The following is a 144,179-nucleotide window of genomic DNA, read 5'->3' as shown; positions in this document are numbered from 1 at the left end:
CGAAAATGACCCCTCAGAGTTATGTGACTCCAACAGCTTTATTCTGTTTGTCACAATGAGCATTAATTTATAACATTATTTTATCTATATGAACAACTCTTAACCTCAGAGTTAAGAGACTCCAAGGGCTTTTGTATTCTGTTTAAAACAATGGCCATTAATTTTTAACATTGTTTTATCTACATAAACACAGAATTTGATCGATTCTTAACAACTTTTAGTTTTAAAAATATGTCACTAACTAGAAAAGAAAATTGAAAAAAAAAATTTAATAATCCGACGAATAATGATAATCATTGATTTGGCAGATCATATTGTCATTTCACATTGTTTAAAACATAACGTCTAGGGCAGTGTTTTCCAACGAAGGGCCTACAGAGGGACAATTTGAATTTTAATGGGGGGCAATTTTGAAAATAACTCGTTTAGATTTTTAGCCGATTCTCATTAGTCGTTTAGTTGAAAAATCATCGAATACAGTATTTTCTTTAACCATGAAATAGTTGGATTTATTTTTCGGACCTCGGGTTATTCCGATCCTCAAGCATATCGTGCTATTTTTCAATATCTAGTAATAATTACTGCCCGGATCTTATTTTCACGGCGTTTCAAGTCAGGCTTATCGTTATCGCTACCGTAATTTAAATTATAGTTCGTTAAAATCTTTGTAATGTCTCGCTTTTTCATAATTCAGTATATTTTATTAAACTATAAATGAATAATATGTATATTAAATTTTCAAGTTATATAATTTCGTTTGTAAAGGTCCTAATGCTAGAATAATGACAAACGAATGTTTTTTTTGTTTTTTTAATCTTGGTAAATGTAGCATTAATATTAATATGCAAATAAATACGAGCTAATCGCGTTTTTATGAATAGGAAAAATCTTAAAACTAACATTTCAATAAATATAAAATACAACCATAAATATAATCGTATACAATTATATTATATTTTATATAATTAATAATCATCACTACTGGCTTTTGCATGTCAACAACTTTTTACTCCTAATGAATTGGCAATGAATTGAAAATAAGATGTACAGTTTCGATTTTTGTGTACAAACAATACTGTGCAATTTATAATCCATGTCTTTTTGTGTCATAATTTTAATGTTAAATTAAATTTGAGACAATTTAATCGCACAAAACATGATAATCGAAATCAACGCAAGTGACGATTTTTCTATTGAACAAAACATCGCAATATTTCACATGAAATAATATTAATTGTTATTTTGCTATTGCGGACTAATATAAATGATTTATCGGGTGAAGGAAAATAAATAGAATGAAATACTTTTCAAGAATTGTATTACATTCTATGATTATAACTTAAATGAAGAAAACTGCGTTTTACCTGATGTTTTGTTAAAATTTGGAAATTTCAACCAAATCTAATGGACTTTTTTTTCACTTTTCAAGAAAATAAGGTTTTATCCGATCTACAAATTTTACTGGAATTTACTATTTTTTAATTTAGCCGGATATTAATTAATGTTCGGCAAATATTTTTCAACGATGCACCTGTTAAAGTGCGAAAAGTCATGTATTTTGCGATGAAGTTTTTTGGATCTACCAGAAGTACTTAGTACTTCAATCTGAGGTGTGGTGTTCCAACAAACTCTTTAGCGTCCACCAACGACCGCTATTTAAAAAATAAAAATAAATAAATGAGAACAAATACTTTGATTGAGTCTAAAATTTCTATCATTGTATTAATTCATTTTTTTACATCCTACTTAAAATGTGTATAACTTAAACAATGTTTACAAATCCCAGGCCTGAAGATGATCTCAATAAAGGTCGAAAAGTTGTCACGATAAAGAAAATGTTTTTCTAAACCTACGTCATACCAGACCACATCTCATAGACATGATAAATGATGGAGTGAGTGTGGTGTTCAATACTTGAGATGTGCGTTCAACCTCCGCAAATTGAATGGACTTGCTAAATTGGGGTGGGCCATTACGAGAACGAAACGTGAAACGTTTCACACATCAATACTCCAAAATAATGTTTTTTTGATGATCATGGATCGAGCTTTCTGACTGTTTTCACGAATCCAAGGCTCAAAATACTTGCGGAAAATGATGCCGGCAGGTTGATCCGAGATCATTTCTGGTCCGCCTACTCTCGCTGAAGCTGTTTGACTTAACACTTTTTCGAATGGATTTATTTATTTATTTTTTTTAAAACTAGTTCGATCAATTCTGCTGACCCCCTATCGTAATAAATAAGTACTATAAGCATTTAATTTTTTTGTATATATTAAATTGTATAAATTAATCCATAGTTCTGTTAAGTAAGCATTTTGTTTGAAATTTATTTTCTAGTAACACCCTAGATCAATATTTCTCAACCTTTTTTTGTGCCATGTCTCTCTTAGATTTTTTTCAACAGCGATCAAACTTGATAAGATCTCATCAGTAAGAATCGATATTTGATTGTTATTTTTTTTAATTTGTTTTTATTAATTATTTGAAGATCATGAGATGCGGTCAAACTTTTTAAAAGGATAGTTCCTACTCACAGTAAGTTGTTTTGCAACGATCCGGATTTCGAGCCTTTTAGCTCATCATCAGGTTGAAGGACTTCTACAACCACGTCTCTCGACATGAATTGCCAAAGTGAACCGCTGATACCTCCGCCAACGCGACGTTCCAATTATCAGCTGATTTTTTTAATGACGCTCAATTTGAACGTGCGAAACGCGGAAATTATAACACAAATAAATATTAGAATAATAAATACTTAATATTACTATAAATTACTATAAAAATAATAACAATTAAAATAATTAGATTAATTATTTGGATGTTTGATATTATTTATGTACATATTTAAAATGGGAGGTAGATCAAAATCTGTTATATTATTAATGCATTTATCACCATGTTCAATTTTACATTTTTTAATTTCAAATTTCTCAAACCAATCTAGTTCTTTCCCTTTGTTGAAACTATGTAACACTCTTGTATTTAAATTTGAATTGAAATTATGTTTTGTTTCTTTTAGATGGTCCTTAAATTCCGAAAATTTGCTCGATTTAGGCAAGTGTTCTTTTACTCTTGTTTTTATTTCTCTACCGCTTTGTCCTATATATTTAATATCACAATCATTACAATTGAGTTGGTAAACCCCGCTTTTTGCCAAGTTGTCTACTTTGTCTTTAGGTTTTGAGAGGATGTTTTTAAGTGAACCCGTACTTCTAAAAGCTATTCTAAAACCTTCTTGTTTAAAAATTTTACTAACTTTTTCCGATAATTCACCAATGTATGGCAAACAACGGAAACCTACTGATTCATTTGTAGTGGGGTGGCTGAGTCCTATTGTTGATTCGTTTAAAGTTAATTTTTTATTAATTAATAATTAATAATAATATTAATAATTAATAAAAACAAATTTAAAAAAATAACAATCAAATATCGATTCTTACTGATGAGATCTTATCAAGTTTGATCGCTGTTGAAAAAAATCTAAGAGAGACATGGCACAAAAAAAGGTTGAGAAATATTGATCTAGGGTGTTACTAGAAAATAAATTTCAAACAAAATGCTTACTTAACAGAACTATGGATTAATTTATACAATTTAATATATACAAAAAAATTAAATGCTTATAGTACTTATTTATTACGATAGGGGGTCAGCAGAATTGATCGAACTAGTTTTAAAAAAAATAAATAAATAAATCCATTCGAAAAAGTGTTAAGTCAAACAGCTTCAGCGAGAGTAGGCGGACCAGAAATGATCTCGGATCAACCTGCCGGCATCATTTTCCGCAAGTATTTTGAGCCTTGGATTCGTGAAAACAGTCAGAAAGCTCGATCCATGATCATCAAAAAAACATTATTTTGGAGTATTGATGTGTGAAACGTTTCACGTTTCGTTCTCGTAATGGCCCACCCCAATTTAGCAAGTCCATTCAATTTGCGGAGGTTGAACGCACATCTCAAGTCGTCAAAACTGCTTATAATCGGAAGAACACATAGAATTTAGTGGGGAGCTGTAACTAAGTTAATAGACGAGCCGGCAAAGGACAATGTACCTAAATGTCAGAGTGGAAAGACAACGAGGAGGAAGGCACAAAGTAAAATTCCAATTTCCCCTTAGGTTCCCCCCTTACCTGTAATTTCCTGTGGTGCACTTAGACGCATTCCACATGATTAAAGGCCATATTATGAAATGCCGGTCTTGTCGGTTTAATGATAGAGTCGCGCTCTTCCACCCGGCCAGCGGTGGTGACATTTTCCTCCTGTTCCACGCCCCTTAAGACCCTCTATCCTCGATTTTTTGGGACTTCTAAATCTCACTTTATTAACTTCAATTACAATTATTAAAAACCGAAAGGTACTTGTTCACCGTGAAGTATCTTTTTTTACATTTTAAATTGTCCTCTGGAGAGAAATATCCTGCGTCAGCAACAAACTCAAGTAAATCGCACAAAAACTTCCACCATTACAAAAATAAGAATTTTATCGCTATAATTTATATTTTCTACTGCCATATTGACAAGACTACGCACAGGTAGTACAAGGATAACGCACCTTCTGGCATGAAAGCGACCGCGTAAGCGTCCGTTATGCAAGGATTGGTTAACAGTCGAGGACCATTTTAATTGTAGAAGGCTTGACATAGGCAATATTTAGACCTGTGGCAGGGGCAAGGCAATCTGGGATAAAATGCTAAAAGTCAGAAGTCAGATAATGAGTTACACCCCAATCATAAGTAAGTTCTCCGAGTATCTAAGAAAGCGATATTTTTTACATATGTTCAAAGCTCAATCCACAAAAATATAACGTAGGAGCCATTGCAGGCTATAAGAGCAGATAAAACACCAGAAGCCATATGTCAAACCAGAACCAGCCCCCTATACTATAGAGACCTAAGAAGGCGAAATGCTTACTCGAGGTCAAAAGTGCACATTCAGCATAACTGGAGATCCTCTACCAACACTATGGAGGATAGTATGCCTAAAGCTACATAATGAGCTAACCCCAACTTTTGTGTGGTACTGCCTATGGAGGCTATTAAATACTATGGAGTCTATAAAACGACAGAATCGTGAGAATGAATTGCTAAGTGTCAAACTCAATAATTGGCTCAAACTTAATAATCTAAAACCTTATACGCAATAAGGCCAATTTGTGAGATTGCTGCGCGGTTCATCCTGTAACTTGGTCGTTACAGCTCGTTAGTCCGCTGATGCACCAGCGACTGTCGACGGAATGTTCCGCTGGGTTCCGACTAAACAGATCAAAACAGTGCACCATACAGGATAGCGTCGAAGTTCTCCATACAGACAGTGTAATTCACCAAGTGCTACCCTTTTCATATTCAATGGATGGATGAGAATTGAATTGAATCCAATGTTCTCTCTTTCTCTTCTGCTTCTCCATTGCTAAAATGAAAAGTTGTTTCATTGTACATGATCAACTAAGTCATGTTATCAACTGCATATCCAAACAATCGTTGAAGTCATTCCGTTCATTTCAGCTATATATGGATTGTTCGGGTTGGGAGGATTTTTCGTCGCGAAATTTCCGTCACGAAAACTTCCGTTGCATTACGTCTAGTGTGGCGCCGGACTTAGTCTCTCTCTGAGAAGTTTTAGTATTTCACTACGTTCATTGGTCAATGTCATCAGGTTATAAGCATCATCATCATAGTTATAAGCAGGGTGATCGGTAGGCATAATGCCAAAATGCATCTGACAGACCAAATCAGCGAGTCTGGCCAACACGATCGGTAGCTATCACATAGCGAGTAATTTAACGCACCTTTCTCCTTTTCTTACTTTTCCGTCCTAAATATCAGCAGTGGGTCAGATAAGTTATAGATCACATTTATTTAAAATTCGAGAATCCAGCGGATATGTACATGAAGAAATGTATTTTACAACTACTCGAGTATATTTATTTGATATAAAAATAGAAATAACCCTGGCAAACTATTGCAGGTTAAGAATGTCGTCGGTCCCTGGTCCACGGAGAAGGAGACGAAAAGGTGAAGTTTTCAGTAATAGAAGTATCGACCACTTTTTCACTTACGAACACTGGATCATTAGTTGCTACTACCAAGCTTTCGACCTATTTTAAGATTATCATCAGGGCAAAACAACCTTAATTGGGTCTACAGATTGAACCCGTATTACGTTTTTACAGGTGATAACAAATTTCTTGACTCAGTCCCAACATTGTCAAAAACCAAGACCTTGGCAATGTTAGACTGAGTCGGTTTTCAAGGAAATCTGAGATCGTCTGTAAAAACTTATCAAGGTTCAACCATACCTTGATCCAGAGCGTTCGAAAAGGGAAAACGCCATACTAACAAGAATTATAGGTCATACAAGAATAACTCACTGGCACCTTCTGGCAGGCAAACGACCGCGTAGGTACCATTTATCTAAGGATAAAATAACCGTTTTTAATTGTACAAGGCTTGCCTACGTAACCATAGGCAATATTTTGACATATCGTCAGAACTGTGCGTAGTTTTGCTGCACGGCAGCGGGCACAGATCGCGTTTGGGTACTTTAGGGCTAAAGGGATTATTAAATGTATATAGCAGCGGTTCCCAAATTTTTTCTATTTCCGACGCCCTTAATGTATTAGAAATTTTTCCGCGGTGCCCCAAGTCAAACCAATTGTCTATCTCAGAGTGAACTTTACGAAAATACTAGTAATAAAGTACCAATTCGGGAAAGCATTGACATATCTAAACCGCTTATGTTGTCTGCAATTTTGTTTAATAAATAATCAAAGCTCCTCGCTTTCTTGTGAAATTGAAAAACTTGCCTTTTGAAAAGCGATTGCACACTTATTAGCAAAAATATAAAAGTGAATACATTTTTTGGGCAGTAATATAAAATAGGCAATTGCAACTGTCTCGTTAACATCCATATTAAGATTGGATGGCCATCAGGGTCTTAGTTTTTAGGGTTTTATATAGGGGGTTTAGTTTATAAGTTTTTTTGTTTTTTTTTATAAATAAAAAAATAATATTTTTATAGAAAATTTTCGCAGAGCCCTTGTAGCACAGCGCGGCGCAGTTTGGGAATCACTGGTGTACAGTGTTTGTGTTGTGCTTGTTTTATATTTATGTTAATTTATTGGTATGAATGTAATTTACTAGTGTGAAAGGAAGGGGTCGTTTATGCCCGCACCGAGGAATATCGAGTACTCTAGGATGAGGGTGTGACATTTGGAGAGTAAAAGTAAGTTATTAGCGTGAATAGAGTGGGTTCGACTGCCCCGAGGAATATCGAGAACTCTGGGGGAGTGAATGTGACGTGATATATATTTCTATAGGGGATGATGTATTGCATATCTAGTCTCTATTCTGTAGATGACAAACTGAGGTACAAACTAGAGGCATTTCAGGATATCGATGTAGTACACATATAAAGCATAGTCAGTAACCAAATCGAGAAGGTCAAATGGCTGCAGTTTAAAATAAACCAGAAAAAGAAGGAACACAATCAGAGGGTCAGCAATGACCTCTGCTGTTTGTCGGTGCATAAAACTCCCAGATTATATATATACATATATGTTCGTCGTTTTTACATTCTTGTTACAGAAGTTCACTTGTCACATTTTGTCTTCATAGCTGAGTGGATCTAGCATATCTATCTACGCCATCTTCAATAGGTTTGCATATATCCCCTCTTTATTTGATTTCAGGTCTTTTCCACTTTTTCTTTTCAAATTTCACTGATATAAAAGGGCTCAATTGACAAAGTAAGGCACAGAACGTCCAATGGAGATGGCGAAATGGCCGAAACAGCGAGGGTAGGCCCAGGATGATCAGAAACGACCAAACTACGGGTTCATCACACTGCAGACCTCAAGGAGAAATCTCGTTTCTTTCTTTCTTTTTTTTCATTAAATTGCTTGTATATACAAGCAATTTAAATATATAAATGTATACAAATTGAAAAATTTGCGTTTTCAACTCAATCTCCTTCAGAATTCCTGTTGTTTTGAACTCGTTTTTACTTTTTTACTGATTTTTTTTAAATTCAAATCGTTTGATATTACAATCTCATTCTTGGTAATTTGTAGATAATAAGAGTCCTCTTTTTTCTATCCTTAAATAGCACAATATTCAAAATAATAACAACAACAAAATTCTTGAAAAACCACGTATTTACATATTATTAAGGGACACAGACCTTAGATCCCAATAGTCCAAAGTTCAAAAAACAATCATTTAATCATCGAAAATTGTACTGATAAGACAATCAATAATGCAATAAATCTTAACTAATGAGACAGAAGTATGTAAAATATCACTTACTAAAAAACTATTCTTTTACAAGAAAACCTGGACTGTTGACAAAGTAACTTATTTTATAAGAGAAGTATTTTATAAGCAAAAGGATCCAATTTTATTTATAAGATGGGAAAAAATCTTAAACGGAACAGAAAAAAATTCTGTTAAAATCAGAGAATGGGAGATAAGGTTCGTATAAAAAATAGATATTATATAAATAACATTTACCCTCTGAAGGTAACAATCCTCGCCTTAAAAAAGCTTCGATGAACCAACTACCTACACTGTTCAACACTCACCGAACAACTTAATGCACTGTTTACATAGCACTTTCTAAAAATGTAAAAACAAAAAAAATAAACAAGCCTCAACACCCTTTGAAAAAGAAAGCAGAATTGTATAAAGCCTACAATAAATTAAATGTAGTTGCCATGCAAAGGTTTATAAGATCATAATTATATTAGCTGCGGGCAAAATAATCAAATTTTAATAATAAAATGCTCACTAATCTGACTGCCAGCATAGAGAGTTGATTTACCATTTGTAAATCCCTCCTGGGATAAGGAAAAATTACATTAAACTTTGAGATTGGAAGATAAGGTACATAGATAGATAGATAGATATAATATTTCAGGGTATGGTATACTACGCCCTTTAAGAGCTATTGTATCCCCTGTGCTCTGCCTAAAGCACATCGGTGAGTCCTATTTCATCAAGAAACTTGATTAATAGGCCCGGTTTCAGTGGTTGTAGTTCTTCTATGGTCACATTGTACATCCCAAAACACTTCCTCCTGCGGGCTAGTGTAGCTCCACAGTTTGTTAGTAAGTGTGTTGGTGTCTCTTCTGCTTCTTTGCAGAATCTACATGTGCCATCTTGGATTATTCCAATTTTCTTTAGATGTCCATTTAATCTACAGTGTCCTGTCAGGAATCCTGTTAGGATTCGCAGTCTGTTCCTGCTTCCTTTGACACATTCTGTGATTTCTTTCTTGCCAAAGTTGGTTAGAAGATTCTTGGATTGTCTATGTCCAATAAGTGAATTCCAAAGTTCGCTCATTTTCTTTTTGTCCTTCTGTCTGAGGTATTCGTTAATAGTGTGCATTCCTATTCCACAGAAGGGTTCGGGTCCTATTAGCGGTGTGGCAGCCCCTTTTCTTGCAAGGGTGTCCGCTTTCTCGTTGCCTTCTACTCCCATGTGTCCTGGGACCCAGCAGAGGCTGACTTTATTCTGCGAACCTAATATATTTAATTTGGTTTTGCAGTTCAGCACCATCCTTGAACTAATGGTATTTGAGCTTAGTGCTTTGATGGCTGCTTGGCTATCTGACATGATAGCTATATTCTTGTTTTTGTATCCTCTATTTAGATTGAATTGGATACATCTTTCAATTGCGTGAATTTCAGCATGGAAGATACTGGTGTGCTTTCCCATGGGTTCTGAGTATTTAGTTCCGGGTCCGAACACTCCTGCCCCCGTACCTTCCTGCGTTCTAGATCCATCTGTGTTCCAAATGATGGTGCCATTTTTGAGGGAGTTATTTCCCTCTCTTTCCCATTCCTTTTTGGTGTCCAGATGTATTCGGAATTTATGGTTAAATTCAAACCTCCTGTTCATGTCATCTCTTGGAGCCATGAGTGAAGGATGGTTTTTCCATAGTTTGTTTTTGTCTCTCCATTTCAGTTTTATTCCTGTTGGAGGTTTCTCTCTAATGAAGTTAATTATAGTTTTTTGTGCTGTCCTTTCTACCATGTGATGTAGGGGGATTAGTCCCAATATCTTTTCCATGCTAATTGTAGGACATGTTCTCATTGCTCCGGTTATGCAGATGCATGCAAGTCTCTGTATTTTTGTGAGTTCTTTCCTTTTGGTTGTTTGTTCCGCTTTATCAGCCCAGGCTATAGCTCCATATGAAAGTAAAGGTCTTACTATCATGGTGTACATCCATAACAGGGTTTCTGGCCTACATCCCCAGTGTCTTCCTGCCATTCTTCTGCACACCATCAAAGCTGATAATGGAGCTGATATGTTTCTTAAATGTTAGTGTTTTATCTAGTATGATGCCCAGATATTTGACTTCATTTTTGATTTCTATCACAGTGTTGTTTAGTTTGATTTCTTTCATGTGATCTAGCTTTCTTTTCCATGTAAAAGTGACTATAGTTGTTTTGTTTGGAGTGATCCCCAAGCCTGCACTTTTACACCATTCTTCTGTGATTTTCAGTCCCTCTTGGATTATATCACAGAGGGTTTCCTCGAATTTTCCCCTGGCTGTCAGGACTATGTCATCTGCATATCCCTGACATTTTATTCCTGAGCGGTTCAGGGTTTCGAGCAGTTCATCAACTGTTAGGCTCCATAAGAGAGGTGATAATATCCCTCCTTGAGGACATCCTTTTGTTGTTCTAACTTCTATAGTGTTTATTCCTATATTTGTTTCAGCTACTCTAGTTCTTAGAAGTTCTCCAATCCATCTAGATGTGGTTTGGTCTACGTGTTTTTTCCCCAGGGAGACTTCCATTGATACATGAGATGCATTGTCGAAAGCTCCCTCAATATCGAGGAACACGCAGATTGCTATTTCCTTTGTTCCTAGTGTTTCTGGTTAGTTGGTACAGTGCAGTTTCTGTTGATCTTCCTGCTCTGTATGCATGCTGACAGTAATGGAGAGGCTTGTTTACCAGTGCTGTCGTTCTTATATAGTTGTCTATCAGCTTTTCAAGGGTCTTTAATAAAAAGGATTTTAGGCTGATTGGTCTGTAGGAATTGGGGGGATGTGGGGTCTCTTTTCCCCGCTTTTGGTATAAACACCACCCTTGCCCTACGCCATGTCTGTGGTATATAACCTAGTGCTAAACTGCTTCTATATATACGCAGCAGTGTTGGAGTAATTATACCCATTCCTTTTTGTAACAGGATGGGAAAGATTCCATCCGTTCCTGGTGCTTTGTACGGGCTGAAAGTGTTAATCGCCCAGAGGATTTTTTTCTCTGTGATTATTTCAGCTGCTTTCTTCCAATTCTCTTTCTTGGGATTGTCTGCTCTCACATTTCTGGGGAGATGTTGTAGGTACTGCCTGGAAAATGTGTACTTAGAAGGAGCATTGCTTTTTGTTGCATGTCTTCTGTGTATTTGCCTTCTGTATTTCTTAGGGCAGTGTTTATATCTGATCTGTCCTTTGCTAGTATCTTGTGTAATTTAGCTGCTGTGGATACTGTGGAGATTTCTCCACAGAATTTGCGAAAATTCTCTCTTTTCGCCTTGCGGATGGCATGGTTATATGAAGTAAGTAACCTTTTATATTCTCCCCAGTTACTTCCTAGTCTAGCCTTGTTAAACGCTTTCCTGGTTTCTTTTCTCAATATGCCCAGTTCTGCATTCCACCAAGGTGGTTCTTGTCTACTTTTTGGGACCTTTACAGGGCAGCTTGTTTCATACGCATCAATTATATTTCCTTGTGAGTTCTCTGACCGCAAGTTCTAATTCATTGCAGGTTTTTGGTACTCTTTTCACTGTTGTATGGTTTAAGCTGTGTTTTACCATCTCAGTGAACCTTGCCCAGTTTGTGTTCCGGGGGTTTCTGAACGGTGTAGGGTCTATCCTATCTGATTCGATGTCGAACCTTATTATTCTGTGGTCCGACATCGCCTCTTCATCTGAAACCCTCCAGTTGTTTATCACTTTATATAGGGCTTAACTGCAAATGGTGATGTCCAATACTTCTTGTCTCACTTTGGTGACTAAGGTAGGGGTAGATCCTACATTAAGTATATCTAATTTTTCCTTCAACATAAGGTACATATAAAATATAGATATTATATAAATGACATTTACCCTTTGAAAGCAACAATCCTCGCCTTAAAAAAGCTTCGATGAACCAGCTACCTACACTGTTCAACACTCACGGATCAACTTAACCCACTGTTTAAAGGGAACTTTGTTTAAATGTTTAAAAAAAAAAAAAATGTAAAGATCGCACAACACTCGTGAAAAAGAAAACTAAAATGTATAAGCCTACAATAAATTAAATCTAGTCGACATGCAAAAGTTATTCAGACCATCATAATTATATTAGCTGCTGGTGCAATAATAAAATATTAATAATAACATGCTCACTAACCTGACTGCCAACAGAGAGAGTTGATTTACTATTTGTAAATCCCTCCTGGGAAAAGGAAAAATTACATTAAACTTTGAGATTGGAAGATAAGGTACATATAAAAAATAGATATTATATAAATGACATTTACCCTCTGAAGGCAACAATCCTCGCCTTAAAACAGCTTCGATGAACCAACTACCTACACTGTTCAACACTCACGGAACAACTTGACGCACTGTTTAAATAGCACTTTGTAAAAATGTAAATAAAAAATATAAACATGTCTGAACACCCTTGGAAATAGAAAACTGAAATGTATAATCCTACAATAAATTAAATGTAGTTTATATGCAAAAGTTATTTAGACGATCATAATTATACTAGCTTTTGGGAAAAGAACAAAATATTAATACTAACATCCTCACTAACCTGACTGCCAGCAGAGAGAGTTGATTTACCATTTGTAAATCCTTCCTAGGAAAAGGAAAAATTACATTAAAATTTGAGAATTGATGACAAGGTATTTGTAAAAAATAGATATTATATAAATGACATTTACCCTCTGAAGGCAACAATCCTCGCCTTAAAACAGCTTCGATGAACCAGCTACCTACACTGTTCAACACTCACGGAACAATTTAGCGCACTGTTTAAAGAGAACTTTGTTTAAATGTTTAAAAAAAAAGTAAAGATCGCACAAAACTCTTGAAAAAGAAAGCTGAAATGTATAAAGCCTACAATATATTACATGTAATTCACAGGCAAAAGTTATTTATAAGACCACAATTATATTAGCTGCTGGTGCAATAATAAAATATTAATAATAACATTCACTTACCTGACTGCCAGCAGAGAGAGTTGACTTACCATTTGTCAATCCCTCCTGGGAAAAGGAAAAATTACATTAAACTTTGAGGTTGGAAGATAAGGTACATATAAAAAATAGCTATTATATAAATGACATTTACCCTCTGAAGGCAACAATCCTCGCCTTAAAACAGCTTCAATGAACCAACTACCTACACTGTACAACACTCACGGAACAGCTTAACGCACTGTTTAAATATCACTTTGTAAAAATGTAAATAAAAAATATAAACAAGCCTCACCACCCTTGGAAATAGAAAACAGAAATGTATAAGCCTACAATAAATTAAATGTAGTTTACACGCAAAAGTTATTCAGACGATCATAATTATATTAGCTGCTTGTGCAATAATAAAATATTAATAATAACATGCTCACTAACCTGATTGCCAGCAGAGAGAGTTGATTTACCATTTGTAAATCCCTCCTGGGAAAAGGAAAAATCACATTAAAATTTGAGAATAGAAGATAAACTATTTATAAAAAATAGATGTCATATAATGTTTACCCTCTGTAGGCAACAATCCTCGCTTTAAAACAGCTTCAAGGAACCAGCTAACTACACATGTTTTACACTCGCGGAACAACTTAATGCACTGTTTAAATAGCACTTTTTGAAAATGTAGCAAAAAATACAAAACAGCACACCACCACCTGGAATAGAAGACCACATAAATATATAAATCTTGCAATAAAAGAAATACAATTTACAGCGACAAATTTTTTATCAGATTACATAAAAAATTCTATTAAATGTAACAGTCACTTATAAAAAGGGAAGAATTTGATTTATTGTACAAATCCTAAACAGAATCTCCAGATAAATAATTTTCATAAATCTTATGTAATTTTTGTGTTTACCATCAACAGCAATTTATATTTTATGAACCAATAACCAATAAAATAATAAGCCCTTCTTTTAGAAATAAATGCGAAAAACCGAAAAAATGTTCATTGTCTTTTTGGATATGAAACGACCTGCTGGGTTGATAGGACGAAAGATTAAGCTCGTAAAGCTCTTAGTTTTGAAAATAACGGGAATAACGTAGAAAAAAAGGAAACTTTTTTTCTTCTTTTTCGATGCAAAACGACCTGCAGGGTTCGTTAAAGGAAGAAGTATGGAGTACAGTCATTGTTGCAGTTGAATATCATCTCATAGTGTTGATAATAACCCCTCCTCAAAAAATTGAGGAACTGAGGGCCTTTTAAATTATTTTCGTAGAAATAAGACTCAATTAATTTGTTTCCGAGAAGTCCACACCGTAAGATACTGTGATGTCAAGATACGAAATTCTCGGATTTTCCTCCACCCAACTTCGAAAAATTCCATCCGTTTAGTACGCCATTGTAGATGAGCTCGGAATTCGGATACATGTGTCCATGGAAGAATTTTTTCTTCCGTCTCACAAATCGACATTTGTGCAAGGAACGAGATCCCCGCCATAATCAAGAGTCCCGAAGTCCCTGTACGAGATACGATACGATCCGGCTTAAGATTGTAAGTCCGGCGTACATCTTACCCTTTCTTACATTATACAGTAATCTGTAAAATATTCACCCCCTCGTGGAATTTACGTTGCTGTTTCCTTTTGCCATAATTTTGTCATTTTTTGACCAATTTAAAATTAAATTTCACCATTGTTTTCAGTGTAAGAATAACCATTAAAATGATGGGTCACGATGTATAGTCATATTTGAAATTTTAAAGTTGACCTTTGCCTGAGGTACCCTGTTCTAAGCTTCTCCAAAAAGGTAAAAATTTGAAACGACTAAAAAATATTAAACACTTTTTACATATATAGCACCAAGTTATTTTATAAAAATTTAAAAATTTCTTTGACTGCATTGCTTTTTGCACCCCCCCCCCAAAAAAAAAGTTACAAAATTCAGTTTCTATTATTTTTAAACACTTTTCAACTTTTTTAATTTCAGCTGCAGTAGGTTTTAATTATGTATGAGATTTTTTTTCTTTGACGGCTAGTTTCTTTTTTCCATAAGGTTTTCATTTACCAATTTAAAATTAAATTGCACCATTGTTTACAGTTTAAAATTCCTTTAAAATAATGTGAACATGTATAAGGTTCGTATTTGAAATTTTGAAGTTGAACTGGGCCCGAGGTACGCTGTATAATTTTTCTTCAATAAAGGGAAAAATGTGAAACTAGACAAAAAATATTCAACACTTTTTTTATAGCACCCTGTATGTATAACTGCATCGAGAGTAATATAATCCTATATACATTCCTAGATATTTTCTGAATATATCGGGCAATTTAATTAAAATTAATGGAATAAATTACAAATATCCCCTATTCCCTTTTGAAACATCTAATAAATTTGCTTTATTTTATAAAAAAATTAAAAATTTGTTTGACTGCCTTTTCAAAACCAAATTTTTGCATCAGCCCAATAAAAAAAAAAACTTACAATATTAGGTTTATATTATTGTTAAACATTTTCCAACGTTCATTTGTTTTAATTCAGCCGCAATACGTTTTAATTACGTGTAAGATTTTTTTGACGGCCTGTCGTCCGCCATGCTGTTTTTTTCGGTTTTTTTTTTTGCTGGTCAGGCATTCGCCAAGTCAGCCTTGAAAAGGGATAGACGACTCTAAAAATTTCAATACTAACCCAATTTTTACTTCTATCACAGTTTAATTGATTTATAAACTTGAAGACGTGTAATTTGAATGATTCGATCTTGATATAATTAATTAATGACTAAAAGCTGATTCTTGATCTTCTGCTAACTTAGATATAACTAAATGGCGCTTGAGTTTGCTGCGAATAGATCGTCAGCCTATTTATTAAATATATGACAAATTAATCCATATTTGCATAATGGATAATAGTTGATTAATTATTCCAATTAATTATTATTTTTATTTAAGGTTGTTGGTTGAAGTGAAAACTTAGTCACAATAGCTCAAGTGATTAGAGTAACGGCGTATTGAACCGAAAGTCGTCGGTTCGCATCCCGCTCGTGATACTAGCTTTTTCATTTCAACCAAAACCTTACATAAAAAGATTAATTATTAATGAAACAAACCGACCCTTAAACATGACGAAATACCCAAATAAACCTGACAAGCAAAGATAATCAGAAATGATGATTCTCTTTTAGTTTTGTAAAAGTTTTTTTAATTTTTCACCTCAACCAAAAACCTTAGATAAAAAGAATAATTAATTGGGATTATATTAAAACAATAAAGACGAACAAATTTCCGTTTATAAATAAAGAGAAAATACCTTTATTGAGGGGTTAAATTAAATTTTAACATCTTAACCGTTTGAGCCGACTGGAAGAGCCAGTAGCCGAAAAGCTTTTGATCCACAACCCAAAATAAATCAATATCCGAATTATATAATAATTGAAAACTGTTCAATTGACTATTTTCAGTGTAATTCATTAAAAACAAACAAAGACCGAGACTTTTTTAAACTAATAAATGTCAAAAATTAAAAATACCTTTTTTGAGGAGAAAAATGCGATGTTGAATCGATGGCCGCCAGTAGAGAAAGAGAGCGAATGGCGGGAATATTACTTCCTAGCCGCCCTCACCACCACATAATTAATCATACAATTCTCTCTAATTAATTTAAACATTGGTAAATGTTTAAAAATAATATAAATCGAATATTTTAAATAAGTTTTTTTTTTAATTACGCCCGATTCCTTTAAACATTAAATCATAATTTTGCACTTTTAGGACATACATTGTTAAGCTGGCAGTGATCTGATAGGCCAACGATTCTCCGGTTAGAAGTTGAGTAATTATTTCATTTTAAAAATAAATAATTAATTATTAAATATTCCTTAATTTTTTGTGCTATTATTTTTAGAAAGGATTTTGATTAATGTAATATTTTTTATTTACACTGAAGGATCCTTGAGTTGCCGGCCGTTTCCCGCCATTCCCAAGGACGATTCTGGCTACAACTGGCGGACGAGAGGATTTTTCACGGTGAGCTTTTATTTCGAAATATTATAATTTTATATTATATAAAAGCTGCTTTTCGTTGAAATCGAAGAGAAATCGTTAATGTAGTAATTTATCAATCGCCAGTTTTAAATACTGATTTGTTGTATGTATTATTGCAACAAAGCGAATCGGTCCAACCTCTTCGGATCGCCTTTTGACTTTGGTAAAATTTTCCTCCTGGATCAAATATATTTTCAAGAGGAAAAATACATTTTTATTAATAGCATTATAATTATTTCAATTAATTATACTTTTTGTCTATCGTCTTGGTTGAGATGAAAAGGTAAGTGTAACAAGCAGAATTTGTGCCCAAGACGTTCGGCTCCATACACCGCTGCCTAACCACTTGAGATATCAGTCACTATAGCTCAAGTGGTTGGAACAGTCACATATTGAGCCAAAGGTCGACGGGTTCAAATCCTGCTTTCAACACTAAAAACTAATTAATTCAATTAATTATACTTTTTATCTAATATCTTGGTTGAGTTGAAAAAGTTAGTGTTACATTGTCCAATAAATTATTGATGTTATCGAATGGTTGACATCCTTTGGGTAGGTGAAATTCAAGAAGCAACAATAATAATTTAGTGTTTGACAAAGGATATTTGACACTTTTTTTCTACTCATACCTGATCATTTAAGGTTCAATTACATTTAAAAAAATTAACACATATTGAATATCAATTTAAAAAATAAGTTAGAAAGTAAAGGAGGTTGTAGTATTAATAAATAGTTAATTTTATTCCTCTGCGATTTGGGTTAATGATACCGAATTTGAACTGAAAAGTTCCTTGATGAACTAGGTCTTACCAGTGTGTTTTAAGCACAGAATAGGGGATACAATAAGTCTTAAAGGGCGCAGTATATATGCACCCTGACTAATACATCTATCGAATTTAAAACAGATTATTACAATGAGTAAATAAAGAAATAAAAAAATACAGTTGGTGCTGTTCATTTCAATCACTCTGCACTTTCCAGTAAAAACACCATCAGAAGTGATTCTTGCCCGCACAACAAAAGCATTTAATAATATTAAGTCAAAGTTTTTATTTTAGTTTGAAATAAGTTCTTTTTACAATAATAAACATTACATGTACAATATTGTATGTTTTGAAGCTTCGCTATTATATCAATGCTGTTAAAAATCTACATTTTAGTAGTGCACATGTTCATTGCCGTTGAAGGTTAAAACAAAAATTACATAAGATGTTTTAAAACTATTTATCTGGAGATTCTATTTGGTATTTGTACGATAAATCATATTCCCCTCTTTTTGTAAGTTATAGTTATATGTAATACAATTTTTTCTTTGATTTGATAGAAAATTTGTCTGTGTAAACTGTATTTAATGTATTTTATGCTTAATACATTTCTTGTGATTTTCTTTTCTAGGTGGTGTTGTGCTGTGCCATTTTTATATTTTTTGCCTATATTTCCAAAAAGTATTATTTAAACAGTGCGTTAAGTTGTTCCGTGAGTGTTGAACAGTTTAGGTAGATGGTAACTTTTGCGGGTAAACTACATTTAATTTATTGTAGGCTATATAAATTTTTGTTTTATTTTTCCAAGGTTGTTGAGCCATTTTTACACTTTTTTTTTTTTACATTTTTATAAAGTGCTATTTAAACTGTGCGTTAAGTTTTTCTGCGAGTGTAGAACAGTGTGTAGCTGGTTCATTGAAGCTGTTTTAAGGCGAGGATTGTTGCCTTCAGAGGGTAAATGCTTTTATATAACATATATTTTTTATAAATACCTTGTCATCTATTCTAAAATTTTAACTGGATTTTTTTCTTTCCCAGGAGGCATTTACAAATGGTAAATCAACTCTCTCTGCTGGCAGTCAGGTTAGTGAGCATGTTATTATTAATATTTGATTATTTTGCCAGCAGCTAATATAATTATGATCTTATAACTTTTGAGGGGAAACTACATTTAATTTATTGTAGGCTTTATACATTTCTGTTTTCTTTTTCAAAGGGAGTTGAGGCTCTTTTTTACATTTTGTATTTACATTTTTACAAAGTGCTATTTAAACAGTGTGTTAAGTTTTTCTGTGAGTGTTGAACAGTGTAGGTAGTTGGTTTATCGAAGCTGTTTTAAGGCGAGGATTGTTGCCTTCAGAGGGTAAATGTTTTTTATGTAACATCTATTTTTTATAAATACCTTGTCTTTATTCTCAAATTTTAACTTATTTTAACTTAAAAATTGTTAGTTGTTAGTTTAGCTAACAAAGATCAAAAAGCATCTCATTCCTTAGCCCTCAAAGTAGTATTTCCATGCCGTCCCAATTAAGCCCATTCGCAAGTTATTGATAACAATCTCCATATTTTAATAACAAAAAGAGTGAAAGAATGTTTTGTTTTTGTTTTTATTTATTAATGTGGAGAAAGCTTTTCACTGTGTCTGGCACAGAGGACTTCTTTTGAAGCTCTTCTAGATTTTCCATCTACTTAACACAATTTGACAAGGGGCGAAAGGTTGTAAAAGTAAAGGAAAACAAAAAACATTTGCTACTTTTTCCTTTTTGATCACTCTAAATTCCTTTACTTAATCCATTTGTTATGAACTCTTCTTATTTAGCATACAAATAAGATAAACATCTCACATAAATGAATGAACATGCTGTTTAATAAACACTGGGTTCATAATTGTAACTTTACATCACCACTATCACTTGACCAACTTTGGTGAAATGTTAAAAAAAAAAATACGATTCTCGGAGGAAACATTTTATAACAGGTACTTCGTCATCCTTAACACCGCAATTTACAGTTTGACTCAAAAAAGTTTAAGTTATTTTCCTTCTTTTTTTAAAATTATTCCACAACACTGAGAAATTTAAAACAATTTGACTTTTAATATATTCCAACTGCCTATACAGTGTGATAATAACAGTGTGGTTTTAATTGAATATCAAAAAATTAATAATGAAAGCTGCAAAATCAAGGTGGAAAAAGTGTCGGCAATCTAGATGATTCCTAACTGATATCTGATTATTTCTAGACAGTATAAATTGATACATGTGAGAAACAATGGGAATACATTTATTTCATTGCCTGACCCCTCCTGCCATGTAGAAAACTACATTTTACATTGGAAAAATATTAAAAATTGCAAAATTTTGATTTACCCCAAATTTTAAACTGTAATTAAATAGTATTCAACTTACAAATTAATCCCTAATTTGAAAGTATTTTTCTTACAGTAACTAGTAGGATAATATATTTGAGATTGTCTTGATAGTCTCCAGTCTGACCTGACTCTACTTGTATATGGTGTCAGCGGAACTCGATGGTGGCGAATATTAAAAAATGCAATGTTCCCACTTACACTTGTAAAACCTACCTCATTAATTATGATTATACTATGAATAATGCTCCTTTCACAAAACTCTCTGAAATTAAAGATCTCTGTCATTTTCGATAGCAAGCTCAATTTCAATTCTCAAATACATTTTATCGAGCTGTCAGGAACCTGTTCATACTAATTAGTGTATTTACTGACTTGAAAACCCTCAAAATTTTTTACTTTTCCTTTGTTAGATCCCATCTTGATTATACACGTGCTATTTGGTCCACATATTACAATAAACAAATCGAAGAAAGGGTTCAGAATAAATTTCTAAGATATGCGGCTTATAAACCTAAAATTCCCCGGGCTATTAACACCAAAACTTGTGCACATTAGTATAAGAAGGAAAATACACCCAATTAATTATTAATGATTATTTAAAAATACTAATAAGAAGAAAACTTCTTAGAAGTTGTTATGAGAAACATGGAAAATAGGTGAGATTTTGTTTTGGGCAATCGCCACTAACACTCCAGTATTTCCTCTTCACCTGTACAAAAGCCACTGCTCTAAAATAGAAGAAATGCTACAAATAGATTTCACCTTCAAAAGTGTAATCATCCTTGGAGATTATAGTAATGTAAACTGGGCCAATGGTTTATCTTCTGAACAATTTATGAATACGTCGTCTAAAGCAAACCTGACTTACTAGTCAAAAAAGCTTGTGATAAATTAGTGCTTGTGATAGACAGAGCGATACCATCTACCTTTAGAATTACTATTTCCCGTACATAAGGATTGATCTACTAGTAATAAAAGACATACGTGATTTTAGTGCAATATCTTTCGATCTATGTGCAGTCGATTTGGAATTTCAGTTTAGTATTTTATCAACTGATGATTCTTTCTTGTCTTTTTTCAGTTTTCTACAATCACAAATTGCTAAAATGTGCAGCTCATAGACGGTATAAATTTACTCTAAGTTCTAGTGACTATAGCAGGCATTTTCTGATCTAAGAATGAAGTGTAAGTGCTTAACAAATCAAGTGCATTCAGATTATATCAATATTGAAAAATCTATTAGAAATATACGTAGAATAAATAAATTGTGGAACTATTTAGAAGCAAACTTGCTATTGCTCCCATTTTAGTTTCCCTATCTACAGGATTTTTTTCTTATGCACTAAACAGTAGTTGTATAGTTCCAGCTTTTAAAAGTAGTATTTAGGTCCAGGTTTAAAAGTAATATTTGTAATTATAGGGCCAATTTGTACACAACCTGCTTTAGGCAAAGTTTTTGAAAGTATATTAAATTTTGTAGACCCAATATTTAAAAAAGTTATTATCCCAAATCAACAGAGTTTTCATCCACAAAGATCTAGATTAACAAACTTACTTATATTTCAAGATTATATATCACAATCTTTTTCCTAAGAACTACAAGTTGATTGCATTTACACTGACTTTTCAAAAGCTTTTGGTAGTGTTTATCGTACGATTCTATTAGAAATTAGAAAAATTAGGCATATGGTAACTTATTACGTTGATTTGCATCCTATTTATTAGGTCGAGTGCTTAAAATTAAATTAAATTCGGTATTATCAGTTTTCTAGCTACTTCTGAAGGTCCTTATAGGTCACACTTAGGACCTTTTCTGTTTAAAATCTATGTCTCTGATTCTCTTCCATCTGTCATCACCTTACTTTTTGCAGATGATTTAAAAATATTCCGAAACATTTATTCTGTTTCTGACTGGTTACAACTGCAACATGACTTAGTAAAACTTAATTGGTGTTCAACTAATAATATTCTTTCAACTTCTGATAAGTTTTCAGTTATGACTTGCCATAAAATAACATATCCTATCAAATTTAAGTACGTTCTATCAGACTCACTCCTAATTAGACGTGAAATGTCAAAGACGGCATCATTATTGACAGTCAGATAAACTTTCACAACACATTAATGAAACTATTGCTAATGCAAATAAAACTTAAGGATTTATTACATGTCATACTAAACATTTCCATGATCCAGATATACTTAAAATTTTGTACACTTTCACTGTAAGACCAGATTACTGTTCATTGCTTTGTGCTCCCTTTCAATCCACTCATATCGCTTGTCATCTTTTTATCTTAGCTCCACGCAAGGCAAGCTACGAATATTTTTATATACTAAACCGGCGTTATATACACTAAACCAACAATACCGATCAATTGTGCGTTATGGTTGATCTATAGTTAAAAGATTTTTTTTTTTGTAAATAAAACTGAGTTAAATAGATTGAAATTCTTTTTATTCAAAAAAAAAAAAAAATAACACATACAAATTAATGTTTAAATAATTTATATATATTTATATTTTTTGGGACGATCTTACTAAAAGTTGACCAGTATGTTTACAAATTTGAGGAGGGTAAACCAGCCTGTACTAACCTAATGAGCCTATTAAAGCATATTTACCGTTAAATAAATAAATATATAGATATACGAATGAATAAATAAATATGCGCTCCATATTTGACAGCCAAGAATTTTCAGGCTTAATGTCTTGAGTGCCTGGAAGCGGTTTTGGACCTGAACAAGTTTGCTTAAAGTTGGAACTGTTGATTTTGTGGCGCATTCGGGGCAAAAAGGGCTGTTGGACGGACCTTTTGAATTTAAAGAGGTATGCCAAGAAGTTGCCACGACCAATCAAGGTTTGCGTGGCCCAGAAATTTGGAGATACCCACTTCGCTCATACCCTCTCCTCGATGTTTGGTGCTTCTAGGAATACTTTTGCTCCAACTTTGTAACTTTTGTGACCAAGGGGTACCTCTATCTGATCGGGAGATATATGCTCTTATATGCAATATCCAGTGCTTTGGGCCCATTCCCCTGTCGCTTTTGCAATTCTGCTTAATTTGGAGAAGGTGCATCGTGTTGCCTATCCGATTTTTCTCCAAGCATCTGCATGTATCTCCTCCTCTCTCAACTCAACCGGTTGTTCAAAATTGAAAAATCGGAAAAAAACATTCTTTTACAAAGTTTTTGTAGACTTATGGGTCGTTAGTCAATAATTATTCAGATATTGTGAGATGTGGTCTAGTATGATGTAGTTTCAGAAAAACATTTTCTTTATTGTGCCAACATTTCGATCTTTATTGAGATCATCTTCAGGGCCTGGGATTTACAAGCATTGTTTACATGTAAGAAATACATGTAGGATGTGGAAAAAAGTGAATTTATACAATGCAAAAAAAATATATTTTTATATTCAATCAAAGTATTTCTACTCACTCAAAGTGTTTGTTTTCTGCGTAAGTGTGCCATTCTTGCATGTTGTGTTGAGTGTGCCAGTGAGATATTGCTGTTTTATGTTTATTATGTTGGATTTTGAAGGAGTGGGGAAGGAAGTCGGTATAGAAAGACATGTTTGTATAAGGAGTCGGCGTCTTTGAGGTGAAAAGAGCCGACAAAGGGAAAAAAACGTTGGTAATAGTTCGGTCAGATTATCCTTTCAGGATTATATAGATATAAATAGGAAAAGGAAAGCTAAATTGTTGAAAAATTAGACTATGTAAAAATGTTTGATGTGTGGAATGTGATGAATGTTTTATATGTTATATTATACGTTTTGTGTGATGTGAAGATATATGTATGTTATCGATATTCAATTTGATTAATGATATTGGCGTAGCTGCGACTGAATTTACATGTTTCTGTTCTGTAATTGATGCTGTGTTTATCTCGGTTGATGTAAACCATTTCTAAAAAGTTACGTTTGTGTTTGTTTTGTTCTGTGTGTAATATTTTTGGACTGGGATTTTTTTCCACATCCTACATGTATTTGTTAAAGTTAAACAATGTTTGTAAATCCCAGGCCCTGAATATGATCTCAATAAAGATCGAAACGTTGGCACGATAAAGAAAATGTTTTTCTGAAACCTACATCACACCAGACCACATCTCAATATATCTGAATAATTGTAGACTTTTGATATTTCCTTAGTCTTATAAAGTTTTTCTAGATATTTTGACCAAATGTTAACAAGATTGATACACGAGATCAAGTTGAACTAGTCGACAGTCTACATTCGCTAACTCGCAACTCTCGACTCAACCAGTAGTTCAAAATCGAGAGAGAAAAAAAACAACATACTTTTGCAGTTTTTTTAGACTTTTGATATTTCCTTAGTTTTATACATGAGATCAAGTTGAACTAGTTGACAGGCTACATTCGCTAACTCGCAACTCTCGACTGATGATGAGCTTTAAGCTTGAAATCTGGATTGTTGAAAACACCAAATTGTGAGTAAGATCCAACTTTTTTAAAAAGATTAAATAACCTGTATCTTGTAGGTAATTCTTCTCTAATTTTCTGGGTTATGGATATACAGGGTGAATTGCTACTCGTGCTACAAACTTCTCCAGTAGATTCTTCACCCTAAAATGAACAAAAAAGTTCATATTGTCCATGGTCCGATTCTCAACCATTTCNGAATCGGACCATGGACAATATGAACTTTTTTGTTCATTTTAGGGTGAAGAATCTACTGGAGAAGTTTGTAGCACGAGTAGCAATTCACCCTGTATAGAAGGGTCAATTCCACAATTGATCTTTCAGATCTGTAAAAATATCAAACTGTTAAAGTTGGAACAGTATTCAATTTAATGTTTTATTTTAATTAATTATACTTTTTATCTAAGGTCTTTGGTTGAGGTGGAAAAGTTTGTGTAGAACGAGCGGGATTCGAACCCACGACCTTCGGCTCAATACACTGCTGCTCTCTAACTTGAGCTATTGTGACTTCGATCCACTCGAACCCAAACAAAACAAAAACCCAAGGTTGTGGGTTCGAATCCCATTTGTGACACTAACTTTTTCATATCAACCAAAGACTGAAAAAATATAATTAATTAAAATATTGACATGTTCAATTATGACTACTATTAATGCTTTATATTAATTATTTTTAAAAAATAAGATCATTAACAAATCAAGTTATTAAGAAATGCAGAAAATCACAGTTATAACAAAAACATATTAGCTTAACAACTAATTTTCGGAAAATAAAAGTTAAAAAGCAAAAGGCATTCTACACAATAGCAAAAAAAATTTTTTTTAGTAAGCATAAAAAAACATTTACATATTTAAATTGAGAAACATTGTGGTGAGGATTGTGCAGTGATCACTTTTGAGCGCATCTAATCATGCAGTTTTAGTTTTTTAGACATCTCTGTCATAAAGGTTGTAAAGCATCTGATATTGACAATTCTGGCAAGCTAATTTTATCACCTAAACCTCACCACAGTTTTCTAGGTCATGCATATAAAGTTACTACAGGCCAAAGTGGAAAGACAGTCAACAGTTTTAAAATAAAATAAGCATTTATTTAATAAATTTTCCCAATGGAAGATAAAGAATGTTATGTAACAAATTGTACATTTATATCACAATATTAAAGCACATATAGTGTTTAGCAATATANTAAATTAAATGAAAAATAATAGGTAGACAGAAGGATGATACATAAAACACATTTTTTCCCTTAAAATTTACATTCAATTTTGTACTTCAAATAAAAATTAAAATTAAACAAAAGTAGTACATTCAATTCTCTCCAGGAAGAATATTTTTACATGGAAATTATAAGAGAGCGACTGGAAAGCACTTTGTGATTTTTCGATGTTAATTTGAATTTTTACACATTGTAAAAAAGAGAGAGGCACAATAAACATGACATTTCAAGCCCTTTTGGTCCTGATAAATGCTTTTACACAACTAGCCTAAAATTCATAACAATTATCCCTTTATAATAATTATACAATTCTTCGTGTTATTTACAATGGCAAAGCTTTGTACTATTCATTATTTACAAAATCATCCGTTTCAATGATTTTCAAAAAGGTGAAGATCAAGTTTCAATTTTATAGTTCCTGAACGAACTTCCAGGAGGCTCAACTCTCTCACGACAGCCCCTGGGTTCATCTGTTTAGCCCTGAAAATCTCCGATACACGCAGTTCCGTCCTTCCGAGAAATTCTAAAATTAAAAACAATTAAACCATTGGGAAATGGAAATTTGTAAATTGTAGTTTAAACTTACGATCTGGAGAAAAATTCCCTTTTTCTTTCACCGTCAAACAAAGGACATCTTCTCGTAAATCTTTGACTAGAAATTGCATCGATGTGTTCCAAATTGCTTCGGTTATCGAAGCCATTGAAACAGCTGGGGTCTTGTGCTCTTGACAGCCCATTGATAACTCGCAGAAAACTTCCCTATTCACTAAAAATCAAGTCAAATGTTGATTTATTTTTATTTTTAAACAAGGATATTTCAACTAAAAGGTCATATGAACCCTCTGGGTGTCGGTGTTTTTGAAAAATAGCCCATTTGTAAGTATATCAGGGTTGCTAGATTCGAACCTGTGACCTTTACCTTACAGTGATGAGCGCCGTGTCAACGCCTAAACCGTTGTGGCCACCGATACCCATAATTCGAATTTTAACTATCATAATAAGTACAAAAAGCGATTGAAAACTACATTCATTTAAAAATCGATAAAATGAATACCCACAAGACCACAACTGTACTGTATCTCTTACAAAACAATAAACTTTTGAAATTACGTGAATGATGAAGCAATAAAACAATAAATAAAAATACAATCACCAACACCAACATCAAGTTTTTGCTAATAGTAATAAATAAATCTCACCTAGGAAGTGGTAATGAAGCAAATGTTTATTATACCATTAACCATCATGCTCAATACTTAGCCAGCGGAATAATTTAAAATCAAACTGACATAAAAATTAACTTTTACACTTAAAACACTTTACACGACGATAAATTAAAAATGGACAAGAACAAGACCATTCGTATGACTGTAATGCTCTTGTACCTCCTCTAAATTTACTCGGTATCAACGGCCTTGCATTGAGAACCATCACATGTAGTTTCATTACCGGTTTTCGTCTTCGAACTGTCAACAGAAATTTATAAGTCATTTTAAAACAGGAAAAAATTCTGAATCCCATGTCACACTGGCTTTGTAATGAAATTGTTAATACTAGTGGAAATAAATAAAACCTTCAACTAAGAGAGTGTGCTTCATGCAGTTCATGCTGACTTAGTCTGACAAAGGTTTACGACTTTTCTTTACTTGTTTTACCTGTTGACGATTTGAGCTTTCGCCCTCTCTCAACCATTACAAGAATTCTTCCGACAGCACCAAAAGAAGCTTCCTCTGAATATTTGACATTAAATTGGAAAATAAATTGACATTAAATTGGAAAATAAATTGACATTAAATTTGAAAATAAATTGACATTAAATTTGAAAATAATCAAATGTGTCATATTATTAATTATTTAACCTAATTAAATTTTTTAAATTATTGCAAAGTCTAATAACATACTTGACTGTTGTCTGTAAAACTTTTCAGATTCTAGTTTATTCATAGCCTTTTGCGCCTGCATCAGTACCTTCAACCAGGTAGACTTTTCATTAGAATTCACTGTTGTAAGATTTATTACAGTTTTGCTATTTTCCAATCGTATGTCATTCCCATTGTCTGTTATAACTGTTTCACTCAAAAGCAACGGCTAAAAATTGAAGTACATGAACATTTCTCTAACTTACTTTTTTGTTAAACATGAATTTTACCTTTTTGTACATTCGGAATAAAATGAAATTTCTTTTATCAAAATTAAAATGATTTCCAAGTGGTCGATTTGGTTGAGCCAAAAGTAGGAAATCATTCATTAGAAAACCAACGAGCTGTTTTCCACTTTTAGTCTGAAATAAATGTGTAGTCATGACAGTAACATATTATATTATGATATATTACATATTATTATTATTATTATTATAAGTATGGTTAGAAAAAAGGAATGAGCATGTTTGTTTAAAAATATCCAAATCTAACTGGGACTATTAGCCTATTATGCTCAGTATTTGATATACCACCCAATAGTCCTGGACCTGGCCCCTTCAGACATCTGAATAATCACTTTCGATAAAATGTTGATTGCAGAGCATCAAACTCTGAAATGTTTCCTGTGCCTGAATTTAGGGTTAAGCTTTGAAATGCAAAGGGAGTCAACTCACTCGTGTGAATGCTCAGTAGAAAAACATGTTAAGGAAAAAATATTTCTATATTGAAAGATCTAAAAATTTGAATAGAAGACTTACAGATTTGTTGTTCTTTAACTCTAGATCATTTTATTTAACCCACCCAAATACTAGAAATTTGTTTTAATTTGCTTATTATTGTTCAGAAAAATTTCTCCAAGTAATCAATATTTTTGTTTATACCTTTGTGAGGACACCATAATGTAATAACTTTCGTGGGCCAAGAGCGTTGGTGAGTGAATTGAATACGAGGGGCTCTGTCAGGCCATCTTTGAGGAGGTGGTTTTGCAACCATTCTAACCTATCGGAGTTCTCCTTCTCCCTCACGGACTCGTTGATCTGCTGGCACAGTTCTTCAGCTTTTGCTTGCGCTTCTTCCAAGCACGTCCTGTCCGGATGGTTGCTTGGCGTGCATTCTAAGATTTTTGAAATCAGCAGAGGATACTTCGTTATCCTTTGCATTGGTTTGATGAGAAACGAAGAGAGTGGAAGTCCCTGTGTACGAGGGTCCATCTGACAAGATTTGCTCAACGCTAAAAATTCCGGTTTAGTCTCGCTCAGGGTTTGAAGACATGTGGCTGCATTGAGTTGGCAAGAACAAAAACGAACATACACAACCATCCTTGGCAACTGTCAGCAAAATAAATTTAATAACATTTAAAAATTAAAGCAAAAAAAAAAAATACTAACATTCTCACAAAGGATGTCACCAATTTTTCTCACACAGCCTCCTTTGCTCATTTCTCTTCTCACTCTTAAAGCTCTACACAAATATTTTTTTCACAAACAATCCTAATTATACATAAATGTTTTATATAAAAAAAGACTACCTTAAGAATGTATAATTACACTCAATGATCTCATGCCAATTAATAAAAATTGTGTGAAGTTGTTCAAGAGTTAATAATTTGCTTTCTCTTAAAGGCTTTTCAAAAACCTGAAAAGAATTTTGTCACACTACATCCTTCAATTTTGTATTCTATTTAAACATACCTCATAAACCACAGACATATCATCGATATACGCTTGCTCTGTGTCCATGAGTTCGTTGATGTGCTGCTGTCTCTTCTTTTCCTCCCTTGAGACCTTCACCCCATTTTTGTTGCTCTTAGAGTCGACTTCTTTCGGTGAATCGGGTGGTGAGCTGTCGAATGCAGATGTGTCCAAATTGCTCACCCCTACCATGAAACCAATCGATTTCTGTTAAGTTTTAGGCCCGCAATCATATATTTTTTATCAATGATCTAAAATTAACCCGGATCTAAACCTTTTCAATATGATTTTGCCCTCACAATTTATTAATTCTGTTTATAAAATGGGAAAATATTATTTAATGTAAATATAAGTGGTGGATTTAATATTTGTAACTTCTGTAAAGTTTTCAATATCTTACTAAATGCGTAATTTTTATTTTTATTTTGGAACAGAAATATTGACTAATTCTATGAAATTTAAACTTATAGTCAGTAGAAATGAGATTAAATTTATGTATTTTTAAGTCATTTAGATTGGTTATGTAGCATTCTATCAATTTTTTTTCTCACTATTTCAAATATTTATAAATCTCTATACTTTTATTAGTTTTAGTTTATACTTGGAATATTTAAAAAAATGTGTTTATGATGCTGTAATATAAAACAAATTTATTAGAAATCGATGTTATCAGGTTACATAGAAGCTTTAAAATAAAACTCAAGTTTAAGCTATTATAATTTTATTTCACTATTATTCTTTTGGACTATTTGCCATAATTAATATTGCACATATATTTAGTGCGTTTCTCATCACATACATAACGATACATTATGCAAGTAACATATACAACAATTATTATATAAGATAAATGATATATATTATATATCAATTGCTTTTATAATTTTCACAATTATAACATTAAAAATTATTATATTACATTTATAATATCATTGCAATAATGGCTTCATTTGATTATTAAACAATTCGCTAAATTATAAAAAAATAATAAAAACGACAAAACTACAAAAAGAGATTCCGCAGAGTTTTCCCCTCATAACAATTTTTGGAAAAGGAAATAAAAATTTTAAAAATGGCTAATATATCTATACATAAACATCATAAAAGATTGGAAAATAAATAACAATTAACAATTATTTGATATTCAAATAGTTTTTCTTTCCATCACTCGAACTAGAACTTTCATCTATTTTAACATTCTCAAAAATATTTAATAAAAATTGGTACTATCCACTTTCTAATTTTCAACCTTGTGAGCGATGGAAGTATAAACACCGGTAAAAAGATTTCTACAATATTTATAACCGTTATAAGTGATAAATCGTAATAAATGATGTGCCCCCAGAAAAGTAATAAAGCAAGAGAGACCTGTCTGCACACTTAAAAGGCTAAAACTTACATGTTAGTTAACATCGATGAAGAAACAACAACACTTGAGGTTTCTAAAGTTGCAAGAAATGCAATACTGACAGTTGAGGGACTTCTAAGGGCAGTCAAGTCTCTCTTTCAAGTGAAACAAACAAAAAATAAAACATGAATTTATAAAATATGCAGATCATTTTGGAATTTAATGTTAAAACAAATAATTTTGAAAATCTCATCCTGACGCAGGACAGAAAATCTCAGATCTTAACTTTCTGTAATTTTCTTCATTCATTGTTTTTCCTATATATAAAAAAAAGTTATTTGGCTTTTAGATATTTTAGTTAGTTTACAAAGTTACCTAAAGAATTTTTTTTCAACAATAGAATTTTGTTTTATTTGTATTATTTGGTTTGGGTGGGGGGGGGGTTTAAGATATAGAGAATGATTTTTCAAGAAGAATCTAGATTTAAGCATGAACGACCAAAGACTAGCAGACGACATCGGTTGGAGTGCCAGACCCTCAGCCTGTCAGTGTTGATTCTCCTGCAACAAACCGACAAGGCGACTGAGTTGTTGTTTCTTCATCAACTTGAATAACGTATTTATCTGGACAGACGAATCAGGAAAAAAGATGATTTAAAAAAGAAACTTACACATCGGCCCAACGTAATTGCTTGGGAATAGACCGACTGAGCCTTTGCATTCTCCTTTCCACCACAAAGGTTCATCCTTTGCTAATACTGTCACTATGTCATCCTTTTCGAAGCTCAACTCGTCTTCATTTTGTGCAGTGTAAGGGTAGAGAGCAATTACTCTTTCTGCAATTAAAATGTTTTATTCAGCGAATTTTGATTGGTTTGAAGTTTCCCTTACCAAGAAGGCCATCACTAAGTCCTGATTCAGATGATTTTCTTGATGTCGATCTGGAGTTTCGTCCTCCAGCAAGAAGCTTTACATACGACGCAGGAAACCAACCTATTTGCCTCTTCTTTCCTTTCGCCTACGATTTACCATAAATTACTTCAATTATGAACACCAATCAAAAGGGCATTATAAAAATGTTTTGTAAAATAGAATATCATCGAGAAAATACATAAAAATAGGCAGTTTGATATTCAAAAAAAGTTCATACCTGAAGTTCGCCTTCCCACCAGCCAGAACTGGTCTTTTTTCTTATCATTATCAACTGACCTCTTTGCAAGCTTAACTGCTCAGAACTCGTTGCCTGATAGGGAGCTATTACCGTAGCGATTACGGACTTCTTACCTTTGCTCTGAAATTGTAAAGAAATATAATAACATATAACAAATTATATATAAATATATATACAATTTATATTATAAATATTAGTAATTATATCCTTGTGTATATCGCTGATTTCGTTCTATTTTAAATCTTTTATAAATATATATATATATATATAAAGTCACATTTGTGTGAATATAATAATTATTTAAAGCTAAAGTTTGTAGTTAAAATAACTAATGTGACGGCTATTATTATATTAATAGTTAAAATTAACATCAGGGTTAGAAACAGACATGAATAGTATAATGTATAAATTAATTATCAAACAACAGATTTTTAAACATTGGACAAGGTAAATTAAGCAAGAAATAATTTTTAATTCATTATTTAATGTTCTGCACCCAAAGCCGACATTTAATTTTAAAAAATCAAATAAAACAAGTGTAAGTCAATTATTTTTACAAATTAATATGATAAATTGTAGAAGAAAAAATATTTATTAGTTTCACCAAGCTATATATATTATTATACAGTGTAATTTCCCCAAAATCACACTTCTAATAACCTGGACAATTAATATCTGGACTAATAAATGGACATGGACACAACATTTAGAGATTTCTCAATGAATAAGTCTTTTATGAACGAACAACAAGAAACATCTTACTCACAAATGGTAATGTTTCAGGAATTATTCGTTTAAATTATTTTATTCAACTCATAATTCAAGAAAATCAACCCACACCAAACTCGAATGCCTTCTTGGTCAGTGGTCAGTTCAATGATTATGACAAACCAATTTAAAGACAAGCACGGAAAAAAATCTTCCTGACCATAAGAAAGAGACATGTACATTAATTTGAATTCAATTTATTTTTTACTTTCCCTTATGTGGACATGAGCAAACAAAAACCCATTTACGAGGTCAGCTTATGAGAAATTCAGCTATAATTAATGTTAAATTGCTAATTTTGATTATTTGATTTATAATTTAAACACTAGGAAAGGCTAAATTACAGAAAAATAACCTCTTGAAACATTTTTTCAATGGATTTACAAAGGTGAAACATGTTTGAGAGAAAATAGTGTAAAATAAACAAACATTTGGACAAACCTTCACTTCACTTTCCTCTCCACTTCCTGATTCAACCTAAACACACAAACACTCAAAATTCATACAGAAAATTTTAAAAAGCTGCTTGGAAGGAATAGGATTTTTTGTCATTCATGCAAGGATTAATTGCCAAAGGGTGAAAGCTAACTTATGCTTTACCTGAGATGAAAGGCTCGCAAAATCTGGTGTTACTGATCTACCCTCCCCAGTTATCTAAAAATAGTATAATTTTTCAGTGCTAACAGGCTACATAATTTGAATCAATGGGCTTACCTGGGGCTCTATGTTTGAAGGTGTCGTTTTTACATCGTTTATCGGAGTCTTTGTGAAGTCAGGCGTGAAACTCTGTGGCAACGGGGACGTCGATATGCTCATGACCGGTGCAGGTTCTGGCTCTGGTTGTACCTGGTGAAATCAAATTTTGAAAAATCGTCGTGACCAAAATGTAACGAAGGAACTGACCTCTTTTGCAAGTTGTACGTAGTTCGAGGGGAATATTCCTGTCCTATCACCAATCACGCCCGTCCACCAGTCTCCTTCTTTTGCAATCACGGTTATAGTCTCTCCTTGGTCAAATGTTAAATCACCAGGCTCTTCAGAATTATAAGCATATAAAGATATGTATTCTGGAAAAAAAATTATTTTTATAAATGAATATTGAGGGCAGTAATTTTTTAAAATTTATTATATACAAGTTTCAATTTTACCACCAGAATTAATATTTATTGCTTATTTATAAAGATTGTATGTATACCTTTCATTATGTACATATATATATGTTTATCATCCTCCAGACAAATTAAATCCTAAAATAGAACTGATAATGTTTCAAAGATTCAAACAGATAAAGTTTTAACAAGTTTTTATTGTTAACCAATGATGTAATCCAACCCTCGTTATCAACAACCTTTTGCTATCTAATGTGCAAATTTTCAATGCTGAATCAATAAAACTCAATTAGTTTTTGAGCAAAATAACTAGAGATGGCATTTTGGACATCCTAATTTTCAAATGTTTGGCCACTTAGAAAATGTAGCGATCGGAACAAAGGTAAATCAGATGGCACAATATCAGGTGAGTACAGTGGGTGAGGCAATACCTCCTCCCCCAATTCATTAATTTTGTCCAAGGTTCATCTTGTTCAATGCATTATCTTGTTAATAACGCATTTTCTGTTGACAATCGCTTGGCAGTTTTCAATTAATGATTGATTTACTCAAACTAATTGCTCGCAGTAAAGCATTCAAGATTGTCCAGGTTTCACCACTTCAAAGTGAACGACGCCGCGAATACTCTGTCAAACACAGGGCCATTTTTTTTATCTCCAGTGCTCAAACCATAATAAAAAACACTTCTGTATTGTGCTTGGACTGCTTACTTTACCAATCTGCTGCAAATGTTCTTAGATGGTCGACCAACGTTGGTTAAAAGTGTTTGACAGTTCCTAAACTGATATGGATTTGCTTCCATTTTCACCCTTAACTTGTCTAAAGTTGTTTGTCTTCCTGATCGATACGAGTTGAAAAGATCAAAATTACTGGATGTGAACAAAAAACCTAATTTTGCATTTACAAACATCTAATGCATTTAGATAAACATCGCAAATGTTTTTGGTACCAACTGTTCCGTTACTACCCTTTTGAAACTCAAAAAGCATGCAATGCCAAATATGTACCTCTCCTCTCTTGGCTGGCCATTAAACCATATATTGCAAAAAAAAAAGATTTAAATATGTAAGAGGAAACAAGTCATTTAAACCTTAAAATGTCTTTAGAACAACTTTGAAGTGCACAATGAGCTGATAAATAACAAATGAATATTGACATAGGCAAGGTTAGCTATTGACGATTTGGTCTATTTAGGCCTTAATAAATAAGATATTAATCGCATTAGATATGTTATAGTTCAGTTTTACAATATTCAGCATACGTAAAGAAACAGAACAAATATATTAATAAAAATTAACAGACAAACCTTGTTTTTCAACTGCTGTTGAAGTTTGACTAGAAGGTGCTACTACTGCAGGAGTAGGTGAAACGTTTTCTTCAAGTTTAACATAACTTTTAGGGAACCAACCATCTACAAGATTTAATGTACCATAGCACCATTGATCCTTAAACAATAGATACCATAAGGAACAGAAATTAAACTAACAAGGGAATGACCGGGTTGGTGAGTCACGGATTTGAACCAATCTTTTTCTGATGATTCTACACTCCAAAATATCGGACACATGCCACTTTTTGTGTGTAGGCCCTGGTTTTGCCACAAAAAACATTGATTAACATAAAAACAAAAATGTTCTAAGATACAAAATATTCTAATTTGGTATGATTTAAAAATATAAATCAACAAAATGCTGCTTTTTGAGGTATATATTTTAACAAACATTCTTTAAGCAAAGTAGGTCAGAAAATGATCAAAACTTGAATTTAACCTAATAGTTGTGAACTGATGTTGTATTGCATCTTCTTGAGGTCATTTTACAGGTGAATAAAGAACATCACTAATTGGGTTCTTTATTCACCTGTAAAATGACCTCAAGAAGATCCAATACATCATTAAACTACGTAGGTCGATCAACGTCAACTAGAATTCTAATAGTCGTGATTCGAACGTTATAAAACCCTTAGATACTGACTTTCACGGAAATCGGTGTAAATTAGTTTTTTCGGTGTAATTTCAACAACCTTCTGACAACCGACTGACGTTCCTAGTACAAAGCTCTAAAACCATTTTTCTCAAAACCTAGGAGACCGGTTTTCATGGTTAATTATTCGTTAAGTGCATTTTATAACTGTTCAAACATTACAATCGGACTATTATTTTCATTTTAAAAAAAAGGTTAATTTTTGACAAATAAATTTCTTATGTTGTTTATTTTCTTATAAAAATCTTTTATGTTTTTGTTTATACTACATACATCATTAAACAGCTAAGTTCCTCTTTTTTAAATGACCTGTTTGACATTAAAATCTTTTTAGTTGTTTTTTAACAGCCATTTCAATCAGATATTCCAATAGCGACTTCTTAAAAATCGGAAAAATTTAAATTCAAACAAAAATTTATATTTATGGGGTTTCTAGAGGTGCTAAAACAAAATTTAAAATTAGTTTCATGAAAAACAAAACAAAAATATGACCAAGTTTACTTGAAAAATATTTGGTTTTTCCCAATTTGAAGTTCAAGTTATTGATAAACTTTGATAGATTTTACTATATTTTTATTGCAATCTACATAAAAAATGCTGTAAAATGATATAATCACAATAATTGATTTAAGCAAGTAGAATAAAAAATAAAATAAAAAACAGTAAAATTCAACTTTCAAAAAAAAAAAAAAATTGTTGGCAAAGCCAGGGCCTTTTCGAAAAAAGTGGTGGATACGTGCCTGATATTTTGGTACAGAATCACTAAAAAAAGTTTGGTCCAAATCCATGACCCACCAACCTGGAGGCCCCCTTGAAGGTAAATATAGTTTAATTGAATACCTGAATTTCCGAAACCTTAATAACATCCCCTTTGATGAAAGAGAGGTGGATTGATTTCTTTCCTGTGAAGGAATAAATAGCCATACCAGTCATGTCACAAGCCTTCCCGAGTCCAAGAATCGGATCGAGACCTGACGGCAAAGCAGGCCCTTCTTCAGGAGCTGAACCGCTTTCCGACACAGTCTCAGCAACTTCAGCAATACCCCTTAAAAAGAAAAAAAAACACTCATCCAATTTAACAAATGATTAACTTTTTTACTTACTCTAAGGGTGTTTTTGGAATATTGGTAGGGGCAACTTCAACAGAATTGGAGTGGTCAGCTGGTTCTACATAAGATTCAGGAAACCAACCCGTCACCCCTCTAATTTCACCGGAAAGCCAACCTGGTTCAGCATTTTGATTTAAAGGAACCTTTATAATAAAAAATAAATTTAGTTAAAGAAAAGAAAATCTTATACAAAACATTTAATTAAGAAGTTCAAAAATATACGCACAAAAATAATATCGCCGGGTTGGAAAGAGAGTTCATCTGAATTTCTTGCAACAAATTCATAAAGGGCTCTGTATTTCTTAAAGCCTTAACAAAAAATTTTGTTTTTTATTCTTGATCGATGAAGAATAAAATTTACTAGTGCAAAAAAATACCTGGCTTATCTTCAACAAAAGCTTCTTCCTGCACCCAACCGTCATCTGGCGCATTGTCCCAGGCATTATTTTCCCACGTGTTGTCAATTCTGTTCGCCCCTTTTAGATCAAGCATCTAAACAATAAATAGTTTAGCATATTTGCCCTGAATTTATAATTCAAGCAGAAACAAACCTTATTCCTCTTGTCCGCATACACATTATACATCTCTTCACAGTCTTTAAGGATGGTGCCAAGATCGTTTCGCAGAGCATCAAGCTGAGAATTGTTATTTTCCAAATCTGACATTTTCACCTTTACTTGTTCTTCTAAGTCAGCCAGTTTATCCTTTAGGTTTTTGACAATGATCTGCTTGTTATTAAAAGCGAGAATGTCATCAGCAGAATCCTTTGCGCCAAGTTTTCCCTGTGCCTCGAGTTTCATTTTTTGTTGGCTTAATGTAACAAGCTAAAAAATAAACAAATTTTGACACACTTTTTTTTAAAATAAAAACGAAAAACGTACTTGTTGATTTCTTTGTTTGACTAGAGCTTTTAATTGATTATATTCTGCTAAGTTTTGATCTCTAGTTGCCCTCATGCCGTCGATGATGGACTTGACCGATGTGACACCACACCTTGTGTCAGAAATTTGTTTTGACAGTTCTTTCACCTTGTCTTCCTTCTGGGAAAGTGTTATTGTCAAGGATTGGCTCTTGGCCTTAAGTGCTAGCACTGCTTCTTGTTGCTTCTGCCTCTTATTTTCGAGTTCTAGAGTTCTTTGTTTTTCCCATTCAGCTTGGCGTTGGCGCTCCATCTCTTTCCTAGCGGCCTCCCTTTGTTCCTCAGCCCGTCTCCTTTCTTCCTCCCTCGCCTTTTCTGCTTCCCTCTGGCGTTCAAGCTGTCTCTCGATTTCTTCCTGGCGGCGTGTTTCTTGCTCAAGCCTTAAAAAAAAAATTGTAAGTTAAACAAACTTTTTTTTACACATATATGCTTAAAATTTTGTTTAATACAATTAAAACACTTCAACGACTGACAGTATTTAATAATCAAAATTAATGCTTGCCTGATTTTCTCTTGTTTATCCCGTTCCATTTTTTCCTTCCTTTCTCTCTCCTCTTCTTCTTTTCTTTGAATCTCCAACAATGCTTTTCTTCTTCTATCCAATTCTGCTTGGCCTTTTACAAAATTCTCCTTTCGTTTATCTTCAAATGTAACTGCAATGAATAAAAATTAAAAATCACATTATTAATCAATACTCTTTACTCATTAGGAAACAACCTTGAGACATTCCAGCCATAGGATCAGCCATGTCACCACCCGGGGACATCGTTAGGCTGTTATTTCTCACTTTACGCAATGTCGGGGGTATCAGATTTGGAGGTAAAGTAGTCGGTAATGTTTCACCATTACGCGCCATATCGCACAAATGAAGAGCTAAAACAAACTCCTCGCATGACAGCCTACCATCAGCGTCCATGTCTGACAGACCCCTGAACAAACAAATAAGTCTGAATTTTCCTTTAAAAATTAAAAAAACAAAAAAAAACAATAATAATTACCATATAGTCGCAAGAATGTTTTGTGGGAGTTTCGAAGCAAGCAGAATGTTTCTGGCCTGTGGGCCTGTAAGGAAACCAGACCTAGTCTTATCTGTTGTATTAAACAGCTGCGTATATTTTAATTTTGATGCCTGTGGTACGGCCCAATCAACAAGTGGTGAACTCATAACAAGTCTTTAAACAAAAACATAAGGTAACTATTACAATTTTATTTAAAGAACAAAAAATATTTGTAGAAAAGAAACATCATAAAAATTATTATAATTTTACTGACACTTTACATTATGTAGACAATAATTTAAATACATTAATCAAATAGTATTTTTTAATTTAGAATATGAGACAGAGGTTTTATTTCTTAAACAAAATAATTAGGTAGAAAACAAAAATATTAGTTATACATAATTCTTATATTTAAATCCAGTTCATGTAATTAAAAAACATAGGCTGCATTTTATCTGATATTGGTAAAAGCCACATGGCTTTCTGCTGATAGATTGGTTTCATTAGTCAATAGAATTCTTTGTGATGCATTGCTGTGGTTTCTATTTTTTGTATTTTTTCTTTTTTTTAGTTTCATCACATTTTAAATTAATTAATTTTGCATAATCTCAACTTCAAATGAGCCAATCAAAAGGTAAAATATTACACTACAATATTACACCTGGTGAACGCTGGAACTAACAAACTTACTTAACAATATTACTTGTTTGTCTTGTCATTGTGTATATATAGGGTGTTTGGTTCCAGAAAACTACCGAATCTGAAAATCCGCGAATGTTGAATTTATTTGCCTATAATATAAGGAGGATTACGTTCAATGACGCCAAAAATTGAGATACAATTCAGAACTAAAAACAGTTTATTCAAAATAAACTTAATAAAAGACCACAGACTTTGGGCGTGTTAATTGTATTCATTGTTTGTATTTTTTGATGTGCAAGGAAAGAAATAACTTAGGTGTTCGCTGTTTCGCCAAATAATTAATTTATTTAAGAATTTCCACATAGGGATTTGAAGTGGCTTTGACATCCCTTTTAAACTTAAAACTTTGATTTAAAGATAGGTCAAAATCCATTTATTTTTTTAATAAGTTGGTCCCTCAAGTTTAAAATTTCCTTGGGCTTTTTTGAAGAAAAGCTTTTTGGCCTGCATAAAAAATGTAAAAGCTGTAACACATCCAAAAATTTTAATTTTTCACCAAGGGTCAGATGGTTTTTTCCCGTTTAGGAAGACGAGGCATTTTGCAACACCACTTCTACGAGAGAATAAAACAAACTGAGAAGAAAGAAGGGGCAGTATGTTGAAAGGAGACAAAAGTTTTCTGAGAGTCAATTAGAGCCTCCAATCATTTTAAAAAAAAATTTTTTTATTCAAAAATAAAATTCGTTACACAACTGATTTTTGTCAGCGAATAAAGAAATTGGACTTCTGCAAATGTCAAAACTTTCCTCATTTTTTAGAATAGTGAAAACCGCAAGTGTTAAGGGATTACTGTATTTGCACTTTGAATTTAGTTGTTATTGTAATTACACACAAAATGGTTGTTAAAACAGAATGTCCTGACACATTTATGTTTAACCTCAAATAATTTAAGACAAAAGATACCTTCAAACAATTTAAACTGTAAAAAATCATATAATGATTAATAATTGAAGGTTATTTCACATGGAATGAAAAAAATAAAATAAAATGATTTTCCCCTATGCATAACTATTTTTTAATTCTGGAACAGAAAAATTCAATGTTTTGAAAATAAATTAAGACAGAAAAGGTATTTTGGACCTGCAAATCATTTTTAAAAAATATAGGAACGCAGATTTTTCTTCATAAGGTCTTGATGCAGTTGGTAAATTTCAAGTAATTCTAAGTGAAAAGGAATATTGGATGACTCCAGTCATAGACAACCATAAATTTTTTATGTATTTTGGTTTTAGTTTCTGCCCTGTCCTTTCATCAACAATTAACCACTGACCCCGACCAATACTGATTGTCATACATAATCTCTTTTTTATCAATTATTTTGAGAAAAGGTTCTTTTTTTGCCTATCAAACAAATATATTTCATGCCACTTTGCTGCTGCTCAGTGGGCTCATCAAGTACCAATAAATTGAGTTTCTTTGACTTTCTGTTGTTTGAATGCTCTTTATTTATTAGGTATATGAAACTGTGAATTCACTTGCATTTTTTAATGCTGAGTCCTCTAATAATTTGGTAATGGGAAACTGTGATAGCCGAGTGATTAAGGCGTCATACTCTCAGTTAGAAGATCACATGGTTGTAAATTTGCCGGATTTTTCTAATGCATAACACAAGCTCTAAAAGACCACAATTAAAAGTTGACATAAGCTCATCAAAGAAAGGTCCTGGGGGGATGGGGACTCAGTGAGCATAAATTCAATCCTGACCACCTTTAACACTGCATTTTTTCAGTGGACAACCACACTAGGGGCTGCACACATATTTTTATAAGTTGTATATTATTTATACTCCGCCAAAATGAGTATAAATTTATCAAAGAATGCTCCGCAAAAATTATGTCTTCATGTTTATATTTGAAAGTATACTAGAGATTTTTTAATGAATTGGAAAGCTAATCAATATTTATAAAAAAAAAAAAAAATTGGAGATTGTGAGATGCGGTCTGGAGTGACATAGGTTTAGAAAAACAATTTTTTTTTATCGTGCCAGCGTTTCGATCTTTATTGAGATCATCTTCTGGGCCTAGGATTTATAAACATTGTTTAAATTATACAATGTTTATAAATCCCAGGCCCTGAAGATGATCTCAATAAAGATCGAAACGTTGGCACAATAAAGAAAATGTTTTTCTAAATCTACGTCACATCAAACCACATCTCAAGATCATTAACTAAAGGTCACTAAACACCACACAAATATTTAAAAACCATATAGGATTAATAATTGCTTATTAAAATCTGTAAAGTTGCTAGTAAATAACAAGAAACAAAGAGAAAAAAAAATTATCTATCTATAGATTTCTATAATCACAAAAACGGACATTTATTATGAAAGAAGCCAATAAAATAATTTATATTAATAAATTTAAGGTATAATAGAATCTTACGGAGATTCCAGAGAAGGATTTCTTTCCACAACTGAGTGCGGTGCTACAGCAGGCTGAGAAGGAGCAGTTGCCATGATTGGTGGAGTTGGGGGTGTTGGTTGAGCTGGTGGGCTCGGTTTTGACGTAGTAAGACCTGTGAGGGTGTTTGGTGGAATCGGTGTCGGAGGCTGTGGGAGAGTAGGAGGGATCTGTGTGAGAGGTGGTTGACTCGTTATGACACCAAGAGGAGTTATTGGTTGGGTCGGGAGAGGCTGGATTAATGGTTGGGGAAGCACTGTTGGATGAACGGGAGCTAACGGTGCAACAGGGATTATCGGAGCTTGAGGCTGTACAGGAGCCATCGGTACAGGTGGCATGACCGGTGGAGGCCGGACTACTTGTGCCGCTGGCAATGGAGGAATTGGGGGTGGGGCTGAGACTATCGGAGTTGGCCCTCCCGACGGCGGAGAGATTGTGCGGTTTATTTGTTGTGGCTGAACTGGCGTACCACCCATAGGTATTAGAGGCATCGTTGGCAGTGGAGGTATTGGTGGTTTTGTCATGGTCATCAGTACGGCTGAAGATATAAAACCACATGTTTAGACAAAAAAACTATAACATAAAAAACTAAAACATAACCTAAATAAAAAATACTTACGTGGTTGATTAACCAATGCAATTAAAGGAGGGGGTAAAGTTTTAGGAATTTCGAAACCTCTCAATTTTAAATTAATTAATTTACAAGCTATACTAAATTCATTTATGTTCATTTTTCCATCAGCATCTGTATCAGCTAGGGCCCTAAAATTGTAATGAATATTGGTAATAAGATAAAAGTGAATTTCTTAACCATTTACCATATGATGCCAAGAATCGCAGGAGGTAGTTGAGACTGAAGGAGAAATCCTTTGGCTTGGTCACCGGTGACGATGCCATTGATAGGTTTGAGCGACAAGAACTGCTGCTCAAATCTTGCCCTCTCTGCAGGAGTGATTGTGTAAATGTCCATATTCATCTGTAATATTTAAGTTATTATGAATATGCTTGCCAAAACATACCACAAAATTATAAGGTTCACTGAATATTGTTCGTTCTATTTAAAACTATAAATTTGAGAATTAAAGCCCATTATTTAGTCTGATGCTTCTTAGTGAGATTTTTGTAATTAGACACTGACAGACCAAAAAAGTGAGAATGAATCCAGAAGATCAGTAATGACCTGAAACTACAGGTTCATCACCTCCCACACCACATGGAGAAATCCCACAACTTTTGTTAGTGATATTATTTATGCTGTAAACTTGAATTGCCTAAGCTATCGTAAATATGGTTGTTATTATAACTTAGTCATAGTCCAAAACAGGTTAGACCTGTGATTATATTTTTTTCTTTTGTTACTTGCAGAGTCGGGATTTTTATGTCAATTGGTAGTTTTTTCTACCATTATAATACATAATTTGGCCATTACTGATCAACCTGGTCTGTTGTTTTGACATTTTACCATATTTTAATATCTGATAATTAGACAAGAAATTATGAGAAAATGGTAAAATGCGACTGACAAACCAACACAGCGAGAATAGACAGACTAGGATGAACGGTAACAACCAAATGCAGGTTCATCACTTATCAGCAACTCCAAAAAATTTAATTCCAGCACTTGTAAAATAATTAGATTTATTATAATTAGATAATTATAATTAGATAATTATAATTAGATTTATAAATAATTAGATCAATCCATGATCTACAAGAAAAGCTGTTCTTCTAAACCAAGTTAATTGGTTGATTCTTAATTTTTACTGAGTAGAATTAAGATTTTCAAACAGATGTTAAGCAGTAATTACAAAGAAGTTTGCCTTTTTTTTTATAAACAATTTTACACCTTAAGCTGTAAATGTCATTGGAGTAAGTAAAGTAATTCTTGCTGTCAGACAGGAGGGCTTGACAGACTTGTTAAGCGACGCGGACAAACCACTTCACATTCCCTTATATTATTATGAATTCAAATTTCAGGGACTGGGCTAGGATTCAAAACCAGATGGCAAATACGAGTCGGACATATTAAAGCAAATGGTCTTGCTTTAAGTCAAGACAAATGTCATGGAGTGAGGAAATACTTGAAACACTGCCTTAATTTATACTTAGCAGAATATTGAAGTCTAAGAAAATTGAAATTTGACATTGATTTGGGATAAATAAAGTTTTTAACAATCAACTACACAGAAATTTGTAATTACTTAACTTAAACTTTTTTTTTTTTTAGTTTATAATGTTTCAGTAAATCAATATTTGCCAATAATATCAAACTGGAAGCAGTAAAGCTGACAAGGAGTGTGATAAATATGTTTTGTTTGTTTTAAGAAATTTATTTAATATATATTAATAACAAAATCCACAGTGGCCGGGTGGTTACTGAGTTCGGCTCCTATTTGCCGTGCTAGAGGTTCTGGGTTCGAATCCCGGCAGATCCCATGGCATTTTTAATTGATAACGGTACAAAAAATGTAAAGTGGTTTGACCCCTCCAACAGGTGGTTGGACGTTAAGTCCTCCTGTATTAGTAACAAAGCAATTAGATCATTCAATAATGATTCATTGGGCTTGAAAGAAGGAAATAGTTCTGTTAAACCAAGACAAAGAACTGAATTGTTTAAATAACATTTTATACAGTACAAATCAAGTTTATTAACAGTTTTTATCAATTATACCATAATACAGAAAGCTGTAAGTTAATGTTAATGTATTACTGTTAATACATAATACATGTTAATAGTTACTGTTAATCTATACATGTATTTAATGGTGTATAATTGATCGTATTAATTATTTTAATGAATTATTATTTCTAATCTGAGGTCTTGGTTGAGATGAAAAAGCAAGTGTCTCTAGCAGGATTCGAACCTACAATCTTCAGCTCAATATGCTGCACTGCTCGATTTGTCAGTATAGCTCAAGTGGTTAGAGCAGCGGCGTATTGAGCTGAAGGTTCAAATCCCACTCGTGACACTTCCTTTTTCATCTCAACCAAGACCTTAGATTAAAAGTATAATAATTAAAATAGTCAATATTCATGTTTATCTGGAAGACTTATTGTTCAAATTACTTCAGAATATTTAAAGTTAATGTCAATTTTTCCAAAAAAAAATCAAATATGAAGCTATAAAGTTGTCATGGCCTTTGTTAAAACTTGAAATCAAGTAGTAAACTTTAACACCACCTTTATGGAAACATCAATTTAAGTTTTTCTCAATCCTCTGCACAGTATATACAGCAAACATTCTTACACTTACAGAATCGATCTGACTTCCTATGCGGATCATACCGCCATCCTTTGCTCCCATAAAGACCCTGTCAATTCAACTACAAACCTGTTAAGCCATGTCACATCCCTTCAAGCAGTGGAAGATGACAACATATAAATAATACAATTAACCATACAAAAATGTGAACATGCCACTTTTACCAAATAATTTAAATAATTTACAATTAAATACTATAATCCCTATCCCACCAGCTAATGTAGTCCACTATCTTGGGCTATTCAAAGACACTTACATGGAACCCTCACACGCAACTTAAAAGACATCAACTAAACAGATGATTCAGACTTCTTAAAACATCACTGGATAGATGATGATCAAAACGGTCTTTACAAAATAAACAACTCATATATAACAATTTTGAGACCCATTTAGACAAACAGCATCGAACTGTGGGGTTCAGAAAAACATTCCAACTTTCAACGTATGCAATCCCTACAACAAAAATCCTTTTTTGTTGTACCATTTTGAACCATTTCTATGCTTCTTTTTATGTGTTAAATCATACCATTCACAATGACCTAATAACCACTACAAGTAAACTAGTGAAAAACCACTACAAGAAATTTCACAGTCAATTTCCAGTCACACAAATTCTGTCGGAAACCTATCATCCCGCACTTTTCCAAATAATCCTCCCCCAACGGCTGAAGTGTCTATGGCATTGCGACCTACTAAGTGATGGTAAATAACAGTGTAAGTGATTAATGCTAATATATAGGTGCCTAATAATGAGTAGTTTCTCTTTTTTTCTGTTTTATGCATAGTTTTGCATTCATTTTGTTTAGATTATGCTGAAAAACACAATCAAATTTATTTAAACACAACAAAACACACAAACGACACAGATGTAAATAAATAAAGAAAATAATAAATAAACTTTTTTCACATTATTCGCTTAATGGAACCGTTCTGATGTTAAACACAGATATCAGTATCAAATTTGTTAAGCTGATATGTGAGTAAAGCAGTACTGGCAGAAGAACTGTAAAGTTGGATATGGAATGTGATAAAATTGGATCGCTTTAACATAAACAACTTTAACACAACTGGACGGTTTCAACTATATCTTCCATACCGCTGGCTTCACCAATTGTTTCAATAACAACATGAATAACATAAACTGTAGAAAGACCAAACATATTGAATAAAATAAAAAAAGTACTAGTTTGCATCAATTTTCGAGTCAAAATTGCCCCAGGGGTGCCAGTTGTGACTTCATAACTGAACAGTTTCGACTAAATCTTCCATACCGTTGGCTTCACCAACTGTTCCAGTTCGACATGAACAACTAAAATATAGAAAAACCAAACATATCGAATAACTTAAAAAAGTAGTAGTTTTCATCAATTTTCAAGTCAAAATTGACCCAGAGGTGCCAGTTGTGACTTCACAACTGAACTGTTTCAACTACATCCTCCGTACTGTTGTCTTCACCAAATGTTCCAATAACTTGATATGAACAACAAAAATTATATAAAGACCAAGCATATCGAATTAAATAAAAAAATTAGGTTTCATCAATTTTTAAGTCACAATTGTCCCAGAGGTGCCGTGCCAGTTGTGATTTCACAACTGGGCGGTTTCGGCTACATCTTCCATACCATTGGCTTCACCAATTGTTCCAATAACTTGACAGGAACAACAAAAACTGTATAAATGCCAAATATATTGAATAACATAAAAAAATTAATAGTTTTCGTCATTTTTCATGTCAAAATTGTCCCAGAGGTGCCAGTTGTGACTTCACAACTGGACGGTTTCGACTACATCTTTATATCACTAGCTTCACCAATTGTTTCAATAACTTGACAATAACAACAAACAATGTATAAAGACCAAACACATCGAATAACAAGAAAAACTAGTAGTTTTCATCATTTTTCAATTCAAAATTGTCCCAGAGTTCCAATAATGACACGAACAACGAAAACTGTATATAGACCAAACACATTGAATAACATCAAAACATCATTGTCTTCACCTGCTGTATATACTTTAACAGTTTTAATTATTACAAAAAGAAATTACTCAAATTTTACTTGTTCCTTTTACCTCAAGCTTGGTTAAAGCAAGTGCAGTTTTTGTGCCAGTAGTGAAAAGTTTGTTCAGTCTCAAAGGTAGTGGTTAATACAGTTGTAATTCGATTTGAAAAATAACCCGAGTTAGTCAAAGATATTGTATTTAAATTTATTTAAAGCATTTAATGGTCTGAGAAGAGTAGACTTTTACCTTCACTGTATAGGCCGGTCTATTCCGTTCAGCTCCTTAACATCCGGTCACAATGATTTTATGTATATGCACATCTTTTATTCCATAGGTTTGAAATTTTAATTATTTTTTTAACGACTTTAGTTACTTTTATCACTCGTGTATGATATGAAAAGACGAGGAAAAAATCAATATTATAGAATAACCACGGGAAGGCGAGTCTTAGAGGCTAGACACTAGATTTGTTCTCTCTCGATTATATACTTTTTAAATAAGGATTATGCGTTATAAAAATCACCAGCCTTCTCTTCGATTAAAAAAGCTAATTAAAAAAACAATTACTTTGGTGCGAACTTACAAATAAAATAAACCTAATCAGGGTGGTCGAACGTCGATGATACGGGGATATGACAAGAGACTAGGGACAAGAGAGCCTCGGGACACGGCAGCTACGCCTCGAGCGGCCTAGGTCGAAACTTTACAGAGTTGGATTTCAAATAACTTTACAGGGGGAACGCCGTCGTGTGATATCCAGTTGGAAAGTGAATACCGAACCGGAGGGTCGTCCTCTGTCTCTCTGGAAAAATTTTTTGTTTTTAATTTTTGCTTTTTTTTAATATCTTTTTACTTTAAACAACTTCCTTCGAGGTAAGTTTTTAATTTTTTTTTGCAAATTATAAATGGGCATATTTTACATTCTATCAACAAAAATTATCAATATGTATAGTTCATGTAAGAAAGCAACATATAAGTCTTTTAATATTACTTAAATCAAGTAAATAACAAAAAAGTTGTTTATATACCAAAGTGAATACATAATATAACAAAATATCAACAGCTCGCATATGTTACACTATCCGTTAAAAAAAGACAGATAATCAATTAAATACATCGTAATTTTATACGCATTCACCTGTAACTAAACAATAAAATAATTTGTTCCCACAGAACTTGAAAGGATAAAGATATCTAAAATTTATCTTCTACCTCACTACACTTCCATAACAACTAAATCCATCCCTTGAAAGACCTAAATTTTTTTCAAAATGCAAGTCGTTTAAAAAATTAAGAAGGAATAATTAGCGACAATGAAATTAGCAACTCATATTTTTTTTAATTTTAATGTAATTATTTGAAGAGGGGAATCTATTCTTTTCGTGGTTCTCTTTCGGGGATAAAAGAGTTTTATCTTGTGCATCCGGTTATACGAAAAGGACTACAATATTTGCATACGAATTAGTCATTCAGCGAGTCTTAAGTTTTGTTTTGTCGTTAAATAAACGGTAGACAGTACGTAAATATTGCCTTTTACCTGTTATTTTAACGTATTTTTAGATGTTTTACATTCAAAATCTGTGGTAGAACCTAAAGCAACTTAGTTCTTTCAGAAATGTGTGGTGATTAGTGACCGTTAATCGATATTTATTTAGAAATCGTGAGATGCGGTCTGGTGTCATATAGGTTTCTATGTATTTCTACGCACTCAGTGTTTGTGAGTAGAAATACTTTGATTGAATATAAAAAAAATATATTTTGCATTGTATAAATCCACTTTTCCACATCCAAAATGTAATTGTAATATATAAACAATGTTTGTAAATCCCAGGCCCTGAAGATGATCTCAATAAAGATCGAAACGTTGGCACGATAAAGAAATTGTTTTTTCTGAAACCTACATCACACCAGACCGCATCTCACGATTTCTAAATAAATATTAGTTCTTTCATCTGTAAATTTACAATTAGAGTTACCTGGCAGGTATTCTTTCGTCTGATGTTAATCGTTCCAGGAGGGATGTTGAATTTTTTATAAATACATATCAATTGGTGTTACACATTTGTTTGTCGAACTTTTTGGATTAAAATCTGTAAAAAACCTAAAACAAATTGAGTTCTCTCGTCTATAACTTAGATTAGGGAAATCTTGCAGACATTCTCGTATATATTTTGATTTTAATCGTTCCAGGAATATATGTTTACTTTCTTATAAATACAGATTAGTATTATAGATTTTTTTAGAAGTTGTTATATTAAAACTTTCAAAAACCTTAAGCAACTTGAGTTCTCTCATCTGTAAAGTTATGATTAGGGAAATCTTGCAGACATTTTCATATATATTTTGATTTTAACGTTTCAACAAGCGATCTAGAATTCTTATAAATATACATCTATTGATTTTTGGGAAGTTCTTATATTAAAAACTGTCGAAAAACCTAAAGCAACTTAAGAAGTTTTCTCACTTGTCAATTCAAAGAAGAAATATTGCAAGTTTAAAGAGAAATATTGGCGTTTCACAAAAAAAAAAAAAAAAAATTATAAAAAGTTCACAAAATGCTTTTTACATAAACGACCTTTTGGTGTTAAAAATATATTGTGCTCAACATAAATGAAATTTTTTCGACATGTTAAGCCAAACCTTTATGTTGTAGGAAATGTATGCAGAGTATGTTTGTGAATTTTTGCATTAAAAACTATTGTAAACATCAAAAAGGGTTGTTTTATTCGGTGTTAATTTAACAATAGGAAAAATCTACGTAATTTTGATGACAAGTATTGTTTATTTTGCTTTGAAATGATGGTACTTTACTTGCAATAAAAGTTTTTTTAGAACTTAAGACATCCTGTATTTCTTACAAACACATTGGTGGTAAGGTTTTTTTAAATAAATAAAATAATAAATTATAAACGTGCATACTACATATTCTAACAACAAAAATTTAATTAAATAACGTAGATAACACGAAAAATTATTTATATATCAAAGTGAATACATCGTATAATAAAACATCAACAGCTCGCATATGTTACACAATTAGCTATAAAAAAAAATATGGTCAATTAAATACATCGTAATTTTATACACATTCACCTGTGACTAAACAATACAATAATTGGTTCCTATACAACTTGAAATGATAAAGATATCTAAAATTAATTTTGTACTTCACTAAACTTCCATAAAAACAAAATCCCGTATAAATCCATCCCTCGAAAAGCCTAAAAAATTTTGTTGTTCAAAAACCTAAAGCGAGTTGAGTTCTCTTATCTGTAAATTGACAATTAAAGATTTCTTATATGCATTCTCGAAGATATTCTGCTTTTTAATGTTTCAATAAGCGATCTTGAATTTCTCATAAATATACATCTATTGTTGTTATACATTTTTTGTGAAGTTTTTGTGAATGTGTGAAGAATTAAACCTTCGAAAAACCTGAAGCAACTTAAGAAGTTTCTTACAAACACATTGATGGTGTCTCAACATTGTCCGTCTAAATATAAAAAGTAAATTATATACAAGTTTACTCTAACTTAAAAATTTCACCGTCAGCCCGAGAATCTTTCTAAGTATGGTGGTTACCCCAAATTTCACCGTAGAAACACGTTGAAATTATTACGTTTCACCGTAATAATTTATCAAGCTGGAAGGAAAACCCTCAAATAACTCCGCTAGAGAAATATATTGAAGTTTGAAGCCCGAGGTGAATGGGTTATTTTCAGAACATGATATACTTTAAATCCTGTTCAAAGCAAAACATTTAATTCGATATTATTTTGACCGGAAACTGTTCCTAAATGAAATAGATTCAAATTTGGATGGAAAAAAATCTATTGACTGCTCAAGCTTTCACGACTGCAATCTAAATATAAAAATAAACTTACTCAGGCATACATGAACTTACTAACTTTTTCAAGTTGGCCCAAGAATCTGTTTAAAACGTCAAGACAATTTGGATCAATTTGAAGCATGGAGATAATAGAATTATCCGATACTAAATATTCAAATGTTAAATTTTTTTCCATGACCTTTGGACTAAGGGAGTTTTGTCGATTTAACACATACTCATCGGCTTTATCTTTATGTATCACTGTAGAACTAAAGATTAGTACGAATGTGTGATTATTTTTTTTAATATCAGCTCATTTATTATTCAAAAGTTAATTAGTAGTGAATAGTAATATTTTCTTCTAAAACATGGTTCATTCATAAAATACATTAAAATAAGATTTAACGTGACATAAATGTTATGTAATTTTCCGATTGACCGACGAATAAAATCTACTAGGATAAATTTATATGTTGATTCAATTGACACTAGGCAGATTGTTTGTTTTTTGAATAATTATTTGCATCTGTAAATATTAACGGAAGAGAACACAATTTTTATTCAAAGTTTCGAATAGAATTTTAGAAAGTAGTGAAAAGTACTTTTTTCCGTCCTCGACCCACCGTACCTAAGGGGCTACTTGGCATGCTAAAATTACAATTTTTGCGGAGGGTTTTGGTTTTACCCATAAATGGAAGGCCCCCCCTTTTTTAAATAGTGTCTGGAAGAGCTTATAAAATATTTAAATTTATATATTAAAATTTTACATGGTCTAATTAAATCAAGAAGAAAACATCCCGAGATAACATTTCCTAATCTAATTAAACCTAATAAAACAAATAAATTAGAAATAAAAAATCCAACAGAGTATTATGACAATTTTTGTAAAAAGCTTGGAGTTGAGACGTTTGGACTAGGTCGTTGAGAGTGGGCGGCCAGTTATGTCTCACTCTTTCTCAAACTCCTTGCTGATTGATCTTGTGCTTGATATCCTCATTTATGGAGGTAACCTGCAAAGTTGCCCTGCCCTGTCATAGTTTGGCTAGTCTTGAGGAGTCTAGTCCATTTTGTTTAGGTTCATCTCGAACCGACTGATTGGTCAGCCTGCTTTTAACGCTATTTTTCCACCTTTCTTGCCATTTTTCCTCTGCCCATTTGACCCGAAACCAAGGCCTAGGAAAATTATAATCTTTTACATGAATTTAAACTTACATCTGGTCAAACCTATTGGTCAGCATTTCGAGGCTCCTCAGTTTTGGACTATGATCGTTTTTCCTCTGTTCTCCTCAAAACAGTGCCTTTTGACACAATCAGGTCTGTAGGAAAGCGGAGTGCATCCGTCATCCTCAGCAAAATGACACTTTGGCCCTGTTCAAAAAACAATTTTGTTTTGCTTCTCAGCTTAGCCTATGCTGCTGCGCCATAAGTTGCAGTGGAAAGGTAAACCCTTTTATGGAAGATGTGTAGGGCCTTTTAGCTTAATCACCATATGGATTTTGTAATGCTGAGTTTGGGGTCATCTTATACCCTTATTGCTTTGTGGCACTGAGCTTTTAACTTATTTCTACTCCCGAGTATCTTACCTTAGTGCTCGGCTTGATTGATTTTCCCTCTATTTCAATAATCGGTTCTGAGTGCCTTTTATGGTTTGGCATTTTTTCAATTCTTTCAGCACACCAGTTTGGGGTGACATTTACAACTTTTTCAGCTTTCTCGTTTATCTATAAGCACGATTCAACAAAGGCAGCGAAAAAGACCCTTTCCTCCGTTAGCCTCTTAAGCAGATCATCAAAGACCGTGTCATAGAAAAAAGGGCCTAGGACAGACCCTTGAGGACATCCCTTTACAACGCTAATACAAGAGTACGCCTTGTCGCTACTTCGCCGGTCCTTTTTCTGAAGGAGCTAACAATAAGCATGTATTGCGGACAGTTTTTGGACTTCAGTTCTTTCAGAATGTGGACCCATTCCACTCCAGCGAAAGCCCCTTGGATATTGAAGAAGATTTCCATTGTAACCTCAGTTGATAATCCTTTTCGTCTTCAAAATTGCCTATCCGAAAATTCCCACTTTAGTTTTTTTATAGCTTTTTTAAGATTGTGCCCAGTACTGGAAAGCAGCATATCGGCCTGTAGGATTCCTTCAGTCAGTCGCTTGACTTTAAAAGCATCTTAATTCAGTCTCTTTTCCATATTTGAAGAAGTAACCAAGCTTCAAACTCATTGAAAATTGAAGTCAGGATCATGCTTTATCGTTTTCTAATTATGTAAGGCTATTATAACAAACATAGTAGGCTCTAACAATCTATAAAAAATACAAAACTCAAATATTAGGCGACATACAACTCCTAACTATATACACTATCTTAATGATAACAAAAGTAAATGTTTTTTCAATTTGAACATTGTCCATTTGATATTATTTCGAAGTGTCCCTCGTCTATATCAGCTCAAAACTTTTTCTGAATGAGTTAAGTTAAGCATTAATTTTATCTTTGTACCTTTCTTAAGGCTTGTTCTGATGCGTTTCGAAATCGCCGAGTCAAACACAGGATAATCCAAATTTACCTGAAAATTGTTTCATTTAAAAAAGAAGTGTTTTAGTTTCAATAAGCTAAGGTTTTGATAGATCCTGAAACAACAGGTCAAGGATAGCAGAAAAGAAAAACATACTGTTCAATAAGTCTTCAATTGATTAGGAATTATTACTAAATGTTCTCCCTGTAAACGCAACCACGAGTCATTGATGACTGTAGTATATTAAAAAATTTATTTTTATTAAAATTAAAGTTTTATTTACTATTGTAATAAAATTGTTTTGATTTTTATCGTTCAATTACTTTCAGCTTTTATTAAAATAATAAACGTCTAGGGGGGGAAAATTAATGAATTTTTTAATGAATATAAACTAACAACTATTGTTTTTTATCGTTGATGCCGGCACTGGGTTACTTGTTGGGGTCCGTCTTTACTCGAGGGTTTGATGTATTACTCAAACACGTTTCGGAATTGCGACATCTTCAGTTCATCTGGTTGTCTTTGGTTGCCTGACCAGCAAGAAACTCAGTGCGGGTTCCCCAGAATATTCTTTATGCTGTATACTAAGGCATAACACCATAGCCACTACTGCACCTGGAAGACGCGTGTTTTGAAGCCTAAGAAGGCGAGGAGGTCTCGAGGCTATCGTTGTTTCAGGCGATGTGGAGGGTCCTTGATATGGTACGGAGTGGAGAGGTCTTGAGAAGAGTAGGGATGGTTAGTAAGCTTGGTATAGAACTTTTGTTAGTAGGAACGGATCAATTCTTTAACGAAATGGATGTTAAATTCATTGTAGATAGTGAAGTTAAAGAAATAGTAAATAGCTTGGAGAATTCTTCTGATGACTTTTGATTGGAATACGTGGATTAGTCGGATATTTTTTGTACAGTTTTAATTTGTTCTTTACGTAGTTGTCCAAATCATCTATTTTGTTTTTGTTGTTTGAGTCTCCACGAGTGTACTAAGTATATTTCTAAGTATTAAACCTGTGTAGATGTCGGTGGCTCCTTGCTGCTCTGGTGACTACCTGCTAAAGTTTTCACCAGTCAGCACTACTTCCACAATGCTTCTGTCCAAATATTAGCGATTGAACGTGCAGCACCCCTTTGTACAACATAAAAAGGGGCTCAACCTGCATAAACTAGAGCCAGCAAGCAGCCAAAACACGACACAACCAATAGAGTCATGTTTATAGTTCGAGCGTATCACTACTCGACTTACTTGGCTGACACCTGCCCGAAGCCCTATGCTCTACCATCGAACAACATCGGCTTCCACAACTTCTCAAAGCACTTCTCACGACACTTCACACAGGGTTCGCCTGCCCGAATGTCCACAGAACTCAACAGCTCCCAAACGCCGACCTTTCTCGGGACCATTATATGACCCGGTCATTGTACTGTTAACGTATAAAGCAAGGCTGTGTAATTACGTTAACATAATTTGGATGCATTTATCATCATATTTCACATTTTTAACAATTCTTAGCTCGAGTTTATTTTGGATATGGAGGTGGTTTTGGTAGGATTGAAGTTAGGAGATGAAATAGCGGGATAATCCGCTTAGGTGGTAGCTTTCCCACGAAAACTGGATCAAGGTATGGTCTTGAAGAAAAAAAGCCAGCTCAGTTGTTACTGCCAAGCTTTCGACCTATTTTAAGGTAACAGGGCAAAACAATCTTAACTAAGACTATTTAAATTTTTTTTTACCGGCGATCTCAAATTTCCTTGAAGACCGAACAAAAAACAGCCCTTGGCAATGCTAGACTGATTGTGAGTTGGTCTTCGCCTGTAAAATACGTAAATATGCCAATATATAGACATGTTTAAGATGGTTTTGCACTGATGATGACCTTAAAATAAGTTGAAAGCTTGGCAGTACAACTGAATTTGCTCTTTTGTTCAAGACTATGCCTTGATCCACAGTGTTCGTGAGTGAAAGTGGTGTATACTGAAAACAGTATTTTGCATATCGGCAGGTCATCAGTGTTATTAGTATCTGAGATAGTACTAAGAATGTTCCCGTGTGAGACCCCCCGACTTGGATTAGTTTTCTCTCTGATTTCATTCACCGCCGCACCCTTACTTTGAAGAAAGCGTTTGTTGAATAGGATTGGGTGATAAGGAGTGAACCGTTTAGTTTGAAGAGAACTCCCGGGTGTCAGAACCTGTCAAAAACTTTAGCAATCTCTTTACCTGTCCTTTAAAGCACTCTGGCAAAATTAGAAAGAATGATTTGTTTTCTTCTAATTTTGTCCTGTTTTATTCTACTTCTTGTTCCACTTTCTTGGGTTTTAAACGACTTTTCACAACTTTCTGTTCCTTTGAATAGTAGTGACAAGTTATTTCAAAATCCAAGTACAAATTTATTCGAAACAAATTGTTTGAAAGTGTTTTCTTTCCTTTAGAATAAAGGGAATTACATCATCATAATCACACAGAGTCTGAATTATTCATACACACAATAGAATCTATTAATGAAGAAGTAATACTGAACATGAGAATAACAATTACGCTTGTTCAAAACGTTTTATTTTATAACGTTTACATTGCAATAACATTTCATCAAATTTGCATACTCACGATACGGAATTAACTATTATAAATAAATTTCGAAGTGGGGGGGGGCGCTGTTGTTTCATGTCCAATTTAATTCTGGGCAATGTTTCTTCATAACAAACATTTTACTTTTAAAGAAAAATAGAATAACTATTCACGAAAAATTGCTCGATTTACGAAACGTCTTTGTGTTTATGTTTATATCGATGGTTTATTGATTATTCCATAAAGAAAAATAAATGAACCGTAAAAATAAACAAAGTTTAACATACTCGCCATTTTGCATTGTGAGTAAAATAGCAGACAAATATAAATCGAATCTATTTGCAACCCATCTAAAATCTTCTTTTACTCCTCATCCAGATGTAAATAATGCACTATATACCACTTCCTTAGGTAGGACACTTAATTAGGTCATGTCCAGGGGATTTGAGATGTCTCATCACCATCACCTCATCCAGATATAAATAATGCACCTCACACAAAACAATGCATAACCTTGGCATACCACTTCCTCTTAAACTCCCTTATAAAATTTCCCTTCTGAAGCTACTATATCCACAGATCCCCAAGTAGAAACTCCCCCGGTGATGGCAGGATCAGTATCCTCTGTACTTCGAAACCTTCTTCTGAAGGCACAGTATTCAATTCCATTCTACCACTTACGTCCATCTCGTATATTATGTTCTCACTCTTAAAGTTATAACCCAACCACATGTCATCCTATGATATACAAAATTCTCTAAAAACTTATTTTAAAATGTCTTTTCTTCTTCAAGGTTTCGATTGGTAGCTACTACCTTATCATAGAACCGTCTGACCGTAAATTCAGAGTTAGTCAGGGCACAGAGATAACATCTATCCTGGCTAAGCTCGTGTACCACAAGGGAGCATTCATGGACCTCTCCTTTACACGATATATACTGCTGACATTTCTTCCAGAAACAATCCTCTCAACTTTTACTGACGGTGCAGCCCCGCATAAAGATCGAGTCGCCGCATACAGAAACCTGCAAAACCATTTGCGATCGAGTTGAGAATTAAAATAAATGCGACCAAGAGCCAGTAATTAACTTCTCACTTAGACGTATATACTATCACCTGTTTACTTTAACAGGAGTTCACTGTCGAACACGAACGTTACTAGGGACTTTACTTGGACAAACGACTTACTTGGAACCGCTCCCAAGACTAAAACGAAACGAACTAAACAGACGTTACACACTGTTAACATCACTACTCGACAGACGATCCAAACTTCAACTTAATTACAAAAAAATAATATACACTATGGTTATCAAACCTATGTGGACTTATGGTCACACTGGTTTCCAACTTCCAACGAACCTAAAGATTCAAATTCAAGCTCCTAAGAAGAATAGTTACAGGTTAGTACCTGATTCTGACGGGCCACTGCCCACTGAGAAGATACCTCTTCGTAATGGGTATCCTACCAGATCCCTTTTGCCGTTTTTGCGAAATAAAAGAAGAAACGGCAAGACACTACCTCGCAGAGTGTGATAGGTATGCTAGGTCTATATTTGAAATCTTTGAAGGAGAGGACATCACCAAATCACTCCCCGAGATTAAATGGTCCAAAATCTTGGGGTTTGTGAACAAGTCCAAGAGGTTTATGCAGGACACGTGAGCCAACCAAGTCCCGGACCTTTTAGGGATGGGGTACGAGTCTACCCAGGTATTAACCCCTCGGGTCTTGGTCGCCCACCCTGCATAAGATAATATATAAGAAGAATAGTTAACCCTCCTTATTTTGTATCAAACATCACCCTACACCGAGAACTTGAAATTCCCTTTGTTCCATAATTTCCGAAAAGCTGTTACAAAAAATTCAATTTCTTTCCACACATTCCAATACCTTGGTCCGTCATCTCAGTTCCACTAACCATTCCAGATAATCCTCGTCTACTGAGACGCCGATGGCCACGTGATGCCCTAGTAGTAACGAAGAAAATTGAAAAAGTGGTCAATATTTATTTCTTCTAAAGGAGGCTCACCACCGGGTGATTTCTTCTCATGTGTTCACAAGGCCTACGGCATCTCAACCGGAATAGATCTATTGTGCTCTCCTAGTATTTATAACTCACTAGCCAGCTTCAGCTTATTAATCAGCCTCCATAGCTTCGCGAGCGGCTCCTAGGTATAGAATCTTGCTTACGGTTTTTCATGCCCTAGTTGCAAAAACCTACAGCTACATACCTTCACAGAAACATAGAATGTGTTTTGCGGTCTCCTCCTCTTCCTGGCAGTATCTGCACAGTGTTTCTTCTGTCTGTACTATCCGGTACATGTGCCCTGTCAGGAGGCGTCCCACTAGGGAGCATCGTAGTTCTACCCTGTGTACAATTTACACTGATGAACCACTACGTCCTATTATTATTACCATCGATGCGGATGATAACTCAATGTCGTCTTCTAAACCTAATTCAAGCAATCTCCAACGTCATAGAACACCTTGAGCGTAATAAGTGAAAGACAATATTGAATGTAAAAATGTACCTAGTTTACAATTACAATGAAGAAAACAAACCCTCCACTGTACATTAACAACGAGCTGATTTCCACTCAAGTCACTGCCACTTTGGACTATATATAGACAGCCGTCAGGCATAGAATCTCCACACAAGGCTTAAAATACAACTTATCAGAACACATACTATTATGAATAATGTTAGGGCCGAAATCTTTTTTGACCGTTAAATGTCAACAAATCCTATATTCTGAAATTTCCTCTTGTGGTCTGCAGGGTGAAAAACCTATTGTTTGATAGTTACATCATGGTCTGGCCTATCCTCGCTGATGGGGCGATGGATGGATCGTAAGCTTGATGTGGAAATTTTGTTAGCGGGAACGGATGACGAAGGGGAATTTAAAATCATTGCAGATAGTGAAGTTAAAGAAATAGTAAAGAGTTTGGAAAATTCTTCTGATTACCGATCCAACGTCATAGAACACCTTGAGCTTTTCACAAGTGAAGGACAAGACTGAATGTAAAAATGTAACAATTACATTGACGAAAAAAGCCCTCCATTGTACATCAACAACAACAAGCTGATCCACTCAAGTCACTGCCACTTGGGACTATATACAGACAGCCGACGGACATGGAATATCCTATCATCATGGTCTGGCCTATCCTCGCTGGCTTTTGTTGGTTCATCACTAACCGTCCCAAATTCGATATACTGCGACCATTGTGAAAGTGGAACTGTGGGCTCCGCCAAACTATCCAAAATAACGCTACGCTAAATATAAACATGCTAAAAGAATTTTTTATTTATTTTACCAATCAATGGTCGACAATGTTTTAAATTATTATTGAAATACAATTATAATTCGATTTCTCCAATTAAAAACAAATGCTATTATCTTTATTAAACATTATGGTAAACAGACAGTATCGCAGTGTTCTTTATATGAGCAGATTTTATCATCAGGAAAGAGGGGATTAATTGATTTCAACCGCAAAGATTTCCGTGCTAGATATAGAACAGAAATATAGATAAAGAGTGTGTGCAAGATGATTAATTCAGTCCGAAATTCCTTTTAAAAAAAATTGAAATTCAATTGTGAGTAGGAATTATCCGCCTCAGGTCTTATTGGACCTTCAATAAATGTCCTTCAAACTACTGGCACAGATTTTGATAATAAGGGATTATTACTAACCAAGATGTGACATAACGCTTCCTGATAAACTCTACGGAGCTGTTTAATCTTTGACCATTACTTTTACTTTAAGGCTACTGTTTTGTGTTTGTTTTCACTGGGCACTCTATTATATAGGAAAAAGGGTTATGACCATAAAAATCCCTATACGAGGGTTTTTTTCATGTGCCATTAATACTTTTTCTCTATATAATACTTCTCGCTTCTATAGAGCAACCACATACAAAAATAAATAAATGGCCTAATTTTTGTATTTATATTATTTTAATTTTTAGGATTGAAGACGCCTGGCTTGTTTTCTTCACTGATTGGCCAACCGAGACTTTAAATTACAAAAGTTCGCGTTTATACTTCTCTTACTAGGTTTTTCTAATATTAGACTGGTTTAACAATTGTTCTGCCTTATTTCATCGGAAGGGCAAGGTCTTATCAATTTTAACTTTGAGACAAGAATTTCGAATTAGAAATCGTCATTTGCACAAACAACTTTTCCTTATGGTCTTAATTAAAACACACCGTGGCGGGGTTTTATTATAACTAACAGAACTGGCTAATTGGCAGAAACTGTTCTCCTTTGGTGAAAAGCTGCCTGGGGGACAGTAAAATCCTTATTGCACGGGTTTATGTATAAAACTATAAATTCAAACCCAAAAGAATTTTTCAAAGGGGGAGAACCGAGGAATGTTGTGCAACTGAGCTGTTTACAACCAGCACAATAGTCTCGAAAATTTTCTATTGAGCAAAGGGATGCCTTGCAGGGAAAATAATCAATAAAATTAAAAATCACATCGCGAATTGCAACTTGGGATAGGATTTTGTTGATTAACATAAAATAATAAGACTTAATTTTTACTTATTTCAATTAATTAACCTTTACCAACCTTCGGCTGGGTTCGAATCCCCCTCGTGGCCCTAACTTTTTCCTTTCGACCAAACCCTTACATAAAAAGATTAATTAATTGAAAGAAGTGATTTGGTCAATAGACCACTAAATACATTTAATTTAATAGATTTAAATAGATTTAATTTTTACTGTTTACTATTGAAGGATTTTACGTGATCGATGTTTTCTTTTTTTAACTTTCTAATTTTCTACAAGAAAAAACATTTGTAATCGAAGTGAACAATTCAAAAGGTGATTGTAACTACGGGTTCAGATATAAACCATATCTAACTACTTCCTGTGTTGATAACATTCCAGGAAATTCCTCTTTGTTTCTTTTTGGTGAAAAGAAATGTTAACTATGCAAAACATTCGTTGATTTAAAAACAAAATAAGGACAAGGTTCATTTATTTATTTTTGACAACGTTTGGTTTGTCCAAATTTCGATAACAAGTTTAAAAAATAAAGTTGTAAATATCTGCTTTGAAATGCAAGAAAACTAAATCAAAAGTTCAAAGAATAGCATGCCTTAGCATAAATCGTTAAAAAACACTCAATGCAATGTAACATATCGTAAAACTGGCACCCAAATCTGTTTATACTGGGGAAATGAGAATTCTTCAGATAGCCGAACAAATTTTTGACAAAGTTAACATAACTGATACTGCCAGAATAATGGAAAATACTAAATTGAAAAAAACTGAATATAAAAGTTAAAGATACAGGAAAGAGAGAAAAAAGAAAAATCTGATTGCTCGAAATGGTCAATGGGACGGGAATGATCATAAGCCATTCATTAAAGCTCTTCAAGCGTACAAATTCAGACTTCAAAATTAGTCAGAAATGTCTAAATTCCCCTAGAAAACTGGGATCCATAAATGGTCTTCATTGAGCTTCAGGCCGAGAAGGAATTTCAGGTAACAAGGCACACCTAACTCAAAAAGTAACAGCGGAACAATACATAGGAGAAAATCCCTTTTGTGACATAAATTATAGCAACATTAACAAAGAACGGGTTTTTTTAGAACAAAACAAATACACGGAACGTGTGCCAGGCAAGGAAAAAGACTACTCAAAAATACAACCCAATGGGAAAAGAGGAAAATCCTACTCAACAGAAAAGAATTAAAAATTCCCCCAGTAAAATACCATTTTAAAAAAACCGACAGTCTACAAGAAAGCGCAAACTATGTTACGTCCTACAATTGGAATTAAAAGTTATAGTACCTAAGACAAATTAAGCATTCTTGGCCACGATTCCATATACCTAAAAAAAGTATACTTCATCAAATAAATTAAAATCTTTAAAGTAAACCTTTAGCAGAGAAGGAATACAATAAAGGAATATTTAAGTGCACAGGGGGTGCTCTATGATTCTATGGAAAAAGAAAATGTGTTGGATTTTGTCCAAAACCAATATACTTTTCACTACAAAAATATAAGACACTTAAAACTAAATTATCTATTAAAACTAAATTTAATAAAATAATAATGAAGTAGCAATAGCAAGTTCTGACCACTTTTACGTCTGAGGCTTCTTAGCGACGTGGCATGTCATTTACCAAGGGATCACCGATTTGAATGAATATTTTTTTGTGATACCAGGTTGAAAAATATACTTTTCCGCCTTTCTCGGTGATTTTCTAAAATGTAGGATAAGAAAGTAATACACAGGTTTGGATTGAATATGTAAAAACGAAAAGTGACTTCCAATAAAGTAAGTCAAACTTTCATAATTTTGAATAAAACAATTCAGATTCATTTTAAAAACCCTTTTCATTTTAAAAAGCCTAAAACTCCAAATTTTTATGGCAAACGAAATTTTTAAAAAATTTGGGCCGAATCAGCCGGAGGCTATTTTTTCTCTCTTGTCCAATGTTTCACTTAAAAATTCATAACTCCTTTGTATATTGTATATACAGGGTGAATTGCTACTCGTGCTACAAACTTCTCCAGTAGATTCTTCACCCTAAAATGAACAAAAAAGTTCATATTGTCCATGGTCCGATTCTCAACCATTTCAGAGTAATTTCGCTTTTTATCGATTTTGAAAGATATCACGTCCTGGCGTCGGAAAATCGTGATATCTTTTAATCTAAACATTTCTCTGAAAATCTAATAGCACCGTTGAAATTCCCGTTAATTTTTCAATAAGAAGATGACGGTGGCAAAATGTTTGGGCTAATTTTTTGTGTTTTATTTCAGCCAGAACTACAAAAAGAGTGGAAAATTGTGTAAATCGGAAAGTGTATAAAGTAATCCAGAGTTTCTAATTTTAGTCTCAGAAGGCAGCAAATTTGAGGAAAACTACCTGATTTAATAACGCTTCCAACGCACTCGTCATTTTCTTATTTAGTGGTTGTGAGACCAAGATGTTGATGACAAAAAGAGAAAAAATGGTGGTTCAAGGATTGCTAATGTTTGAGAGTGACTTGCTACTCGTGCTACAAACTTCACCAGTAGATTCTTGACCCTAAAATGAACAAAAAAGTTCATATTGACCATGGTCCGATTCTCAACCATTTCAGAGTAATTTCGCTTTTTATCGATTTTGAAAGATATCACGTCCTGGCGTCGGAAAATCGTGATATCTTTTAATCTAAACATTTCTCTTAAAATCTATAAGCACCGTTGAAATCCCCGTTAATTTTTCAATAAGAAGATGAAGGTGGCAAAACGTTTGGGTCTTTCTTCCTTGACCTTCTAGCTGTTTGTAAACTTCTTAAGCATTACATACTAAATGGGCATTAAATTAAATTAAAAAATTTCAATGGAATTATGATTTTGATTCTCTCTAAAAATTAACGGGGATTTCAACGGTGCTTATAGATTTTAAGAGAAATGTTTAGATTAAAAGATATCACGATTTTCCGACGCCAGGACGTGATATCTTTCAAAATCGATAAAAAGCGAAATTACTCTGAAATGGTTGAGAATCGGACCATGGACAATATGAACTTTTTTGTTCATTTTAGGGTGAAGAATCTACTGGAGAAGTTTGTAGCACGAGTAGCAATTCACCCTGTATATATATATATTTTTTTTCTATGGTATTACAACCGTTGGAAAGATGCATTTCTCTTCTTCGATCCTATACCAACGACGTTTGGTTTGTATGTTATTATAGGTGAGAAAAATAAAGATTAAATCGACAAAAATACCTCAAACGTTTAATTTTATACCTCCAGTTTTTATTTATTCGCAAAAGCCAAAATTTTTGTATTACGTGTACTTTACAGGGGTCTAAATCTCTGTAAAATGACCTATGGATCAATGGAATCATTTCAAAGTCATCACCTTTATTGTTATATTTGAAAAAAAATTCGGATCCAGGAGGCAGGAAAGCAAACAATTCTAGATTTTTTATCAATTTTTTTTTTTTGGTGCAGGAAAATGATAGAAACTTTGTTTCTTGTAAAAAAAAACTTGACCTACTTTGTTAAGTTTTCGAACACAAAATGATGTCCTCACTAGTGAGACAAGTGTGATAATAATAGGAATTAATTAATCTCTATATACGGTATTGGTTAAAATGAAAAAATTAGTGTCACGAGCGGGATTCGAACCAACGACCTGCGGCGTATTTAGGGATGGTCGTGGGTTCGAATCCCGCTCGTGACACTAATTTTTTCATTTTAACCAATACCTTACATAGAGATTAATTAATTGAAAGAAGTCCTGTAAAATAAATAAGATTTGGTCAATCGGACCACGAAATATAATTTAGAGTTAAAAATGAATATGAATAATATATAATCCAGATAAATAAATTTATTAAATTTTTATTCGATCTTTCTTATAGAGGATTTCAAAATTTACGAAGTTTGTGTGTAGCGATTAGTGACCGTTAGTCAATAATTATTCGAAAATCGTGAGATGCGGTCTGGTGTGATGTAGGTTTCAGAAAAACATTTTCTTTATCGTGCCAATGTTTCTATTTTTATTGAGATCACCTTCAGGGCCTGGGGATTCATGAATGGCACAATTAATTACGCAGAAAACAAGCACTTTGAGTTTGTAGAAATATTTTGATTGAATATATAAAAAAATATTTTTTGCATTGTATAAATTCACTTTTTTCCATGTCCTACATGTTTTTGTTAAATTTAAACAATGTTTGTAAATCCCAGTCCCTGAAGATGATCTCAATAAAGATCAAAACGTTGGCACGATAAAGAAAATGTTTTTCTGAAACCTACATCATACCAGACCGCATCTCACGATTTTCGAATAATTTACGAAGTTTGTTATATTTAATACAACACATCGTTTGATCGAATTAACTCCTAAAAGCGATTTTTATTTTTACGATTTCATTTTTAACTATTTAACTACTTATGTTATTTTCATCCTTTAATTATTTGAATGAAAAGGAAAGTGACAAGAAATCTAGAACGCATAGTTTTCAGTCTATTGGGTCAGTTGGTTTTTAATCGAATTTTGCTTTGAACCTGTTCACCATTCTGTAAAAATTGGATACGAGTTTAAATGAAAAATTTCTTGACTTTTAATTATCTTTATACAGGTAATTAACCATGGAAAAAATTATGCCGAATATTATAACTGAAAATAATAAAGCTTGTCTTGATATTGAAAGTTTGAGCGTAAAAGGCAACCTTATTTTTTTTAAAAACGAATTAGCTATAATTTTTGAAGATTGAAAAAATAATCGGTGATTGGCACAATAGGTTTATTTTAAAATTTAGGCTTGCCATTTGACAGCGATAAATTAAGTTCTCGTGTTTCTCTTATCGTTTAATCCCCATATCTTTTCTGCGTTTCGAGATAGAAAATACAATCCGCCTATAACGCATTTATGAAAAGAAAAAAATACCATTAGTAGATTAGATCTGATTAAACAGACAGACAAGAAAAAATCCATCATTTTGTACAAGCTGCTTAAATTTCGAATTTTCGATGTTAGAACGAAAAAAAAATATTATTTTATTATTCTCAAGTCAATTTATTCACTGTAAATGTACGGAAAACATGCATAATAGAAAATTATTGCCATGATTTTCAAAGGTACAAAAAAAAAAAAACTACTATGAATTGTATAAAAGATTATTTGGAGATCGTGAGAAGCGGTCTGGTGTGACGTAGGTGTTAGAAAAACATTTTCTTTATCGTGCACACGTTTCGATCTTTATTGAGATCATCTTCAGGGCCTGGGATTTATAAACATTGTTTAAATTTTACAAATACATGTAGGATGTGAAAAAAAAGAATTTACACAATGCTAGAAAATTTTAGATTAAAAAGAATGATTTTATACAATGCTAGAAAATTTTAGATTTAAAAAAAGAATGAATTTATGCAATGCTAAAAAATTTTAAATAAAAAAAAATGAATTTATACATTGCTAAAAAATTTTAGATTAAAAAAAAAGAATGAATATATACAATAATAGGAAATTTTAGATTAAAAAAATTCTAACATTGTATAAATTCATTTTTTTAATCTAAATTTTTCTAGAATTGTATAAATTCATTCTTTTTTTTAAACTAAAATTTTGTAGCACTGTATAAATTCATTCTTTTTTTTTATCTAAAATATTCTAGCATTGTATAAATTCATTTTTTTAATCTAAAATTGTCTAGAATTGTATAAATTCTTTCTTTTTTTAAATCTAAAATTTTCTAGCATTGTACAAATTCATTCTTTTTTAATCTGAAATTTTCTAGCATTGTATAAATTCATCCTTTTTTTTAATCTAAACTTTTTTAGCATTGTATAAATTCATTTTTTTATCTAAAATTTTCTAGCATTGTATAAATTCATTATTTATTTTTTAAATCTAAAATTTTCTAGCATTGTATAAATTCATTATTTTTAACATCCTACATGTATTTGTAAAATTTTAAATAATGTTTATAAATCCCAGGCCCCGAAGATGATCTCAATAAAGATCGAAACGTTGGCACGATAAAGAAAATATTTTTCTATAACCCACGTCACACCAGACGGCATCTCACGATTTCTAAATAATCATTAACTAACGGTAACTAAACACCACACAGTACTGTGTAATTTAAAGAAAATTGTAAATATTTATTATAAGGGGGAGATGTAACATACAGTTAATGTTTTGCATTGAGTATTTAAATCCTTGGTGATTAAGGAAAAAGAAATATGGATGAATATACATAAACATGTGTGCTTTATGTACCTTTAATGGCTAGAACGTATTTAGTCTTATTAAGAACTAGGCTAAAACCGTGATTGGTAAAAATAGACCAAACTGAACCAGTGGGAAGTTCGACCCAATAAAAATCTCGACGAGAAGGGTCTAACCTAAAGGAAGCTATGTACGCAATCGCGGGTTCTCACCGGCACATGTTAGTACTGAAAAAGGGGTGAGCCTCGTACACGAATAAGGTCATGCGAAATGGTGCAGAATGGAATTGACAAGGGTAAAAAGTGAGTATTTCCCATAGTTTATGGTAAAAAGAATAATCGCTATTGCCGTATAGAAATAACTGTTCAATTTATTTTACTTCTGTTCAATTACCTAACTCAACCGGACACCGAATAATCAATAAACCTCCTCTCGAACCACGTTACCCAGTAACCGGCTTTACTTATGAATCACTTTTATAACAAGTTAATTACTTTTAATCATAAAAATTCCTTATTTACAAATATATTGCTTATTAGGATAACATAAACTTTAAAAAAATTAAACATATAATTAATAAGCCGAGTTGAAAAATAAACTGTCAGCAACTCCCTGACCAACCAACAAGTTCCGTTTTTACATAAGTAATGCATGTATAATATGAATTCGTGTACTTAAAAACTGTAATAAGAAAATATTATGACCAATTAATAATATATTCAGCTAGATTTTATCACAATTAATAATAGAATATTGGAACAGACGAGAAGCTCATAAGGTTCAACTAACCACAACATTCGTCTGTTTAGGAACATTCAAATTTCGTTCTCAATGTAGGAAATAATTTTTATGCTGTGCAGTATAATTATATGGCCTAATCTGTAATCTCCCAATTTTTTCTTTTTACTATTGATCATTGAACGCTACTGATACCATACTATCATCAACGATATTTAAACAGTTTAGAAATCATTTAATAATAATAAATCTTTATTTGCAAGAATGTACATTACGTATAAATTTACGACAAAAAATAATATTTTGGTGCATCCCTGTCTGCTGTCAAAAGGCAATGCTTGTACACAGCAGGAATTTTTAGAGATCATCAGATAAATAAACAATATATCTTTACAAAAGCATAATGAAAAACAAACAAATAAACAAACATAATACAGAATAAACGTGTAGCATGAAACAAAAACAGCCAATTTTTTAATTACTTTTATCAGCTTATTCTTAATTATACAATTACTCAATTAATTATACATAATTTTTTCAAAGTGAAAAATTTGTCTCACAGGCGGGATTCGAACCCATAACCTTCGGCTAAATACACCGCTGCTCTACCCCACTTGGGCTATCGTGACTTCGAACGCCCATGCTACAAGCTGGTTGCTTTTTATTTTGTGATAAAAAAAACATTAGTTCAACAAGCAATGCTGTTTTTTTAAATACATTTTTGGCCTAGTTTTTGTGTTTGGCCTTAACAAAAAAATCAGTTAAAAAAGCCCATTTGTAATGGCCGCTGGATTCGAACACGGGACCTTTACCTTACATTGATGAGCGCCATGTCAACGCCTAAGCCGTTGCGGCCACCGACGCCCCTTTTATTGTTTATACATTTGTTACTATATATTTTAGAATACGTAAGGGAGGAAAAATTTTTTATGGTTTTTAAAAGATATTTTTACCTTATAATTTTAGTAACGAAGGAATAAAAAATGAAGTTGAACAAGCAAGCAATTTGTACTTTTTTCATAATTTTTTTTTGTATATTATGATTTGCAAAGAAAAAAAACATCAGATAAATAATTCATTATTTTGTTTTACGTTGTTACCATAGAGATAAACATTTTTAGTGAATAGGCAAGTATTTTTTTCTTGTCTTTTATACAGTTTTTAATTTGTATTTTGTGATTGGCAAAGACAAGAAACGTTAAATTAAAAATCCATTATTTTTTATACATTTGTTACTTTATATTTTAGGATACCTCATAAAAAAATTTAGTTGAAAAAAGCAAACACTTTATTGTTTTATTTTAGGCACTTTTTTACGATATATTTTGAACGTTTGTTGAACTAGCAATTTTTTTTAAATTACAAGCAAGTACTTCGATCTTGTTTTTTATAAACTTTTTATCTTGCATTTGTGCTTTGCAAGAACAAAAACTTCAATTAAAAAAGCAAGTTACCATTTTATTCTAGGATACCTCGGGAAAAAAATTGAAAATTGAAGAAGCAATAACATCATTTTGATCTTTTAGATATTTTTTACCTTATATTTTATATTTAGAGATAAAAATGTTAGTTGAACGAGGAAGCATTTTGTTTTTGTTTTGACATGTTTTACCTTATGCTTTGGGAATCTCAAGAATAATATAGCTTTTAAAGGCAAGTACATTGTTCTGGTTTTTCTTATTACCTCATATTTTGGGCTTTCTAATGAGAATAATGGTAGTTCAAAAAGCAAGTAAATTTTCCTTGATGTTTAGACTTTTTTTTTAGGGGTGGTTAGGTTAGGTTTATGAGGGTTAGGTTTATGATGGGATGGATCAATAAGCTTGGACTGAACTACTTTAGACAATATATTTTTTTTGGGGAGGAGGGGGTTACCTATTTTTCTGCCTTACTTTTTGAGCTTCGCAAGGTGAAAAAACGTCAGGTTAAAATCCAAGTACTTTATACTTGCCTTTATTTTTACATTACATTTTTGCTACACAAGAAGTAAAACCGTTATTTGGAAGGGGGAAATGTAATTTTCTTCTTTTTTTATATATTTGCCTTATATTTTTGGTTATGTAAGAAAAAAATAAGACTTTGAAAAGCATGTTTGTGTTCTGTTTTTGACAATTAAGCATAAATTCTCGATGTAAGATTTTGTTTGTTGTTCTTCTTTTTTCTTAATTATTTTCTTGTTTTTATTTGTACATCGTTTGTTTAAAATGTTTAAATTTAAACCCAAAAACTTTATTGTACAATATCCATAAATAATAATTAAAAATATCGTAATTTCAATATTTCCTCCGTAATATAACAATTATTCCCTTTAAAAAATAAATAAATAAACAAAAAAGTAAAAACCGTCGGGAATCGCGATCTTGATCTAGCTAAAAAGAGTAGAAATAGGCCACCAGTCTGATAAAAGTAGGGGGTCGGGAGTCCAATGTCCTACATGTATACGTCTTTAACCGAGTTGACTCTCATCCAGAAGTCAGATGCTCACCTGGTGAGAATGAAAAAAAAAATAGGTAGACAGGGAGAGAATTATTTTATTAAAATTAAATTCACCATTTAATAGCAATCTTTAAAATTTACTGAATTTTAATTGACTGAAAAGCGGCGATAAGGAGATAAATACAAGATGTACTTAGTGTAAAAGCTAATTTTTAATAGGAAAATACCATTAACCAGAGAAGTTCTTGCGGGTTTGAAGGGTGTAATAATTGCAACAATTAATATTAGTTAAGAAATATTTTCGGGGAAATAATCTTCATTGGCATCTATAATCTATCTTAGTGATGTCTGGCGTTGTCCTGGTGAAAAATTACACCTTTTCGGTTCACGAGAACAAGTTGTTTCTGGGCCAGGGCTAAAAGTACTCGTTGCAGTTGGCTCGAGTATTCGTAGTGCACAGTGCCTGCCGTACTTCACCACAAAGCATCACCTTTTCGCAGTGTCGTGTAGTGACCTCCTAGGTGTTACTGTACAGCATAGATTTGTCTTCCCATGTGACAATCTGGTCAAAATAAGTTTAGTAATGAAAGGCTGTTTAGAAGCATGTTGCCATCTGTCAATTTATGAGGAAACCGTTTATTTACCCAGCTTCTACGCAGTCCCAAGTCTTTGTAAGCGAGGGGTATGGTTTCATATATGTTCGACACGAATCAAGTACATTGCTTCGCACATTTCACTATCATTCAAGACAGGTCTACCAGACCGTAGTTTATTTCTAATCCCTTCCCAGAAGGAAAATTTTTGAACCACTTTTGGGCAGTGCGCTCACTTATTTCATCACTGAACGCAGTGCCAATTTTCCGAGCTACCTTGGCTGCCCTAGTACCGTGCTTTTAAATTCATACAATAAACACATAAATAAACGAGAAAGAAAATATTTTATTATTTATATTGAACTGTTAAATACACTTTTTCTTTATGAACTGATTATGCTCTTCGAATTACAACTATCCTCACATGTAAATATTGATTATTGAAACAATAAACATTAAACAATAACAAATGAAAAAACCTTTCTGGTTACCTCGCAGTATAAAGTATATTTATTTGATCATTCAGAGAGTTAGTAAAGGAGAAAAGCCTCTGACTAGAAAACAGATGAAAAATCATGAAATTTTCATTATAATTCTACGTCTACAATCGATTTGCACATAAAAATAGACATTCGTTTCAACCGGTTAAATAATATTTCGCGGGGGGAAAAGAGAAAATGTCACGATCTCGAAGAAACTAAAACAAATTTAGGAAAGTTCAAGGTTCCCAACTGACTGTATATAGTGAGGTCGTCGGTTTTTCAGCTACAAATAATCCGTTATCCTTCTATTTTGTCGGCCACGATAACGATTAACGAAAAGATTCCATTGCGGTTTCCTTTTGTTTGTGAGTTGAAGGTAAATTGTGGCTTTTGTAAATATGCTCGGTCTCTTAAGTTTAATATATATAATATATAAGCTCAAAATCATATATATATATATACACAAAAGTGCAGAGTTGAGCTTACCACTTCTCGCAAGCCACCGGCAACTCCAGCTTTTGTAATTTACGATAAATTACCGGCAGGCTTTGAGAATCACCCACCTCGGGTGTTGGCAGTCCTGGATCAGTCCTGTCCATCCATCGAAATTGGGCTCCGGCTCCTGTCAACAACTAGGTCAATTCCACACCAACACGTGCAGTTCCTAGATCCAAACCCATTCACATTTTTATTCATTCTTTCTTCATACCATTCACTCAGCTAGGGTAGTGGAGTACTCCATCGACCTTTCACCCTGTTATATAACCGCGCATTGAGCCAAAGGTCGTGGGTTCGAATCCCGCTCGTGACTGGCTCACGCGCGTTGTGACTGGTCGCCTATTTTATCTCAACCAATACCTTACTTAAAGATAATTAATTGAAAACTATTATATAACTGTTTTTTTTATGACCCATCCTGATTTTGTCAAAATCCATAATAAGATGAGTAGGAAATAAATTGGTCATTTATTACATCAGACGCGTTTCGATTTAATATAGACCATCTTCTAGTTCAATCTAGTGACTAAATAACAAAAATGGTACAAATTATATACAGGATAATAATAAAGAATATACCAAAATGTAATAGTGATAATGAGAAAATTTAAAAATTTACATAACTTTTTTTTACATAAAGTGGTTTGACGGTTTTTTTGCATTCTTATAAATTCAGATAAAGACGGATGATGAATAATGACAGACCGAAACGCGTCTGTGAGGGTCTATGTGGTACTCAATATTGCGCCGTAGGTCCTCTCACACTAAAAATTCACGCTAATAAATACATTCACTCTCAACACTTTCTAGGTGCACAAAACTATATCGGTAGAAAAAAACGATCCTGTTTTTCTCTCCAAGAATCGGAACAGTGGATATATGTGAAATATTTTAATGGAATTGTTTCAAAAATACCTTCGTCTTGGCTTAAAAATATTTAAAAATAGTTGAAGACCTTTTGATAAAATACTGAAATTCGATTGAATTGCACTTTTGCATTTTTGTAAGCTTTATCAGATAATATATTTATAGTGTATATATAGGGTGTATCAACTGCTATATTCCACCCATTTAATTTGGAAAGGATTAACTTTAGCAAAAAATAGTCTTATACAAACCCCAAGTGAAGCGGGGAGATGAGACTAACTTTTCCCATACTTTTATTGTACAATTCGTTTCTAGAGCTTATTTTACGCCACTTTTACTGAGAGAAAAATTTTGATGGGATCGACCATTTCTGAGTTCTGCCTGTCGGAAGATGCATGAGGGGGTATGCTTTTTGTAACAAGATTGCTTACCCCCTATATTTCGAAAAAAATTAACTTTAGAAAATAGGAATCGCGTGGTGATTGCAGTTTTAACATTTCTCAACTATATCATTTGGAGATCGTGAGATGCGGTCTGGTGTGACGTAGGTTTTAGAAAAAAAATTTTTTTATCGTGCCTACGTTTCGATCTTTATTGAGATCATCTTCAGAGCCTGGGATTTATAAACATTATTTAAATTATAAAGATATATGTAGGATGTGAAAAAAAGGAATTTCTAGCGTTGTATAAATTCATTTTTTTTCACATCCTACACGTATTTGTAAAATTTAAACAATGTTTATCAATCCCAGGCCCTGAAGATGATCTCAATAAAGATCGAAACGTTGACACGATAAAGAAAATGTTTTTCTAAGGCCTACGTCACACCAGACCGCACTTCATGATCTCCAAATAATTAATTTGTAAGTTTTATATTAAATAAAACATTTTTTTTAACTCGCATCGTTTCTCGCATAGAAACATTAATTTAGGTAAATAATACACGCAATGGTTATTAAACTATGAAACTTTTTGTAAAGTTGTTCAAAATAATTTAAATTTGGCTATTGAGATATATCGGAGGGAAATTGTCAGCTAATTTTTTTTTTTTTTTTTTTTTTTTTTGGATCGTCGTGCTTTATCAGTGGAGTTGAATAACTGTTTCTTTTTCTGCCCATTAACTTGAAATCTTATTTAATTACATCTCGTTGAAATAAATATTTATTTTAAAAAATTCCTTGGATGATTATTTAATAAAAGTAAAAACCATAAACTTCTGTGGTGACAAGTCAGAGGTAATAGCGTAGGGGTCTGAAATTAAAATATTAACAAAATCAAAGATTAAAGTGCCATTAATAATTAATAATTAATAACATAGGCAACATGAATTTTTTAAACAATTAACCTAGGTTTAATAGATTTTTGATCACTCTGGTCCGCCTAGTCTCGCTGTTTTCGTTCTCCCATTAATTTTACGTTTTTAATTTTATAAAATGATATTGTGAGTTTTTATTGGCAATTGATTTTTACATTCTCTTCGTCTTGAGTTATCGAGTCGTGTCGCTGAATCCCATCCGGCCGACACAGCGAGAACAGGCGGACCACTACGGCCAAACTAATTGTTATATGTTACTATAAAGGTACAAAGATGTTTTGTCTTAACCCCATTCTAATCGACAAGAAGAAGAACGGAAGAATAAAACCAGAAATTTAAATTTAAAAAACACGTGGTTATTGATTATGATCATAACGTGTAGATAGCATATTGTATTATTTTGCTAACTAATCCACTTTATCATTTTTTCAACAAGGTTATCATTTCAATTAAAATGATTCTTTTAACTCTATCGTACAATCATTTTTTAACAGTACTTTCTCAGCTTTATTACAATGATTCCGAGTGTTTTTCTTATGGTCATGATAACTTATAATTTTTTTTTCCAGACACGAGAAAGCCGCTGTAAAGGCAGGAACTATGGCTTACGACGACGTCATCATAAGTTTAGGACAATTTGGGAGGTACCAGAAGCGAATATACCTACTTCTATGCCTACCGGCGATATCCTGCGCCCTCCACAAGCTTTCCGGGGTATTTCTTCAGGCAAAAGTAGCCCATAGGTCTGCGACTGATTATTTACACCTGTTGTAATAGTAATAAGATTAAAACAATAACATGCTAAACAAATTAATTAATAATTTAAATTTAGACCTGATCATTCCCTGCAAAGAGGCAGGGTGTGAGGCGAGTAAAACTACGTTATCTGCGTAAGCCAACTTGATTCTGCCACTACCCTCCACACACACACACACACACACACACACACACACACACGCACGCACGCACACTCACGCACACGCGCGCGCACACACACACGCGCGCGCGCGCGCGCGCACACACACCATCTAAGCATGCCTCCAAATTATTAATATATAATGAAAAAAGTGTTGGGCTGAGCAAGCAGCACTGTCTCACTCCCATTTCGGTATAAAATTTCGAGAAATCCCATCCACACATTGGCAGATGTATTGCATAACAAATTTTTAATTGACTTTATTAATTTAGAAGTAAGACCAAGATCGAATAATTTAAAGATAAGAGAATGTCGGTCAACGTGTAGAATGCCGACGTAAAATCGACAAAAAATGCGAATACTTTTTGCCTCTTTATTCTAACATTAAATTACTTCATTAATTAACATTTTTTTGACGAAAGTACCCAACTCTAAATCGATTTTGCAATCTGTTACCGGGTTTTCCGTGTATAACTGATGTGTAAGTGTATAATATCTATATTAGGAGCTCCCATACATTATAGTCATTGACCCTGGGCCTGGGGAGATAGGTAGTCGTATATCTATCGAATTTTTATTAAAAAGCGGCTTGCCCTAGCTCTTGAATGAAATAAAATTGGGCTTATTTGTCGACACTCCATGTGGCTCAATTCTGATAAGATAGAATAATCTTGTTCACAAAGAATTTTTAAAAAAGTAAAAAAGTGATACAAAGAGAATGCTTTTTCAGAATGATCAATTATATTAGAAATGTACTTTTTACAATTGTTGAAATAAAGAACCAATTTTCATACATAACATTTAAAAAAAAATTACAACATTTTGCATGTGCTACAATAATATATATTCATGTAAAAGTTTCTTGTTAAACGCTTGTGTCGTTTTTACACTGTATTTTATTGGCAAAAAAGGTACACAGTAGAAATCCGTTTATACAGACTTGAAGGGACTGGGACTTGTCCAGATGATCAAAAGTCAGGATAATCCGAAAATTTGTGATTTTGTTAGTATCGTGTCATAAAAACATACATACTAAAGTGAACACTTTTATTCATATATCAAGTTACATTTAAAAGTAATAGATAGTTTTTGTTAGTTTTATTTTTGTTTTAGTCCAGACACGAGTTTCTCAAAAAATTTATATGTAAAAATACCTAATACAAAAACCTTTTCAATGGAAGCTAACATATGAACAACACGACACAACTATTTCTAGTCTTTTAAAATAGTATACACCTTTTTTTATTTTATATTTTATTTTATTTTTATTTTATTTATTTATTTATTTTATTTTTTTAACCTCTTTGATCATGTTGTGGATGGGCAATTTGGTGGCCTTTACAAATTTTGAATGAAAATTAAAGGTCCCATAGTTGAGTTATGAATTTAAAAAATTAATATACATACATTGAGAATTATGAAAAATTTATTAAAAAAATGTGTGGTGTTTAGCAACTGTTAATTAATGATTATTTAGAGATCATGAGACTATACCCCTATACACTACTATACCAGACCGCATCTCACAATCTCCAAATAACTTATAAAAATATTTTAACAGCGGGTCTGGATAATACAGGAGTCCGGATCATTGGGGTCTGGATAAATGGATTTCCACCGTATCTGAAAATGTGAAATTCAGAATAAACAATTGTATTAGAAATGTACATTTTCACAATTGTTAAAATAAAGAACCAATTTTCATACATAACTTTAAAAAAAAATTGAAACATTTTGCATTTGAATTACAATAATGTATATTCATACAAAATGTTTCTTGTTAAACACTTGTGTCATTTTACACTGTATTTTATCGACAAAAAAAGGTATACAGTAGAAATCCGGACTTAAAGGGACTGGGACTTGTCCGGATAATCAGAAAATTTGTGATTTTATTAGTATCGTGTCGAGCTGACCAAGTCCCGGACCTTTCAGGGATGGGGTACAAATCTACCCAGGCATTTAACCCCTCAGGTCTTGGTCGCCCACCGTGCAAAATATATAGTGTCATAAAAACAGAAAAAAACACACATAAGAAAGTGAACACTTTTTTCATATATCATGTTACATTTAAAGTCAGATAGTTTTTATTAGTTTTATCTTTGTTTAAATCCAGACACGCATTTCTTGAAAAATTTATATGTAAAAATACCTAATAAAAATATATACGTAATAAAAAAACCTTTTCAATGGAAGCCAACATACGAATAACACAACACAACAATTTCTAGTGTTTTAAAATAGTTTACACCTTTTTTTATTTTTTCCATTTTTTATTTTATTTATGTATTTTGTTTGTTTTATTTATTTTTTTTTTTAATTTTTTTTTTTAACAAAAATGTGACTGTCGGCCTCTCCCACTCTTTGATCGTGTGACTAGTGGAAAAGTGATTTGGTGGCCTTTATGAATTTTGAATTACGAATTAAAGGTCCCATAGTTGAAATATAAATTTTAAAAAATTAATATCCATACATTGAGAATTATGAAAAATTCATAAATAATGTGTGGTGTTTAGCGACCGTTAACTAATGATTATTTGGAGATCGTGAGACTATACCACTATACACTACTATACCAGACCACATCTCGAAATAATTTATAAAAAAAATATTTTAACAAATGGGTCCGGATAAACGGGTTTCCACTGTATCTGAAAATGTGAAATTCAGAAAATAATCAATTTATTAGAAATGTACACTTTCATAATTGTTAAAATAACGAACCAATTAGAATAAAACATAAATGCTTTTTATTTCTTTTCCTCAAAATAACAACATACAAATATGAACTGTACAAAAAGCAGATACACATTTGAGATATCATCTGTCTCATGGAAGATGGCACACATAATATGTATATAATATATATAAGAAGCATTGAATCCTTTATTAAATCAACTAAAAAAAAAAAACAAAAAAAAAACAATACAATAAACAAGTGTACATATATAAACATTTTCTCAAAATGTAACAAATAAATTAGTTTAATATATGTCCATAGCCCATTTATAACACATAACTATTCATAAATACATATATAAATATTGTATACAGTACTCATTTAACATTCACAAAATAAATAGACTTTGAATACCATTAACACAACATTAACAAGTTAAGGATTCAAATAGTAAAACACGAGAATAAATAAATAAACAGATGAATAAATAATTAAATAAATAAATAATTAAATATATTAATTTAATAATTAAATTCTTGTGTCAGTTAATTTCTGTATTTGAATGCATATAATTGCATAGTCCCTGCCAATTTTGTCCATTTAAATATTCGAGAAATGTATTCCAATTTAATTTGAATGCGTGTAAAAAAGTTTTTCTGTATTTCCGCAGAATTGCGCAGACACACAAAATGGAAGAAAGTTTCATCTGCTAACATACTGCAGAGAGAACACTTGCCCCTCCTCACTTCTAGTGTATGAACAATTTTAATTTAACATTTCACTCCTAGTTTTCATTATTAGAGACATAAAACACCTTTGTGAACTGTCTTTTAAATACGTATTTTCCCCTAAGTCGGTATTGATCAATGAATGAAAACGCATGCACTCTCTCCTCCAAATGAGACCCTGTCCCCCTGACAAATTTAAATCTTCTAGAAAGTTATTTACATATATGCTATTTTTTATCTTATTTATTTATTATCTTTGTTTATGAAGAAGCCATACAGTCCCTAGGCCTAGTTTACAGCTTCTATTTTTTATTTTAAATTAAAAAACAATTTCATACATAACATTTTTTAAAATAATTAAAATTGAAGCATTTTACATGTGTGTTACAATAATGTGTATTCACGTAAAATGTTTCTTGTTAAACAATGGTGTTGTTTTACATTGTATTTTGTTGGCAAAAAAAAAGGAATATCTTTAAATGTGAAATTCAGAATAATCAATTATATTAGAAATGTACATTTTCACAATTGTTAAAATAAAGAACCAATTTTCATACATAACATTTAAAAAAATTGAAACATTTTGCATGTGTGTTACAATAATGTATATTCATGTAAAATGTTTCTTGTTTAAAACTTTTATCGTTTTACACTATATTTTATTGTCAAAAAAGGAATATCTGAAAATGTGAAATTCATTATAATCAATTGTATTAAAAATGTACATTTTCACAATGGTTAAAATAAAGAACCAATTTTCATGCATAACATTTTTTTAAATAATCAAAATCGAAAAATTTTACATGTGTGTTACAGTAATATATATACTCATGAAAATGTTTCTTGTTAAACACTAGTGTTGTTTTACATTGTATTTTGTTGGTTAAAAAAAGGAATATCTGAAAACGCGAAAAAGTCCTATCTTTTCTTAATAACAATTTGAAAACCAGCCTTGAAGGCAAGTTTCAACTAATTGGGTGTCTTAATTAAAAAAATACCCATGGAATTAAAGTGATGTACTGTTTTTAAACGTGCAATTAATAAAGGACTTCAATTTAAAAACAATTAAAAGAAACTTTTTAACCACTTTGTTTATAAGTTTTCTCCACTAGAGAGTAAGATGTTTTAATTTTTGCCTTTTAATGCAATTATGATTTATTTGATTTTTCAAATTAAAAACCCTGAAAAGATAGAGGTTAGCAAATTATGAATTTTTGTCAAATTTTTTCTATGTTATGCAGATCATAAATTTCAGTTTTGTTTCAACTGTTCAGATGCCGCATGCCATGGGAAGATGACAACGCTATATACAATATAACAGAGGGCTTGAAGGAAATGTCGTACCCTTTTGACCCTACCTTTAACCAATGGTCGTCTTGCCTTCGATATGACATTAACGACACAGATTATTTACTAACTCACTCTAATGAAACAATAAGTTGTTCCGAGTGGGTATATGATAATTCCATTTATAAAGGAACAACAGTTACTCAGGTTATTTTATTTTATTTTCTTTTTTTGTAATAATTTTATTCAATGGTTGATAATGTAAAATATTTCAGTGGGACTTGGTTTGTGATAAAGCCTGGCTAAGGGCTACTTCAGATGCTCTTTTAATGGTTGGAGTTATGCTAGGGTCGATCATCTTTGGCGACTTATCGGACAGGTGAAAAATGACTTCTAAGGTACTTCTATGTGCCAGTTATTCAAATGTTCCTCTCTTTGAATCAAAAGAGAATTAATACATGTTATCTGGTTTTATTATCTAACCTTTTCAATTTGACTCCAAAATTCCAGAAATTTGTTTCTTTGATTAGTAGTTTATTGTCTAATTTTTTTTTTTAATTTTATTTCAGGGTTGGACGCCGTCCAATATTTTTTATATCACTAGTTCTTCAAGTAGTTTTTGGAATACTTGTCGCTATTGCACCAGATGTGTATTCGTACATGATCGCAAGGTTGATCGTTGGTTCGACAACATCTGGCGTTTTTCTCGTAGCTTATGTAATTGGTAAAATCAATTTATAATATTGTTTTAAAGACATTTTTCCAAACTTTCTTTAATGAACTTGTCATCTTAGCAATGGAGATGGTGGGACCAAAGTTTAGAATGTTTGCCGGAGTTGCGTTTCAGTTGTTTTTCACTGCCGGTTTTGTACTAACCGCAGGCTTCGCTTATTTAATAAAAGACTGGAGAATGCTCCAGTTGGCACTGACTCTTCCAGGGATTGTGTTCTTTTCCTACTGGTGGTAAGAATCGCAGACTATCGTTCTCTAATACATTTAATTAATTAGAGATTTGGTCTTAATTTTCCATCAGGTTCATTCCAGAATCAGTTAGGTGGCAGTTGACAAAAGGAAAAACAGAAGAGGCAAGGGATACACTTGCCGCTGTAGCTAAAGAAAATAAAAAACACCTGGATGAAAATCTTGTTAATGATCTATTTGCACAAACAGAAGCAGAAAGAAAAAGCAATATATCTAAAGGAGAAAAGCCCTCATTGTTTGACTTGTTCAAACACAAAAATCTTAGGCAAAAATCACTTGTTATATTTTTTTTATGGTATGTTTTATTATTACAATGAAAAAAACAATAGAATAAATTCATTTATGTGATTTTTCTTACAGGTTTGTTAATAGTGGTACCTATTATGGTCTGTCATGGAATACATCCAATTTAGGAGGAAATGAATATGTGAATTTTATCATTTCTGGTGCAGTCGAAGTCCCTGCCTACCTTTTTCTAATTTTTACTTTGGATAAATGGGGCAGAAAGATAATTCTCTGTGGGGCCATGATTGTTTCAGGAATCTGTCTATTAGGGACAGTATTCGTGCCAAAAGGTTTGAAAGTGTACAATTTTATAAGATAAAATCAAACAAGAAGAATTTTGTTTAGATATGGAGTGGCTGAGCATTACCCTGGCAATGGGAGGAAAACTAGCCATCACCGCTTCATATGGAACTGTGTATGTATTTACTGCTGAGCAGTTTCCGACAGTTATAAGAAACGTAGGTCTTGGCGCTGGATCGACGTTTGCAAGAGTGGGAGGAATTTTAGCCCCATATGTCAACTATATGGTGACAAATTTTACAATTGTCGCTACTTTCAGTTCTAATTTTTTAAATATTTAAATTTTTTAAGGCTGAAATCTGGGCTCCTCTACCGTTGATTATCTTTGGAACAATGGCGCTTGTGAGTGGCTCTTCAGCTTTGCTCCTCCCAGAAACTTTGAACAGAAGGTTACCAGAGACAATTGAAGATGGTGAACAGTTTGGAAAGTAAGTCTTAAACATATTACAATTATTATACTAAATTATTCTGAGGTCGGGTAATGTAGAATTTTGAATGTAGTAGTACGCATGAAAATAGCATGATGAAAGTTTTTTCTTCTTTTTTTTATCTTGGTAAGGATTTATTTCAATTTAATGGATTTTATCTTCATTTTTCTTTTTCAATGTAATGTTTAGCTGATTGTCTGAATGAAATTTACTAAAGGCAAATCAAACTATATTTTAAATTAAATTTGACTCGTAGGTATACCTAAACTAATTCCAAGTTTACTGAATGTTTATAATAAAACTTTAAATCAAAAGCATCACATTTCCAGAAGTTATAGATACTATAAAATCAGATAATGGCAGTTTACAGCTCAAATTTAACAACAATAATATGACAATTAAACATCAAACAACCTCCTAAAAGTTTTTTTTGCTCTATAACACTTCGAAGTGGAGTGATGCGAGAAAATATTATTTTCTCAAAGTTTACACATCAACAGGCTTTTTTATATCAATATTATTTTTATACCAAATACATGAAACTAATAGGAAAAATTTCAGCTTTTGTAAAAATCTTTGTGGCTTTATTGTTGTATAGTATTTCTTGGTGAATATGTGGCCGACAAGCTTTATGCTTTTTTTTAGGCCAACATTCTTTAAGTTAAAATTATGTTTTCTTAAAATTTAGACATGACAGGCTTTTTTTATATATCAATGTTATTTTTATACCAAATACACGAAATTAATAGAAATATTTTCAGCTTTTGTAAAAAAATCTTTGCGGCTTTATTATAGTACTACTTGGTGAATATGCGGCCGACATGCTTTATGATTTTTTTAGGCCTACATTCTTTAAGATTGTTTTAATGTTTTCTTCTGTGTATGTAAATATGTAAGCTTGTATGTATGGCTTAAGGGATGAAATTATATGCCAGCTTGCTGTCTTATAATTTTAAATTAATTATAGAAAATTAGTTTAGAGCGCTTACTTTCTGAGAAAAAAAATTCTATTTGGAAAATTTATCAATTACTTTTTGATAGAAAATTATTTTTTAAATACTGTGTTGATGTCTATGCAGTGAAGAACGTGTAGCGCAATCATCTTTGATCTGTTTTCTTTCGGTGAGAATCGGCAGATCATGATCACATAAGATTTTTAGTAAATGTTAAATGTTGCAACTTTATTAATAGGAAAATTTTATAAAAACACTTCTGCTTTTTTCCTTTTAATGCTTTCTATAGTTTCTGTTTGTATCAGATTGGGCATGTAAAAATGATAAAAAAGATAATATGCATGAATAAATATATACTTTGTACTTTTTTTATTTGTTTATTTACTTAATTGCACTTGAACATATGTTTAAAATTGTGGGTGCTGCACATTGTAAAGATTCTTGTATAAATAATGCTTGCCTTTATCAATGCATGGTTTACACTTGAAAAAAAATTTTATGTACGTACTATGCCACTCGCCTGTTTTCTATTGCTTTGTATGCACTATGAATTACTATAATTTTATTTTTGAAATATATGCCTGAATGTAACTGTCTTTTTATGCGTTTCCCTGTTGCAAAGTTGATCATGAAAAGGTAGTGAACGAAAAGAATATTGCACTATATTTTATTTCTTCCTGCAGAAAGGCCAAAGACAAGGAAGTCGCAGCTCCAGAAGAGGAAATCGCACTCAAGGATCAAAAGACATGAGATTAATTTAAATTGAACTGACCAGACTGAGCATTTTAATTTTAAATGGATCTCAACAGAGCCAAAAAAAATTAAAAACTAACTGAAACACATCTTGCTTTTATTAAGCGAGCAAAAACTAATTGCCTATATTTACTTTTCTATTACTTTGTGTTGAAATAGAACTTTTATACTTTTATAATTTAAAAAATATATCAGATATCTAATTTATCAGTGTACATATATCATGTGAAATAAACAAAAAGGAAAGGCAACTTTTTTTGCCACTTGAATTATTTCTGTGTGCCTTGATATATTTCTTTTTGTACTTAACCTCTTCTTCCAAAAAAGGTGTTTTCCTATACATGTACCAAGCAAGAAAATTGAATTAAAAATAACAACAATTAATTAATCTTATGTATTAATTCGTATGAAAGGTATTAGTTGAAATGAAAAATTAGTGTGCTGAGTGGGATTCGAACCTACAACCTTCGGCTCAATACGCCGATGCTCTAGCCACTTGAGCTATAGTCACGATAGCTCAAATGATTAGAGCAGCGGCATATTGAGCCGAAAGTCGTGGGTTCGAATCCCGCTCATGACACTAACTTTTTCATTTCAACCAATACCTTTCATAAAAGAGATTAATTAATTGGAAGAAGTTATTTGGTCAATCAGACCACAAAATATAATGGATTTAATAACAACATTGTTCACAATAAAATAATAACAATTCATATTGCTGTATTTGCTACTTTTTTAAAAATCCAAAGAATGTCATTTAAAAGCTGTAATGTGTAATTATTTAAACACTAATTTATAAATACAATAACAAAATTAAACCAATGAAAAATATTTTTTATCATGAATATTCTTATTCATGGTTGTGATCAGAAAAAGAGCTTATAATTCAAAAAGTACTCAATTTTGAATGTCATCTAGATTTTCAAATCATCCTCTTTCCTAAAAATTAAACTAAAAATTAAAACTTTTTATTGCTTTTATATTCATCCCTCTATCCTTCTAAAATCATAAGTAAAATTAAGAAAAAATAAAGTATTTATTACAACATAAATTCCCTTAAATTATTGTTTGTAGATTAATCTTTCTTATGTTTTTTCATATGTTTCTTAAGATTTCCAGCACAAATAGAAGTAAAAGTACATTCTTTACAGCTGTAAGGTTTTTCACCAGTGTGTTTCCTGTAGTGGCGCCGAAGAGCACCAGTGTGAGCACAGGTGTAGTCGCAATCAGTGCATTTGTATGGTTTTTCACCTGTGTGTGTTTTCATGTGACTCGGGAGGTCTTCTGCTCTCAAACACCTGTATTCGCACTGTGAACACGCGAAGGGTTTTTCACCAGAATGCGTCAGCACATGCCGCCTAAGAGTTGAATTAATTTTGAACCTAGCGTTACACAGGTTGCAAACAAACGGCCTTTCCCCTGAATGTATCCTGAAGTGATCTCTGAGCCTTGAAGGGTGACTGCATTTATAATCACACAGAGTGCAATAAATTGCATTTCTATTGGCATCATTGACATCGTGGCTTGCAATGTGTTTATCCAACCCTTCTTCATCCTGAGATATGAATCCACATTTCACACACATAAAATTAGATTTGTCACTATGACTCTGCAAATGGTTGATTAGAAATATGTAAACGTTGCAGCTAAAATCACATTCAGCACATTTGTATGGTTTTTCTTTGTAGTGGCGTTTTTCATGCCTCTTCAAATCGCTGCCTTGCGAGCAAGTAAACTTACACGTTTTATAAGTACACGAAAAAGGTTTTTCTCCGGTGTGTTTTCTCATGTGTTTCTTTAAATCGCCAGATTGTGTACAAGCGTAATCACAGATAGAACAAATGTAAGGCTTTTCTCCCGTGTGCTTTCTCTTATGCTTCACAAGATCGCATGCCTGAGCAGAAGAATAATCGCACATTTCACAAGAATAAGGCTTCTCTCCGGTATGAGTTCTTATATGACGAGTCAAACTGCTCAGGCTCGAACAACGATAATCACATTCTATGCAACAAAAATGCTTGTCATACTTGTGTGATTTTTTATGATCTTGGAGCTCTTGAATTGAAGCAAAGGTCAAATTGCACTTAGAGCATTTATGGGGTTTATTACATGACAATACGTTTTGATTTACAGGCTGGAGCGTGTGAAAATCATTGTCTTTGTTTGCTATCGTTTCGTCCTTTTTAATAAGTAAATCTTGATAAGAAGACTGTGGTTTTTCTTGATTTATTTTGTCCTCTTGTTCAAAAACATTTCTTTCTTCGGTATCATTTGAAGTATTTTGCAATAATTCATCCTCGAGTTTTGTTTCTTCTTTCATCTCGTTTTCATTATTCACATCACTGTCGAAGCCCGTGTTAAACTTTTTTAAAATTTCGGTCGGGCTTAATACGCATATTTGACTAGGAGGTTTAATCATGTTTCACGAGTTGGTTCACACATTTGCTACAAGGCATACAATTCAGTTTTCTTGTTTTCTCTGAAAGAAAGAAAAAACGGAAGAAATGATGATGGTGGGATGATGAAGACTCACTTTTTGTAAATAAAGGTTCTACTCACGGATTTGTAGTGCATAAAGATCCAGATTTCGAGCATTATTCGCTCATCATCAGGACGAAGGTAATGAGTTAGAAACACGTCATCAGTTTTACGTAAGGTAAATCCGCCAATCGACGGACAACGCGACGTGCCAATGAGAAGATGGCTTTTATCGCCGCTCAATTTTGAACGTGCAAAAAAAACGCGAATTACAAGATAATTTAATTCCTCCAACTTGTTAATTTTTTACACTCTATTACATCGGAAATAAAGATGGTTGTTTAAACGTTTTAAACTTAAAACGGTCCATAATAAATAATCTACCTAATTGAAATAGACGTATAAAGAAAAGCAGAACTACAAACACCTTGATACCAACAGATTCTTCTCTGTTCTCACCCACAGGCCCAAAAAGCTGCTGGAATCATTTGGCCCATGGACAATATGTCAAAACTCACATTAACACGTGCTAATTATAAAAAATAATTACAAACAATTAAAACCTTGACAAAAACAATGCATATCAAGAAATATTTATCAATAGGTTGCAAGTAAAAAAAAAAGTAAAACATTACCGATTATTAAATACATTATATTTAGCGTTCTGATTGACCAAATTCCTTTTTTTCAATTAATTAATCTTTTTACATAAGGTCTTGGTTAAATGAATGATTATTTAGAGATCGTGAGATACGTCTTGTGTGATTTAAGTTTAGAAAAACATTTTCTTTATTGTGCCAATGTTTCTATCTTTATTTAGATCATCTTCAAGACCTGGGATTTAGAAACATTCTTTAGTTTTTGCAAATAAAGGAATTTTAATAAAATAACAAATAAAAGAAATTTTACGTTTAATTAAAGTATTTGTACTCATTAAGTTGATTAAATATAAAATTTCTATATTGTGTACATCATTGTTTAAATGTGTGGTGATTAGTGACTGTTAGTCAATGATTATTCAGAAATCGTGAGATGCGGTCTGGTGTGATGTAGGTTTCAGAAAAACATTTTCTTTATCGTGCCACGTTTCCATCTTTATTGAGATCATCTTCATGGCCTGGGATTTACAAACATTGTTTAAATTTAACAAATACATGTAGGATGTGGAAAAAAGTGAATTTATACAATGCAAAAAATATATTTTTTATATTCAATGAATGAGTAGAAATACTTTCATTGTTTAAATTTAACAAATGCATGTAGGATGTGAAAAAAATGAATTTATACAATGCTAGAAAATTTTAGATTAAAAATAATGAATTTATACAATGCAAAAAATATATTTTTTATAATCAATGAATGAGTAGAAATACTTTCATTGTTTAAATTTAACAAATACATTTAGGATGTGAAAAAAATGAATTTATACAATGCTAGAAAATTTTAGATTTAAAAAAAGAATGAATTTATACAATGCTAGAAAATTTTAGGTTAAAAAAATTCTAGCATTGTATAAATTCATTTTTTTAATCTAGTTTTCTAGCATTGTATAAATTCATTTTTTTAATCTAAAATTTTCTAGCATTGTATAAATTCATTTTTTTAATCTAAAATTTTCTAGCATTGTATAAATTCATTCTTTTTTAAAATCTAAAAATCTCTAGCATTGTATAACTTCATTTTTTCCACATCCTACATGCATTTGTTAAATTTAAACAATGTTTGTAAATCCCAGGCCCTGAAAATGATCTCAATAAAGATCGAATCGTTGGCACAAAGAAAATGTTTTTCTGAAACCTACATCACACCACATCGCATCTCACGATTCCTGAATAATCATCTTTGTTTAAATTCATTTTCACATTTTATTTATTTATTACGTCAACGGCAAGCAGCCAATTTTACAACAGTACACATACTCAAAGTATGTGAAGTTACAGCTTTAATTTTGTTAAGAGTTGGATAGAATAAGTCCAGAGCACAATTTAAATGATTAGCTTTAGTACATAATCTAGGAATGAGAGCATTTTTTAGGTAGTTCGTTTTACAAAATGGTATAAGTAATAGAGGAGTGAATCTGGTCCTCTTATCTGGTACATTAAAAGATATCTTCTCTAACAATCCTGGATAACTAATCATATTCCTTAGAAGTTTTGCAAGAAAAACAATATCAATAGATGATCTACAATCTTCTAATGAACTAATGTTCAGTACATTTCTAAGAGTTTCATATGATATCCAACTAGAATTTAGACCAAGTTTGTAAGAACAGTATTTAAGAAATTTGTTTTGAACAGATTCAAGTCTATATAAATATAAGTGTGATAATAAGGTGACCATACTACTGATTTAAAGTCTAAAATTGGCCTTAACAGAGAGAGAGAAAAAAAAAACAATATTTTTAGGCAAAATATACTATTAAAGTTCTGTGTATCTCTTTTCAAGAAACCAAATAGTTTCAAACATGTATTTTACAATAGATTCAATATGCATCTTACATTTATTTGATAATCTAAACAATGTTTATAAATCCCAGGCCATGAAGATGATCTAAATAAAGGTCAAAACATTGTCACAATAAAAAGAATATTTTTTTAAACCTACATCACACAAGACCGCATCTCACAATCTGCAAATAATCATTAATTGTCACTAAATACTGCACACACGTAAAAAAATTAAGTTTAAAAGGACCAACAATTAGATTCAGCCACCACACCAAAAATAGATTAGATTTTTTTTACTTGCCAAAAATTGGGGAATATCAGGAAAAGTAGGTAAAATTCACAAACCAGAAGGTTTTTGCGTAACTTTTAGGGGTGCATTCATTGGTAGAAATGATGAATGATGGAGTGAATTTGGTGTTCAATCCTTTTAAAAAGATAGTTCCTACTCACAGTAAGTTGTTTTCCAACATTCCAGATTTTGAGCTTTTAGCTCATCATCAGGTTGAAGGGGTTCTCAACCTGATGATGAACTAAGAGCTCGAAATCCAGATCATTGGAAAACAACTTAGTGAGAGTAGGATCTATCTTTTTAAAAGGCGTGCATTCATTGTGTTTATTTAAAACATCCTTTCTAAACCTAAAGACAAGGTAGACAACTTGTCAAAAAGCAGTGTTTACAAACTTAATAAATGATTGCAATGTTAAATATATAGGACAAAGCGGCAGAGAAATTAATCATGAGCTAAAGACACTTGCCTGAATTGAACAGATTTTCTGCATTTAAGATCTAAATTAAACCAAACTCAATTTCAATTTAAATACAACAGTATTACACAGTTTCAACAAAGGGTGAGAACTAGATTGGTTAATATAAATTGATTTTGATTTATTTTCTATTTTGAACATGTACCTAAATAATATTTGACATACAATTCTAATTTAAAATGATTTTCTTACAGTAATAGGATAATATTTATTTATGTTGTAATTCACCGTTTTCACACGTTCAGAATTGGCATTAATTAATTGGGCATTAAAACCAGCTTCTCTCTGGAACATTGGCGAGTTGACTCATTTCATGTCGAGAGATCTGTTTGTAACTCCTTCAACCTGTTGATGTGCATTTAATGTTCAAAATCCGTATCGCTGTAAACAACAAATCTGAGTAGAAGAATTTACAAAAAGTGAAAAAAAAATCTCATAAAGAAAAAAGTAATAGAAAATTTGCAAAACTATGACTGCTTTTCTTACATTAATAATGGTTTGGTCCTGAAATTGAGCAACTTTGTCAAGATTGTATAAAGCATACAAAACAAAGTAATTTCTATTAAGTTACTGATTTATATAAGCTCAACTCTGCACACATATCAGAATCACCTTTCTCAGGTTTTGGCAGTCTTGGTCTTAATCATCCTTCCGCCAAAGTTAGGCTGTCAATACCTAGATTATTTCTGCCTCCAACCACTCACACTAAAGTACAATCTCTCCATTTACATATCATAAAAAGTATTCAATATTTCTCCATCACCCTTTACACTGTATATTGAAATAATCTATTTGAAAGCTGGTGGGGTACACAATATTCTATCGTAATAAATGCACTAAAAATTCTCATTATACAATACATTCATTTTCAACTCAAAAAGAAAGACAAAACATCTATCAAGTAGGTACTATAGGCAATAAAACAGCCCTGTTTCATCCAAAAATCAGAACGAGGTACCCAAATACTTGTGCTAAAGCAAATTATATTGGGTTGCATGTCTACATGCTCTTAATATGGAACCAAAGAACGACATGAATTATGTTAATCAAGCAACCTATCTTTATGCCTTTATAAAAAGTCAAAATTATAACTCTTATTTATGCAAAAGTAATTTAAAATTTAAAAATAAAAACTGTTTCAACTTTCTACAGCAATCTTTGGCAAATATATACTGTGAAGTAGATACCAATTAAATTTAATATAGTCTATCACAATTGAATGAATCTAGAATTTTTTACTTTATTGCTAATGTAGTTTTAAAAAAATACTATTTTACCTTCTTAACCATATTTTATACCTTTTTATAACACTTTCCTTGATATCTTGCCCGGTTTTCTAGGAAAATGTCTAATTTAAGGCTTATTAAGCTTAAAACAAGAAAATCAAAAGGGATAAACTTGGTTATAAACACACTTTGGAAAACATCATCAGGAAATTAATCAGATGACAATTTGATCTAGACATCGAGTAAATTGAGATTAAAATAAAACTGGAATAATCACAATTTGCATTATTTGGATCATAAATCTTAGAATAAATAAACTTTTCTACTTGAAAATGTGTGTTTTAGGGTATCGCATTCCATTATTTTCCATCTTTTAAGAAATACATTAATGTATTAACAAAATTAAGCAATTTAAAAAGCTAATAAAATATTAATAAATTACTAAATCCATTAGACCATTCGTGGTCCGATTGAGCAGATAACGTCTTTCAATTAATTAATCTTTATCTCAACCAATACCTTACATAAAGATTAATAAATTACATTATAAACCAACTTTCTCATGAATTACTCTTTGCACTGAAAATAATTCAAACCAATTTTAAAAATCCCTCCCTTGTTAATAACTATTCTAATTAATAGCAGAAATAAGTGAGAGATATTATAAATTTATATTTAGAAAATAATATTGCATTAGTTGAGTTTTTAATTAACTTTACTTTGGAGGAAAAAATAAGAAAACTAAAATAAACAAAACAAAAAAATTCTTCATTCCTTCATGTGATAATCAATTTGAGAAAGAACGGTAACTAAATGTCTTTTCGGGAAACCTTAAAAAAATTGCTAAGTACATTAATTCTCCATAAAATAAAATGATTTAAATCAAAATGAAATTATTCAACCATTTGCCTATATAGTCTACATTAATAAAATATTTATTTGAAGATTAAGTTGTATAGAAGCAATTTATTCTAACAATAATTCAGTTAATGGTTTAATATCTATAAAAAATACAACTGTTTCTTTTAAAAATAGTGTAATAAAATATTTAAACAAAACAAATAGACTCCAGAATAATTTAACAACAACATTTAAATAAACAAGTTATAAATAGAATTTTTTAATTAATGGTATTTCCGTAGCCATTAGAAATTTTAACAGTTATTTGTTGGTCTTTGTGAGAACGTTTATGCTCTTCGAGGTCGTCTCCAGTTAAATGTTCACATTGTAAACAAACAAGTGATTTGATATTTTGAGAAGAAATTTCGATGTAGTGTTCAGTCTTATGGATGGTGGAATGTTGCTTCAGTTCTTCTAGTGAGATACACACAAGGCCACATATTACACAGACGACTGGTTCTTTCCCAGCAGTGCAGCTTTTACCATTTATTCTATTTTCGAGGAGCCTGTGATCAAGAGATTCTAACTTCCATCGCATTTTACCTTTGGTCGTTCTCGTATCGGGCAAACTCCTAATACCTAATTCTCTTTTGTTCCTGCCGTACTTTAAAAAAGTGTTTGTCACCGAGTTTAATTGAGCTCTGATTTCCTGCTTCATGTCAGGGAATTCTTCCTTCGGGTGCTTGGCGATATGAATGCTTAATTCTAGCATTTCATAACATACATAATCACATCGACTACAGTGTAGCATTTTTGAACCTGAACAAAGTTTAGGGCTTCCTTTATTTTCTACTTCACCCTTTTCATTTTTCTTTATAAACTGATGCCCATCAAAATCTTCCGGATCAAAACAATTATACTGACAAATAGTGCATACAAAATAATGCTTCTGAAAATGAGTTTTGAAGTGTTTTTGAAAATCGACTGCGGAAAGTGTTAGGTATCGGCATTTAGGGCATGATAACTGTTTTCCAGGGTGAATTTTCATATGCCTGTCTAAATTGGCAGCTCTTGTACATCTGTAGGTACACTCTGTACAGAAGAACGGTTTTTCTTCTGTATGAGTTTTTATGTGTTCTTTTAAATTACCCGCTTGAGAACATTTATAACCACAATGAGGGCATGAGTAAGGTCGTTCTCCAGTATGCTTTCTCATATGTCTATCTAAGTTGCCAGCCCTCGTACACTTGTATCCACAGACACTGCATACAAAAGGCTTTTCACCACTGTGTTTTTTCATGTGTTCTCTTAGTGTATCTGCCAGTGCACATTTGTAATCACATTCTGTGCAGGAAAATGGTTTTTCACCTGTATGTACCTTGTAGTGTCTGTGCAAGGAGCCAAGAGTTGTGCATTTGTAATCACACTCCATACAAGAGAATGGTTTTTCTCCAGTGTGTGTTCGTATATGCCTGGCCATGTTGCCTGTCCTCCCACACTTATACATGCAGATTGGACAAATTCGATAACTCAGGCATCTTCTGTCCCAATTTTGACCACAACTGTCACTGTCATTTCTATTCTCTTTCTTATCAAAATTTTCTGCTTGGTGGATCAGCTCGTGAACTTTCAACACTCCTGGACAAGTTGTTTTGTAGTAACACAGCTTACAATAGAACAATTTTTTCTCTGTAGCTTCAACAAGTTTTGTAACATCAGTTTCAATTATTGATGTTGCCATCTGAGAGAGTTTTATTATCTGAAATAGAAAAGCAAAGTACTTATTTAGGTGTACTAAAAAATTAATCTACACTACTACTTCATAATCCATCTATTAGCAAAGCAAACCAAAAATTTAACATTTTGAAATTAATTTAGCTACTTTACGTAATTGTACAACAAAAGCAGCCTTGGTATTAGCTTAACAATATTTTTTACAAAACATATCAAGCAAACCATTTTGAGATCATAAATAAAAAATAAAATAATCAATTAAAGTCTCAATAACATATTTCATCTTCAAAATTTATGAAAATTTTCAAATATATTAAAAAAAATTTAATGCAAAAAATTCTATATTGCAGACAATCAGTACATTGTATATAACCTTTCAATGTATATAATATTTTATAAAATTAACAATAACTACCACTTTTTAATCACTTAATCATAAGTCTATACTACTTTATTTTATTTTTTTTATGAAAAGATGATCAACGAGTAAAATGTATACTTCACATGTCATTTGGGAACACTCAAGTTTAAATTTATGCAGTATTTTAAATTAAGAAAATTAAACAATAAATTTTATTAATTAAATTTTTTTTCTCTGTATTATCGAAGAAAACTGTTATCGACTGTGTGAATTTAAGTCAATGAAGAGCCACTGAAATAATTGAGACTTTTTTCAGTATAAAAATTCACACTTTTGGCTGCTTGTCAAACATTTCTGAGATTCTATACTGTTTTTATATTATATTAAATAGATGATTAATGATTAAAATGTGACATTTGTAGCATTGTCATGTAACATACTTTTTAGAAATATTAAAATTTCAGTTTGCTTTGCACATTTTTAAATAAAAAATACTTAACTAAATTAAAAAAATAATGTTAATTAAATTAGACAATTGGTCTGTATTATCCGAGAAAAGTGTATAAAATATCAGCACTGAAATTAGAGCATTTTTCAGAACAAAAACCAAACTTTTGGACCATATTTTCACATAATATTTTGTCATTTTATAGCAACTTTTGGCTGATTTTCCAATATTTTTGTGCAACTTTTTACTGTTTTAATTAATATAAAATGACAATAAACAATTAAAATGTGAAACTTCAAGCATTGTTAGATGACTTAATTCAAGGAACATTAAAGTTTTAATTTTCTTGTGCATGTTTTTAAATCAAGAATTAATTAATAATATTAATAACTAATCTTAACTAAACTAGACATTTTGACTATATTTTCCAAGAGAAATGTATATAAGATCAGACTGTACCATTATTGTATAAGGGGATCTTCACTGGACTTTTGTTTACACTTTATAAATGACAGAGGTCAATTTGTGACAGTAAATAATACCTCATCTAGTAAAGGTAGGGTGTCCAGGGCTCTATTTTGAGCCCGATATATTTTTATTATTTATTATTCAGAAATCATTTATTATTTATGTAAATAATTTAAATGTATATTTAAGTCATTTAAATAAGGATATTTTGACTTTCCAGTGATGACACCAGCTTTTTATGAAACTGTCGTATTGATGCTTTAAAGTTGTTATTAATTTATGACTATTTCAATGCAATTTTTTTAGTGCTAAATATGACATGTGTCACAACACTTTCACACAAAACCAATATGACACCACAAAAATAGCACCACACTTTATGCCTTGAAGATGACCTGAATAAAGGTCAAAACCTCAGAAAAAAAAATAAATAAATAAATAAAATAAAATAAAAATGTGTTTTTCTAAACTAACTCATTTTTGACTGCTCCTCATGACTTCAACAAATAGAAATTATGAATGATGGATTGAACTCCAAACTCATTCCATCATTCATAATTTATATTAATTTGCTAGTCAAAGCAGTAATGGATTATAACACAATCAATAACATTAAAACTTAATGTGAGTAGGAACATCTTTTTAAAAAAACGGACTTCAACAAATTATGAAACAACCGGTCACTAAGAAGCACACATTAAAATCTTAGGTTTTATTATAGATAGTAGATAGTAAAAAAACAATAGAAAAATAGAAATTACATTATTAACCTTGTGGCCACTTCATAATTCACTGAGAATCGAATCCTGATTATACAACAGTTGAAAATATGACGAAAAAGAGGAAAAATTCAAACAGTTGTAGGTTGAGATGAGTTGGTGTCCGAGGGGATCGAAGTATGATAGCTCAAGTAGTTAGATCAGCGGCATAATGAGCCGAAGGTCATGGGTTCGAATCCCACGTGTTGCACTAATTTTTCATCTCAACCAAAAACCTTAGATAAAAAGAATAATTAATATGGTCAATTGTGACACTAAGCAAATATGGATTAAGAATAATATTTAATGGAAAGCAAAAAGAGAGCTGTAAACAACTTTTTAGAGTTTAATATATTGATGGTACCTGCTTTGAATATTTATTTAAACCTAAAATTTGTAAAAGAAAATATAAATAATTGAAAGTCTGTCATAAAACAAGGTTAAATGCAAGAAATGAACAAGACATTGTAATACCAACGTACAAAAAAACAAAAACAAACAATAGCCCTGAGGTCTTTTCACAGAAACTTCATAACAAATTACCTGGAAAATTAAATAAATTAGAGAAAAACAAATTTTTAGTTGAGGTAAAGAAAATATTGATTCAAAATTCAATATATAACAAACAAGAATTTATATATATAAAAAGCAAGTAAAATGACAGAAAAAATGAAAATAATAATTAATTAATATAAACTATCTATCAGCCCTCCGCAATGTTTCAATTAGAACATTTTTCAGCACAAAAACCAAACTTTTATGGCACACTTTCAGTTTTTTTTATAACATAATAACGTTTATCTGATTTGCCCACTTCCAACTGGTCCTTTTTTTTATTTTATTAACAATTAAAACATAAAACTTCAAGCATTGTCAGATAACATATTTTTTTAAAACGTTAAAATGTTTTAATTTGCTTATTAGTTATTATACAACTAGTCCTTAATTAAACTAGACATGCTGACTGTATTATCCAAGAGATATATAAGATCGGCCCTGCAAAATATTATAACATTTTCGAGCGCAAAAATCAAACTTTTGGATTACACTTTCAGATTTTTTTTGGTCATTTTATAATAACTTTTATCTCATTTGCACACTTTCAACTGGGTCTGTTTTTATTTTATATGAAATAAGAATTAAAATGTGAAACTTTAAAGCGCTGTCAGGTAACATATTTTTTTAAAAACAAGAAAGCTTAATTGGCTTATACAAATTTTTAAATCAAGAAGAATTATTAATATTAAATAACTAATCCTTAATAAAATTAGACATTTTGACTGTATTATCCATGAGAAATGTACATAAGATCAGCCCTCCGAAATGATTCAGTTAGAACATTTTCCAGCACAAAAAATCAAACTTTTGGATCATACTTTCAGATTTTTTTTGTCATTTTATAACTTTTATCTCATTTACACACTTTCAACTGGGTCTGTTTTTATTTTATACGAAATAACAAGAATTAAAATGTGAAACTTTAAAGCATTGTCAGATAACATATTTTTTTAAAAACATGAGAAAGCTTAATTTGCTTATGCACATTTTTAAATCAAGAAGGATTATTAATATTAAATAACTAATCCTTAATAAAATTAGACATTTTGACTGTATTATCCATGAGAAATGTATATTTCAATTAAAACATTTTCCAGCACAAAAAATCAAACTTTTAAAGCATACTTTCAGGTTTTTTGTAATTTTAAAATAACTTTTATCTGATTTACACATTTGCACACTTTTATTTTATATAAAATGATGGCAATTAAACTGTGAAACTTAAAAGCATTTTCAGATAACTTAAAAAAAATTGCTTATGTTTTTAAATCAAGAATTAACAAATTTAAATAACTAAAACTAGTTCTCCTTTAAATGACTATAAGATGAGCCCTGTGAATTATTACAATAAAAACAGGAGGAAAAACTTAAACAGAGTAACATTCAAATCATTTTCTTTGTTCTGTTAATTTTTTAATGTAACTTTTGACTTTAAAGTTTTTTTTTGTAATAACTTTTGGCTGTTATTTGGTAATTTTTGGTAACTAATGTGCCAATACATTTGCTTTGCAGAGATTTTTGAACAATGTTCAAAACAGCAAAAATTTTTTTTTTTTTTTTTTGCTAAATGCTTTAAAGTTATTTTTACTTATAACTTCTGGCAAGAGAAAATATTGTCATTAGTCCTGTAAAGCCTTATATTATGCATTAGAGAAGATCAATTAATTTTAGAAAGGGGACTGCACAAAATGTAGGCTACTGTGTCATCTTTTATGTATGCCAAACATCATTGTATTTTCCCTTTCAAAACTAAACAAATAATAATAATAAAAACTCGAAGGAAATGATTAAAATACAAATATACACCTCACCTAGTGCATTTTACTGGCTGTCATCCGTTAAAAGTCTGCAAAAATAATTGCCGAAGCGAACAGGACTTTATTACAGGCATGAAATCGTTTAGAAACCTTCTTTTTTAAAAATTAACAATTAATAAACAATTTCATATCGAACATCTCCCAACATCGATCGAAAATAAGGTAAATCATTTCCACAAAAAAGGGTTAACGGTCGAACGACGAGACCCATGAGAAAAAGGCCGACAAACCGTCAAACGTCAATGTCAAACTCAAACGCACCAGAATGTAAACTTCTGGGCCTATCTCGGTCGCACTATACAGAAGGGGGAGCGAAACGGGCCGAAACGGCCCGAAAGACGATAAGACTTCCGCCCAAAGGTTACACGCTCGCCGTCGATAAGCATAAGCATAAACATCTGATGGATCGTGGACTGGTGGATGGGCTTCCACATCAGGCCTCATGTCTCTCGATCTGTCTCTACCATGGGAGGAAAAGCTCAAACTCGAATCTTGGGGATTGCCTGACTATGTTTTGGCGGTTCGTCCAGCCGGTTTTCTTTCTTTTTCTTTCAAAATCTTTTTTTTTTAAAGACTTAAAATGTCCGTTTCAGAAATATGTAAAGAAAGGCGTAAGATGCATGTTTCCTTGGCAGGTGGAATGCCTGATCTCTGGGAACGTGCTCACTGGAGGAAATTTGATTTACTCAGCTCCAACATCCGCAGGTTTGTGTATTTCATCCCATTCAATGACTGAACCAAACTGCTCGTCCCAAAATGGATAACATCAGCAAAGTCTTTTCGCACTATTAATCAAACCTTGACAGGTTCAATTGCAAAGTCATTTCTTTCATTAATTTTTATTTTGTAGTTCGGAAGTAGACCTACCGGACCTGATCTCGGTCTTGTCTTCTCTACACATAGAAGCTAAACTCCAGGACTATCAACAGTTATGCCACTTCAGCTCCAAGCTGTTTTTATCCTAATTCATACTCTCACTCATTGTTAAATATCTTAATCCATTTATGTTTAGTGGTCTATTTAACCAAATTACTTGTTTAGGGATGGTTCAGTGGTTCATTTCAGTGGATCTTTAATAACTCCAATATTAAAACCACACAAATCCCCCAGTGCCCCATCCTCTTATAGACCAATAAGCCTCCTTCCTATTTTATCCAAAATCTTTAAAAGTATCCTCCTTAAAGACTAATTCCTATATTCGACTCTGAAAACGTAATTCCTAACCATCAATTTGGGTTTCAACCTCTCCATTTCACTGTTCAGCAGTAGCTTCAGAGTAGTCGACAAGATATCTTCGGTTCTAGAAAACAAACAATACTGCTCAGGCGTATTTCTGGACGTTATGGAAGCATTCCGCCTCCTCTATAAGTTAAAATGTATCCTCCCTCATTCCTACTTCTGTGAAATCCTTCCTCTCAGATCGATGGTTTAAAGTAAGAATTGGTACCGATTTTTCACCTATCAAAGCTGACGTTCCACAAGGACGTATCCTAGGTCCAATCCTCTACACCATCTACACTGCTGACACCCACACATCCAAACACCACAACCTACGTGGACGACACCACAATCTTATCAACACACTCCAATCCTATCCTAGCAACAGAAGCACTCCAACAACACCTGAACCTTATTACCAACTGGTGCAATCTGTGGCGGATCAGATTAAACACAAAAAAGCCAACAAGTTACATTTACGCTCAAACGACAAACCTGTCCACCAGTGCACATTTACAACAAAATACTACGAACATCGAACCAAGTCCACTACCTTGGGCTTTACTTAGATAGTAGACTTACTTGGAACCCACTTACACGATTAAAAAGACAAGAACTTAACAAAAGATATGGACTACTCAGACAAAACTAAGCATACATAACAAACTAACTGCTTACAAAACACTCATCAGACCTATTTGGACCAGAGACACTTTTTCATCTCAGCCACAAGACCTTACATAAAAATAATAATTAATTGAAATAAGTTAATTATATTCTTTACTATATTCTCACTGCTAAATTAGGGCCACAGAGTCATGAATATTCCTTTATCACCCTGTATAGCTGCTTTGTAATTGAGAGTCGATGGGGTACTCAATATTCGCGAGCAGCCCACTCACTTCTAAATACAATGTTTCTTATTATCTCAATTATTATAATTTATTTAATTTTTTGGTTTTTATATATTAAAATTTGTCTTACTAGATCAACCTTTAATTTTACAATCATATATAGAGGGATAAATGTCAATAGTGCCGTGGTGGATTCACTACATAAAGCATACCTCAGTGTCACCAGGACATGACTCTTTCCTGAGATATTAACTTTTTTTAAATTTTAGTCTAAAATCAGATTGTTTACATAAGTTTGTAATTTTTTATTTTTATTTAATTATGTATACTTTATGTGAAGAATGAATCTGATTTTTTTTACCAACTAATAAATTTTTCATTAAAAATATGAAACGTATGATGTTCTTGCGTTGCTGCTCTCCTTAGGTTCGATATCATGTTTTTCAATCTCGCAAACAATATTTCACTAAGAAAAGTTCTAAAAAAAAGTAAAAGTGAGTATGTCCTTGGAATACTTATAAAATAAGGCAACTTTGGTGAAATCCTCAAAAATTTTGATGGAAAAGTCATTGCACGAGCTAAAATTGAGTATTAAAAAAAAATGCACTTTGTCATTTGTTATTCTTTGGATGGCTACCGTGTATTCAGAAGCGCGAATTTTTCAATAAAATGTTATCTTGTGGAAAATTTAATTTAGTTTGAGTAATAAGGGTTAGATTTGTATTCTAATGACCCTAAAGTTGAGAAATTATGATTTTATAGAAAAAAAAAATTTTAGGCAAAAATTGCGAAAATGTTTATATTTCAGGAAAGATAGAAATTTCGTTCTGTTGGCACTGTACTACATTTTATTTAGTGAATCCTCCATGGCAGAATTGGCATTTAACCCTGTAATACTCACCCCTGTTCTCCCTCCAGTACGGCTGGGTGGTGGATGGGAAAAAACCCTGTAACACTGAAATTTAACGCACCACTCAATTTATTTAGCTTAAAATTAAATCAATTATTTTTCCACATTACTTACAGGTAATTAGGAGCAATCATAGTCAAAATAAACAGCAAATAATGCTTCGTTTGCTTTTGTACTGATTAATCCCATTTGGACAAAAAGTACCATCTGCCCTTCCATTATGATAAGCTTCAGTTAATCTTTTTCCTTTGTTGATTTCATTTGATATTAATTTTATTCTTAAATCTTTTCAAAGGATTAAGTGAGGCATTTGAGTGAGTATGACAGTGGCAGGTTCATAACATTATTAGAGAAAGGATACAGCGAGTGTGATGTTGCTAGGAGACAGAGTACTTTAAAATATGAAGGGCTCGGTGCTTCAGAGAAACAGTGCTTCGCAATAGAAAGCCAGGACAGGGTCAACCTAGGTCTATGGATGAGAGAGATGATAGATTTGTCCTTCATCAAGCTCTGTGAAACTCAAGCTTTAAGTGAAATGGGATAAGAAATCTGATTACAAGCCTGAAACGTTTTGATTCCTCCAGGACTGTAAGAAAGCTCAATGAAAATAACGTGTGGTGATTAGTGACCGTTAGTCGATAATTATTCAGAAATTGTGAGATGCAGTCTGGTGTGATGTAGGTCTCAGAAAAACATTTTCTTTATCGTGCCAACATTTCAATCTTTATTGAGATCATCTTCAGGGCCTGGGATTTACAAACATTGTTTAAATTTAACAAATAAATGTAGGATATTTGTTAAATTTAAACAATGTTTGTAAATACCAGGCCCTGAAGATAATCTCAATAAAGATTGAAACGTTGGCACGATAAAGAAAATGGTTTTCTGAAACTTACATCACACCAGACCGCATCTCACGATTTCTGAATAATTAAAATGAAAATAACCTCAGGGCCTGCCACCCTGCTCATGGACTTCTTGCCACAGCTCAGAAAATGGCCTGGCTACAATTCGCTGGGAATGTGCGAACAGGACATTGGAAGTTTGGGAACGAATTTCTTTTACAGATGAAGCAAGAATTGGCCTCAAATTTTCATATGATTGTAATGTTATACAGAGGTGCTCAGAAAAAGCTACGCCTGGCATGGTTCCTCAAGTGGCATTCCTTGATGGGTCCATTTTTGTCCATTTAATTTATTTTCATACACACCTTTTAAAGGATTTTGGATGAGTTGATGGTCGGTCCTACTGATATCATCACTGTGACATCTGCAAATGTTGCTATTTTTCCGTCCATTTTTGAAAAATCACTGGTATATAACAAGAAAAGTAATAGACCTAATATGGTGCCCTGTGGTTCTCCTGCGTTTATTGTTTATAATTCTTAATATTGTATCGCTCAATAAATATTTGTATGTCCAGGAATTCAATGTCAATAGAGGTGGATTTTTGTAGAAAAAAAAGAACATACGTGGATGAATTCATCAGGTTCAAAACAAAGAAGTTTCTCAACATGGAAAACAAAAATCTACCTCTCTCTCTCATGTATAAAAGAATAATAGGCCTCTATATTGGTCATTGCCCATTTTATTACCACCTTAAAAAATGGAAAAACTTAAACAGAAGTCGGCCAACTCTGCCATGAAACAGCAGAAACGTCAGAATATTTATGTGACTGTACACTAACACCTAGGGAAATAAGTGAAAAGGAACTCCTGAAAGTGCTCAACTACCTTGATGGAATCCCATATTCTGGAGTATAGAAGTAAAGAAGGATCAGTTCCAATGAATTTTTAGGTCACAGTGGAAAAAAAAAATTGATCATCATTAATGACCCTGGGGGGGAACCTGTTAATGACATTTAAAATGTTTGACTTTTCTAAAAAACAACCTAACGATATGCAAACTATTTGCTAGTAATAAAATCTATTTCTAACTATAAATAAAAGGCTTTATTTACTTTCTCTGTATATTAATTTGCTTGTTTTTTTTTGTCCTAGGGAAAACATTGGTTGCTGAGATATTGACCCTCCAAACTGTATTAGAAAGAAAGAAAAAAGTCATAATCATCCTTCCGTTTGTTTCTGTAGTTCGAGAAAAAATGCTATATTTTAAGGTTTTTATTTATATTATTATGTGAAAAATAATGCCAAATTGACTCATAAATTATCCGCACTAGGAATTACTCGCTGGCAGTGGAATACGAGTGGATGGTTTTATGGGTTCTTATTGTCCTCCAGGTGGCTTTAGGGCAGTTCATGTTGCAATATGCACAATTGAAAAAGCTAATAGTCTTATAAACAGGTGAAAAAATAAAACGTAAATTCATTAAAAAAGTCATTAATGTTTAATTACTTTCAGATTGTTAGAAGAACGGAGTTTTGAAAATGTTGGATGTGTTGTAGTTGATGAACTTCACTTACTCGGAGATCCTCACAGGGGTTACTTGCTTGAACTGCTTCTCACAAAAATTAGATATATTTGTAAAATGTAATAAATCAGTTTTTTGTTTTTTTAACTCATGCTTTTGAAATAATTTATTAACTGTTTTATTACAGAGGATTGACTGAAATGATACAAATAGTTGGAATGTCTGCCACACTTCCTAATTTAGATTTACTTGCTTCGTGGCTTGATGCAACACTTTATACAACGGAATTCAGGCCAATTCCACTTTATGAATATATTAAGGTTAATAAAAAAATTTACAAAAGCCCAGGAAACTATCTTTCCCATGAGATCACACCTGAATTTACAATAAATGTATTAATTTTTTATTAACCTGTATATATTATTATTTTATTATAAACTATCATTTATTTATTACTGATCGGTAGAAAGATTCAGGAGATGTGATATACCTCTGTATAGACACAATTTTAAAGGGATATTCCGTGCTAGTCTTCTGCCCAACCAAAAACTGGTGTGAAACATTAGCTCAGCAGATTTCAGTCGAAATAAAAAAACTGGGTAAGTTTGTACAAAACTTTTTGAACATTTTACTTTGCAAAAGCAAATTTATTATTAGTGTATATTGTAATTTATGCAATCAAATTAATTATTGTAGTGTGTGCAAGATGATGAGCCTGTACGTTTGTTTCTAATAATCTTTTTTTTTTTTTTTTTAATTTTAATCATTGGTTTTTATCTTTTATTATTTTATTTTCCATCTTCAACAGTTGAGTTATTCGCTTCTCATAATCCATTGGCAATTCCAACTTTTGCTATTTATAGTAAATTGCCGGCAAACTCAAGTATCACCCACCATGGGTATCGGCTGTCCAAGTTTAGATCTTAGATCTTTCCAGCTGTCTCTGGAGTGGGAGGAGTTCTGTCAAAAGTTAGTTCATCTAACTCATGTACTTCCAAACCCATTTGTACTCATGTTCATTCTTAAATTCACTCCTATAATATGATAGATGATGGTTTACTTGATATTCCATCACACATTCATGCTAATAAGAAGATTCATGGTAATAAATACATTCACAATATTCTATAGAACAACCCTGTTTCCTCCAAGAATCGAAACAGGGGACCCAAATACATCTGGGCTCAAATCCGGTGGCATTCTTGCGCACTCTTTGTTCAGAGCCTTTCAATTAGGTGAGTTACAACTAACTTTCTCTACATGCCGGACACGCCAGCTTTGGCCCAAACCAATTATTATAAAATTGGTAACGACCGAACTGTGTACAAGTACAATGTGTAGACTATTAATTTAAAAAATAATAATAAAATCATTGCTATGATCCCCAACTAAGAATCTCACAATAATTTATTTACTTTTCAAGGTTGTTCTCAAGACAATATAGGCTTATCTTTGAGAGAACAACTCAATTCAAATAAAATTAGTATAGTATTGGAACAATTGAAAAAATGCCCTGCTGGTTTGGAAAAGTCATTAGGAAGGAGTGTTTCTTTTGGAGTCGGTTTTCATCACGCTGGTAAATATTTTATGAGAAAATTAACTCAATACGTTTGTAAAAATCCGTTGCTTTTGTATCGGCAGGGTTGACAATGGACGAACGAGACATTATAGAAGGTGCGTTTAGAAAGAACGTAATAAGAGTTATAGTCGCGACTTCTACTCTATCAGCCGGAGTCAATCTGCCCGCAAGAAGAGTAATAGTTAGGACACCTCTGTTTAACGGAAGACCTATGGATATTCTCACGTACAGACAGATGATTGGTAGAGCTGGGAGAATGGGGAAAGACACTGAAGGTATTGAACTAGAAGAATATTGTATGTTTATTTACTTTTTTAATACGGTTGTTGATTTTTCAGGTGAGAGCTATTTGATTTGCTCTGAAGAAGACAAGTATGCAGGGCTGCAAATTGTCAATTCAAACCTGCCAGCAGTTGAGAGTTGCCTTGGCCAAGGCGATTTGTCAAATAGTCTTAAAAGAGCTATATTAGAAGTAATACAAATGTTTAACTTTTTCTTCTCTCAATTTTATTTACTTTTAGATCAATTATACTAATTATTATTATTTTTTTTTACATTTTCTAAGATTATCGCCAGCGGTATTGTCACCACCAAAGATCAAATTAGAAGTTACGCAAGTTGTACTCTTCTGGCACAATCATTTGGGATTGAAAGACTTGACGATGTTGTCACTTTATGCTTGGATTCCTTGCAAGACCAAGGATTTTTAGCAAAAAGTTGCAATTCCGAAGACATATCTGCGTCCAGTTTGGCGGAGGCTTGTTTCGCCGCGTCTATACCACCAGATCAGGGCATTGTCCTGACAAATGAACTTGCAAGGGCCAGGAAATGTTTCGTTCTTGAAACTGATTTACACGCTTTATATCAGGTATTAAAAAAGTTCATACATGGTTTTATTTCCACTGATTACTTTTTTTTTTCAAGGTAATTCCTTTCTCAGTGTGTGATCACTGGGAAATCGATTGGGTAAAGGCATTTACAATTTGGGAATCGTTGCACGAGAGTGTTAAAAAAATTGGATATCTTATTGGTGTAGAGGAACGGTTTCTTATTAAGGCTATGAGATCATCGATTAACGTCAGGGATAATGTAAGTAACAAATAAATTCTGTTTAGTAGAGAAAAGTAAACATGGGATTCAATAAAATTCCAATATTTGAAAGTCTGTCATGTCCGATAGACTAACCAGTGAGAATAGGCAGATCAGGACAATAGAAAATAAACTGCAGGTTCATCATCAAGCAGATTTCAAGAAGAAATCTCAGAAAGAACCGATAAGCTTGTTTTTTTCCTCATACAATCTGGTGTTTTTTTGTTTAGGAGATTATTAAGTTGTGTTTGATATATTGTCTGTATGAATAATTAGTTTTAATTAATCCATATTCCCATGGTGCCTAAGAAGCCATGGTTTCAAGGGTGTAAGGGGTTGAGGCGTTTTTTCTCCACGATGGTGCAAATACGTACAAATCACGGGTTATGGGGTGCGCGTTGATTCAGAATAGTTGTGAGAGACAGCCCAAATTGCATGACTTGTGATCAACCAGAAGACCTCAATCACTTGATTATGGAATGCCCAGAACACGAGGAGAGGAGAAAAATTTTCCTGGAGAGGATCTATTCCTTGTAGTGTGTAGTAAAACCGTTTGTTTGGAGTCCCTAATTTCAGAAGTAAGAGACATTGTTTACATGCTTCTATATCAATTCACCAAGGGGGGGGGGGTAAAATAGATATTTGAACAGTCAACGCTCTGGGGGGCGGGGTCTTGGGGACCTCAGTACTTTGAGACGCCCCGCCGCTTCTGTGTATGAATGACTTCTCTCTCTGTAAAATGTTTGTTCTTTTTGACTTTTGAGTCAAGTAATTGTTTCTGACTTTTGTGTTGCGTTGTCTGGGGTGTTGGGGTGACAGGGTGCAGCGGCTGCATTCCGGGTGGGGGGCTGCTCGTGCTTTCTGGGCAATGTATAGCCTCGAGCGTAGGGAGACGTGGACTTTTCCATATAGGTTTTTGTGTAAATGGTTTTTATCTACGTCTTCCAGGTGCCCTTGTAATTATATATAATTTAAAAAAAAAAGGAACAAAGAAAGCATGGCAGCCCTTACCGCTGCGTGGTTGTAGTCTGGGGCGCAGCGGCTTCTCCTCATCAGTTTCCCTTGCTTCATAACCATCCCCGGTTGACAGTATGGCTGATGTGTGGTTGCACAAGGCAAAAAAAATTAATCCATATATGTTTAGCAGCCATAATTGACAATATTATTTCAATTAAATATTATTTTTATCTAAGGTCTTGGTTGAGATAAAAAGTTAGCGTCACGAGTCGGATTTGAACCCATGACCGTCAGCTGAATCGCTGCTGGCCTAACCGATTGAGCTTTTGTGACTTTGATCCGATTGGACACCAACTCCTTATCTCAACATACAACCTTTTGAATTTTCCCCCTTTTTGCCATTTTTCAAATGTCGTGTAATCAGGATTCGAGTCTCAGTGACATGAAGGGGCCAGGGGAGCTGTCAGCAAAATAATTACTTTAATTAATACATCAAGATTTTGGTTGAAACGAAAAAGTTAGTGCCAAGAGCGGGATTCGAACCAACTTTTTCATTTCAACCAAAACCTTACATAAAGAGATTATTTAATTAATTTATCGATTCAGCGGCCATAATTGACTATATTAATTATTTCAATTAAATGTTATTTTTATCTAAGGTCTTGGTCAAGAAGAAAATGTTAGTGTCACGAGCGAGATTTGACAAAAATTTCAGTTTAATATGCCGCTGCTCTAACCACTGACTTTGATCCGCTCCACTGAAGGTCGTGGGTTTGAATCTCGCTTGTGACACTTTTTCATCTCAACCAAGACCTTAGATAAAAAGAATATTTAATTGAATTAGTTTTTAGTTGATCAAATAAATAAATCAACTTTTCATTGTCACTATCTGTTATTATAAAACATTACGAACACTCTGGATCAAGGTAATTGTCTTGAAGATGAAATTCGTTGTTACTGCCAATTTTTCGACCTGTTTTAAGGTCAACAGGACAAAACAATCTTAAATATCCACAGTGCCCGTGAGTGAAAAAGTGGTCGATCTTTCTAATACTGAAAATGATACATCGTCTTTTTCTTGTATTTTTTATACAGGCTAAACGGATATCAGTTCTAAAACGGTTTTATACAGCACTCGCACTTCAAGATCTTGTTAACGAACATCCTTTACATGCAGTTGCAGAAAAATATGGGTGTAACAAAGGGATGCTTCAGTCTTTACAGCAATCGGCGTCTACATTTGCTGGTAATCCATTTTTTCTAAACTTCTCTATCTGTGACATTTAATTTTGTTATAATAACTTTAGGCATGGTGACAAACTTTTGCCACAAATTAAGTTGGGGTGCGTTGGAAGTCGTGGTGGCTGAACTTGGAAGAAGAATACAATTTGGCGTCCAAAGGGACCTTTTGGACTTGATGCGGCTTGATTGCATGACTGCAGTCTTGGCAAGAGGATTGTTTAACTCCGGAATAAAAACTCTTTCAGAACTCGCATGTTCCAACCTTCAGGCAATACAAAATGCTATACGCAAAGCCATGCCGTACCAAAAGTTCGATATACTTTACCAAAAATGTATACAATTAATTTTTGTGATTTTTCATATTGTATATTTATTTTAGTGAAGCAGTTGATCTTAAGGATAGTAAAGATATATGTTTGCCAGGCAGACCTGGGCTTTCAGATCTAGAAGCTGCTGATATTTTTATACACGAGGCTCGAGCTTTTCTTTCGGTATTTACTTCATTTGGTATAATTAATTTAATATATTTCTAACTTTATTTAATTGGATTTTAGAGGGAATTGGGTGTTGTGAATATAGAATGGAATGCAAGTGTTAGCTCGTCATTTTACGAAAGTTCCACATTGCACAATTCTTGGTCTAGTGTATCTAGCAGATCTAGGCATTCCTTCAGAAGAAAAAGGACATCGAAACGAAAATCAAGTGTTTTAAGTAGAGCGAAGAATAAACCATCACCCATTGTACAGGCCAAAAAAGAAAATGAAACATTTAAAGAAACAGTTCAGCTTTCCGAAGAAATAAAAAAATCTGATAGTGTTCAACAAAATCCAAACGAAATTACCAAAGATGGAAGTGAATCTTTTAATGGAACTAGCAAACTGAGCAAAGCCCAAATTTCTAAAGAAAATGATGATTTCGATTGTTTTTCTGATATGGAAATATTAGAGGAAATCAAGTTTCTAGAGAAATGTGAAAAACCAAAAGAAATTGTAATAAATCAAGACAAAATTAATTCTCAAAAGTTACCTAACATCAATCCGTCCTTAACAAAAAATTATGAAAATGACATTATTGTACCAGGTACCCAAGAGCTTGAAATTGAACAGAAAAACTCAGAATTGTTTGATATTGATTTCATAAAACCAAAAACAGATAAAAATGATTTGAAATTTTCGAATTGTACTTCGGTTTTTAACGAACCTTTCAGTCTTGACAGCCTGACAGAGAATACATGTAATCAAGAAGAAAGTATAAAACAAAGTATTAAGAACTCTGTGTTTCTAGAAAATAAAATCGCACATAAAATTAAAAGTAGTACGCCTAAAACAACACCTAAAAATATATCATTCAAGGAGAAAAGAAAATGGTCACTGGGCTCAAATACGTCATGCCATAGCAATTCTGATATATTCAACGAATCTCCAGTCGACGTAAAAGTTGAAAATATCAAATTACGAGACTTTGACGATTTTGATCCAAATTTAGGTGGCGATAGCATTTTTGAGCGTTCCATTCACGAGGAAATTTCCTATATTCCAAAAAGGAGATTGAGCGATTCTTTAGTAGAAAATTCACCAGTAGAGCGTAAAAAGCCTTGTTTAATAAATTCTCCAGACGCTAAGAATAAACAAAAACCCGACATGTCTGAGTATTTTCAGGATAATATCAGTATTGACTCCAAATTAGAAAATATTCTCAATTCTGGAGAGACCTTAGAGAAAAATAACAAGAACACCGTTTCAAATACATTCTTGGCAGACGCTTTTGAGGATTCTTTTAATGGCATGGCAGAATGTCTATCGGAAACACTCGACACTATCAATCCTGTTCCATCAAATAGCAACAGGTAAAAATTATTCTAATAAAATATAGTTTCTTGTAAAAAGTAAACAGTTGTAAGAGTAAAGAACCTGAAAATCTCTGAAAATGGGCTTCTAATTAACATTGTATTTAAAAAAAATGAGTTGAATATTATATATTCAGTATATTTTTATATTGTACATAAAAAAAACCCTTTGTATTTATCAGTTTGTTGTATTCGATATGTCAAATAAACTTAAAAACATTTAAAAGTGTTTTTGATTTATTCATAATTTTTTAAGCCACTTATGTTGCTACCTTAAAAAATAATCAAAATTTTTTGTTTCAATTTTGTAATATTTTATTAATACGAATTAAAAAGGTCATACTAGTTTTACAAAAGTAAATATCCAGTAAATTTTTAATTAGGCCTATTTTTTATAGAAAAAATTATAGGCAAATCCAAATGTTTTTTGGAAGCATTAAAAAAAGTATTGTCGATTTTCAGGGATTTTGGGTAGCCTATGACAATCCCGATGTTATACCATAAAAAATATCACATTATAAAATTTTTCTTATTATTTTATTCTCTGGAGAGAAAGTATTTATTTTGAATTAAAACATCAGGGGTAAGGCAGGTTTGAAATAAAAGAAAAAAATTCAGTATCTTCATCAAGATTTTGAGGAATATAACCCTTCACCTGGACTTTAAAACTATTATTATTAACACACTCTCAACACGACACGCAAGAATGGCACAATTACACAGAAGACAAACACTTTGAGCCCTGAAGATGATCTCAATAAAGATCGAAACGTTGGCACGATAAAGAAAATGTTTTTCTGAAACCTACATCACACCAGACCGCATCTCACGATTTCTGAATAATTATTATTAACTCACAAATATGAACATTTACTTTCAGCACTGAAACTTATGGTTTCAAACCTAGTTTTTTGTATCCTAGTAGTTAATAATAGTTTCAAAGTCTTGATGGTTGGTATTTATTCCTCTAAAGCTTGACAAAGGAGCAATTTTATGCAGCTCATATCAAAAGTGAAATTTTAAGTATATAGAGAACCCAAAATTAGGATTTTTTTTATTCCTGTATTCCTGATATATCTTCGTCACAATAACAAAAAATTTAAATAATCTTTTCTAGATTATCCTTCAGGCCTGCTGCTCACGAAAATTTGTTAAAAGTTAAAAAAATGGCATCGAGTAAAATAATAACCCCACAAAAAAGAAAAAGGCATGACAGTTTCTGTTCTCTCGATTCTCCTTCATTTGATGTGTCAATGAAATCAAGAAAAACACTGAAAACCACACCGAAGAAGGAGAGAATATGCAAGACGTCAAGTCCAAGCAGCCCAGTTGAATGTGATAAAATTGCAGAACATAATAATAAAGCTTATGAATGCTCCAAACTCCATGGGCCTGTGGGAATCGATAAAACAAAAAGCATGACGAACACTTTTTTAGCCAACGCTTTTGAAGAATCTTTCAGTAGAATTGAGGCTGTAAATTCTGAACCAGAGGACAACGTTTTTACCACAAACAAGGATGATAGGTAACATTTATTAATATTAAAACAAATTAATTAATAAAATATTTAAATTGGCATGATCCACTTTAGATATTTATGCAGATGCGTACAAATATTTTTACTTATTAATGAGTTATTAATTTTGTTTAAAAAGTGTGCTTAATTTTTTGTAATTTATTTCTTATTGTTTTAAAATTCTGTTTAGCTTGCCATATATGCCCGAGACGGCTGAAAAACGTTTATTGAATGTCGATCAAACTCGCACAACTCCTAAAAAAAGGAAAAGGTACAACAGCGGTAAATCGCCAGCGAAGTACCCATCGCTTGGAACTTCAGTAGTGAAGCTATCGAAAACACCGAATACAACTCCGACAAAAGAGAAAGATAACAGAGTATTAAATGAATCACTGAATCCCTCAGTTAATCCTGCCAAAAATGAAAATAAACTTGATAAAATTGTTTACTGTAAACACAAAATTGATCTGGACAGTGTAATGGAAACTCCTGAAATAATGTTAAATGCTAATAGAAAAAATTCCATTGACATTTTTGATGAGGAGCATTCAGCACCAGATGAACCAATTGAAATAATTTTATCTAATAATAGGTAATTTTTAATAAAGAAATGAATTGGTAAACTTTAACAATATTGATAAACATAGTAAATTTGTTTGTATTTTAAGGTACATGTTAATTTATTTGATATGTTCTCGTTTAATAAAAACTCCCCAAGTAAAAAATAAACATTTGCTTTACATGTTTTAGAGCGCCGTTCATGCCTGCAACAGCAGAGAAACGTTTGTTGAGCATTGACAGTGTTTCAAATGATACAACACCGAAAAAATGGAAAAGGCATAACAGTGGTAAATCACCAGCTAAGTACCCAGCACTAGGCATTTCTGTAGTGAAGTCCTCAAAAACACCTAACACCACACCAACAAAGGTGTTGAATGCATTACAACATCCGTCTGACAGCCAAGACAACAATGAACTAAAAGGGAATAAAATTGATCATATTATCGATAAACTTGATCTGGAAGGAAAGCACGGGAATCATGAGGCTAGGTGCACTTTATCCAGAGATAAAAATCATTTTTCAAATTCTTCAATAGCGGATGTTTTTGAAGAGTATAATAATATCGAGGAGGTGCATTTTGATGATAAGATTGATGCAAATCCCATTCAGTCAAACAATAACAGGTAACGTGTAATGTATTTGTAAATCATTGGGATTTTTAGTTTGATCATCTTCGATCATTGTTTAATCACTTATTTTACTCTTAGACTTATTTTTGCAGCAAAAACTAATCATATTACAGGTCCACCACCTATCTGATCTCAACACAATATCTCAAAGTAGTGAGAATTGCTTGTACAGGCTAATTTTTTTACAAGAAAAAATTAACAAAACTATCTTGCATTTTTTATAAAATAAGGCCAAAACATGGTCGAGTAGTGCATAATTTTTTCCCTGTTATTTGATGTGAGATTAAACAAAAGGATTGTTTTTAGAACGCCTTCTGACTGTGTAATAAATACAATTGGATGTTTAAAAGATGTTCAAATTTCTCCAGTGAAAAATAAAAGTATAAAGTTGGAAAAACAGAACGTAAATAATAAATACAACGTTGAAAAAGAATACATGGACATTGAAGTGTGTAAAGATGAAAAACTGCTCTCCAAATTTTGCTCTTTATTTGTAAAAATCGACGAAGCGGCTTTTTATATTCAAACTTCATCTAACACTGTAATTGAAAAACGAATTGGGGTGAAACTTTTAAAGAAAAACCAATTAGACAAAAAACCTGAAATGTCATACAAAGGACACGCACTGATCAGTGTCCATCTGTACTGGGATAAAACCAATTATATTTTTGATCTCACAAGAGCAGGTAATTTATTATTTCTACAAATCAGATAATGTTATAATGACATGTTTATATTTAAGATTGCCCTTGCCTAAAAATCCTTGGTCGAGTGCTTCAAATGAGAGACAAAACTCTCGTTACTTTCAATATAAAAGAGGATCTAAAGTTACTGTACAACTGTACGAAAATTCTAGTCAGAACAAAAATCAAAGATCTCTTTATTGCTGATTGGTTAATAAACCCGAGTGATGATAGTCGGTCGTTTAAACAGGTGGTAAGTCAAAATTTTATTTATTACAAACAGCTTAGGTCATCACCAGCCCTCTGTGTTTTTACTTCTTTTTCTGGTATTTCATGTGTCTTTTTAAACTGTAGTAATTTGAACATCTCGATCTAATCACTGACTCGGCTTTTAATGTATACTAAAAATCATTTTATAGTCAATATCCTAAAATGGTAGCCTCTCATTTGTACCTCAGGTTGTCAACTATCAAATAAAAACAACTCTGGGCATGTTATGCCCCATTTTGTTTCCTGAGCACTGTAGCTGTACAGCTTATTGTACTTTATCCCTGCCTCCAGTTTTGGGGGCTCACAACACAAGTGTGAATTTGAGCCCCTGGTGTTCTTCCATCGAAGAAACTCATTTTTGAAGGTAGTTGGGACCAAATTCAGGGTTGCTGAGATCTGATCCTGCTCCGCCTATTGAGTGCTGTGTCAATTCCTTTCAATTGTGGCCACCGGTCCCCTTAGGCGTCAGAAAAATTCCAGAGGTGATGGTGGGGATCGAACCCACGACCGTGACCAGACTAGCCGAGAGTCTGACGCCTTAACCACTCGGCTACCACGCTCCATGCCGAAATGCAAAAAACTTTGTGGCAGCCTCTTTTATCCCTATCCAAAGGATCGCTTTACTGATGTTTGTAGTTGGCCAATCGTATGTAGTTTGAATGTTTCATTTTCTACAAAATAATTCCCAATTTTTCTTATTCCTAGAAATAATTGTTAAAGCAAAGATTATTATTATGGCTTAATAATGAAAGAGGCTAGAACAAACATGCAAACACGATTTCGGCAGCTGTGTAAAAAAATGGTCTAAGCTGTCAGATAATGGTTGTTAATAAGAGCCTCGGGAGCCGAAGCCGTCCTCAAAGGGCATGGATTTAATAAACCGCGAATAAGATGTGGAGTGAGAAGTTTAAGGCCGGAGCGGCGTCGTTATGCAAGGCGGCAGAAAGGTAATGACAAGGATTGTAGCCTTGTTATTTAGGTGGGATTCGGCATCGGTTCACACGGGTGGCCCACGGAGTGGGTGGCACTTCTCAGAAAACAGATCCACTAATATTCAACAATAAACTGACGATCGACCTGTGTGGTGCGCCAAGATGCCGCACGCCACAGGTCCCAGTTTTCTTCCTTAATGTCATCCTGATAAGGAGATTTAACTCTCCTCCTCCTGTCACCCGGGGGAACTTTATTGCTTCCTACTTAACTCGGCTAGAGATTTTATTTGAATTTTTTGCTTTACGGCCCCCCCAAATATATCTGACGACTGGTGAACAAAAAAAAGAGCTAGATTCTTTAGATTGGTGGTGGACTACATTGTACCATGTAGGTTTTTATTCGTCGCTATCATGAGCAGCCTGAAGTAAGGAAAAGAGTACTACTCCAACTTGGCTGGTCTTGGGGGCCATGCTGACTTGGCGGAGGCTGTCAGCACCAAGTAACGTAGATGGCTACACACAAATGCAAGTCGGGAAAATAGAAACAAAATAACATAACTATACGTGACAAATTTGCACGTCCAATGACCCAGTACAGTACCGCGGTCCACGGGAATCTAAGCAGAGTAGTATGCCAGCTAGGTGATACCCTCATATTTATTCTCCTGATTTCAATTTTTAATTTCAACTTTAGGCTTCAAATTTGTGAATAGATTTTAATTTTTTTTTTTTGGGGGGGGGGGTTTATGCTGGCATATTACCCATGAAGTTTTCTATTTTCATTTTACTGTCGAGCGTGATCGGCCGACCAGGGCCAGGTCCCCGCCGCGCACCCACACCACTCATTCAGCTCCATCATCTTCTAAATTTTCATGGTTGAAGATAATCAAAAAGAAACGTTTATCGACTTTAGAAATCCATAGATTATGTTGAAAGCTGATGGATTGTTGCTTATTAGGACAGATTCTAAGTTTATTGGTTTGGAAATGTTTGGGACCATCCCTAACCATTAATATTTGTTAACCTTTTAAATTAAAGTTATAGTTTCATAGCTATGATGAAGGTGGTATATTTCTTAAACCCTCGATGAAGGGGATGAATGTTTTCTTTTCAGTTGGCCTCATCTCTGATCATATTTTAATATAAACTATTCTAAATATCTATGACTTTGTAAGCCGTACGACATTGAACATAATTAATTCTTTTAGCTACATTTTGTAATATTATTTTTCATTTTTAATATGTACCACGATCATGAGTTCAGCAACCGCTCCCCTTCCCCCAATGGTGCTCTGGTGAATTTATGTTAGAACATAAAACCATTAAAAAAAAGTCCACTACAAAGTTTTCCTAGTGATTGTAACCAGTGATTAATTATCAAGATATGTGCTTTTGGTTGTTTTTTTCTCGTCATTTGCTGGAATCGACCGTTATTGAATGCTGATTTTCCCCCCATTCATATGTATGTAAATGCATGATGAATACTGTCATTTGAGCATTTTAGACACAATCTGGGGGAAAAATCAGGGATTTTAACAGAAGGGGAGATAAAAGAATTGATGAAATACTATTTAATAATCTTAAAAAAATGTTACACTGTATTTACAGAAATAAACTCACTCTTAAGCTTCTTTGCCCAATTTTTCTAAGAGTCTCTCTTGTTTTGCCTTTGCTTTCTGTTCTTTGAGCTTTTTCTTATAGTCTTTCTCCTTTTGGAGGAGTAATTCTTTAAATTTCTCATCCCTTGGGTCTATCTTGTAGCCGAAGTGACGACGGACCTCTTCTATTAGAGCGTCTTTCTTGGCTTTGGCTGCTTCCATATCGGCCAATTTTTTGGCCGCCCTTTCCTGCACTTGCCTTTTCCAATCCTCAAGCTTGTTCAGGTTTTCGATTATCTTTTTTTCCCTCTCCCAAATCCTTTCCTCTTCTTTTCTTTTTACCTCGAGTGCCCTTTCTATCGACTCTTGGACGCTATAAGGGAACGCGATTTTTTCAAATTCATCCGATTCAGCCAAGTCGCTTTTTAAATACCACAGCGCCCCTGGGTCTACTCCGCTCTTATTTCCGTACCTAAAAAATGAAATGATAGAAAAACATGCATTTTGTGTACTTAATAAACTTGTCATACGTACATTCCAAACATTTTTCTTTTGTACCTCATCGTCTTATGACAGTCGATTAATTCCATATTATTAGGAGGTAGGCCTAAGATCATATTTCTATGGTGAGGATTAAGGTTTGACTTGTTTCTTTTCAGTTCCAATTCTTCATTCTTCTCCCTTATCATCAGTTCTCTGTCAATCTGGTCACCGTCGATGCTGAACGTCTCCTCGTTTTTATTTTCCTCCTTTTTCTTGCCCCGAGAAAAAAAGCTTACGTGTCGCGATGGAAGGCATATCATGCCTTTCCTAGCAACCGTCAGATTCACCAACCTTTCCAACGGCATCATTTTCCCTTGGGAGTTTTAAAATACCTATTAAGTTGCTTAAAGCTGAGCCTACCCTCTGTAAAGTCACAATCACAACATACCGGAAGGCAGATAAAACGTACAACTGAACCTTCTCATTTTTTGGTTTAAATACTCTCCACCAGATGTAAACTTGTAAAGTGTCACACATAACCAATAGATGGTGTTATTATACTTATGTTAAAACATTGACTATTATTTGGAAAAAAAGGTCTACTTTTTATTTTTTGTAAAATATATATAAAATATACAGACACCATAGCATACTGTAGTAAGTTTCTCGGTTTTTATTTTAAATACTAATGAGCAATGAACTTTAACTTTAGAAAAATAAATAGAAGCGTTTTGTATCCAAATTGATGTCTGCCTAATTCGTTTGCATTCCAATTTTTCCAATTATTGTTATATTGCCCCATTTCGGTTTTTTTTTCTTATCTTTCTTCTCATCCTCTATTCTTTGAATCTCAAGCAATGCTTTTCTTCTCTTTTGTCCTATTCATCTCGCAACTTTATTTTCTATACTTCTTTGTTGATCCTTGCTTTTGTTTTTGAAAAATTATGTACTTATCAATTTGTTCTGCATCTTGTTAAGTTATATATGTCAAACAGGAGTCAAAATTAATTTAGGAAAAATTAATAATAGGAGAATTAAGAAGATTAAGATTGGGGGACCCATTGGCCAGCATGATAGACTCTCAGCTCGTAGACCCAGTGGTTCAATTCCCACGTCACATCTGGCCCTTTTTTCATGCCACACTTCCCCACAACTTACTTATACAGGGTGTTCGGCTACTCGTGTTAGAAACTTTGCCAGTAGATTCTACATTCAAAATGGAACCAAAAAGTCCTAATTAGCTATGGTCCAAATCTCAAAAGTTTCGGAGTTATTCCCAGTTTTCTGATTTTTTACAATTTCACGATCTTGCTTCAAATAAACAATGATAAAATTCCAATTCATCAACAAACAATATTCATAATAATGATTTTTTGATCCAACCACAAAAAATATGTGCATAATGTATTTTATTGTTCTGAATCGCTTTTTGTCATATTCTTTTGTAATGATGACCAACAAGCATAAATACAATTTTTTCTTCAAAAAACTTGTGCACCTAGATCCTGGTTAATTCTTCCTTTGATTTATATGTTTATACAGTGTACATCGACAACAAGGAACTAATGACTTCCTCTCAAGTCAGATTCTTAAGACTGATTTGAAATATCCATAACATATTCTATAAAAACCTTTAGGGATGAAATCTGTGACCAAAATTCAACTAACTCAAACAAGACATTAATGAATACACTTTGGGCAGAGTGGAATCATTGAGTTCCAAGTCGGCTAATGTCCAGCACATTGAATTCTTTCAGTCAAAAACAAATTGTCAAAGGTACTTACAACAACTTCAGCATTCCTTTTGACAACTATCTGATCCCCCTATACAATTTCCATCACAACACAACACCAGATAAATCAGGTTATATCAACCCTTGGGGTGCGAACCTGGGATCTTTACCTTACAGCATATGAGCGCCGTGTCAATGCTTAAACCATTGCGACCACCGACGCTCCCCCTATTATTAACTGAAAAAATATAAAAACATCTTTTTTTTTTGCTTATTAAAACAACGCATTATTTATTTGATTCAAGGCCAGTGATTATTTAACTTCCAATAAAGACTTCTCAGGCCGAATGTCACATATCAAACAAATTTGGGCTCTAAAAAATATAATAAGTTTGAAATTAAAAGAAAATCAGCTACATCATATATTTGATGGTGAATATTGTTATAGAATCGTTCTAGTTACAAATTTTCATAAAATAATTTTTATTCCAGAAATTGAAGTTCCATTGTTATCATTAATTCTGAATATGGAACTTGTTGGGATAAAGTTCAATAGGGAAACATCAACAGCTTTATGGAAGAGAGTTGAGATCGCAATGAAAAATTTGGAAGAAGAGATTTATAAACTGGCCGGCCATCAGTTTAATATTACATCAAGAAAAGATATCAATTTGGTAATTGAATCTAAACATTTATTCAAAAATTTGTTAATAAACCGAGCATTATTTTCAGATGAAAAATTTGTTAAAAATCACCCCTGAAAATGAAGCAGAAAGTGAATTTATGAAGGCGATTCATAATTGGAGAAAACTTTCCTCTCTCAAAGCTAGAGTAAGATATTAAAATATATACCATTAACAGATTTAAATTTAAAAAAATATTACTTCTCCATTTAAACTAGAATTTGAGCCAGCTTTTAACATGTCTTGAACGAGATGAAAGGTGTAGGGGAATTTCCAATATGTGCACATCAACAGGGCGCATTGTAATGCATGACCCAAATTTGCAACATGTAGCTAGGGATTTCACTATAAATGGAGAATTCTTTAGTGCCCGGTCTGCTTTTATTCCCAACAAAGGTTAGTGATAAGATTTGAATTTGTAAAGTGTTTTATAACTAATTAAATAAATTAAATAAAAACTAAATAGGCAATCTATTCCTGTCGGCTGATTACAGCCAATTGGAGCTGAGGATTCTTGCACATTTTTCACAAGACAAAGTTCTTTTGAATTTGATTAATTCTGATGCAGATATTTTTATAAGCATAGCCGCAAATTGGAACAACATCAATCCTAGTCTAGTAAGTATCCCATAAGTAATAAAATATTGATTTGTTCTTTTCCCTTGTTTTTTAGGTCACTGATGAACTAAGGCAGCAAACGAAACAAATTATTTACGGTATAATTTATGGAATGGGAGACAGGACCTTAGGCGATCATTTGGGAGAAACTGCTGCTAATGCAGGCATGATGGCAGCCAAGTTCAGAAGATCGTATCCTGGGGTCCAAGCATTTCTAAAGAAATGCATTAAAGACTGTTCGAGGAATGGGTTTATTACAACAATTACAGGGAGGAAGAGGTTGCTTCCTGCCATCAATAGCAGTAACAGCACTAAGAAAAGTATTTTCTTCTCTTTGAATTTATTCGCAATGGAAGAATTATGATTTGATTCGTAGGCCAGGCAGAGAGGCAAGCGATCAATTCAACAATCCAAGGATCAGCAGCTGATATTGTAAAAAAGGCAATGATTAGAATTGAAACGAGGCTGAATGAAATATTGCCTGAAAGAGACAACTTTACAACAAATGGCCCTTCATCGCATCTTGTTCTTCATATCCACGATGAACTTCTCTATGAGGTATTTAAAAAGTGATTAAAACTATTAATAAAATAATTTTTAAAAACCTATTTTAAAAGGTCTCAGAAGAACATTTGGAGTTGGTTAAACAAGTTGTGAAATGGGAAATGGAGAACTCAACCCAACTTTCTGTAAGGCTTCCTGTTGTACTTAAAGTAGGGCCATCCTGGGGTGGATTGCAAAAAATAAGACTGATAATTTAAGTAATTTACTGAGTAAACAGTATGTACAGAGCATATAATTCTATTAGTGAAATAAATTTTTTTAAAGTACCGTATTCTATCTTATTAAAAAAACACAAAAACAAAATTAATGGCCATCATTGATGGACTATTGATTGTCCTGATTCTTTAAAAATAAACAAATAAACAGTAAAAGGTATGGTTATGGGTGAGATTTTAATCATGGCAGAATCTCCAAAGGAAAAACAAAAAACCTACATGCTATTTCACAATCACAGTGTTATTTATTAGTGATTAAATTAAAAACAATAGTTTTAAAATAATTGAAGTTTAATTAGGATATTCAATTTGCAGTCATACATAGTTTTTTATGAACAGCTGATGTTTTCTATTTCTTACGTCCTTTACCTTTTTTACTTTTACTCCTAGTAACAGTTTTAGTTTTTGTCTTTTTCTTCTTAGAAGTCTTTGTTGTAGTTTTCGTTGAGGTTGACGTTTTACTTTTGCTACTTGTGCTCTTTTTAGTTTTCTTTTTAACCGAGGTATCAGTGTTTGTTGTTTCAACCGTACTGGTAATTTCGCTTACAACTTTCCTTGAATATTCAAATTCCACGTTGTCGCCAAATCTGACTTTTTCTTTCTCGGTTAAGGCTTCTGCACTGGCCTTTGGTACCAGAGCCTCTGCAAGATGGCGAGCCTCTTCTTCCTCTCTTTCCCGTAGCAAACGTTCTTTTCTCTCCTTTTCTTCTTTCTCTTCTTGTTCTCTGGCTGCCAAACACACCTTTCCTCCTTTAAACATCTTAAGTGTTTTGGGATCAAGTTGTATGAATCGTCTTCTATACTTTGCCCCCAGACCTTTGTTTGGCATAGCTTTTATTTCCCTGGCGATTTTAATATTATTTAGCAGTTCTTCTTGAACTTTTACCAGAGTTTCTTCTAGTAAGCAACTATTTGGACATACACATGGTCCAAAATTTTGTTTTTGCAATTCAGGACTTGTATTTACATTTAATAAACTAATCTGGTTTTCTAAAATATCTGGTAGTTTTTCATCTGACAATTCCTGTGATTTTCTCTGCTTTTCAACTGTATAAGTGCCTAGTTTATTCTTTAAAATTTCCTCTAACTTTTCAATGCGGGCTTCTGGTTTTAGTTGTGAATTAATAGCAATATCATCAATTTGAAATCCCCACCTCTTTTTTGGCTTAGGTTTCTCCCTTTTCGAATTGATTAAGATTCCTAGCAAAACATTTGGGTCAAGGCGGTTCATAAATTCAGGAACTGAAACATCACAAGTACATTCACAATCAGGAAAATTTATGCAATTTCCTAATTTGGTTTGGAATAATTTCAATAAGAATAACATATGTGTTTTTCTTTTAAATCCAGGTATGTACAACTCCCAATTCACTTGTTTAACATCGTCAATGCTAAACACTGGTATGTCAATTTGTTTACCATCTGATTTTTCTTTCTCAGCACCTCGAATTTCTTTTGCTGGACTTTTTGCAGATATTTTTTCCACAGTTGAATATTTTTTTTTGCTTTTGAATGAAGCCACTTCATCATTAGCATTTTCTTCTTTAAGTTTTATTTTTTGTTTCTTTCCTTTCTTTTTCTTGGACTTCCTCATCTCTTCTTCTTCCACTTCCTCATCGTCTTCTTCTTCTTCTTCATCGCTGTCATCGTCATCATCATCCTCATCATCTTCATCATCTGAACTTTCATCTTCTGAACTGTCTTCACTATCATCATTTTCATCATTGTCATCATCTTCTTCCTCTTCTTCTTCTTCATCCGATGACGATAAATTCTTATCTTCTGGAATATCTTTTGCTTTAGGTTTAAACTTAGTAGTTTCTTTTAGTTTTGTACTATTTCGCTTTTCTATTTTTGAACTTCTATGACTGTCGACGGATTTCTCCTTTTGAAATTCTTTAACACAATAGCATTCCAGTTGGCTAGAGGTTTGCAATATGAAATCATCAGATTTCTCAGTGGCTAATTGATTTGACTGGCCCGTTGTTGACATTTGTTTTTCAATTATAAAGTCTTTAGGTTGAGCGTAGAAACTTCTCTTTGTTGGCTTACTTTTAGATTCAAGTTCAAACTTGTTTTGCTGGCCCATTTCAGTATGAGATCTCGATGGGACTGATGATTTAGAAGCGTTGATAACTTTTAGATTCGATGCTGCAGTACTTGATTCTTGCTGCTGTTGTGCTACTGCATTATCTGTGGATTGTGGTGCTTCGATAATTTCTCTTTTACTATTCACACTCTTTGAATGATGAGTATAAGAGGCACTTTTGTCTGTTTCTGTGACTGTTATATCATCACACAGACTTATATCGCTGTAAATATCTTCTAATCTTCCAAAAGAATAAATAAATGTTTTTTTAATCTGTTTTTTACTTGTTAGTTTTTGTTTTTTCTTATATTGCTTCTTCTTTCTATTCTTTAGTTTTTGGCGTCCCTTGCTAGTTTGACGGAAACGTCCTTTCCGGCTCTTAGACCTTACAAATTTCATTCTTGGTTTCCTTAATAAGTTCTTATTTGGTGGTTTTTTCATTTGACGCAGCCTTCTCATTTCTAATGCTTGATTTCTAAGTTGAGTTAATATACGGGCCATTTCAGATGGAGTTTGGGAGGATGTTAAAGTGGGAATACAATCCAATGAAATCGGAGGACCTGGAGTATGTTGAGGGAATTCCTGGATTTTCTCTTCGCTTTGTTGTTTTGGTTGGGTCAAATCTTGTTTTGAGTCATAATCTGTAGTTTTGTCTTGCATGGACTCAGGTTTTATTTGTTTGACAGGTCCACTAGCAGTGAGTGGAGCTCTATTCGTTGTGTGCCCACTAGAATAATATCCAGGGAGATTGGGAATATTTGTCCCAACATTGTGAGTGTGGATTTTCCTTGTTCCATCTTTCTCTACCTCCACCGTAACATCAAGCGGATCATTTTCATTGTAAGATATGTATGAATATTTTCTAGAAACTAGTTCATTCCTTAAATCTTTGAAATATTTATCTAAAGTATCTTCTGTAGGTTGCTCCTCGCCAGATACTGATAAATCTGGTTCAGTCAAACGATCGGGTCGAGCAAAAATATCAAAGTTTTTCGTGTAGAGTATGTGCCTCACTAATATATCTACATAAGGTGCTAAACGTTTGCTGGTTAAATACTTCATCGGGTAGTATAGAGATATTTTTGTAATTCCTTCCACCATCTCCATAGCCTCTAAAAAAATTTTAAACAATTAATATAAAAATGTATAGAATTGTTCAGTTTGGCTAATAAATAATCAAATTTTTGCTAAGTATTTGTGGCATTTGGGTTATAATTGATAATCATACTCATTTTTGGCCTTTGCATATTCCTCAAGAATATGGGCAATGTAAGTAAGTCATTTTCTTCAAGCTTGGTGATCTTCCAAAGAGCATAGGCAAGAACTCTCTTGAGCACGACATGAGCACAGTCGAACAACTTGCGCTTCTGCACAAAGATCCTGTCAAGCTCTGGATGACTTGCAGCATTGTTCGTTAAATCAGCCAGCCTGTGTATTTTTTTAATTCCGTACTTTCCCTCATAAAAATTCTAAAATATTTAACACTCAATTAATTTATTTCTTTATTTTTACTGGTTATGTACAGTTACAACTTACAGCTCCTGGTGTTGGAGGCCGGGCAATTGTACTTTTTAAATCTTTAACCACAAAGTCATTCGCTCCCAAATCATTTATTGCTGAGATAGGGCCAAAACTAACATTTGTTTTGTAATATTAATGTTTATTTATTCAATTTATTATTAATTATTTTCTTACCTCACTCCTCTTTCTTCACTTCCAACAGGAGAAGTCAACATCTGGAATATATTCACTTATGTATTGCCAAATAGATAATCCAGTAATATATCAAAATATACACATAGTAATAAATATATACACATATATATTTGAGCTAGTTACCTTAATAAGGCTTTCATCAACTTTAGTTGCTCCTTCTCCAGTATATTTTGAAAAATATTTGAGGCCATCAGAATCTTCTAGATATATTTTCCCATCACTGCCTACCCTGTACATGTTTGTTTCTGGGTGTAGGATATGTTTCTTTCCCTCTGAACTAATATAAAAGAGCATTTCATCTTTTTCTACTATTGCCCTTTGTCCTTCTGAGTCGACATAAACTTTTCCACTTTGTATAAGTTTGGAAATATCATCTAATGAGTCATCGTTTGCTTTGTTAATTTGCGGTTTGATTAAATTCCCTTTTGAATCAAAACGAATGTTTCCCTTGTGTCCTTCTGGAAGAAGGAACATTTTCTTCCCTGACGCGTCAAGGCTGTACCTTTGATGATCATCATCAAACAGAAGTACATTGCCATTAACGTCAACAATGAACTTTTTACCATCTTTGTCTAAGAAGTATTTTCGGCCTTTATAATCTACTCTATACCTCTCACCAGTACCAATAAGATGTTCCTTTCCTTGGTTGTCTCTTTTGTACAAGTGTCCTTCATTGTCAACAAAGAATTTTGAACCTGAAGCTTTAACTGCAAAAATGTTAAGTTCAACATTTTCTGGCAGAAGATGTCCTTCACTAGTTAAATGGTACGTTTTCCCTGAACTGTCAACACTGTATTTTCGACCATCTTTGTCATAGAAATAAACAGGTAAAAAACCCTCTCGCATTTTTTTGTATTTTTCTGATGTCTTAAACACTTCATTCGTTTCTCTCTGAGTTGGTTTTTCACCTTTCATAATTGGATTTGTAATGCTATTTTGCGTTGCTTTCCACGGTTGAGGCTTTTCCATGAGTGTTATAAAATCTTTCTGTTCTGCCTTACTACTAATTGAGACTTTTGACTTGTGGGTCAGTTCTGATATTTCAGAATATTCTTGAAATTCTGATGGAATCATCTTTTTATCACTTATTTGTCTAGGAGCTATACATTTTCCATACTTTTTGTATAGTCGCCTGCATACTTCTCTATTGCACTTACAAGTATGCCTAACCTCTTGGTCTGAATCACTTGAAGACGAAGATGATGTTTCACTAGAAGATGATGTGGATTCACTTTCTTCTTCATCTGATATTTTTTGTTGGTTAGCAGGAGTGAGTTTTTTGTCCCTATTCTGTTTTTCAGTTGCTTTTTCCCTTTCCTTTAATAGCTTTTTGCCTGAATTTAATATATTTGAACCAAATGATGGCAAAGATGGTCTAACATCCTTTTTTTTGGATTTTGGCTTACTACTATATAAGGAATCTTTATGGATGGATGCTTTACTCAGCCCTTTTTTCTCCTCATCATGTCTAAAAAGGTACTCTTTACTACAACCGTCTGACAGTAAAATAATCCGTTTTCTTTTAGACTCCTCTTCTGGGTCACAAGCCGGACAGTAATATTTTTTCTCTTTTACTTTCTTTTCTTCATCTAATCCAGATTCTTCCTCATCCATGACCATATCTTTTGGTATTTCTTTTTTCTTAGGTATAATCCTTCTTACTTGAGGTGGTAGCTCTTTGACCGGGCTTTCAAATGGTGAGATTGATATCCTGTTTTTCTCAACTTTTTTCTTTTTTTTCAATTTTCCTTTCCCTTTTGATGCATTTTTATCTTTTTTAGAACCTTTTTTAATGGTTGTTTTGGACACTGTTTCCGTGGGAGTTTGCTTTCCCAGAGTTTCTCTAGATGGATCATTGTTTGAAAGTAATTTTTTTGCATTTTTGTTAATTTGTTGAATACCTGATTCTACATTGTCGAGTGTTTTCTTTTTTAGAGATTGATTCGATCCAATTTGTTCGGGTTTCTTTCCTTTCATAGACTCAACACTGGTGACACCACCTTTTCTTATAGAAGTAGGAGTTCCTTTCGGATCTCCCATTTTTCTGACATCAGTGTGTTTAGACTGTTGGGCATTAAGGGGACTAACACTTTTAATCTTGAGAGGAATTTTAGAACCAGATGTTAAAGGTGGCTGATGCTTTGAACTGGCTTTACCTTTACTCTGTGATTCATATGCACTACTCTCCTGCTTTAGTGTTTTAGTGCCTGGTTTAGATTGTGCTTTGGCTGCTGAAGAAGGCATTACTTTTGATGGTTTTTCAGCAATATCTGAACGTACTTTGAAGGTAGTTTTTATTTTTATATCACTATCATTTTGAATTATTTTTCCTTTTGAGGTTTCATTTTTAACCGGTTGTGAAAATTTTACATTTGCGTGTTCTTGCATTTTATTAGGTTTATTCCCCTTAGAGGGTTTGCTCGAACGTGTTAACGTTATGGTGCTTGTTTTATGTTTGTTATAGGTTGTTCCTTTTGTGTAAAGCTGAGCTTCCTTTTGTAACAAACCATCACTGCATTGCACTCCTCTCTCTGCACTGGCAACATCAGGAAAACCTTGTAGGTCATAGAGACAAGCAGTCTTGGATGTATAATCGTCACTAAGAGAAGTTTCTATTTTGTGCATGTGTTGATATTTTTTTTTAAGTTTCCTGATACAGACATTTGATGTTTCATACTTGATAGGGATGTATGTAGGTTTTGGTACATCAATTATGGGTGATCCAAAATGCTGAGAACATCTATTGCAGTTGTTGTTAATACAGAAGAACTTGACCACGTTGCCTTTTAGAGTAGCGTAGTGGGCGGAATCACCTGTTGGTATATACCATATTCTTCGTTTGTCTAAGGGAAAGTTTAAACTTTTTAAACGCAATTTTCCTACAAGATTCCCCATTCCTTCCGACTGATCGTTCTCCGCGTTTAGACTCGAGCAGTCACCTTGGCCCATATTAAAACAATTACTAGCAGGTCGGCTCGACCTTGTAGTGAAAATTTCAGACTCTTCCATGTCAGTTTCGAAAAAACTCTCTCCGTCTGTATTTGAGGTTTTGTCACCAAAGAAAGAATTGTAATACTCAGAATTACTCAGTGCATGTTTTTCTTTTTTATGTTTTTCTGTCGATATGTTGCTTGCATCAATCTCATTTTTTTTACTTTGTTTTTTAGACACGACCTTATTTTTATTTATTTTGGTGTTATGGCTATTTGGGGTTTGTTTTACCTCACTGGTCTTTTGTTTATCCAACTTCAATGATTTACTGGGTTGATTTGATAATGTTATACTCTCATCTGAAGGTACTACTGGAAGAATACAATGGAATCTATAACTTTGTGTATCATCTGTTTCTTTACTTTCTTTATATTTTGGTATTTTTGGAGATCTGAGTAAAGGACTATACTGCATTACTTTGTTTAAATCAGACAATTTACTATAATTGTAAAGTGTACGTTTTGCATAGAATGAATCGTCGTCATCATCATCATCATTCAGTTTGGGCTCTGGTTTATATTTTTTTGTTGTATCAATTTTATTTGTAGATTTGAATTTACATTTTGTTTTTGTGGTCGTCTCTGATTTATCTAATGTTTCTTCATCTTCATCATCTAAAATTTTCAATGTGAAATTTAATTTATCCTCTCTCTTTTCAAAACTTCTAGAAGATTTTTGATTTTGTGTATTTTCAATTTTCAAAAGATGAGGTGCTTCAAGCTTCTTTGGTGAATTGTTTAAAACATGTCCAACCTGAATGTTAGATATTGAAATATTTGAAGAGAACTGTGAAAAGGTATTTGGTTGTTCCATTTTTAAGAGCTTGACTGTTTTAGTCTTTCTCTTACCATCTTTCTTACCTTTCTTCACAACCGTTTTAGTTGATTTTTTAGATTTTTTTGATGCTTTTGATGATTTTTTCGATGCTTTTGATGATTTTTTCGAAGTCTTCTTCTTTTTTGTTATTTTATGTGAACTTTCAACTTCGTGTGTAACCTGAACATCAGACTTGAACATATTTTCTTCTGACTTGTGAGATATTCTTTTAAAGTGTAATTTGTCCACCTTCTTTGACGAAGCTTCAGATGTTTGTTTACTGTCAAGTTTTTCATTCGAATGAACCGTTTTAGTCTTGCGCCTATGTTTTTTTGAGTGTTCTTTAACTTTCGGTTTTACAGCATCATCCATAGGCTGTTGTTGGACAGTTGAAGCTTGTACTTCAAAAGCACTTTCTTTCTGATGAGCAACAACACTGTCAGCAGACTGGTCTTGTTCAGGATTTTCATCTACCTTAGTGACTTGCGTCGGGACCACTTGTGTACTTTCCTCTGACGCCTTCTCAACCGTTTCAGACATTTTAGAATCTACTGCAGCCTTCGATTTTTTTTCAGCCTTTGATTTTGATTTTTTTAAGCACAGCTCGGGCTCACAAAGAGGACAGTTGTAATAGAAACAGCTTGCCAATCTCCTTTTCGGTTTGTACCTTTTGGCCGGTATACAGCATACGCCTCCTTTTTCACAACACTGGACACAAGGGTATTTAACTGGTTTACCTTCTTCGTCAAATCTAAGACAAAGGCTTCTTTCGATTGATGCCATCGGAATGTTTGATCTTGGGCCAAATTTAGCAAATTCGTCTATCAAGACACGCCTTAAATCAGGTTTTCCTCTGATTTTAAGAGCACTCTGAAATAAATAAAAGTGCATTTAAGTCATTTTGATCATTTTAATGGTGTAGTTTAATTCTTTTAGACATAATAAATAATAATCAATTTATAAAGGAAAGTTTTAATAATTAAATTGAATTTCATTTAAGTGGAAGAAATAAAATTTTTATTCTCTCTCATAAGAGGTTATTATTTATTCTACTTTTTTTGTTTTTATGATGATTTAATATTATAGGCTTTTTTTTTGTGATGGTGGATAAAGAAATTTTCAAATATATGTTAAAGTACATAAGTATTTCTTGAAAATATTTTAATTTTACATTAAATTGCCAATAAAAATAAAAATTTCAATGGCAATTTAATGAAAAATAAAATAATTTATAGAAATAAACTATGAAAATAGCCTAGGATGCTGAATTTTTTTTATATTTTATTTTTCTTTATCCAGCTTCAAAAAAGGTCTAAAAATAAGAAAAATTAAAGAATTTGAATATAGACTATCATTACTATCCTGCTAGTCGTAACTATATCGACTCTTTTAATTTTTATTTTGCTTTGTTTCTTTGTTTTTAACTAATTAAATTATTAATCTCTTACCGCTTCTGCTTCCTCGACGCTCTCAAGCATATTTTGATAGAACTCTTTAAACGCGTACAAAAAGACGGCTCTCCTGAATGTTAGTGACACTGCCTCTTTGACTGCACGCTGCAAAAAGATGATTTTGATTAATGCTCGCTAAATAAAAAGTTGAGTGTTACATACAGGCACGGTCTTTTTCAACATTCTGTCCAAAGGCGTTTCCTCCTCTGGAAAATAAAATTGCAACTTTAAACTTAATTTTTTATTATTTTTAATATATGTATTACTGCTTATTTACTTACGCCTTATGTACTTTCTAAGAGCCTTTGAAGCTTTGTACTTACTCTCAGGCAACTGAACGATCTAAAAATAAAAGTGTAACAATCATATCTTAAATGACATTTATTTATTTATTTTATGGTTTCCCAATTATAAATATATACAATAAAAGTATAAAGGCTACTGAACATAAATTTAGAAATGTTTATAATAATTTTTTTTTAAAGGAATTGAAACAATTTGAAATATGAATTAAGAATAAGTTTTAGTAAGACATGTTGAAGTTGTAAACAGTCAGAAACAGAATTAATTTCAAGAATATTTTTAAATCATCTGCAAAAAGTACGGTCATAATGATTGGAAGAGAATCAGAGATAATGTATATAGATTTTAAAAAGAAAAGGCCCTAGGTGCGGCCCTTGAAGAATTCCAGAAGTTGCTGGAAAATTGTGACAATACCGATTTTAATTTTACCTTTAACCATTTGATCTTTTAAATAAAATGCAAACCAACGTAAGAAGTTACCATGTATGCCTAATTTTTGTAATTTCTGTAGTAGTATCGTATGATCAACAATATCAAAAGCTCGATATACACGAATTTCTAAACATTGAAGTATACATATGTATTTCAAAGCCTACATTGTGGGCACTGATGTGTTAATATTTCATGAGATGGCTGATTTATGTTTTTTCCATAACAAATTCATGATAATATTTATGATTTTTTTGTACAATTATACAATCAGTTACATATATGTAGAATTCTAGAGGCTGATAAAACTGATTGTCATTCATACATGAAATTTTCCACCGTTTAGCGCTTGTTTGAATTCATCTGAGTATTTAAGTTCTGCGTGTAACTTCTCCTTGCTCTCAGTCACTTCTATATCTTCTTCTGATAAATCTTCAAGTTCTGTAATTCAATTTTTAAGTAATTATTAAACTCTACTATTTTTATATTGCATAAATTTTTGTTTTACATATTTAAACATTTAAAGTCCTATTACAAATTTTATTTACCATTTAAATCAAACAGAGCTTCATTAAATCCCCACTTCCTCCTCAGACTCATTGTTTCAAAATAGCGCTTATATTGTTTTAAATGAAAAGCATTTTGCTTAATCAAAGCAATCTGCTGTTCTCTTCGTGCCGTCCATCTTTTGTCATTCTGAAAAATGTAGAAAACACAATCAAAATATTTTTTCTTTTCTTTTTAATTTAAGTTTCTAAGAAGGAAAAGATTTTATTTTTAAGCACGGATGAACATTGTTATTGATAGATATTCATTTTATTGCCGAAGTGGTACATAAGTACTTGTATAATAAAATTTATGATACAGCAAGTACTGATGAAATAAATGCTTAAACAAAAACTTTGCATTTTTTTCAATGATTCTAAGTTCCCAGCATTGCTTTTGAGCTTTCATCCAGAACATCATGAAACACTAAATTATTATTATTATTATTATTTTATTTTTTTTGGCAAAACACTCACATAACGTAACCTAGCTGCTTGTCTCTTTTCCTTTATTGTCTGAATCCTTTTGGAAACTTGTTCATCTAATACTTTACACTTTTTGTAATAGTCAATTTTATATCTTCTAGTCGTCTGTTCATACTGTTGGAAATAGGTTTTCATTTTTTCCTTGTAAAGTCTGCCCTTCCTTCTGAGCTCTTCTTGCTTGTATTCCATCATTTTGTTGTGAAAAACGTTGGCGACAACCATTCTCTCAAGTCTTGATTTACACCTAGAATCAAGTGGAATATAAACAATTATTTTTATAATTTATTGTTTTTTTTTTGTTTTTTTTTCATGAGTGAAATTTCACCTTGGATTCATTTCGCTTAATTGGTACTTCTTGGCATCCGCTTCGGACTTAGCCGTCCTGACACGGTCGGCCCTTTTTGCAGAATGGTAGGCGACTTTGGAATTCCTTATAAATTGACTGAATCTTCTTTTCTCTTTTTTGTCGCATACCTACATTCATTTCAGAAACAGAAACTTTGCTTTAAATTCCATACTTTCATTTGGATTTACATTATTTAAATTAATGCTCATTATCTTAATGCAATACTTCTCTAAATATTGAGAAAAATAATCTTATTTATAAATAATTCTCCCTTTATAAGCTAGCAGTAGAGATGCAATAATTAGAATCACCTTTGCATAAATATTATTAAATCTTAATTTTGATTTGAAATAAAACACTGAGTACAATTAAAGTAGATGTTGCACTTCATTTGAAACAATCATAATTTTTTTGTATTTTTACGTTACACTAACTTTTTTATTACTTTTAAATAAGTAAATATTTGTAAATGACTTGCCTCTCTATTTATGAAATCTTTAACAAAGGGGATGTTTTTCCTATGCAAGTATCTCCTGAAGTTGTTATAATCCTTGAGCGAACACAAAATTTCATGCTCATTGTTTATTATCTTAAGATCCTTGAGTCGTTTGATGTTTTCAGGTTTGTTAAAGAAATCTTTGAGTGCTGGATCATGCACTTCTTCGTATTTCCTTTCCATTTCATAGTTGTAGGGGTCATCGATGACCATGTCACTCACATCAATTTGTCCAACAGCCTATCAATTAAAAATATGAAATTTCTTAAATACATTTCCACTTTTATGGATTTACCGGCTCCCCAAGATGTCCCCTTGTGTAGGCTGTTTTATATCGCAAGGGGATTGGTATTAGAGGTATTTTTTCATCTAAACGCCTCGACTTCAACAAAGGCGGGACATCATCTGCTTCGATAAAAAAAGGAGGCTTCGGCGTACTCTCCAGTATGTTACTCAACTTTGTCGGCTTCTTGATACACAGGGTATCGAAGACCGACAAGTTCATAATCTCTTCACTCATCTTGATTTATTTTATTTTGACTTTCCCAGGTTTTAAAACTTTTAGATAGAACAGACTATCCTGTTCTAAAAGTAGGTATAAGGTTCAACTAAGCATGTCTTTAACTGAAATTTTGCATCTTGAAAAAGAAATTTTAAACATTAATTTCGAAAAAGAGTATCTCCTGTTTATTTAGAAAGTTTTTGAATTTCTTTTTCTCCATGTGTTTTGAAACATGTAAACACCAAATAATTTTTTTTAGTTCAAAAAATTGACCAATTTAAACATAGTAAAGCATAGACAAGCATTGGCCAGTTCAAAATCAAGTATCACACTGAACAAACGAGTCAGAAACTTTACTTCATACAATGAGTAATGTTTTATTAGTGTTTAAACCTCATAAACCGGGTTAAATCGTAATTTATAACTATAAAACATAATTTTCTAGGCAAACAAAAATCTTTTTGATAAAAATAATTTTAGATGATTGCATACAACCAAACTATACAATTACATATTCTCATCTTGGACCAGTTTTGTTTCTCTTATTTATTAATGATATCCATCTTGCTCTCCCTTCTGCTCAATTTTTATTTGCTGATGATCTGAAAATCTATTCCATAATCACTTCTCCTTCCGATTGCTTACAGTTACAAAATTCTATCAATAACGTGCTAACCTGGTGCTCCAATAACAAACTTGCTCTTAATGTTTCCAAATGCTACACAATTACATTCTATCATAAGAAACAACCCTTTAATTTATCTCTATACTCTCCATGATGCTCTTTTAACGCGAGTTGAGGTCGTAAAGGATCTTGGTGTACTTTTTGATCAAAAGCTCAAGTTTAAAGAACATATTTCTTCAATAAAAAATAGATCTATGAAGATGCTCTTGCTAGGTTTCATCATCCGGGACACCTATGAATTTAAAAATCCTCTATGTTTTGTCCATCTTTATAAAGCTTTTGTACAACCCATACTAGAATATGCTACACCTGTTTGGAACCCATTCTATCTAAATTATCAAAAAATTCTTCAATCTGTACAAAACAAATTTTTAAAAAAACTTTCCTACAAACTCAATCTTCCTCTGAATTCTGCCTACCCTGGAATCCGCTCTGAATTTAAACTTTTCGAACTGGCACTAAGAAGGGATTACTTTGATATTGTTTTTGTATTTAAATTATTAAACAATCTCATTGATAGTCCTTATCTCCTCTCTCAACTACAGCTACATGTCCCTTCGTACTCTCTTAAAACCTATAAATTATTTTATATTGAATTCCAAAGCTCTAACTACATGCTCTCTTCTCCTCTACACAGAATGATGATCAAGAGTAACAAAATCTGCAATAGCATTGACTTCTTCAATAGTTCTGAGCAATCTGTGAAAAACCTTATCCTACAACCTTAGTTGAATGCTTTTATATTTCATACTGTACAAAATTATTACAATTTATTTCATTTACTGGTTCAACTAATTCTCGCACTCTAGTCTTATTATATATTTACAAAGAGCATTATTTTCATTAAATATGTACCTAATTATTGTACTTTCAATTGTCTTTCAGCTTCATTTTGTTTCCTCTGCCTTATTTGGTTAGTAATTATGTCTTTCATTTTTGTTGTTCAGTTTTTACTCTTTAATTGTATTTTTATATTTATCATTTATATTATTACCATGTACATACATCCTTATTTTTTTTATATATATTATTTGTATTTTTACATATATTATTTATAGTTTTTGTTATTGTAAAATGTCTTTTTTATAGTGGATTTCGATCCGTAAATAAATAAATGCATAGGTATAAAGAACTTTAAATTGATAAATTATGAATAAATGGTGTGGTGTGAAATGACAAGAATTAAGGTGAAAAAAAAGACAATTTTATTTCATAAGCTTCTAAAACATATTTAAAAATGGTAATACAATAAAATCACAAAATGTCAGCATTTACATTGTAACGTAGGTCGGCGTTGTCATAACACCGCAGTTGTTGTCTTTAGTTGACATAAGTACATATCCGTCATTGCCCCAGAGATTGGACCATGAGTTCTTGACTAGCCAGTATTTCTTTCCATTCAAAGTTCCATAGCCTACAGCTAATACAGAATGGTCAAGGCCTTCAGGAGTATTTTCTGAAAATTAAAATGATTTGGTAAAATAATTGTAGTAGGTGGGTGATAGATAATTAATCTCATACTGCATTCTGGCTCATAGTAGACTCCATTTGAATAAAATGAAAATGTTTTGTGCGCAGCATCAATAGCGACTGAAATTGGCCCGTGTTTGAAAAGAGCAACTTTGAGTGCATCCTCATCATTATTCTTTACGTTTACAAAGCCGGTGATTTTGGCAGTTAAAGGTGTTTTATCTACATGACAGTTTCCATCCTGTAAAATAAATAAAGTGATTTAATAATACACTACAGCTTAACGTTTAACTTTATTTACTTGGCCGAGATAGTTGCCATAGTCAGATTCAAGCGGCAGACCTCCATGCTTCATCATCCACTGGTAACTTCTGAAATCTTCACCTCCATCACAACCATTGTTACCAAATCCCCATGAACAGTCAATTAGTGCCTAAAAAAACATACTCAATTTTATAAACCATGAATTGTAATTATTGCTAATTTTGTATTCTTCTTACTTGCTGGGAGAGTCGTACTAAGTGGCCAGTTTTGAGAAAATATGCTCCTTCGATTGTTCCCGTTGTTCCAAAGCTCCAGCAGCTTCCGCAAACTGATTGATCTAAAAAAGGAGAAATATCGTTTTAATGTACATTCTCCTAAATAAAATACAACAATGATACCTTTTACAGGGGTAACAGCTCCGTACAACCTCCAGTCAAAGTTATCAGGGGCATCCTTCAAAATATGTTTAATTTCTTCTTTAGAATAAGGGAATTTTTGTCCTCCGTTATGTACTGGATTAGTAGACCTTAAAAGTTTACATTTAAATGGCTGATATATGAAATTTCGGTTTAATTTTTAGCAAACCTTAGTTTACCACGAAGAGCTTGAATTTCATCATCAGTCTTGTCAGCCAAATGATTGATGGCAAGTTGGTAGCCACGGTTTGCCCTATTTACTGTATTAATAAATCTGAAAAAAAAATTATTCAGTTTAAGGTTTTGTAATAGAATATAAAGTAAAAAAAATTATTTAATCAATATTACATTCATACCTAAAGTTATGCTTAAATACAATCTTCCTCCTATCGTGCTCTGTATCATTGTCATAAGTCTTCATCATGGAGTCTTTGAAGTTGGTCCATGCATGGTCAATATGTCTATCTTCATTGTGAATAAATTCTTTCATGGGGTTGAAGGTGGCCAAATGTTTGATGCCAGGTCCAGGGAAGTGTGTGCACGTCATGTCTGTAAATTATTATGCAATTTTTTTTTGTATACATTTCATCCTTTTTAAAAACTCACTGTCATTAATTTTGAACACATCAAGACTTGGGACATCAAAAGAAAACATGTCATATTGAAGGTAGTAATGATCATAATGAGATCCCAGTAGTGTGTTGTAGCCTTTCATTTCATATTGGACGGGTACAGCCCTAGCCAACTTCGGTGATTTAGGCGATTTCTGAAATTATTTTGATTAGTAATTTTCAAAGATATAAATGACACTTTTTTTTATTACCTTCCAGCGAAGCCACATCGTGTACATATTCATTTTTTCACCGACTTGTTCTTTCAACGTCCATTTTTCACATTCTACGCCATTTACAACTTCAGTTCCAGAACACTAGAAATGCAGGATGATTTTTAGTTAAATTTAAAAAATTAGGCACAAGTGTAAACATTTTGTGAAAAATGGCAAAAAGAGGGAAAATTTGAAAGTTTGTAGGTTGAGATGAGAGTTGGTAACAATAGCTCAAGTGGTTACAGCTACGGCGTATTGAGCCAAAGGACATGGGTTCGAATCCCGCCCTTGACACTAACTTTTTCATCTCGTCCAAGACCGTAGATATTAAGAATAATTAATACGGTCGATTATGACCTGAAGCATATATGGATTATAATAAACTTTTTATTAAAAAAATATATATTCTACCTGGAAATTTGTCAAGTCAGGTAACATATCTTGTGGTTTAACTTTCTCATCTTTTGTACCATTCACTTGAAGGCAAGTCGGTACATTCAGTTGAGTTTCAGTTGTCACAGGTGCAATCTTCAACATCGATCCGAATGAGCCCTTATTGCTTAGTTGGTAAGTTTTGACCATCCCTTTTAACATTTATTTTGTTTTTTATAAATATTAAATTTAATTCAATATTGTTATACCTCCATAATAATCAACCCTCGATGAACCAGAAGAGGCATCAAACCAAGCGAGAAAGTCTTCTTTTAATTCAGCATAAGGAATAGAAAGGTATCCTCTAACTGTATAGGATTTACTCCATGTAGGAGGTCCATTTCTGTGGTGGCAACCACCGAACACTCCCACTAAAATAAAATTAGTTTTGTAAAGTTCATTAAAAAAAAAAAAAAGATTAGGTGGATATTTTAGTATGAATACAAATTTAATTAATAAAAAATATTTATCTGAAAGCCACTTTATTTTCTTTCTAAACGGAAAGGTTTATAATTAAACTTGTATTATCATTAAAAATCTAGAATCCCTTATTTACACAATATTTTGCTTATTGAATGAGAAAATTTAACTTGTGAGCAGATTTCTTTCTAACCGTCTTTTCTGAGTATTCAGCATTAAAATTGGGATTCTTCCTGAGCTTACAAAACATTGAGAAAATGAGATCAATATACTTGTTTATTCAGGAAAACTATTTTTAGGATTTAAAAGTATAAACAAATAAAATCAACAATTAAGGAAATATATGTTTGATTTGTTTGAAAAGAAAGATAGATATTTAAATAAACTGCTAATGTGATTTTCATTATTGCTTCCCCTCAAATATTATATCATGGAGATTTTAAAATAGAAAGAAAGTAGTAATCAACAAGATAATTTGATAATTTATAAGATGAGATCGCAATCACGCTAGATTAAGATATATCAATTAAAAACATACAAATTTAACAAAATAAAATATTGGCTTAATAACGCAACTTCAGACGATGGCAAACAAAAATTAATAAATATTCTTGTTAATCTTTAATAAATACTATTAATGATGAACAATTTGTAAAGTAACTGATAACGCTGATCATTTTTCAAGTGGAAACATAGTTTTTCAATTTTTAGAATGTCAATTTAAAGACGATTAGAAATACCATTAGGTCATTTTTGATAACAAAGTATTCATATTTATTTAAAGTAATCAGTGTATTTTTTAAATTTTATCTCAGTCTTTCAGGGTTAAAAGAAACAAACACATTAGTTACTATTATGTTAATTAAATTATTATTTTTTACTGTTATTTGAAAAACTGATCCTCAAGATAATTAATGTTGAGGAAACTTTTTAAATTTGCTAATAAATTAAATTTGTTTACAAAAATAAAATTGTATTAATTCAATGGAAATTATTTAATTTTTGCATCATCTATGAAAACATAAAACATGAGTATACAGTGATAGTAAAAATTGATGTGGAAGAAGAATCATTATTGGAACCTAATATAAATTATAGCAAATAAAAGAACTAATTTAGTCATCACTGATCATTTTGGTGTGATGGACCAACACTGAAAGGATAGACTGAAATGATCGACTAAATTATGGGTTCATCATCTCACAGATCACACTTAGAAATCTCACAAAAACAAGAAAATTTTACCATGTTTAAATGATTTTTCTTTTTTCAACTAAACTCTCATTAAGGGTAAAAAAGGACCTAGGAGGAAACTAGATAGATCAAAATACAATAAATTGTAAATGTAATTAATGTAAAGTAACTGATAACGCTGATCATTTTTCAAGTGGAAACATAGTTTTTCAATTTTTATAATGTCAATTTAAAGCTGGCGATTAGAAATACCATTAGGTTATTTTTGATAACAAAGTATTTATATTTATTTAAACTAATCAGTTTATTTTTTTTTTAATTTTATCTCAGTCTTTCCAGGGTTAAAAGAAACAAACACATTAGTTACTATTATGTTAATTAAATTATTAACTTTTACTATTATTTGAAAAACTGATCCTCAAGATAATTAATGTTGAGGAAACTTTTTAAATTTGTTAATAAATTAAATTTGTTTACAAAAATAAAATTGTATTAATTCAATGAAAATTATTTAATTTTTTACATCATCTATGAAAACATAAAACATGAGTATACAGTGATAGTAAAAATTGATGTGGAAGAAGAATCATTATTGGAACCTAATATAAATTATAGCAAATAAAAGAACTAATTTAGTCATCACTGATCATTTTGATGTGATGGACCAAACACAGAAAGGATAGACTGAAATGATCGACTAAATTATGGGTTCATCATTTCGCAGATCGCATGTAATTAAATTATTAACTTTTACTATTATTTGAAAAATTGATCCTCAAGATAATTAATGTTGAGGAAACTTTTTAAATTTGTTAATAAATTAAATTTGTTTACAAAAATAAAATTGTATTGACAAAAAAGACAATTTTACCATGTTTAAACGATTGTTTTTTTTTTGTTTTTTTCAACTAAACTCTCATTAAGGATAAAAAAGGACCTAGGAGGAAACTAGATAGATCAAAAATATACCAAAATACAATAAATTGTAAATGTAATTAATCAGATTTTTTTAAACAAAACATTTTCTCTGGAATCTCAAAAAATTCAGCTGTAAAATTTGAACTCTTATCAAAAGCTTGCTAATTTTAATTAAAATTGTTAATATTTATAACAATAAGTCGTAATTTTGAATGTTTAATATTGTCAACAATATAAAATATCTGTTTCAAAATGGATCTCGTTTTGCGTCATAAAAGAGATTTAACACAGAAAAAAAAATGTCATTTTACTTTATAATTTGATTTTATAATCAATTAAACGGTTAAAATATAAAATATCGTGTAAATCGAATACTTACCGACTGCACACAAAGTAATAAGCAACGTCCGAACCATCGCCGACTAGCAGACTGGACCTGACTGAGCGACTAGTGCTAACCGCAGATTATTAAAAGGTCGTAGTTCCCACAATGATTAGATTATTGCCCTGCCCCTGTCAATAGAACGGAGATTGACTCGACGTTTTCATTTGTGTGATCTGACAAATTATCTTGATTGTCGGCACTCGAAAATCAAATATTAATAAGTGGCTAACCACCCTAATGGCAATTTCCATAGGAAATATTTTCATAAACTTGACAAACCTGTAGAAAGATTCGTAACGGATTGATACACTCTCCATAGAGTAAAAATATATATTCCAGGGAAAAAAACACGTTTAATGCGTATTTTGAAAGTATTTGAGATGCCCCGATTGTTGGGTTCTTTAGCATTCAATATTGATTAAAAACAGATTTGATTTACAGAAATTAAGTGTAAGATAAATATTTGAGTTACAGATCAGATAATGCGTGTTCTACTTTTAGATTTTCTTATAACAAAATAAAGAGTTTATAATATTTAAAGCGCCAAATCTTGAATCTTTACAAAATGGCAAACACGATTTGATTTCTTAGGTAAATCGTTCTAGATCGATTTATTTATTTTTTTACGGTTTTCCCAGATTTTGTTTCAATTTATCCACTAAAACGGGCAAACAAAATTAAACTTAATTTTGTGTTAGGACTTATTTTATAAAAATTTCCTTGTGTCATGCAGTAAGGAGGTTAAAAAAACCTTTATTTTATTTTATAGACCTAGAGTGACCCCTTAATAAATTGATTACACTGCAAAAGTTCTACTCTTTATAAAATGGCAGACAGTAAATAATTTTAATGTAGATATCCTTAAGATTTTTCCTATATTTTGTTTCGATTTATCCACAAAAACGTAAAAACAAAGAGGATGTATCTTGTTAAACTTGATTTGGTGGTAGGGCTTAATTTATATAAAATATCCTTGTGTTATCCTACCTTAAAACTTTTATTTTATTTTATAGACCTAGAGGGACCCCTTAATAAATTTATTACATTGCAAAAGTTCTACTCTTTATAAAATGGCAGACAGTAAATAATTGTAATGTAGATATCCTTAAGATTTTTCCTATATTTTGTTTTGATTTATCCACAAAAACGTAAAAACAAAGAGAATGTATCTTGTTAAACTTGATTTGGTGGTAGGGCTTAATTTACGATAAAATAAGACGACCTGATTTTCTTATTATATATCCTATATTTCTAAGACCTATTCATATTATGATTTAATTCAGCCACAAAAATGGGCAAAAAAAATATGTTTTATTAAACTTGATTTGGTAGCAGGAGTTAATTAAAAAAAGATATATCCATGCATTTTATATTATATACTGGAAGTGTAATAATTATGTCCTAATTATATGAAATAATTATGGTACAAAATGTCCTCTCATCATTCTATAAGGAGATAAACATAAACCTTTGTTTTATTTATTAGACCTAGAGGGACCCCTTAATAAATAATTTATTTCACTGCAAAAGCCCTACTTTTAACTTTAGATTTTCCAATTGTATTTCCTTTATTTCTAATTTTTTCTCCTTTATCAACAAAACTGCTCAAATAAACAAATTATGTCTTATTAAACTTGATTTGTTAGCAGGACTTAATTTAAAAAAAAAGAAGATATATCCATGCATTTATATATTTTATAAACATAAGGAGATAAATATAAACCTTTGTTTTATTTATTTTACCTAGAGGGACCCCTTAATAAATAATTTATTACACTGCAAAAGTCCTACTTTTAACTTTAGATTTTCCAATTGTATATCCTTCATTTCTAAGATCTATTCATATTTTGTTTTAATTCATCCACAAAACTGCTCAAATAAACAAATTGTCTTATTAAACTTGATTTGTTAGCAGGACTTAATTTAAAAAAAAGAAGATATATCAATGCATTTATATATTTATATATTACATATAAATTATGTCTTATTAAACTTGATTTGTTAGCAGGACTTAATTTAAAAAAAAGAAGATATATCAATGCATTTATATATTTATATATTACATATAAATTATGTCTTATTAAACTTGATTTGTTAGCAGGACTTAATTTAAAAAAAAAAAGAAGAAAAAACATGCATTTATATTATATACTAGAAGTGTAATAATTATGCCCTAATTATGAGAAATAATTATGGTACAAAATGTCCATAACATATAATAAATAATAGATAAACATAAATTTTTATTTAGTTTTAGAAGAACAAATACTTCTTAATAAATGAGTTATAACATTGCAAAAGTTGTACTGTCTTTCAAATATGACAAATATCTAAGTAGGATTTTCCTATTTGTGCATTATAATAGAGAAAGTTACTTTATATCTTGGGACGACTTACTTTTTCATAATTTGTTTCCAGTATTTATTTTGTATAGGTTTACAGATGAAAATTGGCAAACAAAGAAATACGTGTTTTTTTGAACAATTGGTTGCACAAACACAACGATTTATCATTTATTCATTAGTCAAAAGTCAGATAATTCAAGTGACATAAGGATTGATGAAATGAGATAAATGTAAATCCTGATTATTCATGATTAGCTAGAAAATTTTTTTGATAAATTTTATTAATACAACAATACATTGTTTAAAAGTCGATCTAATTCGCATGTTTTAGCTTATTTTATTATAATTTTTTTCTTTCTAGATTACAATTACTTGTTTAACTTGTAATTCATAAGAAAACAAAATAAATTACTAGACATTTTATTGCATTTGTTCAGGTCTGGGATTTTAAAGAAAAGAATAAAGAAAGTGCGACTGAATAGCACTCAAAGAAAATACAAATAAATACCAATTATAATTACTATTATGGTTTTATTTATTGTCTGACTCATAAAAACTAGATAATTCTTACAAAGATAGTGGACTTCTATTTAAAAAAAAAAAAAATATGTGTTCAGAGAAACTACTTTATCAAGACAGATGCGTTTAGTCATACCTGATTTGGTAGCAAGGCTGTATGAAATCGAATGTTTGTACAATTCAGCATTGTTTATCATTTATTAAATTGTCAAAAGTTAGTTAATCTAGGCAAAAATAGAAATAATCAGACTTGTCAGAAATGAAACTATTTAAATAGTGAGATTTCTTGTTAAGGTCTGCATTGTGATACTGGTTTGGTTTTGTCTGCCAGAGAAGTTTCAGCATCGCACTTTTTATATGCAAAAACCAATACTGAAGATGGCGAAATGTGGAAATGTGTCTGACAGATTAATCCAGTGAGGATGGTTTAGTCAAGTTAGACTTTCTATTTTACTTAAAAATAATTTTGTTGCAATGTACATCAAAATATTTGCAAAAATGTTTTTGTGTATTTTATTAACTTTGAATCTCATCAAATAGCATTATCATAACAGCTTGTTTTTTTTTTAATTCTTAAGATCAATATTGCGTTTTTGTTAATTTACTTCAATTTAATATATACCAGAAATGCAACGCCATATCGTTTAATTGCAGTAAAATAAACAAAAAAAAGTTAAATGCTGTATTAATATTCCAAATTTCATCATAAACTCTACCACTTGAAGAGATAAATTTTTTGTTGCATTTTTTCCCTTCACTTCATCACTGACAAGTTTTTTCAAAAAGGAATCTCCTTGAAAACTCTAAGGGAAATTATCCACAAGGAAATGAGTTGCTATTGGACAAATAAAGTGTATAAATTGGCTGATCAATGTTACAAATATTGCATTTTGGCGAAACGTTGATTGCTGACTTAGTACCCGGGCACCTAGGTCTAGGGGGTAACAAAAAGGTAGACGAAAGCTACCAAAAAGCTCTTATATATCAAGAGTCGATAGGTGGCCCTTGGAGGATCTGACTCGGAGAAGTTAAGAATAGGCCACATCAGTGTGACACAGTCACTTACTTTTGGGTCAAAGCCCATGTAAGTGTTCAGCTTGTAGAGAAAGGTTGATCGATGTGTCCCATTTAATTAAATGGTGCCATTCTTTGGCTCCTTATAGAGAGCATATAAAAATGCCAAACAATATGAGCACTGTGCTTGAACACAGCAACCCATGTTCTCATTTCTGTACTGTTTAGTGTTGCTTTATTGTATATAGTGCCGATATTGTTTGCTGATAGTAAATGTATTTATCGGCATGAATGTAGAGTACTACATCGACCCTCAATAAAATAATATGTGTAGAGAATGATGGATGAATATCAAGTATTCCACCACCCAAATTGAATGAATGGTATGAAAATAGGAAAGAGTGAATAAAAGTGTGAAAGTGAGTGGGTAAAATATTTTTTTTTTAATTTAACTTTGAGAAAGCTATTTTTTAAACTTACCCTAACGATTATCTTTTGTATAAATGCTTTATTGTTATTATTTTATTATAATATCCTATATGACAATCAAATACGTAATATATTATGAAATACAACTTAAATTTTCATACATTTTGAATTTTAACAATTAAAATCATATGCCAATTCATTTTGTTACGTTCAGGAGAAAAATGCAAAATCTAAATAAAACTAAATATATTAGACTATGTCTAATCTTAGTCTATCTTTATTTATTTATTTTTTAATGTATTTATTTATTTTTGCCAGCAAACAGCTATGGTAATAGCCGGTGCTACTCTGCATTTTCCCTTTTTCTGCGTTTTTTTCTACACACCTTTGGTCAAGGCTTAGGGCATTATCATTACTAAATTGAATGTTTCAAATGTTTCCATTTCTAATGATAAGAGACGAAGTGTAAATACGAGAGATTTTATTAGATTTTTCTGTTCCAAGCAATTATTACTGTTGATTGTGTTACTATCCAGACGACAGTAAATAAAAGTTTTCATTTCAATTGTAATGAACACTTGAATTTATATAGAACACAGCCCACTTGTATGAAACTGCGATTTAGATTTATATAATAATTGGAATTTTCATCTAAATCGTACTTATCTGTCTCGAGAGAAATATAAAAAATTTATGCATTTGTATTTCTTGGTTTTCTTTTCAGGAATTAGACAACCATCAAACTCATTTTCTTTTTATTGGTATTATTGAAAAGAAAATGAGTTTGATGGTTGTCTCATTCCTGAAAAGAAACCCAAGAAATATAAAAAGTCAACAAACCAAAAAATAAGAGTAAAAAATCTGTGCATTTATTTTCTCTTATCATGCTTCAGGTAAATTATTAACAGCAAAAAATGTTCATCATTCAAAAATGTCTGCACATTTGTTTAGAATAAGTTTGCTTACAATTCAA

The 144,179-nt window shown here is 32.4% G+C and overlaps 7 protein-coding genes and 1 long non-coding RNA gene across 17 annotated transcripts; 2 read left to right on the top strand and 6 right to left on the bottom strand.

The window, feature by feature from the left end:
• Window positions 1–26,036: 26,036 nt before the first annotated feature.
• LOC106665474 (intersectin-1) lies at window positions 26,037–48,083 on the bottom strand. Of its 8 annotated transcripts, none has more exons than XM_024230359.1 (30): window positions 48,002–48,083; window positions 42,968–43,125; window positions 42,769–42,911; window positions 42,132–42,687; window positions 39,043–39,216; window positions 38,762–38,973; window positions 38,547–38,697; window positions 38,007–38,424; window positions 37,677–37,949; window positions 37,503–37,617; window positions 37,352–37,434; window positions 37,120–37,268; window positions 36,857–37,061; window positions 35,341–35,479; window positions 33,829–33,992; window positions 33,640–33,771; window positions 33,526–33,579; window positions 33,367–33,402; window positions 32,137–32,277; window positions 31,878–32,004; window positions 31,658–31,822; window positions 29,640–29,824; window positions 29,477–29,583; window positions 29,337–29,409; window positions 28,830–29,276; window positions 28,179–28,310; window positions 27,931–28,117; window positions 27,415–27,495; window positions 26,616–26,795; window positions 26,037–26,552 (listed from the first exon to the last, which is right to left on the bottom strand). In XM_024230359.1, the coding sequence occupies exons 2-30, from the start codon at window positions 43,123–43,125 to the stop codon at window positions 26,401–26,403; spliced, it is 5,139 nt and encodes a 1,712-aa protein (XP_024086127.1). In that variant the 5' UTR covers window positions 48,002–48,083; the 3' UTR covers window positions 26,037–26,400. The 8 variants fall into 8 exon arrangements, with proteins under 8 accessions (XP_024086127.1, XP_014247399.1, XP_014247398.1 ...); XM_014391913.2 differs by lacking the exon at window positions 27,415–27,495 and adding an exon at window positions 27,685–27,759 and having other exon boundaries at window positions 47,665–48,076; XM_014391912.2 differs by having other exon boundaries at window positions 47,665–48,076.
• On the top strand, window positions 39,598–83,555 carry LOC106665476 (organic cation transporter protein). Of its 3 annotated transcripts, none has more exons than XM_024230364.1 (11): window positions 39,598–39,679; window positions 74,526–74,699; window positions 79,555–79,774; window positions 79,843–79,946; window positions 80,137–80,291; window positions 80,362–80,530; window positions 80,601–80,843; window positions 80,909–81,123; window positions 81,179–81,360; window positions 81,425–81,561; window positions 83,198–83,555. In XM_024230364.1, exons 2-11 carry the CDS (start codon window positions 74,557–74,559, stop codon window positions 83,262–83,264), a joined length of 1,635 nt encoding a protein of 544 aa, XP_024086132.1. In that variant the 5' UTR covers window positions 39,598–39,679; window positions 74,526–74,556; the 3' UTR covers window positions 83,265–83,555. The 3 variants fall into 3 exon arrangements, with proteins under 3 accessions (XP_024086132.1, XP_014247403.1, XP_014247402.1); XM_014391917.2 differs by lacking the exon at window positions 39,598–39,679 and adding an exon at window positions 48,180–48,291; XM_014391916.2 differs by lacking the exon at window positions 39,598–39,679 and adding an exon at window positions 67,228–67,329.
• A 729-nt stretch (window positions 83,556–84,284) lies between these two features.
• LOC106665496 (gastrula zinc finger protein xFG20-1-like) lies at window positions 84,285–97,269 on the bottom strand. The gene is made up of 3 exons (XM_014391947.2): window positions 97,162–97,269; window positions 91,307–92,782; window positions 84,285–85,689 (listed from the first exon to the last, which is right to left on the bottom strand). Exons 2-3 carry the CDS (start codon window positions 92,762–92,764, stop codon window positions 84,343–84,345), a joined length of 2,805 nt encoding a protein of 934 aa, XP_014247433.2. The 5' UTR covers window positions 92,765–92,782; window positions 97,162–97,269; the 3' UTR covers window positions 84,285–84,342.
• On the bottom strand, window positions 90,091–90,429 carry LOC112128344. The gene is made up of 2 exons (XR_002910953.1): window positions 90,256–90,429; window positions 90,091–90,129 (listed from the first exon to the last, which is right to left on the bottom strand). It is a non-coding gene; the product is annotated as an uncharacterized LOC112128344 (long non-coding RNA).
• A 7-nt stretch (window positions 97,270–97,276) lies between the features above and the next one.
• On the top strand, window positions 97,277–119,771 carry LOC106665449 (DNA polymerase theta-like). The gene is made up of 29 exons (XM_024230358.1): window positions 97,277–97,687; window positions 97,761–97,872; window positions 102,150–102,265; window positions 102,329–102,453; window positions 102,511–102,639; window positions 102,708–102,912; window positions 102,987–103,119; window positions 103,944–104,096; window positions 104,162–104,374; window positions 104,438–104,571; window positions 104,665–104,967; window positions 105,024–105,188; window positions 107,241–107,391; window positions 107,453–107,696; window positions 107,767–107,878; window positions 107,942–109,233; window positions 110,351–110,758; window positions 110,940–111,341; window positions 111,500–111,934; window positions 112,247–112,626; window positions 112,683–112,876; window positions 117,945–118,071; window positions 118,132–118,313; window positions 118,372–118,470; window positions 118,541–118,718; window positions 118,789–118,940; window positions 118,996–119,260; window positions 119,317–119,498; window positions 119,558–119,771. The coding sequence occupies exons 1-29, from the start codon at window positions 97,610–97,612 to the stop codon at window positions 119,699–119,701; spliced, it is 6,813 nt and encodes a 2,270-aa protein (XP_024086126.1). The 5' UTR covers window positions 97,277–97,609; the 3' UTR covers window positions 119,702–119,771.
• Window positions 115,379–116,407, bottom strand: LOC106665497 (growth arrest and DNA damage-inducible proteins-interacting protein 1). Its single transcript, XM_014391948.1, has 2 exons — window positions 115,958–116,407; window positions 115,379–115,895 (listed from the first exon to the last, which is right to left on the bottom strand). The coding sequence occupies exons 1-2, from the start codon at window positions 116,272–116,274 to the stop codon at window positions 115,448–115,450; spliced, it is 765 nt and encodes a 254-aa protein (XP_014247434.1). The 5' UTR covers window positions 116,275–116,407; the 3' UTR covers window positions 115,379–115,447.
• A 221-nt stretch (window positions 119,772–119,992) lies between the features above and the next one.
• LOC106665500 lies at window positions 119,993–132,110 on the bottom strand. Its single transcript, XM_014391951.1, has 14 exons — window positions 131,683–132,110; window positions 131,370–131,627; window positions 130,871–131,019; window positions 130,537–130,789; window positions 130,063–130,210; window positions 129,840–129,955; window positions 129,064–129,124; window positions 128,945–128,988; window positions 128,780–128,887; window positions 123,648–128,201; window positions 123,504–123,544; window positions 123,345–123,441; window positions 123,037–123,277; window positions 119,993–122,920 (listed from the first exon to the last, which is right to left on the bottom strand). Exons 1-14 carry the CDS (start codon window positions 131,905–131,907, stop codon window positions 120,069–120,071), a joined length of 9,147 nt encoding a protein of 3,048 aa, XP_014247437.1. The 5' UTR covers window positions 131,908–132,110; the 3' UTR covers window positions 119,993–120,068.
• A 1,652-nt stretch (window positions 132,111–133,762) lies between these two features.
• Window positions 133,763–139,038, bottom strand: LOC106665542 (digestive cysteine proteinase 2). Its single transcript, XM_014392022.1, has 12 exons — window positions 138,894–139,038; window positions 136,192–136,353; window positions 135,962–136,134; window positions 135,548–135,652; window positions 135,331–135,490; window positions 135,081–135,273; window positions 134,894–134,998; window positions 134,707–134,834; window positions 134,545–134,645; window positions 134,346–134,477; window positions 134,096–134,285; window positions 133,763–134,030 (listed from the first exon to the last, which is right to left on the bottom strand). The coding sequence occupies exons 1-12, from the start codon at window positions 138,928–138,930 to the stop codon at window positions 133,846–133,848; spliced, it is 1,671 nt and encodes a 556-aa protein (XP_014247508.1). The 5' UTR covers window positions 138,931–139,038; the 3' UTR covers window positions 133,763–133,845.
• Window positions 139,039–144,179: the final 5,141 nt, after the last annotated feature.

The sequence above is a fragment of the Cimex lectularius genome, unplaced genomic scaffold, assembly GCF_000648675.2.
Source record: "Cimex lectularius strain Harlan isolate CLEC.00 unplaced genomic scaffold, Clec_2.1 scaffold102, whole genome shotgun sequence".
NCBI lineage: Eukaryota > Metazoa > Arthropoda > Insecta > Hemiptera > Cimicidae > Cimex > Cimex lectularius.
This window is presented reverse-complemented; position numbering and strand designations above follow the sequence as displayed.

Excerpts from the sequence above, each read along its gene's own strand:
- LOC106665474 (XM_024230359.1), bottom strand. The coding sequence starts at position 43,125 with ATGAATATGGACATTTACACAATCACTCCTGCAGAGAGGGCAAGATTT. Across the intron at positions 37,618-37,676 it reads ATGCGGACAAGAGGAATAAG|ATGCTTGATCTAAAAGGGGC; the intron begins GTTTGTTTCTGC and ends TTTATTGTTTAG. Across the intron at positions 28,311-28,829 it reads ATTATGGTGTCCTCACAAAG|ACTAAAAGTGGAAAACAGCT; the intron begins GTATAAACAAAA and ends CATTTATTTCAG.
- LOC106665476 (XM_014391916.2), top strand. The coding sequence starts at position 67,298 with ATGGTGCAGAATGGAATTGACAAGGGTAAAAA. Across the intron at positions 74,700-79,554 it reads CAGGCAAAAGTAGCCCATAG|ATGCCGCATGCCATGGGAAG; the intron begins GTCTGCGACTGA and ends TCAACTGTTCAG. Across the intron at positions 79,775-79,842 it reads AAGGAACAACAGTTACTCAG|TGGGACTTGGTTTGTGATAA; the intron begins GTTATTTTATTT and ends AAAATATTTCAG.
- LOC106665496 (XM_014391947.2), bottom strand. The coding sequence starts at position 92,764 with ATGGCAACATCAATAATTGAAACTGATGTTACAAAACTTGTTGAAGCT. Across the intron at positions 85,690-91,306 it reads GCTACGGAAATACCATTAAT|AACATGATTAAACCTCCTAG; the intron begins TAAAAAATTCTA and ends ACCAACTCGTGA.
- LOC106665449 (XM_024230358.1), top strand. The coding sequence starts at position 97,610 with ATGTCTCTCGATCTGTCTCTACCATGGGAGGAAAAGCTCAAACTCGAA. Across the intron at positions 104,097-104,161 it reads AGTCGGTTTTCATCACGCTG|GGTTGACAATGGACGAACGA; the intron begins GTAAATATTTTA and ends TTGTATCGGCAG. Across the intron at positions 118,314-118,371 it reads CAAGAAAAGATATCAATTTG|ATGAAAAATTTGTTAAAAAT; the intron begins GTAATTGAATCT and ends CATTATTTTCAG.
- LOC106665497 (XM_014391948.1), bottom strand. The coding sequence starts at position 116,274 with ATGATGCCGTTGGAAAGGTTGGTGAATCTGACGGTTGCTAGGAAAGGC. Across the intron at positions 115,896-115,957 it reads AAAAGAAAAATGTTTGGAAT|GTACGGAAATAAGAGCGGAG; the intron begins GTACGTATGACA and ends TTCATTTTTTAG.
- LOC106665500 (XM_014391951.1), bottom strand. The coding sequence starts at position 131,907 with ATGAGTGAAGAGATTATGAACTTGTCGGTCTTCGATACCCTGTGTATC. Across the intron at positions 131,020-131,369 it reads AAGATTTCATAAATAGAGAG|GTATGCGACAAAAAAGAGAA; the intron begins GCAAGTCATTTA and ends AAATGAATGTAG. Across the intron at positions 128,989-129,063 it reads TCTTAGAAAGTACATAAGGC|AGGAGGAAACGCCTTTGGAC; the intron begins GTAAGTAAATAA and ends TTTATTTTCCAG.
- LOC106665542 (XM_014392022.1), bottom strand. The coding sequence starts at position 138,930 with ATGGTTCGGACGTTGCTTATTACTTTGTGTGCAGTCG. Across the intron at positions 136,354-138,893 it reads TATTACTTTGTGTGCAGTCG|TGGGAGTGTTCGGTGGTTGC; the intron begins GTAAGTATTCGA and ends ATTTTATTTTAG. Across the intron at positions 134,031-134,095 it reads CTACTATGAGCCAGAATGCA|AAAATACTCCTGAAGGCCTT; the intron begins GTATGAGATTAA and ends TTTAATTTTCAG.